Source organism: Sphaerodactylus townsendi, linkage group LG08 (genome assembly GCF_021028975.2).
Source record: "Sphaerodactylus townsendi isolate TG3544 linkage group LG08, MPM_Stown_v2.3, whole genome shotgun sequence".
In the NCBI taxonomy this organism is placed as follows: Eukaryota; Metazoa; Chordata; class Lepidosauria; order Squamata; family Sphaerodactylidae; genus Sphaerodactylus; species Sphaerodactylus townsendi.
Window position 1 is genome coordinate 105,731,760 of NC_059432.1, and position 142,478 is coordinate 105,874,237.

The 142,478-nt window shown below is 48.7% G+C and overlaps 4 protein-coding genes across 4 annotated transcripts; all 4 read right to left on the minus strand.

Annotated features, from left to right (window-relative positions):
- Positions 1–12,948: 12,948 nt before the first annotated feature.
- On the minus strand, positions 12,949–50,220 carry KNG1 (kininogen 1). The gene is made up of 11 exons (XM_048506939.1): positions 49,881–50,220; positions 47,036–47,152; positions 41,053–41,137; positions 32,746–32,789; positions 32,616–32,699; positions 29,165–29,272; positions 24,829–24,910; positions 21,160–21,332; positions 19,827–19,934; positions 17,331–17,432; positions 12,949–13,747 (listed from the first exon to the last, which is right to left on the minus strand). The coding sequence occupies exons 1-11, from the start codon at positions 50,067–50,069 to the stop codon at positions 13,181–13,183; spliced, it is 1,659 nt and encodes a 552-aa protein (XP_048362896.1). The 5' UTR covers positions 50,070–50,220; the 3' UTR covers positions 12,949–13,180.
- An 11,736-nt stretch (positions 50,221–61,956) lies between these two features.
- HRG (histidine rich glycoprotein) lies at positions 61,957–81,235 on the minus strand. The gene is made up of 7 exons (XM_048506506.1): positions 80,979–81,235; positions 78,170–78,280; positions 74,450–74,537; positions 70,257–70,423; positions 69,148–69,261; positions 65,395–65,484; positions 61,957–62,837 (listed from the first exon to the last, which is right to left on the minus strand). The coding sequence occupies exons 1-7, from the start codon at positions 81,174–81,176 to the stop codon at positions 62,076–62,078; spliced, it is 1,530 nt and encodes a 509-aa protein (XP_048362463.1). The 5' UTR covers positions 81,177–81,235; the 3' UTR covers positions 61,957–62,075.
- Positions 81,236–88,842: 7,607 nt separating this feature from the next.
- Positions 88,843–102,967, minus strand: FETUB (fetuin B). Its single transcript, XM_048506940.1, is given in 9 exon segments — positions 88,843–89,527; positions 89,530–89,689; positions 93,547–93,636; positions 95,649–95,677; positions 95,680–95,734; positions 96,725–96,891; positions 99,191–99,278; positions 100,935–101,045; positions 102,703–102,967. Coding segments are annotated over 9 exon segments (1,503 nt in total). The 5' UTR covers positions 102,937–102,967; the 3' UTR covers positions 88,843–88,958.
- A 7,579-nt stretch (positions 102,968–110,546) lies between these two features.
- On the minus strand, positions 110,547–138,887 carry AHSG (alpha 2-HS glycoprotein). The gene is made up of 7 exons (XM_048506942.1): positions 138,765–138,887; positions 136,318–136,542; positions 118,959–119,043; positions 117,829–117,995; positions 115,710–115,820; positions 112,817–112,906; positions 110,547–111,637 (listed from the first exon to the last, which is right to left on the minus strand). The coding sequence occupies exons 1-7, from the start codon at positions 138,885–138,887 to the stop codon at positions 111,416–111,418; spliced, it is 1,023 nt and encodes a 340-aa protein (XP_048362899.1). The 3' UTR covers positions 110,547–111,415.
- Positions 138,888–142,478: the final 3,591 nt, after the last annotated feature.

Below are 142,478 nucleotides of genomic sequence, written 5' to 3' on the forward strand. Positions count from 1 at the left end.
TCAAATCCGGTTCCTCCAGTTCAGAATGCACCTGCTCTTAGCCACTGCTCTTAGCCACTACACCATGCTGCTTAAGTTTCCATAATTATTCAATGATGAAGCAAATATATTCTGCCCATGCTGTGTTAGCTTCCTCTTTCTATGACTGGCATATCTGGCATTCCAAATGGGTTGTAGGAGAAGGTTCTGGTATGTAAAGGATAAAACTGGAAGTCATCACTTTGAAGTTAGATGGGAGGATGAACGTGAGCAAAATTACCTCAGCTGTTCCTCCCATTGAGTCCAAGGGGACAGCTAACATGGCGGCTGTATGAGTACGGTTTACTTCAGAGGTGGGATCCAGCAGGTTCTCACAGGTTCCCGAGAGTAAGTTGCTAATTATTTGTGCGTGCCGAGAGGGGGTTACTAATTGGTGATTTTGCCACGTGATTTTTGCCTTAGTTACACCCCTCCTCTCAGCAGTAGCGCGCAGAACTTGAAGCAGTCTAGCAGGAGGTGCACCGGCGTGCGTGGCAGCCTGCGCCTGCGTGCATTCGTTTCCTGCCCAAGGACCGGCGCAGTGGCTGTGTCCTTGCCACAGCCCCGCCCAGGAATGCCCCGCCCCTGGAATGCCCAGCCACGCTCCTGTCGTGCCCCGCCCAGCCCCATTGGCGCTATGCCACAGTTTGAATCCCACCACCATGGGAACCTGTTACTAAAATTTTTGGATCCCACTACTGGTTTACTTATACAGTAATGTAAAATATTATTTTAAAGGATGGCAAAGGCAGTCAGATCTCTTTAAACAATAACGACCCCCCAGGGGCACCAACTTTCATAATCTTGGGTTGCAGGGCACGCAACACGTCGTTTGAGACCTCTTCCAACACTGATCGTGAAAATGGAACAATCTAGTCTTTTTGTCAGGAACCGTCTCAAGAACCATTCCAAGTCCGAGTCAGCTGAAATGGCCGTCTAAATGCTTGGATAACAAAAAGTTAACTAATTCATATAGACACACATTGTGAAAACAAAGGCTTATTTTACTTTGCCCTGACCCTTGTGAGGAAATTAGTGGTTGACTTTACTGACCCTTTCTCATCTCTGGGGAGGTTTTTTGGCTGGGTTTTTTCTCGTCCAGATGGAACATCTTTAATAGGAAAATGCTATACTATATAACAGTGGTGGCGAACCTATGGTACGGGTGCCAGAGGTGGCACATAGAGCCCTCTCTGTGGGCACGTGCAAACAGAGTGCCCCCCACACACACACACACACATCTAGGTTGGCCTGGGCCGCTGGGCTCAATTATTAGCATTAAACCTAAGACCTAGTTTTGGGGAAGCAGTATAGATAACCCTGTTAAGCACTTTAAACCCCACTGATTTTCATGCGAAGAACTAAAGCGCGATTCTTTACCAGGGAGTAAGCTCAGTTGCTGGCAATGGGGCTTGCTTCTGCGTAAAACCTCCTAAGGTCATGATTCACCTGTTGGAAGAGTTGCACGGTTGCTTCAAAGCAAAGCCACTGACTACCACCAAGCTTACTCCCAAGTAACGCATGCCTCAGAGCCAACCATTTTTTCTAAGCTAAAACCTCAGTATTCAGGTAAAATTGCCGTGTTGGCACTTTGCGATAAATAAGAGAGTTTTGGGTTGCAATTTGGGCACTCGGTCTTGAAAAGGTTCGCCATCACTGCTATATAAAGTGTGTGCAGTCAGAGAAGGTATGCAAATGGATGAGGCCAGAGTTTGCCCTTCAACTGTAGAGATAGCAAGAGAGAACTTAGCAGGTGGTAGCTGCTGATAAACCTCTGAAATAGTGTTGCATTAACATTACATTTAGGAAGCTTTCTCTTTCTGCACAGAGAATATTCCAACCAACAAAAGGTGACTGCATCCAGACAGGGTGGACAAAAGGGCCTGGTGAGGCGGAGGCCTCAGTCGTGCCTGAGGCAGGCTGGTAAGAGACATTCAGGCAAGGGGCAAGTTTAGTCAACATGGAGGCAGGGCAGATGGTACACCTCTGGAAAGTGGGTCCTTGGTAACGCTAAACAGTAAGAAGAAGAGTTTGGATTTATACCCCGCCTTTCTCTCCTGTAAGGAGACTTAAGGTAGCTTACAAGCTCCTTTCCCTTCCTCTCCTCACAACAGACACCTTGTGAGGTATGTGGGGCTGAGAGAGTTCTGAGAGAACTGTGACTAGCCCAAGGTCACCCAGCAGGAATGTGGGAATGGGAAACAAATCTGGTTCACCAGATAAAGCCTCTGCCACTCAGGTGGAGGAGTGGGGAATCAAACCCAGTTCTCCAGATCAGCATTAACCTGCCGTTAGCCACCATTCTGGCTCTCCTGTTGAGTCACTAGAAGACTCTGTGAATTACAGCAAATAATTACAGCAAATAAACCCGGCTCAAAGGAGAGCCATAGTGCTCGCCAGGTTTAATGTTATTCCTTCTGCCTTGTTACATGGCAGATTTAATAAGCAAGAAAAGGCTAAAAGATTGTGCCCATGTAATGATGGCTCAGTTGAATCTCTGGCCCGCCAATTACTACACTGTCTCAGATTCAAGGAAATCAGATCCAAGTATGTAAATCTTACTCCTTTACATTTACCCCATCTCCCCGATTTAATTAGATTACACTACTTGTTGGACAATCCTGATCCTTCTCTCTGTATGATAGTGGCAGACTTTCTCCTGGAAATTACTAAACGCCAGTAGATTTCCTTCGACCTGTATTGTATATGCTTTTTAATCTGTTTTTTATTACTGTTGTACTGTTGTCTATGCCAATAAAGGCTTGCTAAAGTTACAAGCTCCTTTCCCTTCCTCTCCCCACAACAGACACCTTGTGAGGTACGTGGGGCTGAGAGAGTTCTGAGAGAGCTGTGACTAACCCAAGGTCACCCAGCAGGAATGTGGGAATGGGAAACAAATCTGGTTCACCAGATAAAGCCTCTGCCACTCAGGTGGAGGAGTGGGGAATCAAACTCAGTTCTCCAGATCAGCATTAACCTGCTGTTAGCCACCATGCTGGCCAGTGGTGGGATCCAAAAATTTTAGTAACAGGTTCCCATGGTGGTGGGATTCAAACTGTGGCGTAGCGCCAATGGGGCTGGGCGGGGCATGGCGTGGCGTGGCCAGGCATTCCGGGGGCGGGGCATTCCTGGGTGGGGCTGTGGCAAGGATGCAGCCGCTGCGCCGGTCCTGGGGCGGGAAACGAATGCACGCAGGCGCAGGCTGCCACGCACGCCGGTGCACCTCCTGCTAGACGGCTTCAAGTTCTGCGCGCTACTGCTGAGAGGAGGGGCGTAATTAAGGCAAAAATCATGTGGCAAAATCACCAATTAGTAACCCCCACTCGGCACACACAAATAATTAGTTACCTACTCTCGGGAACCTGTGAGAACCTGCTGGATCCCACCTCTGATGCTGGCTCTCCTGTTGAGTCACTAGAAGACTCTGTGAATTACAGCAAGGTTGTGTCTGTCTCTAATATTTCTCTCTTGCAAGAAAAACATATAAATGGTGCCTTGTTTTTTCCTTAATATGTTATTGAGAGAGAAATGCCCCTCTACAAGTATTTTGTTAAACCTTTGGACACAGTCACCCGCTGCCTCGCTGTAGTTCCAGCCCTCCCAGCACACCCTGGCTGCCAGTCAGCAGTAACCAGATGCTGATGTTCTTTGAGCGGCGAGGATAAGCATTTTGGCAACCTGGACCACGTTGCAAAGCTGCATTGGTACTTCCATCGTGCACCATCTGTTTGGCTTCTCCGTTTCACAAAACAAACCATTTTGCTCTTATAATCTAATTGTGAGGACCTCACCTTATATTTTTATACAGGCAGCTAGCTATTCTTTCGCTTTATACAGGTAGCTGTCCCTCTTCCTTGCCAAATTTGATAGTGCATGTATGGATCAGGTGCTTTATCAGGATCCGGAGCAGCAGTGGCCTAGGAGGTTAAGAGCTCGTGTACCTAATCTGGAGGAACTGGGTTTGATTCTCCGCTCTGCCGCCTGAGCTGTGGAGGCTTCTCTGGGGAATTCAGATTAGCCTGTATACTCCCACACATGCCAGCTGGGTGACCTTGGGCTAGTCACAGCTTCTCGGAGCTCTCTCAGCCCCACCTACCTCACCGGGTGTTTGTTGTGAGGGGGGAAGGGCAAGGAGATTGTAAGCCCCTTTGAGTCTCCTGCAGGAGAGAAAGCGGGGATATAAATCCAAACTCTTCTTCTTCTTCTCTTCTTTATCTAACACAGACAAAGCTTTGCCCTTGAGCTTATATATCCTACTTAAGACGGGACACACAAAGGAATGTAAGTTTTTTTTAAGGTAGATAGATGTGCAGGGTCAGTTAGGGAAAAAAAGAGGCAAACTTTTAAAAAGGCAGATAGATGTGCAGGGTCATTTAAAGAAAAAAGAGGCAATTTTTAAAGTAATACTAAAATAACCATACAGGACTGGGTAAAAGGATCTCAAGAGATAGATTTATAAGGGGTCAGCAAATAGGTTGGGAGATACAGGTGAACTCTTGATTTTGTGGAGGCAGAGAGAGAGAGGGACAAAGGAAGAAAAAGGAAACGGGCGGAGAGAACAGACTAGTAGCAAAAAGAGCACAAAGAGGCTGGAAGGTGAATAGGGAAAAATGTGAATAAGTTATGGGAAACCAGGTTGAACATGGAGAAAGAAAGAGAAGTAACACAATTTTAGGCTCATTCCGCACATGCAGGATAATGCACTTTCAAACTGCTTTCAGTGCTCTTTAAAGCTGTGCGGAATAGCAAAATCCACTTGCAAACAGTTGTGAAAGTGGTTTGAAAACGCATTATTTTGCATGTGCGGAAGGGGCCTTAGCTAACTGGAGAATTCAAGAGAAGAAAGAATTTTGGGAAGCAGGCAGAAGAGCAGCAGTAAATAGTGCTCAACAGTTCAGGTGTGGAAGGTTTTTAGTTGTTTCAAAAGCCTGGGGAAACAATTCCACACCACATGTAGAATTTTGACAAAAAGGGATGTTGGACTTCGCTATAAAAGAACTTCTTGAATTTCCCACCAGAGATGCACGTAAGAAACATGAGAGCACCTGGTCAGACTTTTTACAGCTGTATGACTTGAGTTGACTGGCATATTTTTTTGTGGAGTGCGATATTTGTTGGGAATTTGTTGTTTCCTTTTAATAAATTTTATAATAAAAGGTTGAGGAAGTGTGAATTTTATAGAAATTGGAAAGAGGGAAGTGACTGAGTGGATCGAGCAACTGAGTGGATTTTTTTCGGGGGGGGGGGGGGCAAAGATAACAGCAATATATGAAACTTGTGTGGTTGGAAGAAAGGCCTCTTCCGCACATGCAGAATAATGCCCTTTCAATCCATTTTGAATTCAATTTGAAGCTGTGCAGAATAGCAAAATCCACTTGCAAACAATTGTGGAAGTGGATTGAAAGTGGATTATTCTGCATGTGTGGACGGGGCCTTAGACTTCTCCTATCCCATCGCATCCCTAGCATTCACATGCTGTCATTCCTCCATTCACATCTATAAAGTAAATGCAGTTATGACAGAGGGGCAGCCAGAACTGCCCCGGAATGAGCAAAGGAAGGCAGAGAGGAGCGAAAAACCCAAAAGAAATAAAATGCACACTGGTCTGCTTCACTTTCCCTGCACAGGCAGATCAGGGATTATCTGATCTGTGACATAGCGCGTTCAGAAGGGGGCGGGATATGTATGTGAAACCCCCATGCTCAGAATGGGTTGACCCAGAAAGGGGTGGAGACCCAAAGCAGGAGAAGGCTGCAGAGCTCATGTAGTTGGAGGAGACAAGGCTACCAGACTTGTACCTTGGTTGTATAAGCCCTTAACAGCTTGTTAAGGTAACTGCAATATTGTTGGGAATTACTGGGAAGGTAGTTGTTTGTTTTTGCTATGTTGTAAATGTTGGAGTTTATTGTTTCAGGGTTTTTTGTGTTTGTAATGGGTGAGAGTTCTCCTGGAAACCTTCATCATGTTGAATCCTGTTCATCAAGCCCTTGGAGTCTTCAGGAGCCAACCCACTTGCAAAGAAGAATTGGACTTGGCAGTATCAGTAGACTGTAAATAGAAGGACTTGAAAATGCAACCTGAACAGGACCTTGAAGTGTGATGTTAAATGTTGATGTTATATGTTAAGAAAAGAAACCATTTTGTTTTGTTTTTTTTTAATTTGTTGTGGCAAACTCATTCCAAGTTCTGCCCCACAGAACCCACAAGCTGAGGTTACATATGCAATCGGAAATTTGACTTTAAGGAAATGGCTCACGTTAATGGCTCATTGCTGGGCATGCCACAAGTGCAGAAATGGCCTCTCCCATAAAACACCTCTAAAGTTTATCCCATCGGGCTTATAGTAATATAAGGGATAGCAATTTTAACGGGGGGGAAAATGCCACGGGCGGGGAGGGGGTTAAACTTCTGCCGGCCATGGCCCGGATCCAGTTCAGTTCCCTCCTCGCCTGAAACGCCTGCTATTAATAACTTTTGGACATCCAATCACAGAGTACCTGTGAAGTCTAAATTGGCTCTTTAATCGCACGGCGGGTATTTTAGCACAGTAGCTTAATTTGGAGCGTCCCAGGTATACCGATCCTGTGAAATGCAACACCGCAGGAGAGAACTCTTTCAGAGGATCAAGTGGAAATTGTGTGTCGTTTTGTCTTTTTCTCCCCCTTGTTTTTCTCTTCGCCGAATCTTGCCCCCAGCAGCTTCTTGCCCCCACACTTACCAATCCCTTTAGAAGCTTTTGGGGGAGAGATTTGGAGTTTGCATGTGAACGGGAAAGGCCCCTGTGCTGCCCCTTTTCATTCCCTGGCCCCGATCGGCCTGACAGAAATAACTTTTGCCATTTTGAACACGTCATTCACACGTTACGAGCACCCACAGGCTCCCGTGTTAATCTGAGATCCTTTCCCTTGGGCTGTTGCTTAGCGCTGCAAATTACGACGACTGGACGGAAACTGTTTCCTTAATATACTGCAACTGTCGTCTTTGCAGAATTCTCCCCCCCCCCCTTGGGGAGACTGGGGTGAGCATTCTTGGAGGCAGTTGCCTTTGCAATCTTGTGGGAAATGTTTGCGCCGAAAAAGCAGGTTGGAACGGTGTCTGTTTGATATTGCAGCGAGCAAACAGGCTGCCAAAGGCGAGAGCGCAGATGTGAAGGAATCGAAGGGAATGCTACCTCCGAACAGCTGTTGCCATAGAGTGGTGGCCCGAGGAACAGACCACAGGCAGTCTGAATTTCCTGTGCTTTAGGCAGGTCACGATGAGAACTTGGGAGGGCCGGAGAAGCGCAACGTGCCACCTCGCCGCTGTCTGAAAAAGAAAACCTGCGTCTTTGCAAGAGGACAATCGACGATGATCAAACTTTTTGGGTACAGCTGCCCGGGCTGGCAAAGGATTGTGAGACAGGGCACTTGCCGCTGCTCAGCTTTGCAAAGAAAATTGCCGCAAAGGACTAAGAAGCTTAATGATTTCCGGACCCTGTCTTACTGGCCTGTTGGTGTAACCCCCATGCTCAGGATGGGTTGACCCAGAAAGGGGTGGAGACTCAAAGCAGCAGAAGGCTGCAGAGCTCATAGTTTGGAGGAGACAAGGCTACCAGACTTGGTCCTTGATTTGTATAAGCCCTTAACACCTTGTTAAGGTAACTGCAATGTTGTTGGGAACTACTGGGAAGGTAGTTGTTTATTGTTGCTATGTTGTAAATGTTGGAGTTTATTGTTTCAGGGGTTTCTTTTTGTGGTTGTAATGGGTGAGAGTTCTCCTGGAAACCTCCATCATGTCGAATCCTGTTCACCAAGCCCTTGGAGTCTTCAGGAGCCAACCCACTTGCAAAGAAGAATTGGACTGGCAGTATCAGTAGACTGTAAATAGAAGGACTTGAAAATGCAACCTGAACAGGACCTTGAAGTGTGATGTTAGATGTTGATGTTAGATGTTAAGAAAGTAAACCATTTTGTTTTGTTTTTAAAATTTGTTGTTGCAAACTCATTCCAAGTTCTGCCCCACAGAACCCACAGAGAGAGGTTACATTGGCAGTACTGGAACAAAAGTCCTGCTGCTTTGCAAAGCTGCCGAAACTCGAAAGCTGTTCAGCGTAGCACAGCGTGGCTGGCTGGCCGCAAGGGGAGCCCAACAGCAGTGCTAAATATACCAGGCCTGACTTCATCTGGCCAACGTTAGCACTGGAGCGTATCCGAGGGAGGGCTTGTGAAGGTCTGCCAGTACTTTTCCTTTTATGCCACCTGATGCAGGTCAAGAAAAAAAGGAAGGAAGTGCATAAACTCTGAGCCACGAATCTTATCTGTGGGATATGGAAGTCACATGCGCCTTCCTGGGCTCCGCCCCCGGACCTCCCGGACTTTCCCAACTCACAGTTGGCAACCTGGGACACGTGTGATTGGTGTTTGGAAGATGCTGCCACAGGAGGTGGTGATGGCCACTAACCTTGATAGCTTTAAAAGGGGCTTGGACAGATTTATGGAGGAGAAGTCGATCTATTGCTCCCAATCTTGATCCTCTTTGATCTGAGATTGCAAATGCCTTAACAGTCCAGGTGCTCAGGAGCAGCAGCCGCAGAAGGCCATTGCTTTCACATCCCGCACGTGAGCTCCCAAAGGCACCTGGTGGGCCACTGCGAGTAGCAGAGTGCTGGACTAGATGGACTCTGGTCTGATCCAGCTGGCTTGTTCTTATGTTCTTATTTCGACTACCAACCTTCAAGTGGAACCTAGAGACCTTTTGGAATTACAACTGACCTTCAGGTGACAGAGATCAGTTCTCCTGGATAAAACACCTGCTTTGAGAGCAGGGGTGGACCCCATGCGTTATTCCTTCCCCCAACTCCCCCATAAATCTCCAGGAATCTGGAGTTGGCAACTGTAGTGTGTGGGTGTGTGTGTGTTCTGCTGACTGAGAATCCACTTTATGCAACCAATGAAGTGGGCTCTCATCCATGAAAACTTGGCAACACTGCAGGGTTTTCAAGGCAAGAGATGTTCAGAGGTGGTCGGCCGTTGGCACGCCCTGGACGCCAATTTCAGGCCACAGTTTCTTATCTCTGCTTATTTACAGGTTATTTCAGTGGTGGGATCCAAAACTTTTAGAAACAGGTTCCCATGGAGGTGGGATTCAAACAGTGGCGTAGCACCAATGGGGCTGGGCGGGGCACGACGGGGGCATGGCCGGGCATTCTGGGGGCGGGGCATTCCTGGGCGGGGCTGTGGCAAGGACACAGCCACTGCGCCGGTCCTTGGGCGGGAAACGAATGCACGCAGGCGCAGGCTGCCACGCACGCCGGTGCACCTCCTGCTAGACTGCTTCAAGTTCTGCGCGCTACTGCTGAGAGGAGGGGCGTAACTAAGGCAAAAATCATGTGGCAAAATCGCCAATTAGTAACCCCCTCTCGGCACACACAAATAATTAGAAACCTACTCTCGGGAATATGTGAGAACCTGCTGGATCCCACCTCTGGGTTATTTCAGGGGGAGGGTCTTCTGCCAGCTTTTCATTTCATAAAATACCTCCCAGCCCTGGGATCTACCTCGTGGCAGATTTCCAATGGGGATACTTGCTTTCCTGTTCCCAATTCTCCACCTGCCTGCCTACCATTGAAAACAAACGAACAACCTGAGCTGAAGGCCAGTGCTAGTGGCTAAGATCGTTTCTGTGTAATCTGAAGGATGTCTGCTTAGAAATAAATCCCGCTGAATTGAATTCAGAGGTGGGATCCAACCAGTTCTCACCACTTCTCTAGAAGTTGTTACTAATTTTTTCTGAGTGCCGAGAAGGGGTTACTAAAGCAACCTCCCTGCCCAATAGGGACTGGAGGTGCGTGTGTGCGGCGGCGCCACTGTTTGAATCCCACCACCATCGGAACCTGTTATTAAAATTTTTGGATCCCACCACTGATTGAATTTGTCTTTACCCCTTGGCAAGCATGAAGGGGATGCCTGTTGACTTTTTAGACAGGAAATGTCTGAGGTTGTCACTCCGGTGACAGGACTGACGCTTTTTGATCAGCCAAATGAATGTCATTTTTTGGCCGTGTTCAGGTATGCCTGCATACAATCTTTCTGCAAATTAGTACAACAAAGTGCTGAAGAAAGAATTGAAACCACAAAAGCCATTGGGGAACCATTTTAGAAAAAGCTGCCATCTACTGGCTGAACTGAGAAGCATTAAATAGATAGATGGATAGTTAGATTCAGATGTTACCATGTTTCTCCGAAAATAAGACAGTGTCTTATATTAATTTTTGCTCCCAAAGATGCACTATGTCTTATTTTCAGGGGATGTCTTATTTTTCTGTGTTCTGTTTGTCGGACATGCTTTTAAACAAAAACTTTGCCACGTCTTACTTTTGGGGGATGCCTTATATTTCACACTTCAGCAAAACCTCTACTTTGTCTTATTTTCCGGGGATGTCTTATATTCGGGGAAACAGGGTAGTACCTTCAGTTGAGGTGCAGTGATCAAGGCTGTTTCCACACAGAGGAAAAACAGTGCCCCAGGGACGGGAAAAAAATGGTCCCTGGGGCACTGTTCGCACAGGAGGCGCTGCTGCATTGCTCCCCTGAAGTGGCGCGAAGGCGGCATGCTTCGAAACTTCGCTTCAAGGCCCGAGATTTTTTTTTTTGGAATCACGCTTGAAGTTGCCACCGTTGCCCGGCCCGTTTAACAGCAGCAGGTGGAAGCCCGGCGCATATTCCTGTGGCGGCTCGAACAGCTTCCCTGCCTTTTCCCTACCTTCACATGTCGGCTCTGAGGGGGGGGGGAGTGGGGGACACGCCTCCTTGCCTCCATCAGGCTTCAGCCGTCGTTCTGGCCTAGGGAACATGTCCCCTGGACCTACTCAGAAGCCGACGGAAGGCAGAAGGAAAAGGTAGGCAGCTTTTCAGGGGCTCGCGATGGCGCTGTGCTTGGAGCGCAGGCTCTGCCAGCTGTTTTCACAGCCTGTAGGGCCCGTTTGTCAGGCGTCACGGCCCCAGGGAACTTGCATCGGCCACGCATTGATGCAGAAGCTCCCGCCAAGCCTGGCTTCGATGCAGGAAACAGCTCAAGAAAAGTGTAAGCTTCCGCATCGGAATATAGTCCCAAATGAATATGAGAATTATCATAAGCCACTTTGAGTCTCCTTACGGGAGAGAAAGGTGTGGTATAAATCCAAACTCTTTTTCTTCTAAGCGGAGTTGCCCCTAGTCAGTATACAGATGAAAGACCACTAAGAATACCAGGTCGCTATGCAAAGACAGGCAATGGCAAACTATGGCCGAGTGTCTCTTGCTTGAAAACCCTACAGCAGTGGTGGAGAACCTTTGGCACTCCAGATGTTATGGACTACAATTCCCATCAGCCCATGCTGGGAGGGAATTGTAGTCCATAACATCTGGAGTGCCAAAGGTTCGCCACCACGGCCCTACAGGGTCACCATAAGTAGGTTGCCATTTTGGTGACTAATTTTAATAAGCTGACCCTGCACATCTATATACATTAATGCAGCCATTCTCAACCAAGGTTCCGTGGTACCCTGGGGTGCCATGAGCATGTCCCAGGGGTACCGCGGCAACACTACCGCCCCCCCCCTCATTTTTGTGGTGTCTCCCACTAGTGCCAGCAAGGACATGGAGCTGGCCCATGGGGCCACCCCCACCCTCAGTGCTTCCCTTGGACAGATTTATGGAGAAGTCGATCTCTGGCTCCCAATCTTGATCCTCCTTGATCTCAGATTGCAAATGCCTTAGCAGACCAGGTGCTCGGGAGCAGCAGCAGCAGCAGCAGAAGGCCATTGCTTTCACCTCCTGCACGTGAGCTCCCAAAGGCACCTGGTGGGCCACTGCGAGTAGCAGAGTGCTGGACTAGATGGACTCTGGTCTGAACCAGCAGGCTCCTTCTTATGTTCTTATGTTCACCCTGGGAGGGGAAGGTGGGGGGTGTGGCAAGCAGGGGCAATGGGAGGGGAAGGTGGAGGGTGGCGGCAGGGGTACCGTGAGATTTGAAGAGTGAGGTCAAGGGTACCCTGACCTCGAAAAGGTTGGGAAACACTGCATTAATGACTATGTGGCAGCCAAAGTTTTGTAAACGCCTTGGCCGAGGTTTCAAGGGCGGTGGTGCAGTTTCTAGTTAAAAGTACATGGCACCGTCACGTCTGGAGTCCTGCTTTCTGCTTGGCAAAGCCGGGGGGAAAGAATGCAACAAAAAAACCACCGACTATACAGAAAGGATGGTTATGTAATTTCTTTTTTTCTTTTTTTACTGTTTCAGCACTACTATAATCCTGGGGGAAAAAAATCTAGCTCAGGAAGCTTCATCGCCCTTGCAGCCTGCTCATAAAAAGGACTCGCTGGCCAAGGCTACATACAAACATAACATTATTTGAGCATTTAGAAGTGTACTCAACCAGTTTTTTTCTACAGGGTTGAGTGCCGGGAAAGCCACTTCTGCACATTTGCAGCAAATGCGTATTGGCTGGTGCCTGTGCCGTCAATAAACACCCTCCCCCGTCGCTGGAACTGATTTGTGAAATGTTTGGCTTTGATTTTTCTTCTGGAAGAAAAAAAGGAATATGGTACGTGCATGTCTGATAAATATACCTTTATTCTTTATTCTTTATTAACCTTTAATAGGCATAGAGATAAATATACCTACTGCAGCCCACTGGTAACATGGGGAAAGGGGGGGGGGATGTGAGAAAAAGTTGGAAGGAAGCAGGAAATAACAGTGGGAGGAGAAATCTTTCGTGGCTTGTTTCCCAGTTATGTTTGTAGGCCGCCCAGGTCTCTCTAGGCCCGTGGTGGCGAACCTTTGGCACTCCAGATGTTATGGACAACAATTCCCATCAGCCCCTGCCAGCATGGCCAATTGGTCATGCTGGCAAGGGCTGATGGGAATTGTAGTCCATAACATCTGGAGTGCCAAAGGTTCGCCACCACTGCTCTAGGCTGCCACAGCTGCAAAGATTGGGGTGAAAGCATGAAGCTGCCTTATATTGAAGCAGACCATTGGCCTAATGAAATCAGTGTTATCTGCTCAGCCTGCAAGATTTTCCAGGGCCTCAGGTGGAAGTCTTTCACACCCCTTCCTACCCAATCCTTTAAAACTGGAGATGGCTGGGCTTGAACTGGGGAACCTCATGTATGCAAGTGCGGCTCTTTCACTGAGCCCCAGGGGCTTAATATAAAGAGAGCGCATCGGCCAAATTAAAATCTTCTTGAGCTGGTTCCTGCTGTTCGGCATCAGCTTCAGCACCAATAGGTACTTCCGGTTCGGTTGACCGGGGAGCCGTAACCGGTTTCCATGGTTTCCCCGGACACTTGGGGGCATCTGGTTCCGGGAATAAATCAGACACAGAAAAATCAGAAGATTCGCTGCTGTCTTGTTGTGAGTCAGATTTGGGACATCTGGCGCCATTTTCATTGGGCTCTTCTTCTCCCCCACAAGGCTTTGCAGGGGCTAGTTGATCTTCCAGGGTTTTGACCACTGGTTCCGGTGAGGTTTCTTCTTGCTTGTTCCCATCTTCGTGCGATTCCTTAGAAGGCTGATCTTTTGTTGGTTCTTTTGTTGGTCCCTGTCTGTTTCTTGATTCACGGGACGGTGCAGCCCCCAGACGTTTTCTTGAGCTGGGGAGAGGAGCCGTTTGACTTCCAGCTGTTTGCTCACTTTCGGTGAAGGGTGGGCTTTCTCCATGACGCATCGCAAACGCTCGGAAAGGGGTCATTCCTGGAGGCCAGGCGTAGAACTGAAAAACCAGCATCACAGACTTAATGAGTTGCTAGAGTTCTTTGCCCAACCTGCTCTGAAATTTCAAGCTTGGCCATAATGTGCAAGAACCCACAAAAGAAACATGGAAACGGCAGAGGATACAGAGCTACTGACATGTGATCTCTCCTTCCAAACTTAGTTCAGACACCCAAAACGTCCCTTGAAATGTTAAAATGTCTGGAATTGTTCAGGGCCCCAGGGGTCTGCAAACGATGGCTCTCCAGATGTTCATGGATTACAATTCCCATCAGCATGCCAGCAAGTGGTGGGGCTGATGGGAATTATAGTCCATGAACATCTGGAGAGCCATAGTTTGCAGACCCCTGGTTCAGGCTTATGACTGACGGATGCTCCACATGTTGATGGGTTTTGGACAATTCTGAATCCCCAAAATCTACGATAATTCTGTGAGAGAGCCCAAGATGTATAACAGAATTCTTAGAAGTCTCAAAGAACTACAGTTTCCAGGATCCTTTGGAGGGAAGCAGACTGTCCCGAGAAAGGTTGCTGTAGAGCAGTGGTGGTGAATCTATGGCACTCCAGATGTTTGTTTGTTTGTTTATTCAATTTTTATACTGCCCTATCCCCAAGGGGCTCCGGGCGGTGTACAACAAATTAATGCAAACAAGTTAGGGGGCAAACCATACAATTAAAACAACAACAGCCCATAAAAGCTCCAACATTAAAACATACTAAATTTCATTAAAACAGCGGTAAAATCATAATAAAAGGCACCCGATGAATCCTTTCCTTTAAAACCCTCCCCTAGGGAGCAGCCGGACTCCTCTATAGGAGGATAATCTTGATGTAATCGAGCAGGGGCGCCATACTCAGCGGCTGGTTGCTCCAAAGGCCCGGCGGAACAACTCGGTCTTACAGGCCCTGCGGAATTCACCAAGATCCCGCAGGGTCTGGACAGCTGGAGGGAGAGTGTTCCGCCAGGCCGGGGCCAGAGCCGTAAAGGCCCTGGCCCACGTGGAGGCCAGCCGCATCACGGAGGGGCCGGGGACCACCAGTAAATTTGCCTCTGCTGAATGCAGAGGGCGAGTAGGGACATATGGGGTAATGCAGTCCCGAAGGTACGAAGGTCCTAGGCCGCGTAAGGCTTTAAAGGTCAAAACCCAAACCTTGAAAATGATTCAAGTGGTAGAGCATGGCCAAGTGGTAGACCTGATGGGAATTGTAATCCATGAACATCTGGAGAGCCATAGGTTCGCCACCACGGCTGTAGAGCATCTCCCCCTCCCTCCTGCTTGTATCCCTAGAGGTGTATATATTTGTCAGCTGCACTTCATGCATCTGACAAAAGATGACCCATGGGTCATCAGACCTTATGCTGTAATAAAGAAGAAGAGTTTGGATTTATACCCCATCTTTCTCTCCTGTAAGGAGACTCAAGCTGGCTTACAAGCTCCTTTCCCTTCCTCTTCCCACAACAGACACTTTGTGAGGCAGGTGGGGCTGAGAGAGTTCTCAGAGAGAACTGTGACTAGCCCAAGGTCACCCAGCAGGCATTTAGGAATGCAGAAACACGTCTGGTTCACCAGATAAGCCTCTGCCACTCATGTGGATGAGCGGGGAATCAAACCTGGTTCTCCAGATTAGAATCCACCTGCTCTGAACCACTACGCCATGCTGGCACCAAGCAGGTGGTACGGGACTCTTGGCTGTTCGGCTCCAAAGGACTATGCTGGAATTTGTAGTTCACAGTGCTTTGGAAACCTTGTGCCAGTCTACCCAAAGAACTTAGGCTCATTCCGCACATGCAGAACAATGCACTTTCAAACTGCTTTCATTGCTCTTTGAAGCTGTGCGGAAAAGCAAAATCCACTTGCAAACAGTTGTGAAAGTGGTTTGAAAACGCATTATTTTGTGTGTGCGGAAGGGGCCTTAGTTTCTGTTTCTGTGTCTCTACACCAATGCAAACCCAGTATTCGATGGTCTGCAGAGATTTCAAATGTTTTCAGTATAAAGGCTAGAGGGTAGCTTAGGGGTGGGCAATTATTTTTTCCATGGGGCCGCATAAGAAACAGAAAATATTGTGGAGGGCCGGGCCAAAAGGCAGGGGGGCCAGTCAGGGTCATCCGGCGGGCCGGATGTGGCCCGTGGGCCGTATAATGCCCAGGTCTGGGGTAGCTGCTGATCAAAGCAACTCAGAATCACTATCAGCATGTGGCTGGCTCTGATGGCAGACCACACTCTTGAATGAATAGGTTAACTCCTGCTACTAACTGGCTACTGAGATGTCCTTGTTCACCATATATTAGAAATTCAGGATTTTTTTGTTAATTATGATAGGCTGAGTGATTGTCGTGACCTGGATGGCCCAGGTTGGACCACACTCATCAGATCTTGGAAGCGAAACAGGATCAGCCCTGGTTAGCACTTGGAAGGAAGGTAAAAGGAGTCCTCTGTGCAAGCATCCGGTCATTATGGACCCTTGGGGTGATGTCACAGCATAACATTTACTAGGTAGACTTTGTTTACAGCGGGGCTCACCACTGCATTTTGCAGTCATCTGCACTTTACCCCAGCAAGCCGGGTACTCGTTTTACCAACATCAGAAGGCAGAATCAACCTTGAAACAGCTGCCTAAAACCAACTTCTGTTGGGACTGAACTCAACAGTTGTGAGCTAAGCTTTGACTGCAGTAGTGAAGCTCACTGCTTTATGCCACAAACAGAGGCGTAGCTATAAGGGGATGGGGGGTGCGCCATCTCCACCCCCTTCCCCCCTCGCCCTATAAGCATAAGCATTTTATTGTCATTGTGCACGCACAACGAAATTTACAGCAGCATTCCTCGATGCACACAATTTCAGACTCATACCCCATCCTCACTTTCCCCTTCCTCCACTCATCCCTACACAGCCCCAAACACATCAACACGAAGCCGCGGAGTTTAGCATCGCCACAGCTCTAGAGTAGAAGCTGTCTCTAAGCCTCTATCTCACCTCACCTCACCAGGCCTGGCCCCGCCCCACCAGCCCGGCCCGTTTTCAGCCAACAGAAAGTTGTTTTCAGCCCACAGAAAAAGGTAAGTGGGGAGCCGGGCGGGGGGCAGGGCAATGAGGGGGGTCTGCAAAGGGCAGTGCGGGGTTGCAGGGAACAGTGCCTAGGCACCATTTTGCCCCAGGTGCCACTTTTCCCCCCTATGCCCGTGGCCACAGAGCTCTTCTGGAAGGGAGACTAACAAGGAAATCTACAGTTCCTAAATAGAGGCAAATCACCTCTGTTCCTCTCTTGCCATGAAAACCCTATGGCAGTGGTGGCGAACCTTTGGCACTCCAGATGTTATGAACTGCAATTCCCATCATCCAATTGGCCATGCTGGCAGGGGCTGATGGAAATTGTAGTCCATAACATCTGGAGTGCCAAAGGTTCGCCACCACAGCCCTATGGGCTCACCATAACTCAGCTGAAACTTGATGGTGTTTTCCACCACCCAACTGAATGGTCATTGGCTCCTTGGAAAGTTGATTGATGTTTCTCCTATCTCACTTTGCTAATCATGTTGGTGATAGAAGCAGGGAGTGGGGAAAGAGCAATATAGAATTCATACCATAGACATTCTTCTATGTTGATGTGGCTCACAGGTCACATTAGGAAAGATTTCCGACTTCCAGGGTATCACATGGATCGAGGCGGTGCACTGAAGTTTTTCCTGTCACCAAAACAAAATGGAGCATCGCCATGCCTCGAGTCAGAAATGATCACACGTACAAGCTGAAATGGTGAGTGCAGCTGGCTTGAGCACTGATGGAATGTGCATGCGTGCCCAAAGGACCTACAAATAAAACTTCATCTTGTTTCCGTTGGGCCAACAAGATCAACAATAGAAGAAGAGAAGGAGGAGGAGGAGGAGTTTGGATTTATATCCCCCCTTTCTCTCATGTAGGAGACTCAAAGGGGATCACAATCTCCCTCCCCTCCCCCCTCACAACAAACACCCTGTGAGGTGGGTGGAGCTGAGAGAGCTCCGAAACGTTGTGACTAGCCCAAGGTCACCCAACTGGCGTGTGTGGGAGTGTACAGGCTAATCTGAATTCCCCAGATAAGCCTCCACAGCTCAGGCAGCAGAGCGGGGAATCAAACCCGGTTCCTCCAGATTAGAATGCACCTGCTCTTAACCACTATGCCACTATGCACAAGGTGTCTGCTGAACAGCAGGGGTGAATGACCGTTGTGGCAAGATTTCTTCTACGGGTGTATTTTCCCAAGCCCTGCTTTCAATTTCCCTTTTCCCCACACCCAACAACACCAGTTGAAGCACGACTTTAATTTTCTTTGCCACCCGAGTGGGGGAGATTTGCCGATGAGCGCAGCTTTGCCCTGAACCTCTTCCCTCCGCCCACCACCACCCTACTAACTTCACCCGTCCCACTCCCTTGAACACTGCTCCTCTCCCCCCGGGCAAATAGCATGCATAGAATCTGTTCAGATTTGTTATTACTTTGATATTTGTTATTATATTTGTAATATCGATATACCAGTATAAAAAGATGATCAGTGTAAAATCACAGTTTTTTAAAATTGCATTTGAAAACTTCTAAATGGCAGATCAGCTATTTCCCTCACGCTATTACTTCCAGAGCCATTGCAGTTAACAACAGGCTGTGTGGGTAGATGTCTGTAGAATGAATTAGGAATGGTGGGCTAACCATTTAATAACAATCCTCTCTCTCCTTCCGTGGCAGCAGCAGCAAGACGTATGTGTGTGTGTACGTGTGCATGTGTATGGAGGGTGGGAGGGGAGAGAATATCAGCTCTAGGACATGGCCCCCTTCTTCAGCAGTGTGTAGTCCAGGGAGCTGCTTTGTCTCTTTCATTTGTGGGGGGTTTGTGAAAAGGGACTACAATATTGATATAACTGCAATAACAGCAACGTCAAAATATGGCTTTAACAAAGCCAGCAATCTTGAGACTACTGGGTGTGATGAGATCTGTGCCTTTAAGAGTGAATTGATGGGTGAAGTTAAGAGAATCAAGCAAAGCAGAAACCCGGCAGAGTTTAGCAGACTAGCTGCACAGCAGGGAGCACCTCTTTACGTGTATACAGAGAGAGGCGAAGAGACCCCACTACAACCCCACTGCACAGCAAAGAGCCCCGAGGTAAGCATCCCATGCATAATTGGCCACTGTCTTCTCAGGCTGACAGCAACTTTCCAGGGTGTCTCAGGTGAAGATCTTTCTCATCACCGGATGCTTTTAACTGAAGATGCCGGGGTTTGAACCTGGGACCATCTGCCACAGCCTCTCCCCAAAAACATCCCCTGGAAGCTGCCTTATACTGAATTAGACTGTTGGTCCTTGAAGGTTAGGCTGCTCAGACCAGGGTTTCAGGCTGAAGTCTTTCATATCAACTACTACCTTGGGTCTTTTAACTGGAGATGCTGAGAACTGAGCTTGGGACTTTTGACATGGCAAGCAGATCTCTGCCAGGAGATAGAAATAAGATGCCAGGAGATAGAAATAAAATGCCAGGGGATCAGTTTTCCTAGCTGCCATGTTTAGTCCTTGAAGCTAAAGACAAGCATATGGAATTGGAATATTGTTTGCCTAGAACAGTGGTTCTCAACCTGGGGGTCGGGACCCCTTTGGGGGTCGAACGACCCTTTCACAGGGGTCACCTAAGACGCTCTGTATCAGGCCCCTTCCGTACACGCAAAATAATGCGTTTTCAAACCACTTTCACAACTGTTTGCAAGTGGACTTTGCCATTCCGCACAGCTTCAAAGAGAACTGAAAGCAGTTTGAAAGTGCATTATGCTGCATGTGCGGAATGAGCCTCAGTGTTCTCCGTCTGTAAAATGCATAAATGTTAGGGTTGGAGGTCACCACAATATGAGGAACTGTATTAAAGGGTCGCGGCATTAGGAAGGTTAGAATCTCAATTTCTGGCCTAGAATCTCAATTTCAGTGTATTAGACTGGCCTAGAATCTCAATTTCACTGGCCTAGAATCTCAATTTCACTGGCCTAGAATCTCAATTTCAGTGAATTAGCTTGTTTAGGAAAAAAAGGTAACACTCCCTTCGGAATGGCTGCCTCCAACTTACTCCGCCCTCTTTGGGGCTGCAGTCTTCATTCAGCTCCTGGAAGTCTGCCTTAGAGCAGTTCGTCTTTACAATGATGAATTCTATGTCGTATTTAGTTCCAGCCACAACCTGAAATGCAAAAGCCCAGGTAAAGCATGGATTAATAGAGCCGCTTTTCGCCATTTTAATTCGTGATGTGTTTTCTATAAGGAAATGCCTGCTTATAACATTATATATTGTGCTTGCCAGACCTCTTTGCCTCCGAATGGTATCAACTTCTTAAATCAAAAATCTACTCTCTGGGTTTAATATTTGAAGATCTCTGTATGTTCTCACCCAGAGAGATTCTGCAAACCTTAAAAAGCAGACTTCTTAGAGCAGGAATACCACATCTTGTTGGGCAAAATGCTTAAATAGAATCATGCTTCCACCCCTCTTCTGTCGGAATAGTACCAGAACAGGGTGCACACATAGCCAAATATCTTAGAACTATTAACTGAACCCTCAGCAGGGATGGGATTATTACAAGGGCCAGATGCAATACTTTCTCCATTGGCCATTACAAAGGGTCGTTACCTATCTATCCCTCTCCAGGATCGGGTCTGTCCACACTGTAAAAACCAAGTGGAGACTCTTGCTCACATTATACTTGACTGTCCAAGATATGTGGGTATTAGGAATTTCTCTCCTGGGCGGGTCTTAGACAAATCTGAAAGAGACTCTGACAACTCTGTTGTGGAGCTTTTGTTAAATAACACAGAGGCCAAGTAGCAAAAGTATTTAGGTTGTTTCATATGGTCAGTTCTCTAGCAGCATTTTCCTCGATTGTTTGCCCGTGGCTGGCATCTTCAGAGGAAGATGCCAGCCACAGATGCAGGCGAAATGTCAGGAGAATGCTGCTAGAACACGGCCATACAGCCCGGAAACCACACAGCACCCAAGTGATTCTGGCCGTGAAAGCCTTCGACAGTAGCAAAATTTCTTTTACAAGTGACAGAATTTTCTAAGTAACGTCCAATGCTAGATACAGTTTATCTGTCTGTGTTTTGAATGTACTTTTGATTTGTACTTCAGAAATGTCTGTAATGCTCTGGAGCCTATTTTAATATGCCTAATAAAGGTTCTTGTATTGTATTGAATGCCTGCTTGACAGCAACATATTTTAGAGATTTGAATCTGGGGCAGGGTGGAGTCCTACTGCTCTAACCAGTATGCTATTTAGCGTAGCACTGCTGTCCCTGTGGCAAAATATCTGCATCGCACAAACAAATAAGAGGCTAAATTCAAAGGTTAGGACTGGTCTGAAGCCGATCCACACTAAATCAGAATATGACAGCAGCAACAGAATTCAGACCTGGGCTGTAGCTTTTGATATTTCTTCCACTTTATAATAGGCTTCGTCGTTGCTCTCCAAGTTATACTTCTCCAAGGCTGCCTTCATTGGCATCTCCAGTTTTGAACTGTTAGTCTCAAGAGACCTGGGACAACCCGGACAGCTACGACTGGGAGAAACAACATCTTCCATGACTGAAGGGAAAACCAAAGATGTTCAGTTAATTAAAAGATCCATGAGATTAAAGTGTTAAATCCACAGAAGGGTAGTTTTTTTAAAAAAAAATCATCTTTGTGGGGTGGATGAAGTGGATTTATGGGCAGGTGAACATCAGCAGTTAAAAAGCATAATCTCCAAATGGGTGGGGAAATTGTGGAGTTTTATAGCCAGAATACATTGCCATAGTGGTAATCCACGTAAACCACAAATAAGATGCTTTTCTGCTCATTTTCTTTATTTACAAATTCCTGTTTCTTCGGGGGGTGGGGGGCTGTCCAACGTGTTTGCTCCCTCTAGTGGTCGATTTGATATTACGTTGGTTTATGTCCAGTGTATTAAAACTGCAGTTTAAATGTCCAGTGTGAATCCTGTGGATTTAAACTGCAGGTTTTTATCCCAGACAAAAAAAGGGGTAATAGTGAATCGACCACTACAGAGAACAAAACTCATTCAGAAACAGGAAGTTATGAGGAAAATGAGAATGCGGAACATCCCGAGGAGGAGGAGGAGGAGGAGGAGGAGGGGGGGAGGGGGGAGGAGGAGGAGGAGGAGGAGGAGGAAGAAGAAGAAGAAGAAGAGTTTGGATTTATGTCCCCCCATTCTCTCCTGTAGGGGCTTACAATCTCCTTGCCCTTCCCCACTCACAACAAACACCCTGTGAGGTAAGTGGGGCTGAGAGAGCTCCGAGAAGCTGTGACTAGCCCAAGGTCACCCAGCTGGCATGTGTGGGAGTGTACAGGCTAATCTGAATTCCTCAGATAAGCCTCCACAGCTCAAGCAGCAGAGATGGGAATCAAACCCGGTTCCTCCAGATCAGAGTGCACCTGCTCTTAGCCACTGCTCTTAGCCACTACGCCACTGCTGCTCAGATTCACATAGTGACATTCTTAAAGAATACAGCTGCAGGATAGGAGATATGTTGGCAATCAGTTATCCGGGACAGAGGGGAAAAAACCCAATTGTTGGATCTTGTGGATTCCATGTTAGTAACAGCACAACCTTGTAGTGGAAAAGCTGCGCAAAATGTATGCAAATTTCACGGTTTCTGGCTGCCACCAACAAAAAAGACCCACCGCATCATAGAACCTCCCCAGGAAAAGAGGCCTCGTGAGACAGGTTGAGAAAGAGTGCCTGATATTAGGACCAAGTAAAGATTTGAACCCAACGTCCAACGTTTAATGGCATACACTTCACCCGTATAGCTCAAAACATCTGATCTTGATTATAGAGGGTAATAAGTGTCCTCTATCTCAGTGATGGTGAACCTATGGCACGGGTGTCAGAGGTGGAACTCGGAGCCCTCTCTGTGGGCATGTGCACACAGAGTTCGTCATGTGGGGGGCGGAAAATCACACACACACCCCACACACATCTAGGCTGGGCTGGGCCACTGAGCACGATGTGCAAGCACTGCGGTGAGCGGGGAGGACTTGGCTAGCGGGCCTGGTGCCTGTGCTCCGGGTGGCTGCTGCCTGGGGAGGCGGGGAGGGGGCACAGAGGGGGCAGAGGTGCTAGAGAGGCACAGAGCGGTGAGCACGGGACTTGCTGGAGGCTACAGCAGGCTGGCCCCTGCTCGAGTGGGTGGGGTGAAGGAAGAGGGAGCCAACCGGTTTTTTCTAAATTAAATCCTCAGTATTCAGGCTAAATAGCCGTGTTGGCACTTTGCGATAAATAAGTGGGGTTTGGGTTGCAATTTGGGCACTCGGTCTCAAAAAGATTCACCATCACTGCTCTATCTGACCAGTTTCCACCATTTTGCTTGGTCAGAAATACTTGGGGGGTGGTCCTGGTAGGTCACTCATATCCAGAATACCTCTGAAAAACAAGATCCAAAAACAAAGAGGAAAGTCATCCCCTTCAATAAGTGGTTTATGCTGTATTCCGGATACAACCCACAAGTGACAAAGGGTAGCTCTAGGAATCACTGGTAGCTCTATGACCAATCTCTAACTGCAGGGGCTACTCAGCTCAGCTTGCTTCAGGGCTGTTTGAAAATCCCAATTGATCCCTGGTCAGATGCTGCACAAATAGGACACTGATTTATTTAGGAAATGTATATGTTGCCTTTCCAGATTCCCACTTGAGATTACCGGTAGTTGCAAGTGTCTGTTACAACTCAGTCATGAAAGGGTTAACTGTTTGTATGTAAACCAGTTTCTGAAGTCACTGTTTTATGACCTGCTCTATTGATTAGTCATTGGTCAGTGGGACCACCTTTGCCTACCTGCTGGTAAGCACGTAGCCAGAAGTTATAAAGTTAACTCTGTTTCTTTGTTTGAGCAGAACGGCACGTGATGCCGTGCTGTAGTGCACCAGCATTGACAGGGTGTAACCAAGGCATATAGTAATGTAGACATGTAACAGGAAAGAAAGGATGTATTATTTTATTTCCATGTAACCCTCCCTTATAGTTAGTAAACTCATTTATAACAAAGCAACTGAAAATCTGTTCCTTGTTTTACTCTGCTAATCTATGTATATAAAAATCTATCAGTGCGTTTTCCTGCTGACAGGTAATCTCCCAAACTACTGGACTGATTACTTTGACATTTTCACACAATGTTGCATTCACGTGTGGCCAGGTTTCCATACTGTTTCCACACCTCCTGTTGTGTACATGTCACAACTGTGCCTGTTATTGTGTACATGTCACACCTGTGACAGTTGGAACCACAGTTCTGTTCCGCAACAGCGCCATCTGCTGGCTGTCAAAGCAGCACCCTCTGATACAAGGAAAACAACCATGCCTTCCTTGAAAACCGCTGCCATCTGGAGTGAAAGGAATGGGGCGGGCCATCTGCACATGGCCCACTCACCCTAGCAGAGGAAGGGGAAGGTGAGGGAAGGTCCGGGGGTTTGCTGGACCAAACGTTCTGAAATTTGAACACAATGTAGCTCATGTCTCCCAGCGTGTTTTCAGCTACATATTCTGCCTGCAAGAGAAGGGAGTGAAAGGGACAGGTCCAGCCACCTGGACATGACCCACCCACCCTAGCAGATGATGGAGAACTTTAGGGAGGGATGGGGCGGGTTGCCAAGCGAGGGGCCCCTTGCCCCTCCCCTCCCTTGCAAGCATTGTGCAATGACACACGTTCGAACCGTTCGCTTCCCCTTTTCTTTCTTTTCCACTTCACCAGACTTAGCCACAGCAACGCGTGGCCGGGCCCGCTAGTATATATTAAATGCCTAAAGAGATACCTTACAAGTGCCGCCCCCTTAAAATCATAAAAACATCACATATTATCAGTGTAAAAAAAAATCCCCAAGCTACGGGCATAACAACAGCAAAAACCAGCTATTGAAGGTTTCTGGATCTTGTTTTCCAGTGGTATACCATCTCTGTCCATTCAGTGACAAGAGTTGATGACTCCATTCAGGCATAAACAAATCGCAGCACTAGCGGAGGCACCCACAGACTCTGCCTCTGTTAAACTGCCAGAATGTCTGAATTGGGAACGATCCGTAACTAACCTTGCAGTCCGCACTCTTGCACAGCGTAGGAAAGGCCTTTCGTCATGTTGATATGGGCAACAGCCACGCATTTGCCTATACGCTGGAGGGGAGCAAGTAAGAACAAGAAACAAACGAACGTGACCGTGAAATCTAGCATGAAATGGCAAACATTGTCAGCTGGTTTATGCATCTCAAAGTTCACTGTTGTGGATTTCCCATCTCAAGAAGTGGCTTTTTTGCCTGCATTGGGGGAAAGGAAACAGAACATAGATAGGAAGGAACAACCAACGCACCAAATTTAAGGCCAGTTTCTGCAAAAATTGGAGTACTTTAGGCTTCTGCAGGCTTAATTGGTTGGCCTGGATTGTCCTACTGCTGCTGCTTAGGTTGCCAACCTCCAGGTGGAGCCTGGAGAGCTCCCAGAGTTCTATTTGGTCTCCAGACTACAGAGATCAGATCCCCAGGAGAAAATGGCTATTTTGGAGGGTGGACTCAATAGCACTGTCCCCCCCTGTGGCCCCTCCCCTCCCTAGGCTCCGCCCTCAAATTTCCAACAAATTTCCAACATAGCACAGCAGAGGTAGGTTCCGGCAGGTTCTCACAGGTTCCCGAGAGTAGGTTACTAATTATTTGCCAAATTGTGCGAGAGGGGTTACTAATTGGTGAGGGATTTTGCCACATGATTTTGCCTTAGTTGAGGCCCCCTCCCTTCCTCAGCAGTAGCACCAGAACTTGGGGCAAACAGTCTAGCAGGAGGTGCACCGGCGTGCATTCATTTCCTGCCCAAGGACCGGCGCAGTGGCTGCGTCCTTGCCACAGCCCTGCCCAGCAATGCCCTGCCCTCGGAATGCCCGGCCACGCCCACGTCATGCCCCACCCAGCCCCATTGGCGTTATGCCACTGTTTGAATCCCACCACCATGGGAACCTATTACTAAAATTTTTGGATCCCACCACTAAGCAATCCTAATAGCTGTGATCCCCTGCTGCACTTATGTATTGAGGCTAGCCACAGTAATCTCAAGTTCCCTTGATTTCATCCTTTTTTTTACTGGTATTGTACCTCACTGAGGGTCCCTTCCTAATTCCCCTAAAAGCCGGCTCCCTTCTTTGGGCCACTCTCCCATGGGAATCTCTGGGAATTTTTCCAACCCAGTATGGCAACACCAGCCCAGGGAGAGCCAATATTACTGGGGCCCCTTAGGGAATATTATAATGCCTCTCCCCCCCATGCCAGCTTTAGTTGCCAACCCAAGGTTGGATATTCCTGAAGATTTGGGTGGGGAGGGAGAGCCTGGAGATGGTGGAGTTTAGAAAAGGGATGGATCTCGGTGGAGTCTGCCTTCCAAGGCAGCCATTTACTGTCAAGAAGAAGAAGAAGAAGAAGAAGAAGAAGAAGAAGATGAAGAAGATGAAGATGGAGGAGGAGGAGGAGGAGGAGGAGTTTGGATTTATATCCCCCCCCCTTCTCTCCTGCAGGAGACTCAAAGGGGCTTACAATCTCCTTGCCCTTCCCCCCTCACAACAAACACCCTGTGAGGTAGGTGGGGCTGAGAGAGCTCCGAGAAGCTGTGACTAGCCCAAGGTCACCCAGCTGGCGTGTGTGGGAGTGTACAGGCTAATTTGAATTCCCCAGATAAGCCTCCACACCTCAGGTGGCAGAGCGGGGAATCAAACCCGGTTCCTCCAGATTAGATACACGAGCTCTTAACCTCCTATGCCACTGCTGCTCACTGGGGCTGATCTCTGGCCCCTTCCGCGTGAGCAGAATAATGCACTTTCAATCCGCTTTGCAGCTGTGTGGAATAGCAAAATCCACTTGCAAACTATTGTGAAAGAGGACTGGAAATGAATTATTCTGCATGTGCGGAAGGTGCCTCTGTTGTTTGGAAATCAGTTGTAATTTCAGGAGGATCCCAGGCTCCTCCCAGAGGCTGGTAACTCTATCCACAGCCCTGTCCCACAAGACCTGACCACCACTAGTGGTGGGAAGTAATGAGGAGGCCAATGTGGCCAAAACAAGAATGAATGAGCCAGCCAGCCAGCCAGCCTCTTTCCATAGAGAGGGGATGGCGAACCTTTTCGAGACCCGAGTGCACAAATTGCAACTCAAAACCCACTTATTTATTGTAAAGTGCCAACACGGCAATTTAACCTGAATATTGAGGTTTTAGTTTAGGAAAAAACGGTTGGCTCCGAGGCATGCGTTACTCAGGAGTAAGCTTGGTGGTAGTTGGTGGCTTTGCTTTGAAGCAACCGTGCAACTCTTCCAACGGGTGAATCACGACCCTAGGAGGGTTTACTCAGAAGCAAGCCCCATTGCCAGCAACCGAGCTTACTCCCAGGTAAAGGATCACGCTTTCGTTTGTTGCATGAAATCAGTGGGTTTAACAGCGCTTAACAGGGTTACCTACACTGCTTCCCCAAAACTAGGTCTTAGGTTTAATGCTAATAATTGAGCCCAGCAGGCCAAGCCAGCCTAAATGTGGTGGAGGGGGGCACTCTGTTTGCGTGTGCCCACAGAGAGGGCTCTGAGTGCCACCTCTGGCACCCGTGCCATAGGTTCACCACCACTGCCATAGAGGTTTTCCTTACAAGGCATGAATGGATACATTCCAGCAAAGCCTGCCAGGACAGAATGTTCATGCCTTTGTGTATATCAATTGAAGCTTCCTTTTTGCAGACTGCAATGCAGATACTGTAGTTTAACAACTTCCTTTTTATGGAACACTCTGCCTGCAGTTAACATCGTTTAGCTGTTTTAATCTTTTTTATTTCTTCTGGCAATTGGGACAATGCTGCTTCCATTGCCAAAGGGGGGCGGGGAACAGATCATATTGGAGTGTTTGTTTCCTGACATGCTTTTGGCTGCGCATCAAAAGCTTCCCGCAGGAAGCCATCAGAGTCTGGTAGCTTGCGAGGTCAGGTCTGATCTCTGCCCTGATTTTGCCTTAAAGCTCCGGCCACGTCACTTACTCTGTCTTGGGTGTTTTCTGTCTGTAAAGTGGGCATACCAATCACTTGGCTTACTCCACTACGGCCAGATATACCAAGACTTCAGAGGTCTTTCAAAACTAATAATACTACCACCAACGTTCCCTGCAAGCTGCGTGGAGTTTGGGGTCAGCCTAAGGCCGTTTCCGCACGGCAAAATTATACCTGTGAGCCACTGAGGTTTTTAACCTGGGTCTGTTTTATCCTGGGATGTCTGTCTGCATGGCTGCCCACTTTTTGAAGGAATCCATTGACAACTGAGAGGAAATACTTCAGTTTCTTTCGCACAAACACAGGACTTCTGTATTTACATTGCAGGCAGATCTGAGCATGCCCAGTGTCCCACATTCTGATTGGCTGTTGTTTTTGAGTGGCAGCTTGAAAGAACGTCAGATTGAAAGATCAGGCAGCGGAGTGGGAAAAATAAACCAGTCCTGCTCCTGAGCCCCTCGGGGATAGGGCGGTATATTAAATCAAATAAATACTACTACTACTACTACTACTACTACTACTACTACTACTACTACTAATAATAATAATAATAATAATAATAATAATAATAATAGGTTTTCGCACGGTAGCTGGCACAAGAAGGGTCACACCAGGATTTTTTAAAAGAACCTCCAAATTGGCGATTTTTGAAAATCCCGGGGTAAGCGAAATATCACGGGGCAACACCGGGGCAGGCCCGCTTTAGCACTGGGAACCATGTGGAATTCTCGGCTGCACAGGGATATTTTTTCTTACTCAATCCAGAATATTTTGACTGTGTGGAAATGGCCTAAGACAGCTAGATTTGAGTCTTCTAGCATCTTAAAGATCAAAAAGATTTCGGGATACAAGTTTTGGAAAATCAAAGCTTTCTTTGTTAGATACCTGATATCTAATGAAGGGAGTTTTGACTCTCAAAATCTTATCCCCCCAAAATCTTGTTGGTCTCTAAGGTGCTACTGGATTTGAACCCAGTTGCTTTGCTGCAGACCAAGGTGGTTACCCTCTATGTCCATCTAGGATTGCCAATTTCCAAATGGGACCTGAAGATCTCTTGGAATTGTAACTGATCTCTAGACTACAGAGATCAGCTCCCCTGGAGAAATTAGCAACTTTGGAAGGAGAACTCTATGGCATTGCACTCCACTGAGCCCCAGTCCTCCCCAAACCCTGCTCCCCACATTCTGCCCCCCTGTATATGAATTTCCCAATCTGGAGTTGGCAACCCTCATTGGTGGCTAAGTCTGATTCAACAAATATCGAAGAAAACACATTAAATTCGCCCTTCGTAAGACGATTCTGATATGTGTACATAATCAGGAAAAATGGACTTTTCTGAGCTGGTGATTTGTGCAAAGAGAGTAACTTACACCTTCGGGAATACGCTTGCAGGCAGGAGTCAGGTCCGGAAATTCAGCCTTGGAGCAATTTGTCTCTTGCACCAAATATTCAAATGCATAATTCCATCCTGCTACTACCTGGAAGAAGCATTTAGATAAAGTTGACTGATGTACCTGGTTGAGGGGAAAATGTGTGAGAGCCCATGCCCTATAGGGCACAGGTGTCAAACTCACGGCCCTCCAGATGTTATGGACTACAGTTCCCATCATCCCCTGCCAGCATGCTGCTGGCAGGGGATGATGGGAACTGTAGTCCATAACATCTGGAGGGCCGTGAGTTTGACACCTGTGCCCTATAGGGTTCCACAGGGTTCTACCTTATCCCCCATGCTATTCAATATCAACATGAAGATACTCGGAGAGGTTATCAGGAAGTTTGGGCTGGGGTTTCACCAGTAGGTGGATAATACCCACCTAATTTGGAGGTTTTTAAAGAGAGTCTGATGGTCGTCTGTCAGGAGTGCTTTGATTGTGTGTTGCTGCTTTGCAGGGAGTTGGACTTGATGGCCCTTGGGGTCTCTTCCAACTCTATGATTCTATGGCTCATTCCGCACTTGCAGAATAATACACTTTCAAACTGCTTTCAGTGCTCTTTGAAACTGTGCGGAATGGCAAAATCCACTTGCAAACAGTTGTGAAAGTGGTTTGAAAACACATTATTTTGCGTGTGCGGAAGAGGCCTATGATTCTAATTTCAAGGATAATGCTGATGTTCTGAAATGGTGCTTGGAGTCAGTAAGAGGTGGATGACTGCGAACAAGCTGAGTCTTAATCATAACAAGAGTTAGGTTATCTGAGTTAGTAGAAAGGCAGATCAGGGACTTGCGATCTTTCCTGTCTTGGAAGGGGTTTCACACCCCTTGACAAGCCAGGTTCGCAGCTTGGGAGTGCTGTTGGGTGCAGCAGTCACCTTAGAAAACCAAGTGGGTGCTGAGGTTCAGAGTGCCTTTGCTCAGCTTCAGCCAGTCAATCAGCTGCATCCATTCCTGGGTCAGTCAGATCCAGTCACAGTGATCTTTGCCTTATTTACATCTAGACTACTGCTATGTTCTCTCCTTGGGGATATCCTTGAAGAGGGTTCAGAAACTGCAGCTGGTGCAAAGCACAGTAACTAGACCAGTGATGGCGAACCTTTTCGAGACCGAGTGCCCAAATTGCAACCCAAAACCCACTTATTTATCGCAAAGTGCCAACACGGCAATTTAACCTGAATACTGAGGTTTTAGTTTAGCAAAAACGATTGGCTCCGAGGCGCACGTTACTTGGGAGTAAGCTTGATGAAGCAACTGTGCAACACTTTGAATGGGTGAATCACGACCCTAGGAGGGTTTACTCAGAAGCAAGCCCCATTGCCAGCAACTGAGCTTACTCCCAGGTAAAGGATTGTGCCCAGGCTAGCCTAGATGTGTGTGTGTGTGTGTGGGTGATTTCCCACCCCCCCGCGATGAACTCTGTGCACGTGTGCCCACAGAAAGAGCTCTGAGTGCCACCTCTGGCACCCATGCCATAGGTTCGCCACCGCTGAACTAGATTGTTGGTTGTGACCAGTGATTGCTGAACTGGGTTTAGGCAATGGACTGGGAAAATGTGAAATGTTGTGTGGGCCATGCTAAAAGAATCAAAGATGGAATGGCCACCGGATCCTGTTCTTCCCTTCATAATTGTAAGAGGAATTAAGTGAATTTCTGAATGGCCATTAGAACCTGAAAGCAACAGGAAAAGAGGACGTCCCAAGATGAGATGGATTGACTCAGTCAAGAAAGCCACGCCCTTCTGTATTAAAGACCTAAGCAGGGCTGTTCAAGATAGGATATTTGGAGGACATTAATTCAAAGGGTTGCCATAAGGCAAAAGGGACTTCACAGCACTTGACACCCACACATTTGGGACCCATTAATACCAAGCTGATTGGAAGTGAACACAGAAGGACTGTACTGGAAACCAGAGGTGTACCCCCCCAGGGGCATATATGTCGCTGACAGAGGCGTACCTAGGCAAACTGGAGCCCTGGGCAAAACCTGAGTTAAGGCCCCCCCATGACCAAACAATGATTTTTTCCACCAGGTCGTTTCAAAGTCACCGCCACATTATAGAACATGCCCCAACTCACAAATCTGAACACATCAATGGGCCATGCCACACAGCAGAAATATGTTTTTGAAAACATTTTCAAGATGCTTTTGAAATGTTTTATTACTGCTGTGAAAACATTTTATGGCGATGGATCCAGTTCCCCCAATTGGGGGAAACAGCATCACTTTCAATGTTATTTAAACTGGGGACGCCAGATTCTCCCTTTAAGGTGGATTTAAAAGAAGAAGGAATCTGGAGTTCCCTAGTTTGAAACAAGCAGTGTCTGAACCACCCCCAAACAACATCATCACTTTCAATTTTTATTTAAACTAGGACGCCAGATTCTCCCTTTAAGGTGGATTTTAAAGAAGAATCTGGGCTCCTCTAGTTTTAACAAGTGATGCTGGAATCCACCCCAAACAGCATCACTACCTAATGTTATTTAAACTGGGGACGCCAGATTCTCCCTTTAAGGTGGATTTAAAAGAAGAATCTGGGCTCCCTAGTTTAAACAAGTGATGCTGGAATCCACCCCCAAACAACATCACTTTCAATTTTATTTAAACTGGGGACGCCAGATTCTCCCTTTAAGGTGGATTTAAAAGAAGAATCTGGGCTCCCTAGTTTAAACAAGTGATGCTGGAATCCACCCCCAAACAGCATCACTTTCAATGTTATTTAAACTGGGGACGCCAGATTCTCCCTTTAAGGTGGATTTAAAAGAAGAATCTGGGCTCCCTAGTTTAAACAAGTGATGCTGGAATCCACCCCCAAACAGCATCACTTTCAATTTTATTTAAACTGGACGCCAGATTCTCCCTTTAAGGTGGATTTAAAAGAAGAATCTGGGCTCCCTAGTTTAAACAGGTGATGCTGGAATCCACCCCCAAACAGCATCATTTTCAATGATGTTTCAACTAGCACTCTCTGGGGAGAAGAGGTATACCCGTAATTCCCCACTGTGGATAGCCCATGATACAGGAGTGCCAACCCCGCCACTGCCCCATCTGCACACATTCTGGATGGTCCCCCCCCCCCCCAGGCTGCAGAGCAAGTCAGGAAGGCGGGTTCCACAGGCTCCTGGCCTTTGCTGGCCTCCAGCTCCTCTCCTCACCCCAGGGGCTGGCAGGGGGGCATGCGGAAAACTCAGTTCTTGCCCCATGCTCCATTTTCTGTCGATATACCACTGCTGGAAACAAATGACGACGCAATTCCTTTCCTTTTCCCATCTTTTCGGTAATACTGCTTTGGGGCAATAATTCTGATCACAAACGTGATGAGAGAACCCTCTTTGGTAAATAAAATAAAGGTGGAGTGATAGCTGCAATATATTGCACTATATACAAACCTGACTTCTTTGAGGCTTCCGTAGGATTCCAGAACCCTGCTCAAGGAGGCCAGTTGTTTTGGCAGCTAGCCGATGGTGTGGTCTCTGGCACAAGGGCAGGAGTTCCAGACTGGTTAGCTAGAGGGTCTCAGCAACCGGTGCATGTAGCACGTGATGCTGTCACCTTACCTTCACCTGAAAAACAACCAAATGGCAAAGGGAGGGGTAGGTTCAAGAGCTAATATGATTCAGGTTAGCAACCTCAAGATGGAAACTGGATTTCTCCTAGAACTGCAAATCATGGAGCAATGATAGTTTCCAAAAGGGCAGACCCGATGATATTCCCACCACAAAGTCTGTTTCTGCATGGTCTAAATATCCTGGGTTGAGCAAGAGAAATACCCTGTTCCATAGAAGAATTTCACACGGTTCTGGGCCCTAAAACGGATTTATCCCGTGATATTTCCCTTATCCCAGGGTATTCAAAAATCACCAAATCGGCAATTCTCTTTAGAAATTCTGGGGTGAGCTCCGGCCATCGCGGCAAACACCTTTCACGCCGGAGCAGGAGTGGTTTATTTTTCCCACTCCACTGCCTGATCTCCCCACCTGACGTTCATTCAAGCTGCCACTCAAAAACAACAGCCAATCAGAACACGGGACACCGGGCATTCTCTGATAAGCTTGCAATGTAAATACAGAAGTCCCAGGCTCGTGCAAAAGAAATTGGAGTATTTCCTCGTGAATTCACACTGGATTCCTTCACAAAACAGGCAGCCATGCGAAGGGGGAAACCAGGATTGTAACAAACAGATTGTAACAAAGATTGTAACCAGGTATGATTTTGCCGGGCGGAAACGGCCAAATAAAAAGCATGAAAGTGAATTTTGGTGCAGTAGCCACAGTGCCAATAGCCAGCACTTGGGTGGCAGACAATAGACCTCTGCCCCAGCTGCCAATGAGGCCCCTCCCAACATGGGGCTCAAGGCAACTGCTCAGAGGTGGGATCCAGCAGGTTCTCACAGGTTCCAGTAGGTTACTAATTATTTGTGTGTGCCGAGAGGGAGTTACTAATTGGTGATTTTTGCCACATGATTTTTGCCTTCACTACACCCCTCCTCTCAGCAGTAGCGCGCAGAACTTGAAGCAGTCTAGCAGGAGGTGCACCGTCAGTAATGGCAGCCTGGGCGCCTGCACATTCAGCCCCGCCCAAGGACTCATGAAAGCAGCTGGGTCCTTGCCAGAGCCTCACCCAGGAATGCCCCGCCCCAGGAATGCCCAGCCACGCCCCTGTCGTGCCCTGCCCAGCCCCATTGGCGTTACGCCACAGTTTGAATCCCACCACCATGGGAACCTGTTACTAAAATTTTGTCCCCAACTAGAATCAGGTTAAACCAGATGAACCTGTTCGAAATTATGTAATTAGATGATTAAATAACGATCTGATTCAACTATTCACACCTGTTCGATGTTTAACACAACCCCTGCTTTAATACAATCTATTTGTTCATTTTGATTTTTTAACTATTCCTTTGTTTATACCCCATGTTTCTCCTCCTGGGGACCCCAAGTGGCTTAAACATTTCTCCTTTCCTCCTTTTCACTGCAACCCTGCAAGGTAGGTTAGACTGATGTATATTTTTTTAACATTTTGCTGAAATATAAAAATTATGGACTACTATCTATTCAAATAGAAATTTGGGGTTTTATTATAGTTTTCTGGCTTCAGAAGAGTCCTATCTTTTAGACATTTTTGACTATTTAGTTCTTCTATTCTGATCCTCCAATGCTAGAAAATGTTGATATGGATAAGATCTTTCACAATTTGATACTGATGGTACTGAAGAGCTGATTGTGTCACATATCCTATTACTTTATTTATGAAGAGTCACATTTATTCACATTTTTTTGCTGAAATGGTAAATGTTGATTAATGTGAACATTTTTGACCTACCGATCTCTTCGTGTTACTTGGCTGTTCCAGTGATTTTTGGCATATTAAACAAATTTTTCTCTGTCAACACCTTGTCACAATTCTGGGGGAAAATATCTTTTAAAAATGAGTTGAATCATGAGGGTTACCCATCTGTGTTTGTCTGGATGTAAGCTTCCCATGCTTGAACCCAGAGTCTCAAGACAGGATCTAACAACCACACAGGGATGTTCAAGTTCTGGAGCTACTTAAAGGGGAGACAGCCAAGCATATGCTGCTGTGATCAAGCAGCGAGTATGAACGATTGATTGGACATGCCTCATTTAAATTGCAAGAGCCTGGCCTCCTGTCTTAGATTGGTTAGGGGTACCTGAAGGCAGTGGTGGGATTCAAATAATTTAACAACTGGTTGTTTATGCCACCATTTTAAATAAACTGCTCCTGGCCGTAAGTGGTGCCTGCTGAATCCTTACCTCACTGGCACTGAAGGGCATCAGGTATATTTCTACATTATCCTGTTAGCAGAATTACGAGCAGAATGTACCTTTGTGCATCACTTTATGATATCCATCCATCCATCCATCCATCCATCCATCCATCCATCCATCCATCCATCCATCCATCCATCCATCCATCCATCCATCCATCCATCTAATCTACCTACCTACCTACCTACCTACCTACCTACCTACCTACCTACCTACCTACCCACCTACCTACCTACCTACCTACCTACCTGCACCCACCTACCTACCTACCTACCTACCTACCTCCCCACCTACCTACCTACCTACCTACCTACCTACCTACCTATTAATTTTATTATAGGAACAGTTATCTTGCTAAAGACCAGCCTTTTTACCTCAGAAATCATCAAACATAAGAGAGCTTTACTTAAACTGAGAAAGAAATAGACTATATACATAAACAAAATAACACATAGATACATTCACAGTTCATCGTTTGGTTACAATATCGCATAGTTTGTTATATAACTTTCAGAAGATTTACATGTCTTTGGTTAACAGAACACACTAAACAAACATCTTTTCCTCAGCAGTGACAGATAGAGAGCAACTGTTTTCCAACTGTCACCTTTAGAAGGTTCGTGCAGATTTCCCAGAATTCCATTCTGCTGCATGCAAGCAAGGCTGTAAATTCCAACAGTACCAACACTGGGTTTGGAAATTCCTGGAAGTTTGGGAGATGCAGTCTGAGGATGGTAGGACTTCAACAGGGTATAATGCCATAACTACACCCTCCAAAGCAGCCATTCCTATAAGGGACCTGATCTCTGTATTCCAGAGATCAGTTGTAATTCCAGGAGATCTCATGTGGAGGTTAGCAACCCTACGGTACCGCCTGTGCTTTTTACTGAGAACCATAGAATCATAGAGTTGGAAGAGATCACAAGGGCCATCAAGTCCAGCCCCTTGCCATACACAGTCAAAGCACTCTTGACAGATGGCCATCCAGCCTCTGTTGAAAAACCTCCAAAAAAGGAGACTCCACCACACACTGAGGCACCGTGTTCCACTGTTGAACAGCCCTGACCATCAGGAAGTTCTTCCTAATGTTTAGGTGGAATCTCTTTTCCATTACTCCTTGTCCTAGTCTCTGGAGCAGCAGAAAACAAGCTTGCTCCATCTTCAACCTGACATCCCTTCAAATATGGCTAACTTGTCACCCCTTAACATTCTTTTCTCCAGACTAAACATCCCCAGCTCTCTAAACCATTCCTCAGGCCATGGAATCCAGACCTTTGAGCATCTTGGGGGCTTTCCCCACTGACAGAGTTGAACTGGTTTCTACCTAGGTTCGCCTCAGTGAATCCCCACTGCCAATCGAAGCTCAACATTGTTTTGTCTCAGTTCCCCTCATTCTCAAGTAGAACTGGCGACATCCTTGTCGAAAGTGCTATGAACTACACTTTTCTGCCGGAACAAGGCTCTATACCACTTTGAAGTGGGAAGCATCAAAACCGACACCTCATCCATTCAACCAATCAATTTGTAGCCGCACTTTTGTGGCATGCAGAAATGGGAGAGTCGCATGGGCGCAGAAAGCGATGTAACTGTGTAAACTGTAAATAACCAGTGATGGCTAACCTTTTCGACCGAAAGCCCCAAATTGCAAACTCCAAAACCCACTTGTTTATCAACACAATGTGCCAACACGGCAATTTAACCTGAATACTGAGGTTTTATTTAGAAAACTTGAGTTGGCTCCGGCACGCGTTACTCAGGAGTAAGCTTAGTGAAGCAACGGTGCACGCTTAACTACGATGGGTGAACAACGATCCTAGGAGGGTTTACTCAGGAGCAAGTCCTATTGCCAGCAACCAAGCTTACTCCCAGGTAAAGGATCATGCTTGAGCCAGTCAGATGTTATTATTATTATTGTGGTGGTGGGTGATTTTCCACCCTCCCCATTACGATGAACTCTGTGCGCGAGTGCCCACAGAGAGGGCTCTGAGTGCCACCTCTGGCACCCGTGCCATAGGTTCGCCACCACTGCTGTAAACTGTAAAACTGTACAAAGAAAGAATGCTCGCTTTCCCACGTAACACAAGCGCATATGATCGAGGAGCCAAACAGGCACCGAAGGAGGATGATCCGCTACCACTTAGCCGGGTTCCAGGGGGCCAACTCTGCTGCTGTGGGGACAGCTTGGAATCGCCCTCCACTGAAGGGAACCGAAGCCCACCTTAGCCTCCCTCTCAGCTTGAGGGAAAGCCCTTTAGTCACCCTCCTCTGGACCCATTCCAGTTTGTCAATATCCTTCTTGAATTGTTGAGCCCAGAACTGGACACAGTATCCTAGGGGAGGTCTGACTTCTCCTCTGAGGGTCACCTTTATCCATTGCAGGATAAAGAGAGTTCTACTCTAGGGGTGGGACCGTGTTTTCTCAGATAGCCTAGGAACTATAATCTATCAGCCTCTGTCAGCATGGCCAATTGGCCATGCTGGTAGGGGCTGATGGGAATTGTAGTTCCTGAACATCTGGAGAGCTGCAGGTTCCCTACCCCTGTACTAGCCCAAAGTGAGCAGGAGAGGAAAAGGGGAGAGGACCATTTGAGGGGCGAGGTGGGAAAAGAAGCAGCGGTACAGTCTCATGATATAGAAGAGAAAAAGAAGAGTTTGGATTTATATCCCCCCCTTTCTCTCCTGTAAGGAGACTCAAAGGGTCTTACAATCTCATTTCCCTTCGCCGCCCGCCCAACAAACACCCTGTGAGGTGGGCGGGGCTGAGAGAGCTCCAAAGAACTGTGACTAGCCCAAGGTCACCCAGCTGGCATGTGTTGGAGTGCACAGGCTAATCTAGTTCCCCAGATAAGCCTCCACAACTCAAGTGGCAAAACGGGGAATCAAACCAGGTTCTCCAGATAAGAGTGCACCTGCTCTTAACCACTACATCACTGCTGCTCCTTTTCAACCAAAAGAACGAAGTTGAATAGTAACTTCATCTGCCATGTGCTGGATGGTCCCACACGTGACGGATGAAGTTACAATTCTACCTAGTTCCTTTGGTTGAAAAGGGTTTAGTTCAAATCATTCAAAGGCACCATCTCTGGACTTCAGCTCTATTCCCTGCAACCTTCTTATGAGTCTTTGAGATCCACTCAAAGATACAGCTGGTAAACAATGGCTACTGGATCCTGCCCAACCCCTCTATTTAATCTATAGCTTAAACTAGAGGTGGGATCCCGCAGGTTCTCACCAGTTCCCGAGAGTGGGTTACTAATTATTTGTGAGTGCCGAGAGGGGGTTACTAATTGGGTCTGCTTTTCCGTTAGAAATTCCATTAGGTCCAGAAATCATGAAGTCCTGTTGTTTCCTATGTGGCTGGTTAGCGAAGGTAGAAAACGGGATAATTCTCCCTGTTGGGCTGTTGTAAAAACATGTTTTAGAAATATGGTAAAGTTCCTTGTTTAAGGAAAGCATCCTTCTTTTGATTTCTAGAAACAAAATTTATTTGAAAGTATTAAGTATTTGGCAGGCAGTCAATTAGAGGAGAAGTAGTTGTTTCTGTTGGCAGCAGACAATAGGACTTGCTATAATGAGTTTAAATTATGGACAGAAAGATACCAGCTGGAAATTAGGAACTTTTTTTTTACAGTAAGAGTTTTTTACAGTAACAGGGAAATGATTAATGCCCCGCCCCCAGAATCGCCTGTGCGCCCAATACTTCATCGCGTTTCCCCTGCTCCAGTCTCATTGCTACTCATGCACCGTTTTGAATCCCACCACCATGGGAACCTGTTACTAAAATTTTTGGATCCCACCACTAGCTTAAACCCCATATGACAGGAGTACAGAAAACCTGCTTATATTTGTATCTGTGCCCCTAGTCATGAGAAATTGCATCCCCATCTCTCAAACCTAAGCTGCATTTCCCTGAGTGATGCATGCTACCCCAAGGTGAATGTTTGATAGCTCCAGGGATATTTATGGACTGCATTCTACCCAGGATTACATTCCATCAGCCCCTGCCAGCATGGCCATTGGTCATGCTGGTGGGGGCTGATGGGAATTGTAGTCCATAACATCTGGAGTGCCAAAGGTTCGCCACCACTGCCCTATATATACAAGTTGAGATTCTATCTTTCCCAAGCAAGATACAGAATTCCTCTGCGGCAAGCATCCATCTCTTATTTAATGCCAGCAACAACTAGGTGTCACCATTGCTGCACAGATGTGTTTGAAACTGATGGAGAGACTTTCTGTCGGGGAGGTAAAGATCAGAAATAAAACAGGATGCTTCCAAACACAGCCATTCCCTGGTAATTTGAAGAGTCTGAAGAATTGGAATGTAAACCCTGCTTTTCTCAACCGTGAGGAGTCTCAATGCAGCTCGCAACCTCTTCCTCTCCCCACAACAGACCCTTTGAGAGAGTCCTGAGAGAACTGTGACTAGCCCAAGGTCACTTAGCACGCCACTTTTCCAGATTAGAAGCCACCTCCTCTTAACCACTACACCACAACGGCTCTAATCTGGACTGCGTTTGCTCAGACTTGCTCACTACAACGCTGCTTCAGTGGAATTTGTGTTTTCCCTCGGACAGCGCTAGAGTTAACGCACCATGAATTGACCAAACTGGTTCGCAGAGCTGGAGGTCTGATGTGTATTGAGAAAGGCACTGTGCCCCACATCTGATCTGTGTCCATCTGTGGTGGTTTCCCCACTTACCATCTGCTGCGCGCTACCTTCCTGCAGAAGGTCCCGCTGGCACTCCTTCATCCATTGCAGAGGCGGCTTAACCAGCGCCTAACGCCTGATGCTGCGCACCAGCATCTCCTCAGCTACGCCATTCCCTGGCCTCAAACGAAAACGGTAAGCCAAGCTTGTGAAATTTACGCGACGCTTTCGAGAGTAGTGTGCAGCAAAGGGTGGTCGAAGTAAGTGGGGAAACGACCTGTATTGAAAACAGGATTAGACCTGGGTTCCATTTGAGTCCAGGAGCACCTTAAAACCCAACAAGAGTTTCAGGGTACCAGGTTTCCAGAGTCAAAGCTCAGATCTGACATGGTGCTGTTACCCTAGGCAGGCAGTAGGTGGCACTAGCAGAAGGCTCCTCCGTATGATTTTGTTCTGGTTCAAATAATATATTGTGGGGATTCCAAGTTCCATGTATCCTTGAAAGGCTTTCACGGCCAGAATCCACTGGCTGTTGTGGGTTTTCCAGGCTGTATGGTTGTGTTCTGGTAGTTTTTGCTCCTAACATTTCACCCGCATCTATGGCTGGCATCTTCAGAGGCATGTCACGCTCAGATGTGATGTTTCTTCCTGTAGACAATAGTGGCCCCTTCCTCACATGCAGCATAATGCACTTCAATCCCACTTTCTACAACCGTTTTGCAAGTGGGTAAAGCTATTCTGCAATAAAGGCAAAGTGCACTGAAAGTGGATTGAAAGTGCATTATTCTGCATGTGCGGAAGGGGCCAGTGTAGAGTAACTGTGTGGTAGGGCATATGTTTGATCTATCTGGCAGGGAGAATTGAAAGGCAGAGGTGCGGGATCCAGCAGGACTCGCTGCAGGTTCCCGGTGGTAGGTTCACTAATTATTTGTAAAAGCGAGAGGGGTGACTAATTGGTGATTTTGCCACGATGATTTTGCCCTTTAGTTATGCCCTCCTCTCCAGCACTTTAAGCGCACTAGAACTTGAAGCAGTTCAGCAGGAGGTGCACCGTGCGCGTAGTGCCTGCGCTTCGCGCGGTATTCGCTTTCCGCTCGCCTGCTGACCGCACAGCGCTACGCCCTGCCACAGCCCCACCCAGGAATGCTTTCCTCACCCCAGAAATGCCCAGCCATGCCCTACGTCATGCCCCGTCACCCATCCCCTTACTGGCGCCACGCCGCAGTTTGAATACCACCACCGTGGGAACTCGTTCCTAACATTTTTTGGATCCCACCACTGAGATGAGGCGCATTTGCACGTGACCTGGACTCTTAACCACAACACCATGTTGGCTCTCAAGAAGGTTTCCAGGGAAAATTAGGCCAACTCAGAAAATTTACGCACCTGGGACAATTCTGCATTCCTGTGAAACGTTGGAAAAGTTGATGAAGTTGTCAATGTAAATTTCAGCACTGCACTCCCCTGACTCCTACAATAACAAAGGGGAAAGGGCAAAAGTTAACACTTAGCATTTATCTGCTTCACACAAATATCTTCCTGGAACTTGCCATTTGTTCCTTGGTACACTGAAGTTACTCTGCTGGGAGCCATGAACACTAAACTGTAATGATCAGACTTGAAAAACAAACGATGCAGCAGGAGTGATTGCAAAGAAGCAGACACGTTTCTACAGACCATTTTTCTACTACAAAGAAACTGACAGGTTTCTAAAGACCATTTTCTCTACATTACATTAGGAAAGGTGCAATATGAATAGGGCAATATAAAAAGAGAAGAAGAAGAAGAGGAGGAGGAGGAGGAGTTTGGATTTATATCCCCCCTTTCTCTCCTGTAGGAGACTCAAAAGGGCTTACAATCTCCTTGCCCTTCCTCACAAGCAAACACCCTGTGAGGTGGAGGTGGGGCTGAGAGAGCTCCGAGAAGCTGCGACAGCCCAAGGTCACCCAGCTGGCGTGTGTGGGAGTGTACAGAGCTAATCTGGATTCCCCAGATAAGCCTCCCATTGGTGCCTCAGGTGGCAGAGCAGGAATCAAACCCAGGTTCCTCCTCCAGATAGGAATGCACCTGCTCTTAACCACTTCATTTCACTCGCTAGTTCCTTTTAAGGTCTTGGCGATAGTCTTGGCAGTCAATGGAGCCAGTAGATAAAGACTGGCGGGAGCCAATTGAAGTGTAGTGGCCAGGTGGGGACAAATAACAACCCAAAATAACTTGGGTTTAACGGGTCTCACCTCTAGCAGGGAGAGCTTGTTGCATGGCGTTTGACCCTCACAAACTTCTGAAGCCAGGTGGGCTTACATCAATAAGGGTTGTTGTAAAGACCTTTTTTTTTTTTCAGGGGAGAATGATGTTCTAAAGTCACTTTGAATTCCAAATTGAAGAAAATCAAGCAGCGGTAAATAGGAATGCAATAGAAATTGCAAAATCGCTCAGGCTATAAGCTGGCTGGAAATGTCAGGAGTTTTGATCGCTGGAGGAATCAAAATGGCCGAAGTTAGCTTCCTCAGTATGCCTCACTGCTTTTCCTTCAGTTGAGGCTGCTCTATCTTGCACTGATTCTTCGAAGAATGAGCATTGTATGGCTAATTGAAGGACTGTCTATTTCCATATAAACCTGTCGGTTTACTAAGATCACCCAGGGAAGGCTAACATCTCGATTTTAGCAAGCAGCGTTTTAGGGTTTATAGGTGTGTATTATTGGGGTTTTTTTATAATGGTATGGTATGATTTTATTGTATTGGTTTTTATTGTTCTTGGTTTTATTGTTCTTGTATTATTGTGTTTTATTATATTTTGTGGTAATTTTAAATAGGGCTGGCAGAAAGAAGATTGGGATATAAAATGTTTTAAACGTAATAAATTTTAAAATGAATAAATACTGGCCTCCCCTTAGCTTCGGGCTCCTTTTCTTCTATCTGGGCTCTATCATCTCAATGGGACTAGCACCTTCACTTTCTCCGGGGAGAATTTTTAAAAGTGGGGTTGGTCGGATTCCTATTATTACTATTGTTATTGTTTCATCGCTGTTTTAAAGGTTTTAGTAATTTATTTATATTTATATTCTATGTTGTACACCGCCCAGAGCCCCTCGGGGATGGGGCGGTATAAAAGTCCAATAAATAAATAGATAGATAGATAGATAGATAGATAGATAGATAGATAGATAGATAGATAGATAGATAGATAGATAGATAGATAGATAGATAGATAGATAGATAGATAGATAGATAGATAGATAGATGTGCTGCGTGAATGTTTTTCCTGGGGCTGTAGATATTTATTATTTATTTATTTATTTTATTATTATTTAGATTTTTATACCACCCTATCCCCAAGGGGCTCCGGGCGGTGTACAACAGAACTAATACAAAACAAGTTTGGGAGCAAACGATACAATTAAAACAACAGCAACCCATAGAAGCTCCATCGTTAAAATATACTAAATTTCATTAAAAACAGCGGTAATACCATAGTAGAAGGCGCCCGGTAAACCCTTTTCCTTAAAACCCTCCCCTAGGGAGTGGCCGGACTCCTCCATAGGAGGGTAATCTAGGATGTCTTAATGCGAGCAGGCGCCATACTTTCAGCGGCTTCTGGTTGTCTGCCAAAGGCCCGGCGGAACAACCTAGTCTTACACGAGGTCTCCCGCGGACCTCACTGAAGATCCCACAGGGCCTCGACAGCTCGGATGGCAGGTTCCACCAGGCCGGGGCCTTTGTGGGCCCTTGGGCACAGGGTATTTGTGGAACCCACCCCTCAACACAATCTCTTCTTCCTCACCCCTATTTTTAGCCCACTTCCTTTTCTATCCTTATTTTGAGACTATGCTGGTTTTTTCATGGCTGTAGTGGCTACATCAGATGGACAGTTGCCCTATTTGCATAGAAAAGTGCTTAAAGGAAGCAGTGGAAGATGCTCTGGGGACCCAGTAGATGTCTAGAGAGGCAGCATAGTGTAGTGGCTCTTATTCCAAAATACCTGCGGTTGTCATTGCCTTTTAATTGGCTTTGCAATCTTTGATCAGATTTTCATTCCATAATGGCCTTAGTTGAACATTACTTTGGGCTCTGCTACTGTAAACCTTCTTACCCCTTTCAAGGAGAAGCTCATAGTGTATAAATGAGTGTAAACTTAACGCAGTAAAAAAATAAATAAACAGCTCTCTGGTATTAGAAGGCTTAATCCTCTGAACAACACTGAGCTCGCCGAGGATTTCTTTTGAAACTATCGCTTTACAGCTTGTTTTTATCCAGAAGGGATCTGGGTAAGACTCCTTTATGGAAACGTGGGGTCCTCTGTTTACGCCGGGGATTAAACTAGCATTGAAAACCAGCGGAAAGGAAAGGCAAGAGACTGTATCATATAACTGATCACTGCTAGAAATGGGGTTCAGGAATAGCTGATATAATCCGTCATCGGAGGCTTTGTTAAAAAAGGATTAACGTTAAATGGGGAACAGCTTCGAGTTGTAATTCAGAAAATAATACAAGTCTCAGTTACTTTTCTGGAGCACCGATAATCTTGCTTAGCTATTGGAAACAGCATTGTAAAGTCTGATAAGGAGCACATAATGAATGCATTGATCCACATCAAGAAGGAATTCATAGGGAAATGGAGGCCTCTGGATTTGCCAGTGGTAAATATTTTTGCACTCTCGCTCAGCAGTCGGGATTGCCTGGGCAACACAGGATTTGCACATATAGTAGAAGGGGAGTTTGAATTTATACCCTGCTTTTCTCAACTGTTTCAAAGTAGCTTACAAACTCCTTTCCTGCTTGTCCCTACAATAGACACCCTGTGAGGTAGGCGGGGCTGAGAGAGTTCAGAGAGAACTGGAGACATACCTGGCAAGGTCAGGAAGGTGTTAGGGTCCAGCAGGACTCTGCTAGGCTCCCCTGTTTAGGATTACCACCATTTGTGTGCCGAGAGGGGGTTGCTAATTGGTGATTTTGCCACGTGATTTTACCTTAGATGGAATAGCTCTCCTCCTCAGCAGTAGCCGAGGCAGAACTAGAAGCTGCCAGTCTAGCAGGGTGGGTCAGAGCGCGCAGCCTGGGCGCCATAGCGTGCGATTCGCTTCAGCCAGACTTCCGGCGAGCTGCCAAGGCCCTTGCTACAGCCCTGCTCCAGGAATGCCCCGCCTCGGAATGCCTTCCACCATCACCGCCGCGAAATTGCCCCACCCAGCTCCACTGGCACTACGCCCCCGTTTGAATCCCACCACCATGGGAACCTGTTACTAAAATTTTTGGATCCCACCACTGCCCAAGGTCGCCCAGCAGGCTTCATGTATAGCAGCGGAGAAACAAAATCCGGTTCACCAGATAAAGATTCTGCAGCTCATGTGCAGGAGTGGGGGAAGCAAACCCGGTTCTCCAGATTAGAGTCCACTGCTCTCAGAATCGCTTATACCATGCTGGCTCTAGATCAGAGGCATACATGCATGTGCCTAGACTGGCAACAGAGACTACAGCATATAGATAAACCGAGAACCAAACACACAGATGTATAGAGAGTAGAACATGCAGGCAAAAGAAATGGGCTTAGCCAAGTTAGGATCTGGTTCATGATTCCCAATACTGTGTTTCATCCCTTTGGGCACCCCTAAGTTAGGCGGGTATACAGTGTGGAAGGGGATCTACATCTTCAAGCAAGGGTGGGAGGGTGGTGGGATCCAAAGAGATTTTGAAAGCAACAGGTTCCCGGCCGTGATGGCGCGGGATTCAAACCCCGTGGCATGAGCTACTACCGGGCTGGGCGAGGGCGTAATAATGACGGGCATGGGCCGGCATTCCAGGGCAGGGTGACTCCCCTGAAGGCTGGAGCTGTGGCGAAGAAATCTGTCAGCTGCGTCTGGTCCCTACGGGAAACTAATGCACGAGATGGCGGGCTTTGCCACGCACGCTGGTGCACCCTCCCCGAACCTAGACTGTCTAAGAATCCCGCGCCGCTAATACCGTTGGTGAGTGAGGGGCACACGCTGCAAAACCATGTGGCAACCACCAATTAGTCACCCTCTCGCACAATAATAAATAATTAGTAACCTACTGGAACCTGTGAGTAGAACACTGCTGATCCCACCTCTGGTCCAGGAGCCATCAGGCCATGCAGGAAGGATCGGTGACTATTAAATACTCTAAGGCAAAAGCAAAGAGAATCAAATGATGCAATAGGGACTTCCGGACTCCCCTAAGGTTGTCCATTGGGAAGACCAAATGGGGTTTTGGTCTTTTTGGTACGGCTAAGCTACTTGCCAGAGACTCCTACTCCCCCCATGCCCTGAGTTCCCATCCCAAAGAAGAAAGGAGAAACACAGGGGAAAGTGATGTTGATAGCTTTATGCTATACTAATTTTCTCTAATCTCTATGGTCTTTACTGCCTAAAACTCAGGGGAGAGTCTACAGCGTTGCAGGAGCGTGGCAGCCTTTTGGCACTCAGATGTTATGGACTACAATTCCCATCAGCCCCTGCCAGCGCCTTATGGCCAATTGGAAGGGAGCTGATGGGAGTTATACAGTGCCATAACATCTGGAGTGCCAAAGGTTCGGGCCACCACTGCCCTACCTAAGGATATCGAAGAGAGATAGAAAAGTGCAGAGAAAGGGCAACGAGGATGATTGAGAGGGATTGGAGCACGCTTCCTTATGAGGAGGAGGCTGCAGCGTTTGGGGACTCTTTAGTTTGGAAAAGGAAGACGATCTGAGGGGGATATGACTAGAAGTCTATAAAAAATTATGCATGGGGTAGAAAATGTGGACAGAGAGAAATGTTTCTCTCTTTCTCACAATGCTAGAACCAGGGGGCATCCATTGAAAATGCTGGGGGGAAGAATTAGGACTAATAAAAGGAAACACTTCTTCACACAATGTGTGATTGGTGTTTGGAACATGCTGCCACAGGAGGTGGTGATGGCCACTAACCTGGATAGCATTAAAAAGGGCTTGGACAGATTTATGGAGGAGAAGTCGATCTATGGCTACCCATCTTGATCCTCCTTGATCTGAGATTGCAAATGCCTTAGCAGACCAGGTGCTCAGGAGCAGCAGCAGCAGAAGGCCATTGCTTTCACATCCTGCATGTGAGCTCCCAAAGGCACCTGGTGGGCCACTGCGAGTAGCAGAGTGCTGGACTAGATGGACTCTGGTCTGATCCAGCAGGCTCGTTCTTATGTTCTTATGTTCTTAAGTGTCCCCCAGCATTGATGTCACATCCTTCTGAAACTCCAATATTCCCAGACATCGCCCCCACCGCCACCCCCTGAACTTCCAGCATTTGCTTCCTGCTCAGGGCTGAGAACTTTTGGTACAGCTCTCTGTTGAGTTTGCATAGAGTCATACATTTTGCAGAGGAGGGTTGGATACTTACCGCCTCCAAGGGTTCTCTGAATTCGCACTTTTGCCAAGGGATTTCTTCTCCAACGGCACACACGGTCTCTGTTATCTTGTATTTTACGGAAACAAGGAAACTCGTGCCAGGAGCATCCTGGAAGAAACGTTACGTTAGTGACCATCCTTTCTTAACAGGGCTAGTTCTTAGGCCAAGACATCCGAGTGGCTGTCTGCAGAGACACCGCGGATGCCGGTCTGCATGGTATAATGGTTAAGAACTATGGACTCTAATTTGAGGATTGAGTCCCCATTCCTCCACATGAGTGATGGACTCGAACTCGATGAACCAGGTTTGATTTTCCTGTTCCCCCACATGAAGCCAGCTAGGTGACCTTGAACTAGTCACATAGAACTCTCTCAGCCCCACCTACCTGACAAGGTGGCCCCTTCCGCACATGCAGAATAATGCACTTTCAATGCACTTTGCAGCTGGATTTTACTGGGCGGAATAGCAAAATCCACTTGCAAACAATTGTGAAAGTGGATTGAAAGTGCATTTATTCTGCATGTGCGGAAGGGGCCGGTGTCTGTTAAGGGGAGAGGAAGGGGGGGCAATTGTCAGCCACTTTGAATCTTCTTAAAAGTAGGGAAAAGTGGGGTGTAAAAACCAACTCTTCTGATTTTCTGGTGGTAATGGATTAATTTTGCTTGGATTTCAAAATACTGGGATTACCAAGGGTCTGAATGAAAAACTGTTCTGCCCCTTTAACAGAGGCGCGTGTAACCTCTAACTTGTGGGTTCTGTGGGGCAGTACAAAACAGTTTACTTCTCTTTACAAATAACATTAAACATCAACATTTAACATTACAATTCAAGGTCCTGTTCAGGTTGCATTTCAAGTCCTTCTAGTTACTGTCTACTGATACTGCCAAGTCCAATTCTTCTTTGCAAGTAGGTTGGCTCCTGAAGACTCCAAGGGCTTGATGAACAGGCTTCAACATGATGAAGGTTTCCAGGAGAACTCTCACCCAGTACAACCACAAAAAGAAACCCTTAACAAGGTGTTAAGGGCTTATAGAAATCAAGGTCCGAGTCTGGTAGCCTCGTCTCCTCCAACTACATGAGGTCTGCTGCCTCGTGCTGCTCTGAGTCTCCACCCCTTACTGGGTCAACCCATTCTGAGCATGGGGGTTACACGCGCACCATGATAACATGTCCCTGGTGATGTCACTTAACTCCCTCCGTGAAAAATTGCAGCTGCCCATTTACACACATCTCTCTTAAAGAGACAGGACATCTTTTTTCCCCCTCCAGGCAGCTTGCAACCCAAAAAACCCTGACCTGCATTTCCTAAGTGAGAAATGCAGCAACAGATTGCTGTAAGGAAGAAGGATTTCCAAGAATCTTTTTTTTATTGAATAGAGTTTTTCACAGCCTTCGGGGGGGGGGGGGGGCAACTTCTTAGCGTTTGATTTGATTCCTGCTTGCTGGGTGTCAAAGATCTTTGGGAGAAACCTGGCATTATATCTGTAGATGGCATGAGCAGTATACAGCTACGCTTCCCCCCCTGCAGAACTGTTGAATGCCCTCTATTTGCCACCCCCTCAGGTTCTGATGTTGCCAAAGATGTATAAATCATGGGGGGGAGGGGGGCTGTATGGTACCCATGAAGAAGAAGAAGAAGAAGAAGAAGAAGAAGAAGAAGAAGAAGAAGAAGAAGAAGAAGAAGAAGAAGAAGAAGAAGAAGAAGAAGAGGCGGCGGCGGCGGCGGAAATTGGATTTATAACCCACCTTTTTCTCTTGTAGGGAGACTCAAGGTGGCTTACAAGGTCCTTTCCCTTCCTCTCCCCACAACAGACACCTTGTGACGTGGGGTGGGGGGTGGGGCTGAGAGAATTCCGAAGAACTGTGACTAGCCCAAGGTCACCCAGCAGGAATGCAGGAGTGTGGAAACACATCTGGTTCACCAGATAAGCCTCTGCCCCTGAAGTGGAGGGGAATCAAACCCAGTTCTCCAGATTAGAACCCACCTGCTCTTAACCTCTATACCACCCTGGATCAAATAATACTGAGGTCAGTGGACCAGTGGGGTAAAAGGCAGCCCATCTCTGCATTGCCCTCACTCCCCCCAACCCCAGTTCTGACGACCCTTCTGGTAGCAGAGCGAGCGTGGGACAAAAACGCCCGGGGCCACAGAGAACAGGGACCGAAGAAGGCAGGGAGGCTTCAATTCATCTACACTCTTGTTATAACACCTTCCGCTGTTACAGTCTACAGTGGGAATTACTTGGGCGCTGGAAATATTTATTCGTCAAATTCATTTCGAAGCTCATTTCCTTTTAGCCCGATTTTAACTTTCTAAATATTAAACAGAGGATGGAGAACGATGTGAGAAAAAAGCAACATGGAGCAAAGTTTTTGACTTTGTCTGTAGGCGATGCCACGTTGTACCAAAATAAAAAATCGAATTAACTTCGATGCCATTTTTTTAGATTTTTGTCCAGCAAGTAACTAGTCAATTTCAACTTCAACTTCAACGACCTTTATTAGGCATCAAGAGAAAATACAGATAAAACTGTGCAGTAATATGATCCTGAGTTTGACGGCGTAAAACAACTGCTCATAGTTCATACAGTACAAACTTCAAGAAAATAAGTAAATAAAAGGAGAGCCAGAAACTTATTTTACAATATCGAGCAGGAACTTGGCCACCATTTTCAACTGCCTGGGGTCCTCATTGTTCAAGAGGCGGCTCAATTTGGAATATGGAGGGCACAAGTAAGTCGGTGTTGAAAAAAACAAGCTAGGCCCTTTAAGTGGTTGGCATCCCGTGACTATTTGGTCACTGAATCAGTGACTGTTTGGCTGTGGAGTTACTTACTGTTCTCCTGGCTTCAGTGACCACAACGAGAGCAAACTGGTTGCCGTGGGTTCTCGCCCCATTAAGTTTCTTCAGTGCTAGATCCACTGCGTTGAAGACGTCGGGGTCATTGCAATCCACCTCTTGGGCCGGCAGAGGAGTGGCATGACAGCAGCAGAAACTGAGGACTAGCAAAACGAAGAACTTCATCACGGGGCCAAGAAGTTCCTTGTGAAATCTGGGGGAGGGGGGAGGGAGAGAAAAAACACTTCAAATCAAAAAGATTTGTTTGTTTTTTTGTTGGTAGAGCTAAAAGAGCCTGCTCTTGCTCTAAGGGGAACTAAAGGGCAGTGGAGCTAGGTGAGCTCTCGTTATACATCCTGTTGACACTGCAAACAATCTTTCGGGTTCATCCAAACATCAGATTTTTTTTAAAAAAAACTACCGTGTTGTAACATCAAAGTTGTCCAAGGTCCACCTGCAAGTCCGATAACCTCAGCATGCCAGGATGGGAATTGCTAACTCTGATAAGGACTTTGTTGGAACGGCCTTGCAAAATTCCCCACTTGGTAAACGGAGAGATTGTAAATAGTCTGCAGTTTTTTTTGGGGGGGGGGGGAAATCCCAAATGAGGTCAATGCATGGTCTTATCTACACATTATTGAATTTTCGCTTTTGTAATCATAGAATCGTAGTTGGAAGAGACCCCAAAGGCCATCAAGTCCAACCCCCTGTAATGCAGGAACACACAAAGCACTCCTGACAGATGGCCATCCAGCTTCTCTTTAAAAACCTCCAAAGAAGAAGAGACTCCACCACTCTCCAAGGTAGTGCAATCCACTGTCGAACAGCCCTGACAGTCAGAAAGTTCTTCCTAAAGTTTAGATGGAATCTCTTTTCCTTCACCTTGAACCCGTGACTCCTGGTCCTAGCCTCTGGAGCAGCAGAAAACAAGCTTGCTCCCTCACCAACATGACATCCCTTCAAATATCTAAACATGGCTATCATGTCATCTCTTAATCTTCTCTTCACCAAACTAAATATCCCCAGCTGCCTAAGTCTCTCCTCATAGGGCAGTGATGGCGAACCTTTTAGAGGCCGAGTGCCCAAACCGCAACTCAAAGCCCATTTATGTATTGCAAAGTGCCAACCCAGCAATTTAACCTGAATACTGAGGTTTTAGTTTAGAAAAATAACTCATACATTACCATCTTTTGTCCAAAAAGAAAAACACGGTGACAGAGCTTTCAACGACATAAACAACTTTTATTTTATAAACAACTTTATATAAACAACTTTTATTTTATAAACAACTTTTTATTGAAGGTGAAGGCATGCTTTTGACCAATTAAAGTGATTTCTGCTTTTGCATACATGCTGATAATTTGTCTATGTTTGGCTCATACTTGGTAAGTTGGAGAGCAACGCATGCAGCATTCAGGTCATCTGTCTGTCTGTTTCTTGTGTCAGATTTTATATAATTCAAAGCTGAAAACAGCTGCTCACAAGCATAAGATGACCCAAACAGACACCGTTTCTGCACGGCGTCGATGGGGGTTGGGTTGGCGCATTCTGCGCTGACCCAACACCCCTGGGACCGTTCAGCATGGACGGTCCAAAGTAACACTAAGGACAACAGCGTCAGCAATTTGAAGACACCGTATTAAGCCCAGCCGACCCGGCTTGTCCCTGGCCCTCCGGCACGTCGCCGAGGCCTGGAGACATGCCCCCCCCGGCCCTGCGTGCCTACTTCAGCGTCGCAGGGCAGGCGTAATCCCCAGGCCTCGGCGGGCGCCGAAGGGCAGAGAGACCTCAAATGAAGTGAAGAATTGGTGGGAGTGGGGGGGGGGGGGGGGGGCTGGCCATTAGGCATAAAAGAGCGCATACCGATGCAGAAAGAGACCAGAGAAAGGAAAGCAATCCCCAGTTCTTTCATTGATTTAAAATTATTTGGCTGAGATTTCCTCACTTTGAGGATTTCACTTTCAAAACTGGCTGTATTCTCCTCTGTCATCCCTTCTATCTTCTCCAGTGTTTCACACAAGGCGTGGAATTTATGTTTCCAGATAGTGTTTTTTTGAAATTCCAACAGCTCCATTTCCAGATTTTCCAAATTCAGCCAATTTATGCAGGAAAGATCAAGTTCTTCAAATTTGGCTTTATCTGGGAAAGTAAGGAAGGACAGTGTTGCTTCCATCTTGCGGCACTGTAAAAATCATTTACTACAATTCACATTTGCAGCTGCTACAATGCTAGAAAATTCCTTGTAGATTTCCTGATGGCTTGTAGGATTGTCTGCAAAAGTTGTAGAATTTTCCAAATGCATTTTCAGTTTTGGGAAATATTTCAGCGGCCCACTTTCAAGATTTCTTTCAAAAACCTGCAGCTTTCTCTCAAGTGTTTTGCTGTTTTCCCAACACCTTGTAGCTGAGGTAGGTGAGGCTAAGAGAGTTCTGAAAAACCATGACTAGCCCAAGGATACACAACACAATTCATGCGTAGGAGTGGGGAAACAAATCCAGTTTACCAGAAAAGAGTCCACCACTCATGGGAAGGAATGGGGAATCAAACCCAGTTGTCCACATTAGAGTCCACCATTCTGAATCACTAAACCACACATGAGGCAGCTTCACATGTACCACTGGAGCTGTTTCACCCTTACTTGTGAACACTGGCTTACTGAGTCATTTCAAGTATACTTTATGAACCCTTGCATGGCACACCTCCCCCTCCCTCCGCTAGGGTGAGTGGGCCATATCCAGATGCTGGGCCCCTCCCCCACCCTCCCTTGCATGCCACCCCTCACTCCCTCCCCTCACAACATCTTGCATGCCACCCCTCACTCCCTCCCCTCCCCTCACAACATCACCGCCCAGAGCCCTCAGGGGATGGGGCGGTATATAAATATGATAATAAAATTAAAATAAATAAAAAATCTCTAGGAAGAACAGACTACAGAACTGAGGATGCAGGCTCTGTTTTTATATTTTAACTTAGAAAATTTCTATCATGGCATTTGCTTTCCGCCCCCCCCCCTCCCCCATGCTGAAGCAACTCACGGAGGAAACTTGGTGGCTGTCACACACACACACACACACACACACACACACACACACAGAGAGAGAGAGAGAGAGAGAGAGAGAGCTCTTATTCAATTGCTCTTCAGGAGCATCGAAGGTCATGGACCAATTTGGGCTCTGAAGTCCTGATGACTGGACTACTGTCATGGGATTCACATCAGAAGGGATTTATTATTTGCCATGCAGGGTATGAAAACTTAGTGATCCAGGAGTCGTGAAGTTTTCCCAAGTATACTTTATATATGGCAGCGTGTGGTGGTGGACAGCGGGGCTCTGTCCTGCCGGTCACGACGGTGCTCGCCTGGTGTCCGGCTGTCTGGGCAGGCGGCAGAGGAGGTGGGAGCCTGTGTGCTCGCTGCCGTGCGCTGCCTCCCTGCTGACTGGCGCTGTGCTGGCTGGGAAAGAAAAGCTGCCCGGCCAGCGCCTGAGCTAAAGAAGAGGCCGGTTCGGTGACAAAGCTGATTGCCTCCAACCAGCCATGTGGGGCTGAGAGCATCGCCCCCCCCCTCTGTACGTGCTGGTGAGTGACGGCCGGTTTCGCGTGTCATGTGACACTTTTACACCCATTGACGGACGGAGATCACGTGGAGCCGCCGCCGCCACCTCTCCTGGTTGGCTGGCACTGCGGGGCGGCGAGTGAGCGAGGTGGCGAGCGAGAAATGCTGGAGGAACGTCCCAGAATGCAATGCGGAGGGGAACGCCCCAGAATGTAACGGGGAGGGGAAGACCCCGCTCAGAAGGCAGTGCCGGAGGGGAAGGGCCGGCCCAGAAGGAGGAGCGCCCCAGAATGCAATGCAATGCAATGTGGAGGGGAACTTTTTGGAGGACCCGGAGCCGTGCAATATGGTGGAAGGGGGGGGGGGAGCTTACGGCTTTCAGCGTGCCGGAGGAAGAAGACGCCAGCGATGCCACCTCCGGTAGCACCGTGCCATGGGATTACCATCATCACGGTCGCGGGCATGGATTCCAGGCCTTTTACCATTTTGGTTGCCCTCCTCTGGATCTGTTCCAGCTTGTCAATATCACTCTTGAATTGTGGTGCCCAGAACTGTACACAATATTCCAGGAGACGTCTAACCAATGCAGAATAGAGAGGTACAATTATATCTCTCAATCCAAACGCTATACTCCTATTGATACAGCCCAGAAAAAACATAGGCTTTCTTGAATCGTTTTCCATTTTGTACTTTTATCATAAAAATGAGGACTGGAAGACAGCATTTATTTATTTATTTATTAAAGGTGAGACTTGGAGTTTTCTTCATTTGATGGAAATACAAGATTGTGTGTTGGAATCTCGTCGCAGTTGTCATAGTAAGACAACTAACACTGCCGAAAACTGTAGGTGCTTTTGTTTTAAACTGTCACAAAACAGGACCTAAAGAACACCCTGCAAGCTTCAGTGGCGTAGGAGGTTAAGAGCTTGTGTATCTAATCTGGAGGAACCGGGTTTGATTCCCAGCTCTGCCGCCTGAGCTGTGTGGAGGCTTATCTGGGGAATTCAGATTAGCCTGTGCACTCCCACACACACCAGCTGGGCGACCTTGGGCTAGTCACAGCTTCTCGGAGCTCTTTCAGCCCCACCTACCTCACAGGGTATTTGTTGTGAGGGGGGAAGGGCAAGGAGATTGTAAGCCCCTTTGAGTCTCCTACAGGAGAGAAAGGGGGGATATAAATCCAAACTCCTCCTCCTCCTCCTCCTCCTCCTCCTCCTCTTCTTCTTCTTCTTCTTCTTCTTCTTCTTCTTCTTCTTCTTCTTCTTCTTCTTCTTCTAAGGAACACAAAATAAGCTGTTTGTCGTAGAAAAAAATCTTAACAAATGTGACAAGAAGGTGTCATGGCTGGAAGATATCCAGGTTAAGTCCCCTGCATTGCCAGTTCAAAGAGTTACATAGGAGATTATACAAAAGGAGAGTTACATAGGAGATTATACAAAAGACCAGGCCCTTTCCGCACAACACAAATGAAACATTTTCAGGCAGGAAATAAAACGCTTCCTCCATGGAGTTCTGCATGGTTTTAAGCCCAAAACATTTTATTTCCAGCCTGAAAATGTTTTCTTTGCAGGCCGTTCCCAAGCAATTCTGTTGTGAAAATGTTTTCGCTTGCTGTGCGCAGCTCTCAAAAATGTTTCCCGTGCCATGAGAATTTTCTGTCCTCGTGCTGACTGTCTCACGGTATATTTTCATAATTTTTTTAATTTTTCAGGATGTCGTGCCTCCATAGATTTGAATACACAACCCCTAGAGAATTGCAGTAAAAGATTTTGAAGCCTTGTGGCATCAGATCTACGGAGTTTTTTTAAAAAGAAATGGAACGACCACAAATTGGCGGACAGGAATCGGTTCGATGGAGTGAGTGCAGACAAATTGTTTTTTTTTTGAAAATCTTTCCAAAGTGTTTTGAGAACATTTGCAAACGTTTTCAGGGGCTTGTGAGGAAATGGCCCCAGTCTGAAAAGCTGCAGAGCTGCTGCCAGTTTCAGTAGACAATGGGCGATTCCGCACACGAGTAAAATAGGTTCGACCCAGTTCCCTGAGAAGGGTACTAACCTAGGTCGAAGCCATTGTTGTTCCCCACTGCAACCAGCTTGATCCCAGCTCAGAGGGCGGAATCATCCTGTGCCTCTTCGCTGCTCCGTTCCGATTGGCTACTGTTCTACGGCCATGTTCCGTCTATCCTCACACACGTTATTAAAAAAACTGCCACAGGAATGGAGGGACGAAGGTGGCGTTTTTTGATTGGCCAGCTGTACACATGCCCGAAACACTCAGCTGTGATTGGCTGAATGGGGGACTCCTGGCACCAGAGATTCCGCACTTTACTGGAATCGAGCTGAGTTCGAGCGTGGTTCCCTGAAAAAGTAGTCGTTCCCAACTGGAGTTGGAAATTTGACCGTTACACGGGGCGAAGCTGGTACAAAACCATGCCGATCCCAATGGTTGTACGGAGCGCTTAGGTCGAACGCAGCTCCAACTTAGGTCAATAACGCAAGTGCGGAATCGACCAATACTGATTTTAATGGACCACTGGCCTGTTTTAGTATAAGGCAACTCCCCTTAAATTCTTCAATGCTAAAGTGTCATGGCAGTTCTTGTATGGGGCCCCCCTCTGGAGCGGTGCTTGGAACTAATCAGTTGAGGGATTACAGTCCACTTTCCTCTATAAAATCTTTGGAATGCCCAACTGTCAGTGGTGGGATTCAGCCGGTTTGGCCCGGTTTGGGCGAACCAATTGTTAAAAGCCCCCTCGCTCCCCCTCCCGAGAGGCTTTGCTGCTGCCGCCTCTCCTCAACCTCCCGCCTCAACCTCCATCGAAGACAAGGCAGCAGGGCCACTGCCGGTGGAGGCTGCGGAGGGAACGGCAGCAACCAGTGGCAAGCTGCAGGCCCGCCGGCTGCGGCGGCCCCCCCACTCAACCGTAACCGGTTGTTAAATTGTTTAGATCCCACCACTGCCCACTGTGTACCATATGCAGTCCCGTGCCTGGAATCTGGACAACATCATCTAGAAACCAGGGCCTGGATGCTCACATTTAAGTTTTAGATTAGACTGTGTTCTAACACGGAATTGAACAGCCTAGCTAGCAGTGGCGTAGGAGGTTAAGAGCTCGTGTATCTAATCTGGAGAAACCGGGTTTGATTCCCAGCTCTGCTGCCTGAGCTGTGGAGGCTTATCTGGGGAATTCAGATTAGCCTGTACACTCCCACACATGCCAGCTGGGTGACCTTGGGCTAGTCACAGCTTCTCGGAGTTCTCTCAGCCCCACCTACCTCACAGGGTGTTTGTTGTGAGGGGGGAAGGGCAAGGAGAATGTAAGCCCCTTTGAGTCTCCTACAGGAGAGAAAGGGGGGATATAAATCCAAACTCTTCTTCTTATATAGCATTGCCAGATCTACAATCTTTGGAGTGGTGGTCGCTCATAATAACTATATCCTTACTTGGCCTGTCTCTAGAGGCCATCCTTATGCTTCCCCCGAGTGAGATCCCGAATGCTATCAAAAGGAGGCTTTTTGATCAAGAACAACAATTTCTTATAAGCCAAGCAAGGAAGACCTGTTTTCCTTTCTGTCTTGGCATTCAGCCCAGATTAGGACAGGTGGCAAAATATTTGTGTTTGTTGAGTGCATTACATCTGGGCCTTGTTATTATCCACCTGTGTTTGGGTTCTGTCTACAAACACAAATATTTTGCCACCTGTCCTATGGTCAATTACAGAACATTCCAACCCGTGACAGAGTTTGTTCCTATTGTCCAAAAACGCCTTAAACTCTCATACATATCCTTTTTGTCTGCCCCCAATATTTAACGTTAAGACGCACCATTCCTGCCCTTGAGTCTGACTCTAAGCAAAATAACTCTTCTTATTGCAAGTGCTTAAGATGCGTGACACGCTACCTTTGTAATAGCAATTTTTTACTTCGTGTTCACTCTGTATCTTTTTTCCTGAAAGCAGCTGATTTTAAACTCATTTTATATTTACTCCATTTAATGCCTAATTAAGGTTTTGTTGTTGTTGTTGTATAAGACAACTCCTTGTGTATGTGTGAATGAATGAAAATTACATTAAATGTCTGTTAGCACTCATTACAAGATATCCCGCTGCCTAAGAAAATGGGGTAGAAAATGTTGACTGAGAGAAATTTTTCTCTCTTTCTCACAATATTAGAACCAGGGGGCATTCATTGAAAATGCTGGGGGGAAGAATAAGGACTAATAAAAGGAAACACTTCTTCACGCAACGTGTGATTGGGGTTTGGAATATGCTGCCACAGGAGGTGGTGATGGCCACCAACCTGGATAGCTTTAAAAAGGGCTTGGACAGATTTATGGAGGAGAAGTCGATCTCTGGCTACCAATCTTGATCCTCCTTGGTCTGAGATTGCAAATGCCTTAGCAGACCAGGTGCTCAGGAGCAGCAGCAGCAGAAGGCCATTGCTTTCACCTCCTGCATGTGAGCTCCCAAAGCACCTGGTGGGCCACTGCGAGTAGCAGAATGCTGGACTAGATGGACTCTGGTCTGATCCAGCAGGCTAGTTCTTATGTTCTTATGTTCTAAGCAGTTTGGTGAATCAAGTTACTAGTTCTTATGGGTCGAGAGCAAATAAATACGGGTCTTAGGCTGTTTTCACACGGCGGCGGAAATGCACCTCCACCGGCATAAATTGTGTTGGTGGAGGCTCGGGGACTGCTTGCATGGTAGCATGTGAGCAGTCCCGAAGATCTGCCGAACTGGAGAGGTGGCACTGCATAAGTCGCCCTCTCCTCCGGGTCATCCCCTCCACTGACCTTCCCATCCAGCGCTGCTCTAGAGGGACACGCCCACGCTGCCCTCCGATCTCCAGGGGTCAGAGGGCAGAATGGGTGTGTTCCTGCAGCCCTCCAGAGCAGTGCTGGAGGGGAAGGTCAGTGGAGGGGACGGGAAAAGCGGCATCTTCCTGCTGGTGCTGCTCACACCGTGCTGATGGGAAGACGCTGCTTTTCAAAAACCTTGCTCAATGAGCGAGGTTTGAAAGTGGCACCTTCGCGCCGCTCGGGGGCGGCCAGGATAGCGCTGCTCCTATGTGAACAGCACCCCAGGGACGGTGTTTTCATCTTCCCTAGGGTGCTGTTATTTGCCCGTGTGGAAACAGCCCAATTGAAAGCTTGGTTGTTGCTGTTCCAAAGTTTTATTTCCATTCTACCTTCAGCAACGGTTTTCAGAGGAAACTCTTTGCCGTCTCTTCTCTTTTAGATATTTCACTGAAGACCACTGAACTCTTGGATTGTGGGGAAGACTAGCTTGGCCCTGAAAAATCCTGAAGACTAGCAGAAAAGACCTCTGGAACTGAAAAAAAAACCCGTTTGAAATCTAGGGTGTGTGAAAACGTTTCTGCTGACAGGAGAAATCATGAAGCAAAAGCAGAAAATGGGTTGTCGGGTTCGAGGGACTCTTGGTCACATCCTGTTGGCAGTGCAAACAACCTTTTGGGTTTATCCAAACATCAGGGTTTTTTTTTAAATGTACGTTAGTATGACACAAACACCACCCACCTGTCGTTCAGCTACTGAGACTATCCTGAAGGTAGGAGAAGAAGAGTTTGGATTTATATCCCCCCTTTCTCTCCTGCAGGAGACTCAAAGGGGCTTACAATCTCCTTGCCCTTCCCCCCCTCACAACAAACATCCTGTGAGGTGGGTGGGGCTGAGAGAGCTCCGAGAAGCTGTGACTAGCCCAAGGTCACCCAGCTGGCGTGTTTGGGAGTGTACAGGCTAATCTGAATTCCCCAGATAAGCCTCCACAGCTCAGGCGGCAGAGCAGGGAATCAAACCCGGTTCCTCCAGATTAGATACACGAGCTCTTAACCTCCTACGCCACTGCTGCAGCTATGCCCTTTACAGCTTCTTATAAAGGCAATGCTCCTCGGAGGACCCATAATACTATGCACTTGCCAGCTGCCTCAGATCTGCTCCTGCAAATACTCCTCCTCACTGTCCATGAAGGACCTGTACAGGGCGGCCAGACGCAAGCTTTATCTTCTGTCCTGTGGGGCCCTGCATGTTCTCCTCCTCCTCCTCTGTTTGATAGCGGAATCAGAAGTGATTTTATTCCATTTCTGATCTTGTTTTTAAATAAAGATGGAACTATGTTTTATTTCTGTATAGGATAGGTAGGAACAAACTGTATTAGGTAGAAAGTAGGAATTATAGCTATCTTTTGTATTTGTGTCTGCATGGAACCTCCTTGGCTCAAGGCAGGAACCCACCCCTGCTCCACCTGGGCATGTCCCTCTTATTTGTAAAAACCCTGAATGGACGTTGACAAAAGGGACCCCGGAAGAAGCGCCTCCAGCTGCCTTAATCCTACCAGCAGGCAGATAAGGGCGCCGTCATCCTTAGGTTTCGTTTCCTGACCCCAAGCACCCAAGGGACTCTTTTGTGTTTTTCCCACCTGTACCTACGTCATCGCCTCGCCCTACTTCGGCCGCGAAATTCAAAAAGGGACTGCCCACCGGACTCTAATTGGTTCTTATGTATTTGTAGATGTATTATTGGCTGCTAGGTATTTTGTGAATGAACGGTTGTAGGCTGTCCTGTATTCCCCCGGACTCCCGGGCGGGAGAAAGTGTATAAAGGTTGTTGTAAAGCTGCTAGGCAGCGCAGTTGCCGTGGTGCGGAGGTGCTGACACGTAGGTCAGCATCTCAATAAAACCTTTTTATTATTTCACTATACTCGCTGTGTCGGGTCCCGTTTCTGTTCCTCTGCGCTGCCGAGAGCTGGTTGGTCTGGAGCTATTAAAAGTTACCAGGCAGCGCGATAACATGTTCATGAGGCTCTGGGGATGAGCGGGTGAGGAGGCTGGATTCTGGCTTTCCACAGAGCTAGAGGGCTGCGGGGTGACTGCACTGGTGTCTGGCTGTGGGTTCATGTCTCAAAGGGACTGCTTCTCCCATTGCCACTTCTACTCGTGGCTGTCGTTAGGAGCCAGGGGTTTCTGCTGACCCCTCAACGGAGGAGTCCTCAATACCTTCTGGACCTGGCTGGTCCACCATGACACCCTGCCTTACTCTCCTGTAAGGAGTCTCAAACGGCTTTCAAACTCCTTCCCGTCCTCTCCCTACAACAGACACCTTGTGAGGTAGGTGGGGCTGAGAGTGTTTGAAGAGAACTGTGGGCCTTTCCCCACTTACCTTCTGCCACTGTCACTGCGCGCTACTCACTGTGCGCGTCATTTCTGGCACACGCCCGGGCTCTGCGTGGGGTCATCAAAAGGCGCCGTTTTTTCCAGTGCCAGGAATGATGCACGCTGAGGGGGTGTGACAGCGGCAGTGTCGGGGCGGCTGTGTTGTTGCCGCCCCTGTAGTGGGGACTGCTGCGGGACACCACACTACTTGGCCCGAGTAGCGCGCAGCAGAAGGTAAGTGGGGAAAGGCCCTGTGATAGTCTAAAGCCCACCCAGCAGACTTCCTGTAAAAAAGCGAGGAATCGAACCTGGTTCTCCAGTTTAGAATCTGCAGCTCATATGGAGGAGTGGGGAATCAAACCTGTTTCTCCAGATTAGAGTCCATTGCTCTTAACCACTATACCATGTTAGCCACCCCTATTTGTTTCATGCCTTGAAAATTCTAAGGAGGTCACCATAGGTCAGCGGAGACTTAATAGGACTTCCCCCCATTGTAAATGTTTCTTGTAAAGACATAATAGGGGTGAATAAGAGGTGCATTTATATGCTTAACTCTGGGCTTCCTGAATTCATGGGCTGAGAAATGTTTGATTAGCCCAGAAAAGGTTTCTTTAAACGTATTTATTATAGACTGCCTCCTGTCCCTTAGCATCGTGCCAGGTGTGGAGAAATGTCTTCCACACGAAAGATCTTGATATTTCAGTGATTGGAATTGTACTCTGACAATGTACTGGGGCCTGGCTGTGAATTTTGCAGCCTGCAGAGAGAAAAGGCATAGGGGATAAATCATTATCTCCCAAAGCACCGAGCATTTCAGTGCTTAGGAACGCAAAGTGAGACAAAAGGTTTGACCATTTAGCATCTTCCCTAGACTGTCACACCTAAAGACAGAGACCAAGTAAACCTCAAGGCTTAATTATATATCTTGCATTTGTATCCGGAAGACCAAGATTGACCGTCAAGGGAAGATTATAAAATCTTTGGAAACAAAACTGCATTTTCCCACGTATTCCCCTTTCTCTGTGTTCAGAAATGAAGGACAGCACATTTTTTTCTTTTATTTTTTGACACATGGAGATTTTTTTACTTTTACTTTCTGGGTTGTAGCTGAGCAGCAGTAATACTACATTGCTCTGGCCAATCCAGCTATACATTCATAATTCCAAATGCTACCATTGCGTGCAAAAGTTGTTCAGTGTTTAAGAAGAAGAAGAGTTTGGATTTATACCCCCCTTTCTCTCCTGTAAGAAGACTCAAAGGGGCTAACAATCTCCTTTCCCCCCTCCCCACAACAAACGCCCTGTGAGGCGGGTGGGGCTGAGAGAACTCTGAAGAACTGTGACACCCAGCTGGCATGTGTTGGGCTGCACAAGCTAATCTGGTTCACCAGATAATCCTCCACAGCTCAAGTGGTAGAGCAGGGAATCAAACCTGGTTCTCCAGATTAGAGAGCACCTGCTCTTAACCACTACCTCACGCTGACTTTAGAGGAGGATACAAAGACAGAAGGTCAAATGGCAGCTCAAAGATGGCAGGTGCGGGACATGATTCTGAGTCTGAAGGGGTTAGTGGGAAAGGCTGAACAGCTGGTTTCTCGTGTTTGTCGTGTAAAGGGAAAGAGAACTCTGCAGCAGGAGCTTGGAGGACATCAAGTAGGCTTGGCAGCTGGATGCGATGGACCGAACCAACCACGGCCTCAGGGAGAGGCGGGGGGGATTGCAACGGACTTGAGGAGCCGTCTTCTCGTTCATGCGTTGCCTTGTTCCACCTGTGGTTATGGCGGTGACCACGACAGGACCAACAGCCCGATGGACGAACACCGGGCCTTTCTGGAGGAGGAGGGGGAGGCCCAGCTGGTGGCGAGGGAAATCGACTAGGAGGAAGGTGGTGTGGGCCACCTGGGGGTGGCGGAGGGTAATTGGGCCCGGGCGGAGGAGGAAAGTCGGGATTGTCTTTTTCTTCACTATCGTTGGTGGAATTAGATTGACCTGCGCGACTTGCTGCGCCACAGCTACGGCAGTGTGTATGTCTGTGACGATGAGTGAGAGGATGGTCGTAGTAATGCGGAAAATGATGCCGGCATCCATACCGAGTAGCATTGCAGCGTAGACAGTGGGGGTCAAAATGATGATGTCGGTGATGACATCTGTGACTGCAAGCACTGCAGCGGTGACTGTGTTCTCCAGAATCATCGTGGGGGTGGCCACGTCTCCCGGGGTGGGATTCCTTTCCAGGCTGCCAAGAAGAGAGCCACCATTGAAATGTGTGTGTGTCACAAAGGACAATGAGCAGAGCCATAGCAAGGCAGAACTCCACCCGGAGCACACAGGAGCTCTGCGCCCCTGCCGCGCCTCTACCTGCCACCCCCACCCTGGAACACCCCTGCCATGCCCATGCACCGCCCATGCACTGGCATGCGCCCAGTGCATTGCGCCCCCACGTCTCCCTTGGCTCTACACAACTGAGATTGAGAAACAAACAAATGTGTCACTTAGAAGCGGGTAACCGTCTTTTATTTGTAGCGGAAGCGGGTTGGTGATGCTGGTTTTGCTGGATAGATCAGCTGTGTTTGATATGGTCGAGTATGACCTTATGACCTCGCGGACACTGGACTTTATGGGACAGCCCGATGGAGCTGAGGCCATTTCTCTAAGGTCTGGGACAGAAGGTCGTGCCAGGCAAGAGGACCTCCATTCAGCACCCCTTATAGGCAGGGTTTGTATTGTTTTATATTTTTGTTGCAATCCCTTCTGAGCCCCCTTTGGTGGGGGAAGGAGGATAGCAGCAACAACAATAATCTATCAGTTTCATTTTGTCCCATGTATTGATCTCAGCCAGTGGTGGCATCCAAAAATTTTAGTAACAGGTTCCCATGGTGGTGGGATTCAAACTGTGGCAGAGCGCCAATGGGGTTGGGCGGGGCACAATGGGGGCGTGGCCAGGCATTCCGGGGGCGGGGCATTGCTGGGCAGGGCGCTGTAGCAGGGGCGCCTTCATGTGATCATAGGGCGGAAAGCGAATGCACGCATGAAGCAGGCTGCCACGCACGCCGGTGCACCTCCTGCTAGACTGCTTCAAGTTCTGCGCGCTACTGCTGAGAGGAGGGGCGTAACTAAGGCAAAAATCACGTATCAAAATCACCAATTAGTAACCCCCTCTCGGCACACACAAATAATTAGTAACCTACCCTCGGGAACCTGTGAGAACCTGCTGGATCCCACCTATGATCTCAGCCCTCAGGCCCCTTCCGCACATGCAGAATAATGCACATTCAATCCACTTTCACAAATGTTTGCAAGTGGATTCTGATATTTCGTACAGTAAAATCCAGCTTCCAAGTGCATCAAAAGTGGATTGAAAGGGCATTACTCTGCTGGCTCTTAGAAATCACAGCCATCTTTTCTAAATGCTCAAGGAATGACTGTTTAGCGACGTCTTCTAAACCCTTTCCAGGCAAACATGTCAAGCTGAGGGGTCAGTAGTTACCTGGATCTTTCTTTTCCCCAGGGAACCTGCCAGTGGGATATGGGCTAACCCATGTCCCCAGGTGCCACCTATCTGGCCCCATGGGAGGCGTAAAATTGCCCCCCCCACACCAAAGCCTTTCGTGGGCATGTTGGGCCTCTTCCTCTGGCCACCGGGCACCCCTTGGCCCAGCCCCACAAGAGGAAGAGGCTGAAGACCAGGCAGGAAGGGCAGGAGCCGGCCTGCGGGGATGCTGGGGGGGGGGGAGGTCAGTGGTGGGTGGGCCAGGTGGCTGCGGTGGCAACACGCCAGCCCAGGAGCTGGCCTGCCACCATGGTGCCTGTCCGAGGCGCCCCAAGGCCAGCCCTCCCTTGGCCTCCCTGCTGGTGTAACCCCCATGCTCAGAATGGGTTGACGCAGAAAGGGGTGGAGACTCAAAGCTGCAGAAGGCTGCAGAGCTCATGTAGTTTGGAGGAGACAAGGCTACCAGACTCGGACCTTGATTGTTATAAGCCCTTAACACCTTGTTAAGGTAACTGCAATGTTGTTGGGAACTACTGGGAAGGTAGTTGTTTGTTTTTGCTATGTTGTAAATGTTGGAGTGTATTGTTTCAAGGTTTCTTTTGTGGTTGTAATGGGTGAGAGTTCTCCTGGAAACCTTCATCATGTCGAATCCTGTTCATCAAGCCCTTGGAGTCTCCAGGAGCCAACCCACTTGCAAAGAAGAATTGGACTTGGCAGTATCAGCAGACTGTAAATAGAAGGACTTGAACATGCAACCTGAACAGGACCTTGAAGTGTGATGTTAAATGTTGATGTTATATGTTATATGTTAAGAAAGTAAACCATTTTTTCTTAAAATTTGTTGCTGCAAACTCATTCCAAGTTCTGCCCCACAGAACCCACAGATAGAGGTTACACTGGCTCCCGTTAAGTGGGGTGTGTGGGAGGGGGGCACAGGGACCCAGGTGGGGGGGGAAGGGGAGGGAACTGGTAATTTAGGCCCAGCACACCACTGATTTCCTCCCTTCTTGAAGATGGGGACATTTGCCTGTAGAACAGATGTGGTTTGCAATTACCTGACTCTGCACAGCCGTCCGGGACTTCCTTGCTGATCTCCCATCTATGTACTAACCAGGGCTGACTCTATTTAGCCTCTGACATCAGGCAAGGTCAGGTTAGCCTGGGCTATCCAGGTCAGGGCAGAAGCGCATCCCACTAGCTGGAATTCATACACCGTCACACATGTCCAGGCTACTTGCCGGTACCCGGTTTAAAACGAACCTACCCGCGAGCTGACACGAATCAGAACAAACGGACCCCTTACTTGGATGTCGAAGATTTCGCAGGACTTTACTTCGACAACTTCGGTGTCTGTTGTGTCATTAAGTATTTTTCCTGAACAGAATCCAGTGTGCTGCACAGAGAAAGAAAACATATTTGTTCTCTTGAACTGAACAAAACCTGATGCTGGGGATCCTTATTGAGAGGCGTACTTAACAAACGTAAGGATTTTTTTTTCTTAAATCCAAAATAATCATAATGAGTGCAGCAGTGCATAAACTATCTCAAACTCAAATAACATCTGTTGCACTCTGGCTGTTTTTTTTTACAAATAAAGATATTATACATATGTTCTTCTATTTGTGTTATTTTTTTATATATGTGTACATACACCATTCTATTTACATTATATTTGCTTCAACCCCTATACATAACACTCGTTCTCAACTGTTTTTGTTGTCCGGGGGGTGGGGGGGGCTTACAAATGAACTCAAGTTATCTTAAATGCGGAATTCAGTATAAATACAAAGATTTTTTACATCCCACAAATAAATGTCCAATTTCAATCAAGGTCCAATTTCATCAATACACAGTTCATCAAATTGCATCCATATTTCATAAACGTCCATACAGGTAAGTGTTCTTCAATCCACAACAACATGAACTTCACAAACTTCCATGTAGGTAAGTATTAAATGTTCAGTCCATAATAGCATAGATTTGATAAACTTGATAAACTCCCATACAGGTAAGTATTAAATCCAAAACAACTTTTAAATTCCAACTTAAGACAAACTGAGGAAACGCTTTGCGCATAGCCTGCATTTTTCGGAAATGTCTTCAGCCTTGCTTTTGATAGTGGAAATCATTTATATAGGTTTTTCTACAGGTAATCTGCAGAGGAAGCCCAGATTGTCATTATAACACCAATACATTCAAACATGTGCATTAACAAAAATTCATTTAACATCCACATACATGAATTGCTTAGTTATCAATAATTTCCCTCTAAATACTTACAAATTCTCTCATACAGAGCTGACTTTTCCCATAGCACCTTCTTTCTGTGTTCCAAATGGCTCATTTACACTAACTATATACCTTGCCTTAATGAGTTCCACCTGGAATTGATGAAATTGGTCATTTATTTGTGGGATGTAAAAAATCCTTGTATTTATACTGAATTCCACATTTAAGATAACTTGAGTTCATTTGTAACCCCCCCATGGACAACAAAAAAAGTTGAGAACGAGTGTTATGTATAGGGGTTGAAGCAAATAGAATGCAAATAGAATGGTGTATGTACACATATATAGAAAATAACACAAATAGAAGAACATATGTATAATATCTTTATTTGTAAAAAACAGCCAGAGTGCAACAGATGTAATTTGAGTTTGAGATAGGATTTTTTTCCTTAGCATTCTCCACAGATCTTTACAACCTCCCCCGTGAGCCCCTGATTCTTTCCATTCTGCAGACTGGGGAACTGGGTGAGCAGCTCAGAGGAGGCTAAGGCAGAATTTGTACCATGCCTCTCGAGGGCCATCAGTGTATCCAGGTGAGTGGGGGTAGAATTTGATACTGGAAGCGAAGAAATTTCCACTCTTAACCTCAGACTTCAGAAGGGGACTTAATGAGCGAGTCAGAGAGATAGAAGGGTGAAGGTACCGGACATCCTTTCTCTACTGCTCTGACACTTTCCCTTTGTCGTGTAGATGGCTACTCTCAGGCCCCTTCCGCAAATGCAAAATAATGCACTTTCAATCCACTTTCACAATTGTTTGCAAGTGGATTTGGCTATTCTGCACAGTAAAATCCAGCTGCAAAGTGCATTGAAAATGGACTGAAGATGCATTATTCTGCATGTGCGGAAGGGGCCTCAGGGAAACTTTCTTCCTTCTTGCTCCTTTTCCCAGCACCTCTCACAAGCACACAACTCTTACAGCTCTTGCAACACAAATCCTGCATCTCCCTCCATTCTAGTTATCCTAGATTAGGAAACTATACTTTGGTGGTTTTCCCACAGCCCAAACATAATGGACTGAGGAAGCTATTTGTCCCATTTTGGGGAAGAACTTTGCACAGGGCTCTCCCCCAAAACGGATTCAACCTGTTATGTTTTCCTTAACCTGAGTTTTATAAAAATTGCTACACTAGCGATCTTTTTGGAGAAACCAGAGGAGTCACAGCAACCCGAACTGTTTGCAATCACTTCCTGGGTGAAATCTCCAGTGCAAAGGCAAACAGGGGAAACTGGGCTCATTAACAATGTGCTACACACATTCTTAGTGTGTTGTGCAGAAACCACCTCTGTTCCACATAAAGATGACAGTAGATTGTATATTCCATCACTCAGTGACTTCCTAGAAGAAGAAAGGATCTCTTCCTAGGTCAACAGTACAGTGGCTCTCAGAGCACTTTAGTACGTTCAGAATAATGCACTTTCAATCCATTTCCACAATTGTTTGCAAGTGAATTTTGCTGTTCTGCACAGTAAAATCCAGCTGCAAAGTGGATTGAAAGTGCATTATTCTGCACGTGCGAAAGTGACCTCAGAGCCCAAACAAATCAGGCACATCGTAACAGGTCACGTTCTGTCCTCAAAAGGCAGCCTGAGTCTTGAGCAGCAGCCTCAAATTGCCTTGGGGCCGTGAAGGCAAGGGAGATCTCTTGAACCTTTCAACCTTCCTTCGGTTTTGCTATTGAAAACCAGGTTCCCTCCTTTGCTGTTAACCTTTAAAAAGAGAAAAAAGTTATTCCGGAAAACACACTGGCCGCTTCCCGATGCTGGTACGCTCGGAGTAAAAAAGGCCGCTTATATAATGCCCACGCACTCCCCCCAGGACCGCTTAAAACGGTAACGGTCCCAGTAGGTTGTGGCAAGTGCCGCAGCGCGAGCGCTGCACCGTTCCCAGCTAAACGATTACCTTCCCTGCGACCTTCCGGCGTGTTGCCCAGGCCAGGGGACACCCCCCTGCCCTGCGCGACAGCTCTGGAGTTGCAGGGCAGGGGGGGGGGCATGTCCCCAGGCCTGGGCGACGCGCTGGAAGGTCGCAGGGAAGGTACGTCGTTCGTGAAAGGGGGGATGGCACCTTCCAGCCGCTGCCGTTCGCACAGCAGTGGCTGGAAGCTGCTGTTTCCAGAAAACCTCGCTCAGGGAGCCAGGTTGGGAAACAGCGGCTTCGCGCCGCTGGGGGGAGCGAAGGCGGCGATGCTGCGATGCAGCTGTGCCCCCATGCGAACAGCTCCCTAGGGACGGCGTTTTTGCCATCCCTAGGGAGCTGTTATTGGCCCGTGCGGAAAGGGCCGCTGTTTTTTGCTGTCAAGTCACAGCTGGCTTATGGCAACCCCACTGGGTTTTCAAGGTAGGAGACTTTCAGAAGTGGTTTGCCACTGCCTGCCTTCATATCACTCTCTGGTATTCCTTGGAGGACCCCCGCCCCAATACTAGCCAGGGTTGACCCTGATTACCTTCTGAGATCTGAGAAGATCACACTAGCCTGGGTCTCAGGCAAATTCTTGGAATGAGGTAGGGAGTTCCAAATGCCTAAAGTTGTTGATTTAACTTCCCAAGCGGTTCCTTTTCATTCACTGGGTGGTTTTTCCGTGGTGGCGAACCTTTGGCACTCCAGATGTTATGGACTACAATTCCCATCAGCCCCTGCCACCATAGTCAATTGGCCATGCTGGCAGGGGCTGATGGGAATTGTAGTCCATAACATCTGGAGTGCCAAAGGTTCGCCACCACTGTATCTTTGATTCCATACTAGATCACGTTTAGCTCTGTACTTACTGCATATTCATCAGGAAGAAATTTACATTCAGACGGCTGTGACAGAAATTTGGCTTTGAGGCACATGGTCTCCTTTATGGTAAATTCTATGAAATATCCAGTACGATTTGATTCCTGCATTGAACAGATTTATATGAGACTAAGGAGAAAACTGAACATATTAAAAACAAGCAGGCTCATTTTGATGATATCTTTGTAGGGCAGTTTGACAGTCCTCTGGCAGGGGTAAAGCGATTCCCCACCCTGACCTCTTGTTCCTTGCTACTGCACTGAGTGGCAGCAGGAGAGAAACAGGAATCGTGGGAAAAGGGCCCGGCAGAGACCCATCACACCTAGGCTCATTCTGCACATGCAGAATAATGCACTTTCAAACTGCTTTCCGTGCTCTTTGAAGCTGTGCGGAATAGCAAAATCCACTTGCAAACAGTTGTGAAAGTGGTTTGAAAACGCATTATTTTGCGTGTGCGGAAGGGGCCCTAGATCAGTGGTGGCGAACCTATGGCACGGGTGCCAGAGGTGGCACTCAGAGCCCTCTCTATGGGCACACGCGCCCAGAGTTCATCATGTGGGGGGGTGGAAAATCGCCCCCCCCCCACACACACACATCTAGGCTGGCCTGGACCGCTGGGGACGATCTGTAGGTAACCCTGTTAAGTGCTGTTAAACCCCACAGATTTTCATGGGCAGAACTAAAGCGCAATCCTTTTCTTGGGAGTAAGTTCGGTTGCTGGCAATGGGGCTTGCTTCTAAACCCTCCTAGGTTGTGATTCACCCATTCGAAGAGCTGCACGGTTGCTTCAAAGCAAAACCACCGACTACCACCAAACTTACTCCCGAGTAATGCGCGCCTTGGAGCCAACCATTTTTTCTAAACTAAAACCTCAGTTTTCAGGTTAAATTGCCGTGTTGGAACTTTGCGATAAATAAGTGGGTTTTGGGTTGCAGTTTGGGCACTCGGTCTCGAAAAGGTTCACCATCACTGCCCTAGATTGTTTACTGAGGATAAACCGATCCAACTGCAAGTGATCGCCAACAGCAAAACACTAGCACAATAGTCCAGGGGGTACAGTTCTGGCTGAGAATCCCTGGGGGTAAATTTTGATACATACCGCCAATAAAACTTTTGTGACTTTCTCCACTTTGAAGCCCTTCGTCAGGTCGCTGTCCCGATTGTAGCGTTCCATGAGTCTCTCGGCTTCTGCCGCATATTGCTGAACGTTATCCAAGACTGTTATATTTACCGAACATTCCTTGCACTCATATAATTTTGGTGGAACTGTGAAAAGCACATTGTTATCAGCACTGTAGCACCGGTGTGGAGGATCTTGCCTGCGTAAACCAGAGCTGCGTGCAAATAAATCCCAAAATTTAGCAAAATGTTGAAAACTCAGTGCTTGGACTCTGAGGGAGGAGGAGAAGAAGAAGAGTTTGGATTTATATCCCCCCTTTCTCTCCTGTAAGGAAATTGAAAGGGGTTTACAATCTCCTTGCCCTTCCCCCCTCACCACAAACACCCTGTGAGGTAGATGGGACTGAGAGAGATCCAAAAAACTGTGACTCGGCCAAGGTCACTCAGCTGTTTTGGAGTGCACACGCTAATCTGGTTCACCAGATATGTCTCCCCAGCTCAAGTGGAAAAGCAGGGAATCAAACCCGGTTCCCCAGATTAGAGTGCACCTGCTTTTAACCACTATACCACGCTGGCTCTCCAACTGAGGCAACTGAATAGATCTCAAGTGGATACTCAAGGGTCTGATTGCTTAGCAATACAAACTGAGCATCTCCTTAAAACTGGTTTATCAGTTGATTTTCTTGAAAGTTTAGTGCACCCCTATCAGAATCCTAAATAATCTCTCTTGCTTAAGTGTTTTACAGCTGCTTGAGAGCTCAATAGCTCCTGCTAGTAACCTTTTAACCTCGCTTACCCTGATGGCAGGAGACTGGCAGCAATGAACGTTGCATAGCTGTAATTGGGGACATCTGCTCAAATCTTTACTGCTTCGCTTTGTAGAATGTCTTAGTCCAGTGGTGGCGAACCTATGGCACCTGTGTCAGAGGTGACACTCAGAGCCTTCTCTGTGGGCACGTGCAAACAGAGTCGTCCCCCCCTACATCTAGGCTGGCCTGGGCTGCTGGGCTCGATTAGTAGCATTAAACCTAAGACCTGGTTTTGGGGAAGCAGTGTAGGTAACCCTGTTAAGTGCTGTTAAACCCCACTGATTTTCATGCGAAGAATTAAAGAGCAATTCTTTACCTGGGAATAAGCTCGGTTGCTGGCAATGGGGCTTGCTTCTGAGTAAACACTCCCAGGGTCATGATTCACCCGTTGGAAGAGTTGCATGGTTGCTTCAAAGCAAAGCCACCAACTACCACCAAGCTTACTCCTGAGTAACGTACGCCTCGGAGCCAACCGTTTTTTCCTAAACTAAAACCTCAGTATTCAGGTTAAATTGCCGTGTTGGCACTTTGCGATAAATAAGCGGGTTTCGGGTTGCAATTTGGGCACTCGGTCTCAAAAAGGTTCGCCATCGCTGTCTTAGTCTCACTCAGCCCTCTCCATTCCTTTCCCTCACAGTGCCAGGCAACCAAATAACGGATCTGCCTTCGCTAGACGTAAATATCATGTAAACCTCCCCACTTTTCCCACTGTCAAGGTGGGGAGGGGTGTGTGTGTGTGAAGCTGAACCTATATCTCCTTTGGGCTTTCCCACATTTTCCAGACCTGACTATGACAAGTTCGATACCTCACATTGCTGAGACTTGCCAATAAAGACTACTATTATCAATATCAGAATCTAGTTAATGTCTATTGACAGGCGGCCTTACAACCAGAGGTGGGATCCAGCAGGTTCTCATCAGTTCCCGAGAGTGGGTTACTCATTATTTGTGTGTGCCGAGAGGGGGTTACTCATTGGGTCCGCTTTTCCATCTCCACGCCCTCGCCTCCCCGAGAGGCATCCTGCCTTTGAACGTGAAGGTTCCATATAGCAATGGCGACTAATAATGTAACTCCCTGAACTGGGTTAATCCCTTTCAGGAACTGCAATTCATGGATTCTTAGCCTTTCGTACCTTTTATCTCACCAGTCTCTATCAAAGAACCTGTGTGTTTCACCATTGCTGTGTTCAGATTTGTGAGTTGGGGCATTTTCTATAATGTGATGATGATTTAGAAATGACCTGGCGCAAAAAAATGTGGTGGGGTGGCTGCTCATGGGGGGGGGGGGCATCCAACTCAGGTTTTGCCCAGGGCTCAGGTTTGCCTAGGTACACCTCTGCCCCCTTTGCTGAGGGGGGGCTGGCGAGGGAACTTGTTACTAAAATTTTAGCATCCCACCACTGCTTATAACCCCCTGCCTTTGTGCTACGGCTGGTGTGAGCAGGTGTTGCCCCGGGCGCCATCCCCCCCCCCACGCCTCTGCCAAAATGCCTAGTCAGCATGGGCAACATTACACAATTTCTAACATCCTTGCAGAATTCATAATACAATAGAACGTGGGCGATCGTGTCAATCTTTCGTTTCTGGGGAAGGTAATTGAGAGAGTGGTGTTGGAGCAGCTTCAGGGTTTCCTGGATGACGCATTCCTGGATGACGCATTGGCTTTCGACCCCTTCCAGTCCGGCTTCCGTGCTGGGCATGGGACGGAGACCGCTCTTGTCGCCATCACAGACACGCTCCGTATGCAACTCGACCGGGGCGGATCGGCGCTGCTGGTTTTGTTAGATCTTACCGCAGCGTTTGATATGGTCGATCACGACCTTTTGACCCACCGCCTGGCCGCTTCCGGGGTACGGGGCACTGTCCTTCAGTGGATTGCCTCGTTTCTCCGGGACCGGAGTCAGCAAGTGTGGTGCGGGGATGAAGCCTCCCGGAGGTGCCCGCTTCAGTGCGGAGTACCGCAGGGAGCGCTGCTATCCCCGCTATTATTTAACATCTATATGCGACCACTTGCTCAGTTGGTGCGGAGCTTTGGGCTGATCTGTCATCAATATGCTGATGACACTCAGCTCATTCTGTTGATGGAGGGGGGAGCGGTTGCCGCCCCTGCGGCTCTCCAGCATTGTTTGGAGGCGGTAGCTGGTTGGTTGCAGCAGAGCAGGTTGCAACTGAATCCATCGAAGACGGAGATCCTCTGGCTAGACCGCAGGGGTGAGGTTAGGGATTTCCAGCCGCCGGTGTGGGAGGGGGTCTCATTGGCGCCGACCCCCTCTGTTCGCAGTCTGGGGGTCCACCTGGATTCGTCTCTCTCAGTGGAGACCCAGGTGGCCCATACAACCCGGACTGCATTTTTCCATCTTCGCCAGGCCCGGCGGTTGGCTCCCTTCCTCCCCCAGGCGGATCTGGCCACTGTGATCCATGCAACGGTCACCTCCAGGCTGGACTATTGTAACTCGCTGTACGCCGGCCTTCCCTTGCGTTTGATTCGGAAGTTAAAACTGGTCCAACATGCGGCAGCACGCCTGCTCACAGGAGGCGCCTTCAGAGAACACATCCAGCCTGTGTTGCGACAGCTGCATTGGCTCCCGGTTGAATTCCGAATCATCTTCAAGGTGTGGGTTTTGACCTTTAAGGCTTTGCGCGGCCTGGGACCCTCGTACCTTCGGGACTGCATCACCCCATATGTCCCAACTCGGCCTCTGCGCTCTGCAGAGGCCAACTTACTGGTGGCCCCCGGCCCCTCTATGATGCGGCTGGCCTCCACGCGGGCCAGGACCTTTACGGCACTGGCCCCGGCCTGGTGGAACACTCTCCCACCAGCTGTCCGGGCCCTGCGGGACCTGGGTGAGTTCCGCAGGGCCTGTAAGACTGTGTTGTTCCACCGGGCCTTTGGAGTGTCCAGCTGCTGACATGGTGCCCCCTTACTGCCCTGCCCCTAGGGCAGTTACATCAGGGTCCCCTCATATTGAGGGGTCCTGCCATCCCCCCCCCCATGGGGGCAGGTTTTAAATTGGGGTCGGACGCCTTTTATTATGTATTATGGTTTTTTGCTGTTTTATGAGTTTTAAGCTATTTTATGGATTACTATTAATGTTTGTTACCGCTGTTTTAAAGGTTTTAGTGGCTTGTTTTACCCTGTTTTATGCTGTACACCGCCCGGAGCCCCTGGAGGATGGGGCGGCATAGAAGTTTAATAAATAAATAAATAAATAAATAAATAAATCACATGTGCACTGCAAGGGTATAAACGTGCTTCCTTAGGCTGATGCTGGAATCTCCCGCTAAGCAGGGCCAAGTCTCACGGGCCTTTTCATAATGCCTATAATTCCCTTCCAAGATAGAAACCACCTCACGGTCTCATTACCTGGGCTCATCGTGCAGTTGTATCCATACAATCCCCACTTTTGGGATGACTGATCTATTTGGACAACAGCGTTACATCGCCCAAAGTCCTGGGAAAGGAAAAGAACACACATGTGATTTAAGCTGAATTTCCAAAGACAACAATCCATGAGGAAACTTCTTCCATTGGATCATATTTGACTTCTGTTTTACTAACCCAGTACATATAGGGGGGTTTTGGTTAAGAAGAAATCAATATGATCCTAGCTGATCACCCAGAGTCTTCCAAATTGAGAGCAGTTAATGGGTATGAGTTGGATGAAGCATAGCATGTCTGAGGGTGTAAGGAAGGGGTGTCCAAGGGCCTTTCCCCACTTACCTTATGCTGCGCGCTACTCTCCTGAAGTAGCACGGGGTCCCGCGGCACTCCCCACTACTGGGGCGGCGACAACGCAGCCACCCCGACGCTGCCGCTCTCGCGCCCCCTTAGCGCGCGGCATTTCCGCTCCTCTTTAGAACTGAGCCTAACTGCGGCTTTCCAGAGGTTCATGAACTACAATTCCCATCAGCCTTTGCCAGCATTATGCCAGAGTTGAGCACCCCGGTGTAAGAATTTCTTTCCGCCTAGTGCAACTATCTTGACTTATCTATTCTGTGGGCAGAAGTCGTGCCCACGGAAACACTGCGCTGGATCCTGTTCATCAAAAACAGACATCGATCCATACATTTTTATTCTGTCCTCCTTCCAAGGAACCGAAGCTGCCATACGGGGTTCTTAATGTTCAGCTACATTCTGCTTTCAGAACTGTGGGGCGTTATTCGCGTCCTGTCAAAATCTAGATTTTTGAGAAGACAAAATTAGCAATTGTTGTCGGGGGGGCCCATCTGGAATTGATCAGTCTTTCCCATCAGGTCTCCAGCTGTGTGAAATGGGCAGTCTGAAGAGATTGGGCGGGAAGTAATCGTTGGAAATCTTCAGGAGGTGCTGAAAGGCCTGTCTGTTTGCCAAGAGTTTGGGGGGAAGTTTGAGTGGCAGGCATCTTTTAAGGGGGGTGGAGGTGGAGAGGAGAGAGATGATTATAATTGGTTCCAACTGAAAATATTTTGAACTAGCATTGCAAACCGCCTTGAACCATGGGGAAAGGCAGGATGGAAACGTTTTAATACATTAATAAAATCACTTAATAAATACTGCCACTAATAAATACTGCCACAAAAATGAAGTTTCATGTGAATTTGAAAAGGAGGGAAGATGTCAAAATATGGGTTCATCTCCTCCACATGTCATTTTTGGACATACCGTGTTTCCCTGAAAATAAGACAGTGTTTTATATTAATTTTTGCTCCCAAAGATGCGCTATGTCTTATTTTCAGGGGATGTCTTATTTTTCTGTGTTCTGTTCGTCGGGCATGCTTCCAAACAAAAACTTTGCTACGTCTTACTTTCGGGGGATGCCTTATATTTTGCACTTCAGCAAAACCTCTACTACATCTTATTTTCTGGGGATGTCTTATATTCGGGGAAACAGGGTATTAAAAAAATGATTGTGCCTGAACCTGACAACTGAAAGCAGGGCACAGGCCCCTTCCGCACATGCAGAATAATGCACTTTCAACCCACTTTCAATCCACTTTGCAGCTGGATTTGACTGTGTGGAATAGCAAAATCCACTTTCAAACAAACGTGGAAGTGGATTGAAAGTGCATTATTCTGCATGTACGGAAGGGGCCATAGACTTCCCATGTGCCTGTCCCAGCTCTAGTTTTGTGCTGTTCGCTGCAAGTTGCAGCCAGCGGGATTCTCATAGCCATCCAAATTAAAACAGACCTTACCTGCTTATCCTATAAACACAGACACCATGATGTTAGGGAGACAATGGCCTTACTGTAGGGTTAACCACTCGACAAAAATCACTCACAGAATGTGCTAACGTGGATAGCCCAGGCTGACACGATCTCATCAGATCTCAGAAGCTAAGCAGGGTTGGCCCTGGTTAGTACTCAGAAGGGCAACCATCATAAGAACATAAGAACATGCCAGCTGGATCAGACCAGAGTCCATCTAGTCCAGTACTCTGCTACTCGCAGTGGCCCACCAGGTGCCTTTGGGAGCTCACGTGCAGGATGTGAAAGCAATGGCCTTCTGCTGCTGCTGCTCCTGAGCACCTGGTCTGCTAAGGCATTGGCAATCTGAGATCAAGGAGGATCAAGATTGGTAGCCATAGATTGACTTCTCCTCCATAAATCTGTCCAAGCCCTTTTTAAAGCTATCCAGGTTAGTGGCCATCACCACCTCCTGTGGCAGCACATTCCAAACACCAATCACACGTTGCGTGAAGAAGTGTCATCCAGGAAGTCCATAATTGCTATGCAGAGGTAGGCAATGGTGAACTACCTCTGCATGTCTCCTTGAAAACCCCATGAGCGTCGCCATAAGTCGGTGGTGGCTCGACAGCACTTTACATACGCACAGTGGGCAACATGCAGGGTGTTAAATGGTTCCAGGATTGGCTTATGGGAGAGCCCTGGGGTTTGGGGCCGATTTGGCAGCTGAGTTCAGCACAAACGCTATTGAAAGCAAGCAGCTTGAAAAAATAAAACAAGACCCCGGCCTTGACCATTGGGTTTTTGGAAACCGGCTTGAATGCAAACAAAAACTAGCCAAGTCACTTCTTTTTCTGGCTGATGGGCAACTCTAAACCTCATCCAAATTGGTTGCACATGTCGAAACTGCTTTAGGAGAATTGATTGTTTTACGGGGGGGGGGGGGGGTTCAGGTCCTCTTTTCTCCCTCAGTTGTGACTCTTTGGCCCCTTCTGCACATGCAGAATAATGCACTTTCAACCCACTTTCAATGCAGTTTGCTGCTGTGCGGAATGGCAAAATCCACTTGCAAACAATTGTGAAAGTGGATTGAAAGTGCATTATTCTGCATGTGCGGAAAGGGTCTTTGGTACAACAGGGGAAGCAATTCTCTGCTCCGAGAACTCTGAGTCCAAAAGTCAACTCAGCATCTCCATTTCCTGCCTCATGTCAGATTTTGAAAGATCTGATTGAGAGCACTCATGCCTTCATAAAATACCATGTCCAGTGTACGTTCATAGCTTACTGCCTTGATTTTTACAGCGGCATTTTAGCCGCAAAGCACTGATCCCCAGAGAAGGAGAGCGTCAACGTTACATGCAGAGGTGGGATCCAGCAGGTTCTCACCAGTTCCCGAGAGTGGGTTACTCATTATTTGTGTGTGCCGAGAGGGGGTTACTAATTGGGTCCGCTTTTCCGTCTCCACGCCCTCGCCTCCCCGAGAGGCATCCTGCCTTTGAACGTGAAGGTTCCATATAGCAATGGCGACTAATAATGTAACTCCCTGAACTGGGTTAATCCCTTCCAGGTACTGCAATTTATTGATTCTCAGCCTTTCGTACCTTTTATCCCACCAGTCTCTATCAAAGAACCGGTATGTTTCACCATTGCTGTGTTCAGATTTGTGAGTTGGGGCATTTTCTATAATGTGATGATGATTTAGAAATGACCTGGTGCAAAAAGAATTTTGGGGAGTCGTGGTGGGGTGGCTGCCCATGGGGGGGCATCCAACTCAGGTTTTGCCCAGGGCTCAGGTTTGCCTAGGTACGCCTCTGCCCCCCTTGCTGAGGGGGGGCTGGCGAGGGAACCTGTTACTAAAATTTTTGGATCCCAGCACTGGTTACATGTGAGTAGAAGGAAGGACGATGGTTCTACTTGCCGAGGTGCCAAACAACGGTCCGGATCCACAGGATACCCAGTCTTTCCTGGAGATTACGGGACATTCTGTTTCCAGCACATCCAGAGTAAAATAATAGATGGATGCATTTCCCTGCGGAGAAGAAATGAAGCACATCGAATCACTTCTGAATAGAAGATTCTTGGTATGATAAGGACTGCCGAGAATCCTCATAGCCACCAAAGCACAGGTTCCTCATGGGCCTGCTCAAAACATTTATACGCAACCCAAGCATCATATGAAAATCAACTGCATGGATTGTCCAGTAGGGTGGAATTGTCTGTGACTATGACCCTCAGCTCGTGTATCTAATCTGGAGAAACCGGGTTTGATTCCCCGCTCTGCCGCCTGATCTGTGGAGGCTTATCTGGGGAATTCAGATTAGCCTGTACACTCCCACACACGCCAGCTGGGTGACCTTGGGCTAGTCACAGCTTCTCGGAGCTCTCTCAGCCCCACCTACCTCACAGGGTGTTTGTTGTGAGGGGGGAAGGGCAAGGAGATTGTAAGCCCCTTTGAGTCTCCTACAGGAGAGAAAGGGGAGATATAAATCCAAACTCCTCCTCCTCCTCCTCCTCCTCCTCCTCTTCTTCTTCTTAATAGTCATGTATATCCTGATTTATTTAAGCTAACCCAGAAAGTCCTGTTTGTGAATCAATTCTGTGCAATCCAACCATTCTGAGTAGCACATCTGAAACTAGTAGTCGTAACTGTGACTAACTCTGAAATGAAACTTCATACAAACATTCGACAACAGTTCAGAATTTACATCCGCTTTTGTAAAAATTCAGACAAAACTTATCAATCACCTCTTTACATAGAAGCTGAACAGTGAACATGAGCAGTTGGAATGTTCATGTGTATTCTATAATATCACACCTGCTCCACTCACTGGTGTCAGAGGTTTAACTGCCACAATTGCAGTGCAATATAGATTGATGATTGTTTCAGTAGAAGGGATGTGTGAAGCCAATGGGACTGCAAAGATCTCACATTTGGCTGGGTTCTGCCAAAAGTTTTTTTAATTGAAAAAGAAGAAGAGTTTGGATTTATACCCCACCTTTCTCTCCTGTAAGGAGACTCAAGGTGGCTTACAAGCTCCATTCCCTTCCTCTCCCCATAACAGACACCTTGTGAGGTAGGTGGGGCTGAGAGAGTTCAGAGAGAACTGTGACTAGCCTAAGATCACCCAGCAGGAATGTAGGAGTGCGGAAACACATCTGGTTCACCAGATAAGCCTCAGCCACTCAGGTGGAGGAGTGGGGAATCAAACCCGGTTCTCCAGATTAGAATCCACCTGCTCTTAACCACTACACCATGCTGGCACTTTTAGGAAATTTCAAAGTCAAATTAAAATTCTGAAACGTCACTAATTTTCAAGTTCTACACAGCTCCAGTTCAGATTTAGAAGTTTTCAAGATGTCCGTCATGGGATATGATTGTGTACAGATGATTTCCACGCAAATAAAAAAAAAAAGGGGGGGGGTTTACATTGTGGCATCTCACTTCAGCCATGGACACTTTGAATTTTCCTATTTGTTTAAAAGGCTCTAAAGAATTCAAGCTCACCAACTTAATTTGACACAGTGATCCTTGTCTTAAATTGCCACCACAATTTAAAAAAATAAATAAATAATGCTACAACAGAGAGATGCATTTAAAAAAAAAGAATTTACCACCTCAACTTTTATTTTGCGTAAATCCAAATACAGGAGCCAGTGTGGTTGGAGGATCTGACTCTAGAACAGTTATGGCAAACCTTTTTTGAGACCGAGTGCCCAAGTTGCAACCCAAAACCCACTTATTTATCGCAAAGTGCCAACACGGCCATTTAACTTGAATACCGAGGTTTTAGTTTAGAAAAAACGGTTGGCTCCGAGGCATGCGTTACTCGGGGTAAGCTTGATGGTGGTCGGTGACTTTGCTTTGAAGCAACCGTGCAACATTTCACATGAGTGTATCACGACCCTAGGAGGGTTTACTCAGAAGCAAGCCCCATTGCCAGCAACCGAGCTCACTTCCAGGTAAAGGATCGCGCTTTAGTTCTTTGCATGAAAATCAGTGGGGTTTAACAGCACTTAACAGGGTTACCTACACTGCTTCCCCAAAACTAGGTCTTAAGTTTAATGCTAATTATCGAGCCCAGGCCAGCCTAGATGTGTGTGTGTGGGACTCTGTTTGCGTGTGCCCACAGAGAGGGCTCTGAGTGCCACCTCTGGCACCTGTGCCATAGGTTCGCCATCACTGCTCTGGAAGATCTGGGTTCAACTCTGCATTCTGTCACGAAGTTCTCTGGATGAACATGGGGCAGTCATTCTGCCTCTCGGACTCAGCAACCTTGCAGGGTTGTTGTGAGGATAAGATGGGGCAGAGGGGACAACGGGTGCCAGCAAACCTTGCTGCAGAAAGGCTGGGACAAAAATATTTAAGACATCACGTAAACGATAGACCAGATTTCTGCACAGGGTAAATAAGTCCAGATGTTATGAAACATCACTGCTACATCAGCAGATCAGCGCTTGCCAACTCCGGGCTGGGAAATTCCTGGAGATTTCGGGGTGGAGCCTAAGGGGGGTGGGGCTTGGGAAGCGGATGGGGCACAGCGTACTATAATGCCATATAGTCCACCCTCCAACGCAGTCATTTTCTCCAGGAGAGCTGTCCTTGGTAGCTGGCAGATCACTTGAAATTCCAGAAGATCTCTAGGCCCTACCTGGAAATGGGCAACCCAAGCGCCAGCTTATCAACTGGAGATACCAACCCACAAGACTGTGGCAGCAGTGATACTTACAACGTGTTGAACATGAGCATCTGCAACCCGCAGCAGAGAGAATATGTAGCCGTCGCTGCGATGTTTATTGATCAAATCGAGGGCCACGCCGGCCTCCTTTTCTGTGTCGCTGCAGTTTGCCGAAGCCACGGCGGGTTCACTTTCAGCATTCGAACAGAGCAAAACCGCACAGAATACCAAGGCCGATAGCAGCTCCATTTGCGGAGCAGCTCCTGGGTTTCTCCCCTTTGCCCGACTCACATCAGAAAAGCCCTTCCGGTTGTATTAAATTCTGGCGTCTGCATCACCGAAGCAATAGCCTTGATTTCTAGTCAGGAAGAGCAAACAGGGAAGGAATGATTAACAGTGATCGGAATACTGCAACAGATAGTTCCTTGGTGTGCCGTCAAACAAAAGGTCATGGGGGAACCAGGTTCAGAATGGCCTAGATCCTTCCAGTTTGCTCCCCTTGGAAAAGGGATTCCATTCCTACAGACTGGACAGTAGTGTAACTAGATGACAACCTGCAGTTTGAAAGGCATGGCCTTGCAACAAATGATATATTGATAGAAGAAGAAGAAGAAGAAGAAGAAGAAGAAGAAGAAGAAGAAGAAGAAGAAGAAGAAGAAGAAGAAGAAGAAGAAGAAGAAGAAGAGGAGGAGGAGGAGGAGGAGGAGGAGGAGGAGTTTGGATTTTTATCCCCCCTTTTTCTCCTGCAGGAGACTCAAAGGGGCTTACAACCTCCTTGCCCTTCCCCCCTCACAACAAACACCCTGTGAGGTAGGTGGGGCTGAGAGAGCTCTGAGAAGCTGTGACTAGCCCAAGGTCACCCAGCTGGCGTGTGTGGGAGTGCACAGGCTAATCTGAATTCCCCAGATAAGCCTCCACAGCTCAGGCGGCAGAGCTGGGAATCAAACCCGGTTCCTCCAGATTAGATACACGAGCTCTCAACCTCCTACGCCACTGCTGCTCTCTGTGCAGAATAGCAAAGAGAAAGTTCAGGCAAGGAGGAGGAGGAGCATGGGAAACGTCAAAAAGAGATTGCACAGGCAAAAGAAACCGGTGTTTAAAACATTTCAATTAAAGAATCATTTCAAAAGAGCATTCATGTAAAATGTTTTGAGGCTGCAAATAAAATGTTTTTTGGGGGTAAAAACAATGCAGAACTCCATGGAGGAAGCATTTTATTTCCTGCCTCAAAACGTTTTGAGGGGTTTGTGAAGAAAGGGCCCTTGTTTTGAACCAGCCTCTCTTTGTAACACCATCTGCCCCCTTTCTGTTGTGTATATAAATCAGCCCCATGATGTACACCTTCTGCATATGATGAAGCGAACTCTTAGTATCCTGTAGAGAGCTTTCAGTGTGCAGTGAAAACTTCCTTACTTTTAAGCCTAAAAGATGTGTCTTTCTTCCACCCGTCTGATGTTTTAAAAACATCAGACCTATTGAAGATTTCTGAAAAAGTGGCTGGCTCCATTTTGGTCCTAATAAAAGGTACATGTGACTTTTGTTGTGGGATTTTGCTTTGCACCAACCTGCCTAGACTATACCAGTCCTCTTTCCTTCCCACTAGCTTCATGTCTTCAAGCTAGGTCTTCTAACTTCCTGCCCTCAGACTACAGTTCCCAGCAAGCATTGCTGCCAGCCCCATTGATTCCAGGCTGTATGGGATCTGGGGGCATTACATAGCCGTCGTCTGCCTTTATTAGGACTCCTGTCAGCGGATTCTGTGCTAATACAGTGCGATATTCCCGATCCACATATTCATTTAATTGACCTAAAATCATGTCTTCGGGCAACAGAGGAAGTCGGTAGTCAGCTGAATGTTATCTGTGATTGCCACATAATAGAGCAAACAAAGCTTTTTGTCAGTGCTATGGAAAGTTTTTCAACCCCCACCCCACCCCCTTCCTTGTGCCAAATGATGCTTTTCAAGCCAAGCCAGGAATAATCTTTGAATTATTGACTTTGGCACATGGGGGAAAAATAGGGGAGGATCTATGCGCCAGAAAAGAACAACTTTTTCACGCAAAGAAATGATGCACTAGGATCCAACTAGGTTTTATTGCTGCAGTGCACCACAGGGGACCAGATCTGGTATGTTCACGGCACATGTGGCGCACAGATCGGTGTTAGGTACATTATCTCTCTCTCTCTCTCTCTCTCTCTCTCTCTCTCTCTCTCTCTCTCTCTCTCTATCTATCTATCTATCTATCTATCTAGAGAGAGAGAGAGAGAGAGAGAGAGAGAGATACATACATACATACATACATACATACATACATACATACATACATACATACATACATACATACATACATACATACATACATATATTAGGAGAGTAGAACAGAAGAGACAGATTCCCAGTTGCTTTTTATATATGAGTTTACTAACTATAAAGGGAGGGTCACAGGGAGATAAAATAAGAAATCCTTTTTTTCCTGTTACACATCTACATTACTGTTCGTTTAGTTACATCTTGGTACCTATCTGCTGTCGCGTGGTGGTGGTGATGGTGGTGGTGGTGTTGAGTCTGCTCAAACAAAGACCCCTTCCTCACATGCAGAATAATGCACTTTCAATCCACTTTAAATCCACTTTGCAGCTGGATTTCACTGTGCAGAATAGCAAAATCCACTTGCAAAAGACTGTGAAAATGGGCTGAAAGTGCATTATTCTGCATTGTGGAAGGGGCCAAAGAAATAGAGTTAACTCAGATGTACGTGCTCACTGCCATGTAAGCAATGGCTATTTCACTGACCAATAGCTAATCAATTGCAGCGAAGGCACACCTACGACTTCTGTCCTAGTGGCAGATAGTCATACATGCGACACTCAGGGCAAAACATTGGAAAGTCCCCACCTCCCTGCTGGCTTCCTGCCTTCATATCTAATTTTGTTTAGATATTCAAATACTGATTTTAATTAGTGCCTCCCTCTTAAGGTTTCTATACCTTCTACTATGCCTTAAAATATGTTCTTATTTAGTAAAACACCTGTGCACCGCTGGTTTCAGAGACTAACTGAAAAGATTTAAAAATTTGAGAAGCTCCACCTCTCAGCAGCCTCACCAATCAGCAGCCTCAGCAGCCTCCACCAATCAGCAGCCCCAGGACAAGGAGAAAAAAAGACAAAACCCCTGTTTAAAATACACTGTTTAAAAGATGTGGCTTTGAGAAAAGCCCTCTGAAAAGAAAAACCAGAGCTCACTCAGCCCTTTCTGACCCACTCCTCTTCTCCACTGCTACTCTTCTCTGCTGGTTCCAGAGACTATAATCTGTAAGAGTAGGGAGATGCCAAAAAGCCCAGTATCTGTTCATCGCAGGGTGTAGTGGAGTGGCTAACCGACCTTATGATTTGGGAAGTCCCTGGTTCAAAAAGCCCGGGTTGACTTGAATTTCACATCTGACCAGGACTAGCTGGGGGCCCTTATGAGACCCTAGGCTAGCCACTCTGTCTGAGTCCCCGTCTGCCATAAGGACGAATAATCACATTATTCAACCTTATAGGGTTATTGTAAGATTACTGGGATAATGCGTGCAGAGTGAATGCTGAAAGTAACATATTAATGCTAGGTTTCGTTGTCTTATTTTGCTGTGGACACTGATGTGTGCTACGATTAACCAGCAGCTTTCTGTAGCAAGCAGACAAAAGGTTCTGTCATTCACACAAGTATTTTATGTGGGTGCACAGCTGCTGGGTGAATGCCTGATTTTCATTGCATGGCTAATACATACAGATTTACAGTATGATTAAACTGTTTATTTCATGGTTTATAGTAGTACAGTAATAAGGCCCCTTCCGCACATGCAGAATAATGTACTTTCAATCCGCTTTGACAATTGTTTGCAAGTGGGTTTTGCTCTTCCGCACAGTAAAATCCAGCTGCAAAGTGGACTGAAAGTGGATTGAAAGTGCATTATTCTGCATGTGCGGAAGGGGCCCAACTTGTGAGCAGTGCTCTCAATAAATAAAACATTTTTTGATAAAAAATCTTTGTAATTCCTCTTATATTTAGTTAGAGCCATTCATGTTAGATAGATTTCTCTTAGTTCAAAATTTTGTATAGGTTTTCTCTGGGGGCTCTCAGATACTTGCACATTGGTTGCAGCAGTGGCGTAGGAGATTAAGAGCTCGTGTATCTAATCTGGAGGAACCAGGTTTGATTCCCAGCTCTGTTGCCTGAGCTGGGGAGGCTTATCTGGGGAATTCAGATTAGCCTGTGCACTCCCACTCACACCAGCTGGGTGACCTTGGGCTAGTCACAGCTTCTCAGAGCTCTCTCAGCCCCACCCACCTCACAGGGTGTTTGTTGTGAGAGGGGAAGGGCAAGGAGACTGTGAGCCCCATTGAGTCTCCTGCAGGAGAGAAAGGGGGGATATAAATTCAAACTCCTCCTCCTCCTTTTCTTCTTCTTCTTCTTCTTCTTCTTCTTCTTCTTCTTCTTCTTCTTCTTCTTCTTCTTCTTCTTCTTCTTCTTCTTCCTCTTCCTCCTCCTCCTCCTCCTCCTCTTCCTCTTCCTCCTCCTCCTCCTCCTCCTCCTCCTCCTCCTCCTCCTCCTCCTCCAAGGTTCTCTGAAGATGGCTTCATTGTGTTTACAATAACTCTGGACCTCCAAACACAAGCGCATGATGAATTCTCACAAAAGGGTGCTGGATTCTCTATTGCGTCCTGATGCCCACACCCCGGAAGATCCGGCAGCTGGCTCTGCCCCTGCTTTTGTGTTTCAACAACTCCACCTCTACAAACGACTGTGGAGGGAACCCCAAGCAATGGGTGCGATCCTCAGCAAGATCTCTTATCAAAGAATATTAGTAGCACCCAAGACAAGAACTAATCCCGCTTCAAGTTTCCCGCCGTTGCGAACTCCTGTTGGCAGTGTAGTATCGCGAGAAGTCGACTGGATTTCATTAATTGTTTTCTGAGTACTCAGTATTGGGTTTTGAATCACTTTTCTTTGTTCTGGAATGTTTTGTATTGTGTTCTTGATTTCCCTTTTTGTTGTAGCCTCCGACAAACCTATAAGAACCCTGCATGTTCCCCTGCCCAGCACGGTTTGCTGAGAGAAAGTTTTGTAGTAGGGATTCTTTGATTTTACAGTAAAAATTTCATTGAGAAAACCCTGCTTGTCGGGCCAGTTTGTTGCAGTCTATCTAATCCATTAAAATAAACTCATCAGGTGTTGCCCTAGCAGTGGGTAACAAACTGAGACATGTTCTTGACTTTGGTCCTTTCCACCCTAGAACCTTAATGCTGCTGTTGTTTTACCATTCCTCTGACAACCGGAAGTTGAGTTAGATGTGACTCCACGTGGAATTTAATGTGGCATTGTAGGCGCAGAAGGTAGAACGAGGGGTTTAGCTTTGCTTACAATTAAAAGCCTTCTTCTTTCCCTCCATTCTTAAGCTTATTAAGTTTTACTTTCTTACTTTCTTAAGCTTATTTAGTTTTAACCCGTTATTTCGCGGTTACAGCATCAATTCCCAATTACACCCCTTCAGTACCCAATCCCACAGCAAAAGGAGCAATACATTACCCAGGGGGGCTACTTGCTCTTGGGCAGTTTTAAGGTACCAATCAGCCACTGCTACTGCTATACATTTTCAATGCAGAAATCAGGTTTTCCCACTTCTTTATTTATACCCATCATGGGAAGTGACCGCATTTATGCCTGTTATGGTCCAACAACCCAAAAAATTTATTAATGGGAATTCACTTGGGAAAAAAAAGTTAACTCCTCTGGTACTCTGACTTAATACTGCATAGGAGATCTTGACATTTCATGAGGAGAGAACCAAAGGCTCATTCCGCACATGCAGAATAATGCGCTTTCAAACTGCTTTCAGTGCTCTTTGAAGCTGTGCGGAATAGCAAAATCCACTTGCAAACAGTTGTGAACGTGGTTTGAAAACGCATTATTTTGCGTGTGCGGAAGGGGCCAAAGAATCACCCTGTAATGATCTAAAATCTTGAGTGTGTGTTTCCTTAAATGACTGATAAGTTGTAGAAGAATCGGGGAGGGGGGTGATGTTGGGATTTCCAGCCTTGCTTTGCATGCAGCAGCAGCAAGAGCAGCAGGGAATTCTGGGAAGCTGCACAAACATTCTAAAGGTGACAGTTAAAATCCGTTGGTAGTGTTCTGTTCCCTCACCACACACACTAGGAGACTGCCTGACTGATTAACTAAGGCTCCTTCCAAGCAGGCCATCGCGAAAATAATGCGTATTTTCAAAACCACTTTCTACAACTATCTGCAATCCTGATTTTTTGCTATTCCAAGCGACAGCTTCAAAGAGCACTGAAAGCAGTTTGAAAGTGCATTATTCTGCATGTGCGGAATGAGCCTAAGTGAAAGATGTGCTCTGTATACTGCTCTGTAAACCAAATGATATATAGAAAGTGCTCTGACTATAAAGATACTGTAACGCAACCAAACTGTAACTAACCATGAGCCGTGCATGTAACCAGTATTTGTGATGCTTTGTTAATGTATATACTGTATGTTTTCTCTCTCAGCTCAAGTAAAGTTCTGCTTATGTTTTTATGAACTTCTGAGGTAAAAACAGCTGGTCTTTTGACAGATAACTATTCTAATTGGACGTGCCGCACAGTCCACATTTCCGCTCGCAACTTTGCTTGACAGGATTGTATATACCAAATATACCTGTTGCCCTTCAGGTGAAAGGGGGATGAAAGAGTGCAATGATTGGATGACACTTGGGGGAGGCAGTGAGGGGTTTTTGTTTGTTTGTTTTATAGAGAGAGAATGGGAGTCAGTCTGCCCTAAACAGGGAGTGAGAAGGGGCTACAGCAGAGGTGGGATCCAGCAGGTTCTCACAGGTTCCCGAGAGTAGGTTACTAATTATTTGTGTGTGCCGAGAGGGGGTTCCTAATTGGTGATTTTGCCACGTGATTTTGGCCTTTAGCCACTCCCTCCCCAGCAGTAGCGCCGCAGGAACCTTGAAGCCGCCTAGCAGGAGGTTCGGCGCGGCGCAACCTGTGCGTGGCAGCGCTACTATGCGTAATTTGTTTCCCACCTAAGGATTACGAAGCAGCTTAGCTGCGCCCCGTCTTGCTACAGCGCCCCTCACCATAGGAATGCCTCTGGCCCCCCCAGAATGCCTGGCCACGCCCCTATCTTGCCCCGCCCAGCCCCATTGGCGCTACACCACAGTTTGAATCCCACCACCATGGGAACCTGTTACTAAAATTTTTGGATCCCATCACTGGGCTACAGTAAACAGGACCATGTGATGTTGAAAGTCTAGACAGCAGATTGATGACTAGAATCCTTCCAAGAGTTATATCAAGTACAAAATTGCCAAAATAAATAAATAAATAAATAGGCTGAACACGCAGAAGACGTTGGGAGACCAGAAATGAAGTCCGATCCTAATACTATCACAGGGATTTACAGAGAGTAGATTTGTGTGAAATTAAAGTCACCTCAGCCAGAAGTTATTGCCTTATGTTGTCTGGCTCATTGTAGAGATACGATACATTACTTTTTGTAACTATTAAGGTAAAGTAAATAGATAAATACAATTTTAATTTGTTCCAATTAACCTGGAATCCTACACCAGTAACTTACGAGTGAGGATTTCTTCCTCACGACCAGATAGATCCATGGTGGCAAACCTTTGGCACTCCAGATGTTATGGACTACAATTCCCATCAGCCCCTGCCAGCATGGCCAAGGGGCTGATGGGAATTGTAGTCCATAACATCTGGAGTGCCAAAGGTTCGCCACCACTGACATAGATCTTCAAAACTGTTTTAGAGCTTAGACACAATATTGTAGGGGAAAGTGACAGGGAGTTTGGAATTAAATTCCTGGTGGCAGTGATATATACCTTGGAGAGAAAGGAAGAAATACACAACATTTTCCACATATATTTATTCACAAAACAAGAAGCGAGTGGGCGTCATACATCCTCTCTTACCGCCCCCTAATAATGCTTCTTTTATAGAGGGAAGACATTGACTCTGAATATCTTTTCAGTGCTTCTCTTTTCCCTTAATTGTGGAATCGGGGATCCCTGTTGGGGACAATTCTGTGTGCCTTTTGGGCAGTAAAGGTTCGAGGCCATAAATGAAGACCAGGATTTCTCCTGGACAAGTATCTGATTGAGAAAACCCAACTGGGAAGGGAGGAGGGGGGATGGGCCTAGCTGGCTTGATCAAGGCAGGGCGCAACATTGGTTTGCCCAGTGGTCGGTTCTCCTCAGCAGCACCGTGTATATCGGGAAGGGCGGGGACGGGGTTGACTTTTGGCCCCTGTGATGAAGTAGAAACAGGCATTCCATCTAATCGCTCAGCTTCAATGTCTGGTAAGCTGTGGAGAGATACGTGAGCATCAGAGGAAGGAAGGACCACGAACCGGCCCGCTGTCTTTCCCAGATCTGTTGAGGTCTCAAAGGGGGAACGCCTCTGCTCATGTTCTTCATGGTCATGTGGGTGATGTCCATTAGGTTGGCGATTATGAGGTCTTTCTCTTCTACCCTCTGCATGGTCATGTGGGTGATGTCCATTAGGTTGGCGATTATGAGGTCTCTTCTTCCGAATCTCCGGTACGGTGGTCATGTGTGAGTGATGCCCATGATAAATTCGTCAAGTGATGAGGTCCCTTCCTCTCTACCCTCAGAATGACTATCGTGTTCCTGGCTTTGATGGCCATCCTGGTGTTCGTGTTTCTTGTCGCCAGCTTGTTGTCCCTCATGGACCTGTGCCTGATAGCACAAAACACACCCACGTTTTATCAAGAGAACATTGTCTGTTAGAAAAAAACTTGTTTTTGTGAGAATTGCTGCCAACGAGGGCCCACTTATTTGTGGTGAGTGTTTTCATTGCTGTACACATGTTCACGGCTCATGGATAGCTCACGGATAGCCCGCGCCATCTTTACTTCTGCTCTTGGAGAATGTCAGAGGAACTGGTCTAAACACCCACCAAGAGCAGGGCGGGCAAACAGTATGGAGGCCACGCTTATACAGTATCGTTCTTCCCCAGCTCAATAGCAACACCAGAGGATTCAGCCTGCATTTTTCTTCACTAGTTTGCTCCACTATCATGAGGAATATCACAAGGCCGTTGGAGTATGCACTGTATATCTAAATACCATATTCTGGGAACAAACAGGGAAGCTCACCACTTTAAAGCGGTACCTATCTATACATACATTTCTTACACATGTGTGTGTGTGTGGAGGGTAGGATGGAGAGTTCCTGTTTTGTTCTCATTGGGCCTTTCCCCCCTTACCTTAAGCCCCGCGCTACTTGAGGAGAGTAGCGTAATCCCCTGCACTCCCCTTTAATGCAGAGGGCGATGGCGAACAGCCGCCTCCGACGCTGATCGACGCTGTCACGCCTCAGCGCGAGGTGGGCGCCCCTGGTGCTCTTCTTGCAAGGCGCTTTGATGACCCTGCCAAGCAGAGTGCGGGTCGGGGACGCCTGGCAGCTAAGCCAGGGATGCTGCGCTAGCTGGGGAATTGCGCTATGAAAGTAAACCTGTAGGGAAAAGGTGGGGTGGGGAAAGGGCCCTTGTCACTGGAAATGTGTGACATTTGAGTTCGTGCAAAGCATCCGTTAAAGGGGATTTTCTTCTCCGCAGCTTCTCCCAGCACTCTCACTGATTCACTCCGGCCTAGAGTGCTTTTTTCTTTCATCTGTAGGAGGTGCACATCTACTACAGTAGATAGATATCTTCTGATTTTTTTTCCAGAGACAAACGCCCTGCCGGTGATTTAGATGGGCAAGGCAGAAGCGTATCTAGTGTGGGACAGCTAGGGCATGAGCCCTGGTGCCGCTTGAAGGGAAGCATCCTTGGCCTGACCCCCTCCCCTCCCCACCCAGAACACTACTTTACCCTGGATGGGTCCAGCTTTAAACTGTGGGTCTTGGAGGTGGAACCCGCAGTTCAGCGTTGGGCTTGGGCTGGCAGGGTCCAGCTTTATACTGCTGGTTTTGCCTCTGAAACTCCACCTCCAAAGTCACAAGGACTTCAGAGTCATCGGAATAAAGCTGGACCTGGACAGGCTGAGCCCACAGGTCAATGCTGGGCTTGGTCTGGCCTGGTTCCGGCTTCAAATGGTGGGCTTGACCTGGTTGGGTTGAGCATTGAACTCCACCTTTGAAGTCCACACGGACTTTGGTGGTGGCACATGCAACTCATTGCTGGGCTGGTCAGGCAATTGGGGGTGGGGGAGAAGGAAGGGTTTTCAGTTCTCGCTCTTAGTCAGTGGAGGACCTTATATCTCCAGAGGGTTCATACTTATCAAAGCTTCGCCAGCATGGCCAATTGGCCATGCTGGAAGGGGCTGATGGGAATTGTAGTCCATAACATCTGGAGTGCCAAAGGTTCGCCACCACGGCCCTAGGCTCTGTTTTCCATAGATATGCCTCTGGAGTGGAGTGCAAAGGGAAATGCATGAGAAGGTATGCTGAATGTTTGTGGATTATCTGGCACGCCCTAGGAGGAAAGGCTTAATTATTGGGTTTATGTGGCCAATTCTCAGTACCGGCTTAATGCCAGGAATCCCCAAAACACAATGCTAAATCCTTGTTGAGGAACAAACAGTCGCTTTTATTCATACGGATCTTCCCTGGTCAAAGCCAGTACTGAGGAAATCGCCCAAGAAAACCCAATGGTTAAACAACTTGGCTTCAGCCTGGAAAGCGTCAAAAGTTACCATAAGAAAGATCACATGAGATGGTCAGGCAGTGACCTTGAGCACCACCTGGTACTGCATAACATGCTACAAAAACAGTGGAAAGACAGTTAGAAATGCATTTGACCCATTCCACCACCACCCCTGTGCATTTAGAAAGCAGCAACAGCAAAACCCCTAATGCCTCCTGACAAATTGACACCTTCCCATTCCACACTCTCCCCAAACTTGCTTTGAATGTGACCAACGTTTGTCCCTTTCAAGTTCCTCCCCTCCCCTTTACTCCACCCTCCTCAGACTCCACCCGTAAAATCTCCAGGTATTTCCCAATCCGAAGTTAGCAACCGGAGCCAAATATTTCGAAGTACTGCAGGAGGGCTGATTCTGGTCAGGACCGCAGTGCAGGGAGAGGGGGGGGCATCCATCTGTAAAGCGTTTTATCCCTTGGAAAAGACTCAGGGCATGTTATTTGTCCATTTGGGGTTCTGCACTTGCACCGATTGCTTGCATCTGCCCTGACAGGGCAAATAGCACTCCCTGGGCCATTTCGACTTGGGAAAAATGTAGATGGGGAAGGCAGGAGCCCTCCTCTCCCTTTGCTGTGCTTTTGACCAGAACAGGAAGAAGAAGAAGAAGAAGAAGAAGAAGAAGAAGAAGAAGAAGAAGAAGAAGAAGAAGAAGAAGAAGAAGAAGAAGAAGAAGAAGAAGAAGAAGAAGGAGAAGAATAAGAAGAAGAAGAAGAAGAAGCAAAGTAAAGAGTTTGGATTTATATCCCCTTTCTTGCAGGAGAGACCTCAAAGGCTTACAACTTCCTTTGCCCCCCCCCCCCCTCACAACAAACACCCTGTGAGGTGGGTGGGGCTGAGAGAGTCTGGTGAAGCTGTATCAGAGCCCAAGGTCACCCAGGCTGGATGCAGGGAGTGTGGCTAGGCTAATCTGACTTCCCCTAGATAAGCTCTCCACAGCTCAGGGCGTGCAGAGTTGGGGAATCAAACCTCCGTTCCTTCTCAGATTAGATACACCAGTTTTAAACTCCCACGCCACTGCTGCTCCTGACACTGGAAGGAAAAGGGACAGTATTGGTCATAGAAGAAGAAGAGTTTGGATTTATACCTCACCTTTCTCTCCTGTAAGGAGACTCAAGGTGGCTTACAAGCTTTATGGCCTTCCTCCCACCTACATAGACACCTTCAGAGGTAGGTGGAAATGAGAGAGTTCTGAGTGAACTATGACTAGCCCAAGGTCATCCAGCAGGAATGTAGGAGTGCGGAAACACATCTGGTTCACCACTGCTACTCCCATATAATGGGAGACCCCATATATGGGGACCCCATATAATGCTTCAAAATGGAATTGCCACCAGGAACTGATAGAGGCAGTAGAGTTGCAAGGCCCTGCGGCAAACACATGTAAAATATTCTATCTAGTTTGGACCTAAGGTGTTTAAGGAGAGATCATACTAAAGCAGGTTTGGGGTCCTTCAGGGTGGAATGGGGGAAATCCAGAGTGAATGCACAATGATATGCCCCATTTAAAATTGCTAGAATCAGAGGTACGACATGGAACACAAGGCCTGTTTGGAAGTAATTACAGAGGCTGATTCTGCATGGGCCAAAAACAGCAGTGTAAAAACGGTGTGAAAACGGTGTAAAAGGGTTTAAAATGGTGTAAAAGGGTTTATACTGTTTTCACACCATTTTCACAATCATTGTTTTTGGCTCACATGTGGAATCACCGTAGCCAGAGAGTTTAGCCAGGGTTTTTTGAAAATGCTATCATGGAGGCCTTGGAGGCCTATTTTGGAGGTTTTCTAGAAGCTAGTGGTGGCTGATTCTTCTCTGTACAGCTAATTAATCTGCATTTACTATGAGTTATTACGTAGTATTCTCAGTAATTCTGATATTTGATTAAGTAACATACCTTCGGGGGGAAATTTTCGCAGTGTACCGTGATGAACTTTCGATGTTCAATCTGACTTTCTACCACAGAGCCTTTGCATATGCTCATCTCCTGGGGAAAAAAAACAGATTCCCCCGATCATCAAACTTGTGAACAGTTAAATTCAAATTCAAACCAACCAATATTTTTGGTGCTCATTTATAAACATGCCAAAGCTCAATTGTACTACATGACACAGTTAGTGTTGGTGTGACCTTTTGTGTGCCAGCAAGGAACGATCCGTGGCATTGAATAACCTCTTGTCCAGTGATTATGGGCCATCAGCCTTCCAGAGTTTCTTTGTGTAACAGTCCTAAACTCAACAAAGGTTGGACGCTCCCAGGTTTTAATCCAGTCAAGCCTTTTCCCACAGCATAGTGTAGGCCTGGGAATGGAACTTCTCTTAGTTCCAGGAAGATTCTCATATCCAGAGGGTCAATTTCCCCTACAACTAGATTCCAAAAATCCATGGCAAATTGCACTTGGATTTTCCTCCATGTCCCCATTGAGAAGTCCTGGAATGCTTTCTCTTTGTTCTTCATGGACCCTCTTCACTTCTGGAATAAAGTGAATATTACCCTCCCAATACCCTAAGAACATAAGAACATAAGAGAACAAGCCAGCTGACTCAGACCAGAGTCCATCTAGTCCAGCTCTCTGCTACCTCGCAAGTGGGCTTCCACCACAGGGTGCCTTTGGGAGCTCCCCCCATGCATGGGATGAAAGTAATGGTCTGGTTGCTGCTGTTGCTGGTTCCCGAAAGCACCTGGTCTGCTAAGGCATTTGCAATCTGAGATCAAAGAGGATCAAGATTGGTAGCCATAAATTGACTTCTCCTCCATAAATCTGTCCAAGCCCCTTTTAAAGCTATCCAGGTGAGTGGCCAGCACCACCTCCTGTGGCAGCATATTCCAAACACCGATCACACATTGCATGAAGAAGCGTTTCCTTTTATTAGTCCTAATTCTTCCCCCCAGCATTTTCAATGAATGCCCCCTGGTTCTATTATACCCTGATCTATCCTTCATTTAATTTGTCTCTGTAGCCTTCCCCTTAGGATCCCAAAATCCTGTTTGTGTGTGTTTTGTTCACGCAGCAGTGTGTGTTTCTATTATTTCAATTCCTTATTAAAATTGGAAACCTCCTCCCTCCACCCTGGCCTGAAGGGATTTCTTGTGGGGGGCGGAGTTTAACCTCTGTATGAATTGGTGCAGGTCTCGCTAACCTGCTTCTCACATTGCAGATCTGTTCCCAGCTAATTCCCCCAACTAAAAGGGAACAGACCAGACTAGTGCTAACACAAACCTTGTCATCAAAGGAGAATTGTTTGGATAGATCTTGTCTTTATCTGAGACATTAATCATTCTCCACATCTTCTGTAGTAAAACACCCCTTTCCCAACTGCCATTTGGTCCAGTTAGGTTAATAAAAGATGGGAGAATCTTGTTCGAGTACCTAACAATTCGGTCCTAAGCGAAGTTACAACTCTTGTGTGTCTATTGAAGTTAACAGACTTAGGTCGAATCCTCCTTGCATTTTCCCCCGTCTGTCAGCCTCCTGGCTCTCTGCCTGGACTGGGATGTTTCGCTTTACCGTGCTATCTCGACTTGACTGTGTTAAACTATGCACTGTTGATTTTCATTTGGCGGGAAGGAGGCTTGCAACTGTGTTAAAACTATTATCAAAGTTCTGAGGCTCTCAGACCCTCGTGATTGCCTGTATTCGGACTGACCAGGACTCCTGTAGTACAATAAAGAACTGAAAACGGTTACTTTTGCCTGGACTTTACTAGTTCATTACATTATGTGAGGTCTGAGGTTTGAGGTCGTTTGTGTTCTGAAACCTGGCTAAGACAGTAGTGGGGATTCGACCGGGGAGGTCGGCCCCTCAAACCTGGTTAGTTTGTGTTCTGAAACCTGGCTAAGACGGTAGTGGGGATTCGACCTTAGAAGGGTGTAAGGCTCCTAGGAACTGAAGTGAGTATTTGATAATGGAATGAATACTCAGAGAAGGGTGGATAAAGTGTGTCAAAGTTGTAAGTTTCTCAGAAATAACCTGGCACGTGTTAAGAATAAATACTCTACTGCTGTTTTGTCGCCGACAAACGGACATTTGAGAGGTCCTCCATCGGCTGGCCTTTGGAGCACGCTGTCTCCTGGATAACATACTCCTACAAATTTTGAAGGTCTGACAAACCCACTGTGGAAAAGAGGGCGACCGTTAGGAACCATCGTAGAAAGGGAACCAGCTTAATGAATCCCTCAATCCCTGCTCTGTGGGTCTGAACAAAACACTTTGCAGTGTTGGTGTCTCTCTCTGTGTAAATGTGCCGGGGACTGTAAACCAATGCAAGCCAATAAAACCCTTTTAAAAAGCATTCTTGCATGTCACATTAAAAATGTGTCTGGGCTGGAGGTTGGGTCCTTGCATGGAGCATTAACTAGTTGAAAACCAGTGATGGTGGATGCTCACACCTCATGTGTGTGAGGCGGGGGCAGGGCTGGTGTCAGCATACCCTAGGACAGTGATGGCTTAACCTTTCTGGAGACTGAAGTGCTCCAAATTGCAACCCAAAACCCACTTATTTATCGCAAAGTGCCAACACAGCAATTTAACCAGAATACTGAGGTTTTAGTTTAGAAAAAACGGGTTATTAGGTGCTTGGTGGTAGTTGTTGGATTTTGCTTTGAAGCAAACCATGCAACTCTTCTAACGGGTGAATCACGCCCCAGGAGGAGTTTGGTTCAGAAGCAAGCCCCATTGCCAGCAACTGAGCTTTACTCCCAGGTGTATGGATTGCAAAATTTTAGTTCTTTGCATGAAAAATCAGTGGGCTTTAACAGCCGCATTTACAGGGTTACCTGCACTGCTTCCCCAAAACTAGGTCTTAGGTTTAATGCTAATATTCAAGCCCAGCAGCCCAGGCCAGCCTAGATGTGGGGGGGGGGGCAAATTTCCCCATAAGACCTAACCCCATTTGCATCGCAGCACCACAAAGAGGGCTCTGAGTGCCACCTCTGGCACCCGTGCCATAGGTTCGCCATCACTGCCCTAGGACTTTCTGCCACTGGACATCACCTGAACATTTTCTCTGCTACCTGCCTGCCACCAAACGTTCCCATGAAAGAATCTCACACCGCCATACTCCTTTCCAGGTTACCTGGTACCGCGCTCTGGTGACATTGACAAGATTAAAATAATGGGTGTGGTTGCTTTCAGCATTGAATTTGGCAAGACTCTCAGCAGCTGCCTCCAGATACATGGGCTTAGTTGGATCATCAGCGGTTGGGCAGTCCGGGCAACTTCTTACAACAACGGCAGCTGGGACTGTTTGGAAAGAACAATGTTGGTCAGACAATCACTTTTCAACTCACAACCTGATGTCTTTCATTCTTTCAAAAAATTATACACACATCCCTCTTTTTATAGGCAGCTCTCTCTCACGAGCAGTTTCAGAGGAGGGATAACCTTATATTCCAGATGGATCATATCATTTCCCCTGCCGACATGGCCAATTGGCCATGCTGGCAGGGGCTGATGGGAATTGTAGTCCATAACATCTGGAGTGCCAAAGGTTCGCCACCACTGATCTATCGAGTGGGCCTATCCCACATCTGCTGTGTTTCAGCCATATCTCCAGGATGTTCCCCCCTTGGGACTACAACTCTTTAATGGCAACTAACCACAGACCACAGAAAACGGCAGCTCTGGTGGAGGTGGGCTGTGTGATATCCCATCTCTACTGAGCTTTTGCCCCTCCAGGATCTATCCCCAGATCTCCTCTGAATTCTCAACCCAAACTAGGAATTATCCTTCGTTACTCTGCTTGATACTTCCTTGCCAAACGTCTAGGCTGAAGATGTCACCTGTGAGAGTCTTGGGTTCCCTTTTAAAAACCAGAGGTGTAAATAGATTTTGAACGGATTGTATGAACCAGTGTGGAGTAAGAGTTAGAGAATCCGACTCTGCCCTCTGAGGTCCCTGGGCTCAAATCCATACTCTGCTGTGAGCATTTCCTGGATGGCCTTTGGCCCAGGGGTGTACCACCCAGAGAGAGAGATGGGTTTAAATGTCCCCGGGCTGCGGCCATTTAGTCATGTGGGAGGCGGAAAATCATCCCCACACACCTTCTCCCCCCCAGTCTATATACTGACCTCAAGACCTGCTGCAAAAAAAGTTGTTTGGTCATAGAAGGGGAGGGTGGCCACCCACACGAGCGGGGGACTCAGATTTTGCACCAGGCAACATTTTCCCTAGATACGCCTCTGCTTTGGCCAGCTAACCCTCTGTTGCTCAGCCTAAACTTTCTCATGAGGGGTTTTGTGATGATAAAATGAAGGAAGGGAGAACGCAGTTGTAAACTGGTCAGGGCAGTGACGGCGAACCTTTTCGAGACCGAGTGCCCAAATTGCAACCCAAAACCCACTTATTTCTAAAGCACTAACACGGCAATTTGTCCCTGAATACTGAGGTTTTAGCTTCTTAGAAAAAATGTTTGGCTCCATGCATGCTAGCATTTGGTGGTAGTCGATGGCTTTGGTTTGAAGCAACCATGCAACTATTCCAATGTGTGAATCACGACCCTAGGACAGTTTACTCAGAAGCAAGCCCCATTGCCAGCAACCAAGCTTACTCCCAGGTAAAGGATTGCGCTTTAGTTCTTCGCATGAAAATTCGGAAGTGGGTTTAACACTGCTTAATAGGGTTACCTGCACTGCTTCCCAAAACTAGATCTTACGCTTAATGCCAATAATTGAGCCCAGCTACCCAGGCCAGTTCAGGATGCGTGTGTGGGGCGTGCTCTGTTTACGCTGCTCCACAGAGAGGGGTTTCCTGAGTACCACCTCTGGCACCTGCAAGCTATAGGTCTTCCACCAACACTGGGTTAGGGCCTCCAATCTGGAGAAAAGCAAGGGTATAAACATCTAAATATATTCAAGCTATTTTGTGGGGATTTAGGCAGGTCAAAAGAGGGCAGGCAGGAAGGGATGAGCCAACACTTGACTCTCATGGCCCTTTCTCACTTGCCCGGGTCATGCCAATTGCCACTTTGGGGTCAGGAAGGGATTTTCATCCAGGCTAGACTGGCCAGGGAGCCTAGAGGTTTTTTTGCCTTCCTCTGAGCATAGAGGTGATGGGGGGAGTGGAAGGGGAATGGTAATTGTGAATTTCCTCTGCTGTGCACGGGCTGGACAAGACAACCCCTCAGATCCTTCCCAGCTCTACGTCTCCAGGCTTCTTTTTAGTTCCCTTTAAAAATGTTAAGGGTAAGTCCAACATTGTGGCTCCTCCTCCCTGCCTGGAGTGGTGGGAGGCTTCATCTGGTGAGCTAGGATGTGTTTCCAAGACTTCCACATTCCTGCTGGGTGACCTTGGCACAGCCACACAGTTCTCTGAACTCTCTCAGCCCCACCTTCCTCAGCAGGTGTCTGTTGCGGGGAGAGGGAAGGAAAGGAGCTCGTAAGCCACCTTGAGTCTCCTTACAGGATAGAAAGGTAGGGTAGAAATCCAAACTCTTCTCCTCTTCTCTCCATTTTTTAAAAACACCACCACAGGAACAGATGCGGGGCACGCCTCTATGAACCGTCTGTAATTCAGGCAACTGTCTTTATCAAAGAATACCTACTTGGACGTAAAACGCAGTCGTAGTTGTACAGGTGAAGGATTCTCCACGGTTTGTTGATGTAAAAGGTCAATTTGCACTGTCCAAAGACCTGCAGCAATAGAAACATCAGAGCCAAAGTTGGCAGAGCAAATTGGTTGAGCAGATGTCTCCCATGTAATTCAAGAAAGTGACTGTCAAGCTCGTTGCCTGCCTTCTGTCTCGACTCCTTTAACCCAACTCTGCAACATGGAATTGACTTCTTTAATTCTCTTCACACAATTTAATTTTGCCGGGGTGGGGTGGGGTGGGGTTTGAATCTGTTCAGTAATTAAAATCTGAAGTTCCTTGTAGACTTCAAGGCTCAGCTGATGATAGAGTTTTGCTCTTTACTGATAATGTGATAGAGAGTTTCAGGGTGGGATGAGGAAGACCTGGGTTCAAATTTGACTCTGCTGAGTTCGAGGCTTGGGTTCAAATTCTACTTTGCTATTTATTTATTGGTTGATTGATTGATTGATTGATTGATTGATTGATTGGTTATATTTTTATACCGCCCTCCCCCGAAGGGCTCAGGGAGGTAAACAGAACTAGAATAGGAGCAATATGAAATCAAAGTTAAAATCCAATAAAATATTAGGGTAGTTTTTGGCTCTATATAGTCAACCCCATCCTATTAAAACGGCAGTACTATTAAAATTCAGCATAAAAAGGATGGCTACTACCATCAAAGTCTCCTAAAACAAAAGGTGGGAGGTGGGACGGCAGGACCCACTGATGTTCTGGGTATCAGCAGCTGCCTCCCCAAAGGTCCGCAGAACAGCGCTTGGTATTTACAGGCCCCATGGAACTCATTAAGATCCTCAAGTAGGCCTCGGATTGACAGCTGGAGGGAGAGCGTTTCCACCAGGCCGGGGCTGAGCTGTGCCTCAGCCCGTCGCGGGAGGCTAGCTGCATCAACTGAGGGGCCAGGGATCACTAGCAGATTGGCCCGCTGCCAGAGATTCCGGGATCTTCAGGATGCTGTGAAGGCTGGCTGAATCTCCCATGAGCTGGTGGGATTCTAATCTGGAGAACTGGCTTGATTCTCCCACCTCCTCGATGACCTTAGTTAAGCAGCTAAGCCTTGAGTCTCTTTACAGCAGAGAAAGGCAGGGTATAAATCCAAATTCTTCTCCTCTCTCTCCCACAACCAGACACACATTTCCCATCCTACAGTGTGAGGATAAACAGCCTGTCCTGGGAGCTTTGGAGGAAGAGTGGAACGAAAAATCTAACAAATTAATAAACCATGCATCTAAAAATAATACATTAATCAAATCAATCAAATCAAATTAAAGCAAATTAATCAAATATATTTATCTGATAAATTGATAAAAGGCCATGTTGGATTCCAACTAAAATGTTCAATGATGGAAAGGGAGGAGTGATTTTTGGAAGTTCCTTTTCCTTCTGTAGACCTCACTAGTTCCGATGAGTTCCCCGTTCTTCAGGAGAAGCATTCAGGAAAAAGAGGGCATTGAGGGAAGGAAGGTTTTGTCTTGCTGTTGGGATCACGTGGCATTCGTGGAATAATTCACCAGGCTCCTACCCAGTCTCTGAGGCTCATTCCGCACACGCAGAATAATGCACTTTCAAACTGCTTTCAGTGCTCTTTGAAGCTGTGCGGAATAGCAAAACCCACTTGCAAACAGTTGTGAAAGTGGTTTGAAAACGCATTATTTTGCGTGTGCGGAAGGGGCCTGAACCAGGCAGAAGAAATACTTACCGACTCATGTGCTGGTCTAAACTTGCAGTCCTTCCAAGACTTCTTGCTCAGGACATGACACTCGGTTTCCAACACATCCAGAGTGAAATAATAGACCATGCCAGTGCCTTGCTAAAGATAAGAAGACAACACTTCTTGTCACACAAAAAAAATAGTGGCAGAATTAGAAACAGCAACACCAGCATTTTACACCAAACCCATTACAGAAAAGTATGTAGTGTGGATTTCCGCAACAACTGAAGTCTTCTGAATGAATCTTGTGTCCCTTACATTCGAGTCCAGTAGTACCTTAGAGACCCGTCAGATTTTTAGGGGTTTAAGCTTTCGAGTGAAAGCTTGTTCCGCTTATGTTTTCAGCGGATCCCTGGATAAATGTCCTTTCTGCAAAACTGTCAAAATCACCGTCCACATCACTGCAATAGAGTGTGGCTTTACAGGTCACAGGTTTGGAGAGGAGACGTCTGAGTGGGGAGATGATTGAAGTCTATACACCATGTGCATTGGGTAGAAAATGCTGACAGAGAGAATTTTCTCTTTCACAATACTAGAACCAGGGGCATCCATTGAAAATGCTGAGGGGAAGAATTAGGACTAATAAAGGGAAACACTTCTTCAATGCTAACGCAGTGATTGTTTGTTTGGAATAATACGCTGCCACAGGAGGTGGCGATGGCAACCAACCTGATAGCTGTAAAAGGGGCTTTGGATACAGATTTTATGGAGGAGAAGTCGATTCATGGCTACCAATCTTGGATCCTCTTGATCTGAGATTGCAAATGCCTTAGCAGCATTCAGGGTACTCGAGCAACAGCCGCAGAAGGCTCTTTGCAGCCACTCTCCTGCTCTGTGAGGCCCTTAAAGGCACCTGGTGGGCCACTGGTGAGTAGCAGAGTGCTGGGACTAGATGGACTCTTGGTCTCGATCCAGCTGGCTTGTTCCATGTTTCTTATAATATTTGCCTTACCTAAAACTGGGTACCGGCAGGCAGGAAGATGGAGCATGTGGCTAGAGCTTGGCTGTACTGGGAGACGGCCGTGTTTTGGGGGTATGCTGAGTAGACAGGATGGTCCATGCCTTCAGCATCCCCATGCCCATATCTGACAGAGGTAGTGATGGATGGCTCCGAGCCAGACTAGCCTGATCTCTACAGATCTCAGAAACTAAGCAGGGTCAACCAAGGAAGTCCAGGGTTGGTACCCAGAAGCTAGCAATGTAAACCACCTCTGAATGTCTCTTGCCTTGAAAACACTACAGTGTCTCCCTCAGTCTAAAATGCTGGGGGGAAGAATTAGGACTAATAAAAAGAAACACTTCTTCACTAATGCGTGATTGGTGTTTGGAATATGCTGCCACAGGAGGTGGTGATGGCCCCTAACCTGGATAGCTTTAAAAGGGCGCTTGGGGTAAAGACGCATGGAGGAGAAGTCGATGTATGGCTACCAATCTTGATCCCCCTTGATCTCAGATTGCAAATGCTTTAGCAGACCAGGTGCTCAGGAGCATCAGCAGCAGTAGAAGGCCATTGCTTTCACCTCCTGCATGTGAGCTCCCAAAGGCACCTGGTGGGCCACTGCGAGTAGCAGAGTGCTGGACTAGATGGACTCTGGTCTGATCCAGCAGGCTCGCTCTTATGTTCTTATGTTCTTAAGTCAGGTGTGACTTGATGGCAAAAAGAGAGAGAGAGAGAGAGAGAGAGAGAGAGAGAGAGAGAGAGAGATGGATGTCTTGAATAGAAAACCAAATGAGTGCAAGCATATCTGCAGCTCACCCACTGAAGCTGACGGGCATCAAAGATTCTCTGGAGTCCCACCACGTAGCCTTTTCTGCGATCTTCATTGAGCTTGTCTAGGGCCAGCTCTGCAACTGGCTTTATAGAAGAGCTGTTACAGGATGCAGGAATCACCCTGTCAGGAGGGGGTGGTGGAAATTCTGGACGAGGTGGAGAAACACCCAGGCAGCACAGTATCTGTGCTCCTATGAGCAGGGAGATGAAGACTGCCATTCTGGAATGTCTGGGGAACCAGGAGGGTGTCTGGAGCCAGCAAGGAAGACCAGAATGCTGAAATGGGCCCCTTATATATTTTGAGGTCAATCACCGCCTGCTGACCGTAATCTCTACCTTGGGCAAGACCACATACAAACAGTGAGTCAATGATTAGAAAGCTGAGCCTCAAAGTCCACCACCCAAAAAACATGAGCCCACTCTGAATCCAAGTCCTTGGATTTTCATGGTGGAAAGGGCCATTGAGTCACACCAATTTATGGCAACCGTGCAGGGTTTTCAAGGCTATTAGTAGACGGGGAGCGCTGGCCTTTGCCTGCTGATGCATGATAACGCTGGACTCCCATCCAAATGCTAACCAGGGCCGACCCTGCTTAGCTTCCAAGATATGATGAGATCAGACCAGCCTAGGCTGGTAAACTTAATACTGAGATCTATGGAATTTTTTTATTTTTTTACAGTTAGGTCAATTATACACTGGTGTCTTCCCTGCGCTGAAGGGAGATTCCTTTCGGGACACAGCTTGGTGGATTCCGCGTAGCAGAAATATAATTAGGACATTATAAATGTTGTTTTGGAGAAGAATTTTACACAGCCGTCTCCCCCAAAATGTTCAGCCCATTACATTCCTCTCAGCCCAGATTTTTCAAAAATTGCTAAATAGCTATCCCCCCCCCCCCAAGACCCCAGTGCAGGCTGAGGACAATTCTTGCCTGTGTAACCCCCATGCTCAGAATGGGTTGACCAGGGTGAGACTCAAAGCAGCAGAAGGCTGCAGAGCTCATGTAGTTGGAGGAGACAAGGCTACCAGACTCGGACCTTGGTTTGTATAAGCCTTGTATAAGCCTTGTATAAGCCTTGATTTGTATAAGCCTCGGACCTTGATTTGTATAATTTTTGTGTGTTTGTAATGGGTGAGAGTTCTCCTGGAAACCTTCACTGCTGTCAACCTGTTCACCAAGCCCTTGAGTCTCTAGAGCCAAACCCACCTTGCAGGAAGAATTGGACTCAAGCAATATCAGAAGACTGTGTAACTAGAAGGACTTGAAGGAAACCCGAATAGGACCTTAGAAGTGTAATGTGTTAAATGTTGATGTTTGATGTTAGTATGTTAAGAAAGTAAACCATTTTGTTCTTAACATTTGTTGCTGCAAACTCATTCCAAGTTCTGCCCCACAGAACCCACAGTTAAGAGGTTACACCTGCTGAGCGAATGCCAGCAGGGCAGAAATGTTTATTTCTCCTGCCTAAATCTCGTACTTTCATTTTTATACTCATGCCCACCATTTCCATGCGGTGTTGCTGAAAATTTCTGACGGAGATTCCTGCAGGTTTCCTCCTGCAGTCTACCCATTCATATATTTCACTGTCAAAAGTAAATGAATAAAATTTCTTTTACCTAGCAACCCAGAACAAGTCATTTTTTTGTTTGTTGTTGTTGTTGTTGTTTTTTATTTAGTTATCTTTTTTATTGTTTCTGTTATAGGTAAAAGGTAGATTTAGATTAGGAAATAGGACTGTGTAGAATATAGAGGTAGTTTTAGATAATTGATAGTGTAAATAGATAATATTAACAATAATCCTGTTACGTACAGAGAGGGAAACAGGAAATTTGTAAAGATAGTAATCTATGAAATATGAAAGGTAAATAACCTAATAATATAATTTCTAAACTTGTACTTATACAAAAGACCCTTTGTAATACTATATGCAAGGAAAAATAATTGTTTTCCTCTAGGAAAAGGTAACCGGACAGTTGTATACTTTATGTTTTCTTTTTCCTATTATGTTAAACTGTATATATTCAATAAAAATACTTTAAAAAAAAAGTATCCACCCTTCTGTTACGGATGACTTTTCCTGCCTCTCATATTCACTGCACGGAGTATCCCATAATTTCCACTGTTTATGAGAGCGGGCAAAGAGCGACCTTTGGAAAGATGAAACAAATAGCCCTGCATTATTTTTTGTTTCAGGCTTTTTTGTTCCACCCTGCCCCCCCCCCCTCTCTACTTTTGCCCTACCCAGTGATTGGGAGGCCTTTGTAAAACTTTGTTTCATCTTCAAGCATTTGTGCCCTATTATATCTATTGAAAGAATGATGGATCTAATACAGGAATATTGAAATGCCAAGGAATCATGAAATAACAAGCCTCTTTCCCCTCCCAGGGCAGTGGAAGGAAGTATGTGTGTTTGTGTGTGTGTAGAGAGAATATCAGTTCAAGACCAACAACCCTCAACTGAACATTTGGAAGAAATGAGAAATGCCCAGCAAAATAGATGGGGACGACTAGCATTCCTGTGTGACCCAGAAAGGACATCTGCACATCGGATAGCATTTGGTGAGAGCCAGCATAGTGTAGTGGTTAAGAAGGATGGACTCTAATCTGGAGAACCGGGTTTGAATCTCCACTCCTACATGCGAGTGGTGGACTCTTATCTGGTGAACTGGATTTGTTTCCTTTATCCTCCATGTGAAGCCTGCCGGGTGACTTTGGGCTGGTCACAGTTCTCTCCAAACTCTCTCAGCCCAACCTACCTCACCAGGTGTCTGTTGTGGGTCTCTTCTTCTTCTTCTTCTTCTTCTTCTTCTTCTTCTTCTTCTTCTTCTTCTTCTTCTTCTTCTTCTTCTTCTTCTCCTCCTCCTCCTCCTCCCCCTCCTCTCCTCCTCCTCCTCCTCTTCTCCTCCTCCTTCCTCTCCTCCCTCTCTCCTCCTAATCCCTTCTCTCCTCCCCTCCTCCTCCCCTCCTCCTCTCCTCCTCCTCCTCCTCCTCTCCCCCTCCTCCTCCCCTCCCCCTCCTCCCCCTCTCCTCCTCCTCCCCCTCCTCCTCCCTTTCCTCCTCCTCTCCTCCTCTCCTCCTCCTCCTCCCCCTCTCCTCCTCCTCCTCCCTCTCCTCCTCCTCCTCCTCCTCCCTCCTCCTCCTCCTCTTCTTCTTCTTCTTCTTCTTCTTCTTCTTCTTCTTCTTCTTCTTCTTCTTCTTCTTCTTCTTCTTCTTCCTCCTCCTCCTCCTCCTCCTCCTCCTCCTCCTGATGTTTAACACTCTAGCAGAATATATTTTCAGTTGCTGGTGGCAGCTGTTACTACGCAGTTTGTTTTCGGTACCCCTCCATCTGGATGTGAGGAAAAGAGGTGGGTCTTCAGCAGAGTCATGGGATAGCAGAAGGATTTGCTGACCTCCCAGGGATCCAGAGTAAAAGGGGATTACGAGTCGATTTCTTCACAGGGTACAATACCACCTTTATCCTAGCCTCTGTAAAAACATTCTGTGCTAGCGCATTGTGATATTCCCTATTCACATAATCTTTTAACAGCTCTAACATGACGATTTTAGGCAGCAGAGGAAATCTGTACTCATCTGAACATTATCTGCTATTGCGACAGAGTAGAACAAACTAGCTTCTTATCAGTGCTGAGGAAAATCTTTCTCTTCCACACCCCTTCTTTCCCTCTTGTGTCACAGGTGGATTACCCATGGCGAGGTTCCCGCAACAATAAAGAGAATTGGCCAGGGAGTCTCTAGGGCCCTTCCGCACACGCAAAATAATGCGTTTTCAAACCACTTTCACAACTGTTTGAAGTGGATTTTGCCATTCTGCACAGCTTCAAAGAGCACTGAAAGCAGTTTGAAAGTGCATTATTCTGCATGTGCGGAATGAGCCTTTGTTTCAGGGCAGGTTTGGCATTATTACCACTGCCCTGTTTGCAGAGGGGCAGGCATTACCCATTAGCTGGGTTTTTTTGCATGTGTTCAGGAGGGGGGGCAATGTTTCATGGGTTCTCTATTGCGCACGCATGGTTTAATGTTTAATATAATCTTTATTTTTTATCTTCAATCTCATCAATAGATCAATGTGTCAATCTATCAATCCGATATATCGACACAAAAAAGTTCAACTATTAAAGAAAAGTCTTGAATATGGCATCTGTACCCAAAGCCAGGTAATGTGAGAGCTTTCAATTATGATAAAAGAATAGTCGCAAGATCTACAGGTTAAGAATAGTCACTTTTAATTTTATAATGTATACATTCTAATTTCCAAAGTGCCTTCCTTGCAGAAACAATTGAGGCCAAACTAGAGGTTTGGCATAGCGGTCTGAGTGTCAGGTTAGGATCTGGAAGACCCAAGTTCAAATTTCTACTGTGCTGTGGAAGCTAGCAGAGAGCCAATGTGGTGCAGGTGGACTCTAATGGGGAGAACCGGGTTTGATTCCCCACTCCTCCATTCCAGCTGGTTGACCTGAGGCCCATCACAGTTCTCTCCAAACTTTCTCAGCCCCACCTGCCTCACAAGGTGTCTTGTGGAAAGAAGAAGGGAAAGTAGTTTATAAGCCACCTTGAGACTGTTGGAATATTCAGCCTTGTTTGCATGCAGTGACAGCACAAGCAACAGGGAATTCTGGGAAGCTGTACGAACATTCCAAAGGTGACAGTTAAAAACCGTTGGAAGTGTTCTGTTCCCTCACACACTCTCACTAGCTCACTCTCTAAACTGCCTGAGTTGAACTGGTTTCTACCTAGGTTCGCCTCTGTGAATCCCCACGGCCACAGAGCTCAACATTGTTTTGTTTCATTCCCCCCCCCCCCCCCCCGAACTGCAACATCCTTGTCGCAGTTATGAACTACATTTTTCTGCCGGAACAAGGTTGATACCGCTTCGAAGCTTCGAAGTGGGGAAGCATCGAAACGACACCTCATCCGTTCAACCAATCACGATTCTGTGGCATGCACAGAACGGAAGAGTCGTGGTGGGCATGTAATTTTAAACTGTAAACTGTACAAACTGTAAAAAAAAAAGAACGCTCCCGTTTCCTGCCGTAACACAAGTGCCAATAACACAATAACACAAGCGCAGTAACACAAGCGCCAATCGCGATCAAGGAGTGAAACCAAGAGGCACCAAGATGATCCCGCCACTTAGCTTGGTTCCAGGGGGCCAACTCAGTTGCTGTGGGGACAGCCTGGAATCGCCCTCCACTGAAGGGAACTGAGTCGACTTTAGCTCCCTTCTGTATTGGGGAAAGCCCTAAGTGAAAAGATGTTCTCTGTACTGCTTAAACCAAACGCTATGTAAAAGTGCTCTGACAAAAGATATGGTATCGCAACCAACCTGTAACAAACTATGAGCCGTGCATGTAACTATATTTGTGATGCTTTGTTAATGTATACACTGTACATGTTTTCTCTCTCAGTTAAGTACAGTTCTCCTTATGTTTATGAACTTCTGAGGTAAAACGGTTGACCCTTTGAGAGATAACTATTCTAATTTAACGTGACGCCCAATCCACATTTCTGCTCATTACTCTGCTTGACAGGATTAAATATTCTAAGTATACCTGTTGCCCGTCAGAGACTTCATACAGGAGAGAAAGGCAGGGTATAAATCCAAACTCTTCTATTCTTCTTCTTCTAATCAAGGGCTAGTCACACTCTCTGCCTGATCAGCCCCACCGGGGCTGAGGATAAAGTGGAAATAAGGAGTATGCTGGAAGCTACTTTGGGCTTTCATCGGGGAGAAAAGTAGTGCATAGGAGCAGCAGTGGCGTAGGAGGTTAAGAGCTCATGTATCTAATCTGGAGGAACTGGGTTTGATTCCCTGCTCTGCCGCCTGAGCTGTGGAGGCTTATTTGGGGAATTCAGATTAGCCTGTACACTCCCACACACGCCAGCTGGGTGACCTTGGGCGAGTCACAGCTTCTCGGAGCTCTCTCAGCCCCACCCACCTCACAGGATGTTTGTTGTGAGGGGGGAAGGGCAAGGAGATTGTAAGCCCCTTTGAGTCTCCTGCAGGAGAGAAAGGGGGAATATGAATACAAACTCCTCTCCTCCTCCTCTCACACCAAATGCTATCCGGTGTGCAGATGTCCTTTCCGGGTCACACAGGAATGCTAGTCGTCCCCAACCATTTTGCTGGGCGTTTCTTCCCCTTGCTCAGCTGAGGGGTGGTGGTCCACAGGAGGTGGGGTGTGGGAGTTGGCAGCCATTTTCATATCCATGCTGAACCCGTCCCCTCCCCAAACTCCACCTTCCCCAATCCCTGTTCCCAAACCTCCAGGAATTTGCCAAGCCAGAGGCAGCAACCCTAGACTTGAGCTGGACCTTCCTGAAGTCATGTGAGAGGAGGCTGGAGAATTAATTACTGGGTGTGCAAGGGGCAAACCTAATACTGGCAAACTGGAACTAAGCCCCAAGGCTCCTGGGAATTGTAGTACTGACACCAAAGAGATCTATTCTGCTATGACAATAGAGAGGAAAATAGAAGAGTTGGAGAAGGAAAGATGCCGACCCTGGGCAAAATGCTGCCTGGAAGGAGAATAGGGGGCTTGTGGCTCAGCAGCCCTAAAAAGAGCAACCTAACCGGGCTACAACTGGGCTCTTTCTAAAAAGGGCAACCTAACCAGGCTACAAGGACTAGAATTATAGAGTTGGAAGAGACCCCCAAGGGCCATCAAGTCCAACCCCCTGCAATGCAGGAACACCCAATCAAAGCACTCCCAACAGATGGTCATCCAGACTCTCTTTAAAAGCCTCCAAAGTAGGAGACTCCACCAGTCTCCGAGGTAATGCATTCCGCTGTCGAACAGCCCTGACGGTCAGGAGGTTTTTCCTGGTGCTTAGGTGGAATCTCTTTTCCTTCACCTTGAACCCATTCCTCCTGGTCCTAGTCTCTGGAGCAGCAGAAAACAAGCTTGCTCCCTCACCAACATGACATCCCTTCAAATATCTAAACATGGCTAGTATGTGACCTCTTAACTTTCTCTTCACCAAACTTAACATACCCAGCTGCCTAAGTCTCTCCTCATAGGGAATAGATTCCAGACCTTTTACCTCTGGACCCGTTCCAGCTTGTCAATGGCCCTTTCCCCACTTACCTTAAGCCCCGCGCTACTCTCCTAAAGTAGCGCGGGGTCCAGCTGCACTCCCCACTTCAGGGGCGGTGAGAACGCAGCCGCCCCGACACTGCCTCCCTCGCGCCCCCTCAGCGTGTGTAATTCCTGGCGCTTTTTCAAATGGCGCCTTTTGATGACCCCGCGCAGAGCGCGGGGTCATAGGGAAGCCGGGGCACGCACCAGGAATTGCGCGTGCTGGGAATTGCGCACAGCAACCCTCCGACAAGGGTAAGTGGGGAAAGGGCCCTTATCCTTCTTGAATTGTGGTGCCCAGAACTGCACAAAATATTCCAGGTGAGGTCTAACCAATGCAGAATAGAGAGGTACAATTACATCCCTCAATCTAGACACTATACTCCTATGGAGACAGCCCAGACTATGTTCTGTTAAAGCGCTCAGAAGAACAATAGATGGTGGGGACAACTTTCTTTAGGGCCGCCATTTGCCTGGCAAACTCCCTCATCCCTCTGACAGTACTCAATGAAATGCTGGAGGAAAAGGGGTTGCCATAAAGATTTCCATAGAGTGGCACTAATGCTGTGACATCACTTCCAGGCACTCCCCTGAGAGTAATGTCACAGAGTCAAGCATGGTTGTTTTCCCAATTCCCACCCCTGAAATGCATCTGCTTTCCTGGTGTTCCTGATTTCTGCTGACTTATGCCAGTTTTTGTGAGTTTGGGCGTGATCACAAACCAGGAAGCAAAAACAGCCAAGAGATATTTGATTCAAATGTTTTATTTATGAAGCACTTGTGTTTGGTTCCTCTATTTTCCAACAACAACGTTAGATTGCATTTTTAGACGTTACAAAAAGAAGGAAAAAAAGAATCATAATCTTTGGAGTTAAAGAATACGGCTGACAAGCTTTTGAAGTTACCTGTGGTTCAGTGTTGTGTACGTTTGGGCATTTTAAAATAAGGGAACAGACTCGACACCTGGAACCTGAATATAGCACCCCAAATCAGTTCTTTAAGGTATTACTTCTGTTTGCCAATGGGAGGGACAAAGACCACCTGGACAAATAGAAATTTCATTCAGCTCTCCTCCTGCTCCTAAGATTTCCTCTGGCATAACCTGCACCTCTTCTATTTTGAGTCTTCATTTATACGCAAAAGAACCATGTTCTAAAAAGAGAGATGCAACTAAGGCAGAGGCGTAGCTCCAAGGGGATAGGGAGGTGCACGACGCACCGGGCGCACACCCCTGTGGGGACGTGGCGGGGGTGTTCCGGGGTAGGACGGGGGCGGACGTTGGTGTGACAGGGCGCCCCGCCCCTGTCAATCTTTCCCCCCTTGCTATACCTCTGAACTAAGGTGGACGCATTTGAAACCTATGCCAGGCACAATAACTTGACAAAACATATATAGTCCTTATGATAGCAGAGGGTAGATTTTTGAGGCTATTGATACACGCTGGGACTTATCAGGGTAAAGCTTCCGTGGATTTAAGAAATTGAGCACACGCAGGATGATATGGAAGTGATTTCTTTTGCAGTTTGGCCCCATGGTTTTGACAGGTTCTTCTTATTCATGGGCTACCGGCCCAGGGCCTCTCCTTCCAAGCCAGGCTCAGCACTCTGAGGGCCAGTTTTATATATCGAAATGCCGATACTTTCCAGGGCAGCCTGGAATGATTGCTCTCTTAACGATGGCAAGGGGGGTCACAACCGGAGGGACTTCGTCCGAATGGGAGTGTGACCCGCTTGTTGCATTGTGGGAATGGATCAAGTCAAGGTGACGGAAGCCCCGCCCAGCAGGTGGAAGGTGCCCTTTTAGATGCTCCTCAGTCAAGTGGTGGTGATGAACTCCAGGCTGCGGAAAGAGAAGAGTTGTGAACAAACCGTTCGAGTCACAGACTCAGAGCACAAATCCTCATGGGGATCTTTTGGGCCGGGCTGGCAGGGATCCAGACCGAGTGGGGGCACCCCATGGGCATGCCTGATTGCTGGGGTTGCCATCCTCCAGGTGGGGCCTTGAGACCTCCTGGGATTACAACCGATCTCCAAATGACAGAGAGCAAGCAGTTCACCTGAAGGAAATGGCTGCGTTGGAGGGCAAAGTCTATGGTTGTAATTCCAGGAGATCTCCTGGCCCAACCTAGAGACATGGCAACCTGAATTCTATGCTACAAAGCATATGAAGTTGGGGCTATGCGTTGGAAAGTGTTCATAAGTGAACAAACAAGGATGCACCAGCAGGTGGAAGTATGGTTGTAGTAGGGGTCAGTGGCAGCTGGCCCTGCTACAAGAATCATAGGGACTTTCCCCACTGACAGAGTTGAACTGGTTTCTACTTAGGTTTGCCTCAGTGAATCCCCACTGCCACTAAGCTCAACATTGTTTTGTCTCAGTTCCCTCCCCCACTCAGAACTACACTTTTCCGCCGGAACAAGGTCGATACCGCTTCGAAGCTTCGAAGTGGGGAAGCATCGAAACGACACCTCATCCGTTCAACCAATCACGAGCCGCTTTTGTGGCATGTGCAGAACGGGAGAGTCGTGGCAGGCAGAAAGCGCATGTAACTGTAAACTGTAAAAACTGTAAAAAAAAAAAGAGAGAACGCTCCCGCTTCCCGCGGTAACACAAGTGTCAATCACGATCGAGGAGCGAAACAGGCACCAAGATGATCCCACCCACTCAGCTCGGTTCCAGGGGGCCAACTCAGTTGCTGTGGGGACAGCCTGGAATCGCCCTCCACTGAAGGGAACCAAGTCGACCTTAGCTCCCTTCTGTAGTGGGGAAAGCCCCATAGAATCATGGAGTTGGAATAGACCACAAGGGCCATCAAGTCCAACCCCCTGCCATGCAGGAAGACACAATCAAGACTAGGACCCTGGCAGCTGCCAATCTTGGGGTACGTTGATTCCAGTCCTGAAGCCCCTCTCCATCCAGGGACCAACACTCCCTGAGAGTTTGTTCAGATCCAGCCCAGTCATCAGTAAGGTGTGCTCTGGGGAGGGAGTGCTAAAAGCCACGTTTAAAGTTGGTATACCTGATGGTCATAGATGGTGCAGTGCACATCATGCTCTTCGGCTCCCTCTGCCCCGACCTTGTGAGTGGACACTTTGCAGAACCCATAGTGCTGAAAAACAAGAAAAACAAAGAAGTTACGGCACTGCTAAGGGTCGGCAAACCAAGCCCGGTGTCTGCTCATATAGCATTGTCCAGAAAATAGCACAAACACCTCTCTTCTCTTAGCCAATCTCTGTGTGCTTTTCTCCAGCCACGGCCAAGCGTCTTCTGTTGCAAACTGCGTTTCTTTTTTTTTAAAATTGCTTTATTATATTTACAAATTTACAATTCTAAATATGCATGAATTTTACAATTTACAATTTGCGATTTACAATTATAAGTGTGCATAAATACATTCAAGATAATCTCATCAACTATTTGCAACCTATTAAATACTTTATATCATTACTATAATATTCATTTTCAAAATTATCTATAGTTACTGGACTTCCGCAATTACATACCAAGCTGAACCAAAATACTTACTGTTTTAATCTACTAAATGTATTTATTTTATCTTTCTATTACCTTTTATACTTATTAAATTATATCTAAGATAACATATTTTTGTTTTAATTTCTCTTCAATATATTTGCGTTTCTTGATCTCTCGCACTACCACATGAGCAAGTGTTGGTTGAAAATATTTGTCTTTCAAATTATGTCCAGTGAAGGGCAGTCTCTGCAGTCACTGGACAGGAGTGTATGAGAAACGCAGTCATGACACGGCCACGCTGGGGGTTGGGTCGGCGTACATGACACTGACCCAACCCCCCGGGACCGCTACAAAAGTCACAGGGCAGGGGGGCGTGTCCCCAGGCCTCGGCGATGTGCCGGACGGTCGCAGAGAAGGTAGGTCGATCGGGCAAAGGGGGGAGGGATGGTGCCTTCCAGCCGCTGCCATTCGCACGGCAGCAGCTGGAAGCCGCTGTTTTCCAACAACCTCGCTCGGGGAGTGAGGTCGGGGAGCGAGGTGGGAAAATGGCAGCTTCGTGCCGCTGGGGAGGAGCGAGGGCGGTGTGGCTGCGAAGCAGCTGCACCCCCCATGTGAACATATCCCTGGGGACGGCATTTTTGCCGTCCCCAGGGCGCTGTATTTGGCCCTTGCGGAAAGGGCCCCAGTCCCCAAATCAAGAATCTTTACTTTATGGTGGTGGAACCCCACCCCCCACTCATTTAGTTTAGTGGGCCCTGGACCTGTCTGAGGTACCTCAGGAAAAAGCAGATTGTACAGCCTGAGTATTGTGCATTTCCTGAGCTTGCAGGGGGTTGGACTAGATGACCCTTCAGATCCCACTGTGTTTCTATGTATTCATTCACTCTTTGGCAAATTTAGCACAGATCAGGAGACCATCAGATGAAGGGACCATCTGATGAGTAGAGCTTTAACTCCCAAAAGCTTACACTCTGAAAATCTTGTTAGTTTTTAAGGTGCTACTGGACTCAAATCCAGATGTTCTACTGCCGACCAACACAGTTGTCCTGTGGAACAACCGCAATTATATGCATTTTTTTTAAGAAAAGGTGGGGAAATAGCCAATGTAGGGCGAAACTGGCTCATCTCTCATCTGCCTCATCGATTAGGGGAAGGAAGCAGGATACACTGCCTCCAAAGTCAGACAAAACACAAAGGTTCAAACACAGGCTTGGCCTGGTGCTTTGGAAAACCAGGGCTGGATCTAGTAGATATCAAGGGCAGGTTGCTCTGGACAAGAAATTCAAAAGGGGGGACTGGCAAATTAGAACATAAGAACATAAGAACTAGCCTGCTGGATCAGACCAGAGTCCATCTAGTCCAGCACTCTGCTACTCGCAGTGGCCCACCAGGTGCCTTTGGGAGCTCAGGTGCAGGATGCGAAAGCAAGGGCCTTCTGCTGCTGCTGCTCCTGAGCACCTGGTCTGCTAAGGCATCTGCAATTTGAGATCAAGGAGGATCAAGATTGGTAGCCACAGATCGACTTCTCCTCCATAAATCTGTCCAAGCCCCTTTTAAAGCTATCCAGGTTAGTGGCCATCACCACCACCTGTGGCAGCATATTCCAAGCACCAATCCCACGTTGCGTGAAGAAGTGTTTCCTTTTATTAGTCCTAATTCTTCCCCCCAGCATTTTCAATGAATGCCCCCTGGTTCTACTATTGTGAGAAAGAGAGAAAAATTTCTCTCTGTCGACATTTTCTACCCCAGGCATAATTTTATAGACTTCAATCATATCCCCCCTCAGACGTCTCCTCTCCAAACTGAAGAGTCCCAAACGCTGCAGCCTCTCCTCATAAGGAAGGTGCTCCAATCCTTCAATCATCCTCGTTGCCCTTCTCTGCACTTTTTCTATCTCTTCGATATCCTTTTTGAGATGTGGCGACCAGAACTGAACACAGGACTCCAAGTGTGGTTGCACCACGGCTTTATATAAGGGCATGACAACCCTTGCAGTTTTATTAAATTGTCTACTGCTCCACACCAAAACACTTTGGTTGGCACTTGAACCATCTACATATTGATGAATTCTCCATCTATCGATTACCAAAGGTTGTTATTGTTTGGATTCAAACATATACTATGCCGATATGTTACATCCTACGTTCTTGGGAACAACCCGATACATATGAAGGCCAACACTGGCTGAAGGTATGGCGGCTGTGATTTCATAAAATTTCCCAATGATAATAATAACAACAATATAATTCACACATACAATTTTTACAGAGATCTGAAATCAGAGAGATCAGAAATGGCTATTCAGCATAATCTATCCAAATTCAAGGCACCCAAGCCCCAATGGGACCAAAAATGGGGTACATGTCATTCAGTCTGATCCCAGATTCTGTCTGCGTTGCATGAGCCACAACAGAATCGTCATCTCTCCCTGTACTTACTAAGTGGTCGCCTGTCTCCACGTGGCAATCATCGTGGTGTTCGTTCGCATGCTGGGCAGAGCAATTGGTATTGACAATTGCAAACTCTGCATGGACACCCCCGGTCAAGTGCTGGGAAGACAGCAAAACAAGTTGAAGCAATCTCTGTGCTGAGAAAGTACAAAGAACTTGGAACTAATCAAACTCAACGAATTTATGCACAGTGGATATGAGACATCAGAGGTATGTGTCAGACTGTCAGGATCCCTGGTCTGTTCAAGAAAAACACTTCTGTGTGAGCAAAAGTCTTTGGCTCATTCCACACATGCAGAATAATGCACTTTCAAACTGCTTTCAGTGCTCTTTGAAGCTGTGCGGAATAGCAAAATCCACTTGCAAACAGTTGTGAAAGTGGTTTGAAAACGCGTTAATTTGCGTGTGCGGAAGGGGCCTTTTTAGAAACAGCAGTTCAAGGAAAGATAGGGCAGCAGATGTTTAATGACAGAACCAGTAAACCCCACCAATATCCCCTTTCAAATAGGAAAGAGGACCCGGCACCCTGCTCCAAGCCGCACCTCCTATCCCAGAAAAACCCAACTCTTCCCCGTCAGCTGGAAAACAGTGCGGCTGGCCTCTCCTTATCGCGTTCTCCTCCATCCACGCCAACACAGGAAATAAAACCCAGGTGTGAAACTAAAACAAAAGGCTGTAGATTCCCAGGGCTGCATTTGAGGCTGCGGGGGCAGGGGGGGGGGGAGACAAACTACCGTACCCACCTCCCACCAGGAGGAGAATTATGCGCAAGCTTGGTGTATCACTGGGCATGACAGAGACCAGTCTACAGTTTTATAGGCTTCCACACGAGTCTCTCTCTGTCTCTCATGCCACTGTACACTACAGCTTTGGAAGTTTTAAATGGGTCGCCTTATCCTTTCTTTCCTGCTTTCAACCACACCTTTTACATAGTGGCAGAACTATCTCCTCCGATATCACCTAATTCAAGATCAGTTTATTTACAATCTTATGTCAGCATATACGACCATTGAGCATCATCAAAATGTTTCCCCTGTTCTTCTTCTTGCCCATTCTCCTTATTCTCAGCACCACATCTGTGAACACCAATCTCTGAGCTGCTGTAGCAACCTGTCTGGAATAAAACCAAGGTATCTAGTTTGGCCTGTAATCCTTTTGGGAGGCTGTCCTACTTTGGTCCCATAATGAGAAGACAAGCTTCACTAGAAAAGAAAATAATGCTGAAGAAAATAACATATCTAAAGCCTGCCTTTAAATATCAATTGAGTCTAATTATTGAACAGACCAGGGACATGACAGAGAGAGGGAAAACTACTGTGTCCTTGTAGGAAAAGAGGGATAAAAATGCTCTCACAACTTAACAGCCTGGCCTTCTGGCTTTGATGCCACCATGGTTGAATTCTCTTTGCAAAGATAAAGCATCACTTCCTATACTGTCAATGAAACGTCTTTTTCCCCCTGAGATTTTATTACTAATAATGCCACCTACAATTATATTTTCTTCTTTGAGAACACAGAAAACAATCTTGCTTTCTTATAAAAGGACCAAAGAGCAAGACAAATTTGATCCAAACAAAACTTCAAGGAGATTCTGTAAATTATTAAAATTATTAAAACAAATAAACAAATACAGTCATTTGTCAAGAAATGTGTGCTGATCTTTACAAGAACATCCATAGCTCTGGCACTTTGTAATGGTGACTCTTGTATTCATCCTGTTCTGATCAGTTGTAGTTTGGATCTATATCTCCGCTTTCTCTCCTGTAAGGAGACTCAAAGGGGCTTACCATCTCCTTTCCCTCCCCCCCCCCCACAACAAACACCCTGTGTGGTGGGTGGGGCTGAGAGAGCTCCGAAGAACTATGACTAGCCCAAAGTCACCCAACTGGCATGTGTTGGAGTGCACAAACTAATCTGGCTCACCAGATAAGCCTCCTCAGCTCAAATGGCAGAGCAGAGAATCAAACCCGGTTCTCCAGATTAGAGTGCACTTGCTCTTAACCACTACACCACGCTGGCTCTCCAACCTGAAGACCCAACCTTACACAGAGTGACGCTATAAAGCAGGGGTGTCCAACGGTGTGGTGATCCCAGCTTCAACACTCACCACATGGTACCCTCGGGAAATCTCAAGGAGCTTATAGTAGTCTTGAGTGGTGTTTGCCGCATTATACTCGGCCAGTGCTGCATTAACTGTGTTCACCACGTCAGTGTCATTCAGACGGGACAGACGTATGCCATCGGGGACCATCCTAATAAAATCTTCACTCGAATCTAAGGGAAGAAACAGAGAAAAGAATGCTCATTTCTAATGAAGGTCATTCATTGGGATACTTCCGGAAGCAGACTGGGCCTAGCCACAAGCTAAGCTACAGCTGCCAACCTGCAGGTGGTGGCTGGAGATGTCCAGCTATTACAACCGGTCTTCAGGTGATAGAGGTTGGTAGCCCTGGAGAAAATGGCTGCCTTGGAATGTGGACTGTAATTGAAGCCCTCCTCTCCCCAAAACCGTGCCCTCTTTAGGTGATTCTCCCAAAATCTACAGGTATTTCTCACCCCCAAGCCAAGCTGAGCAGTCTATGGGCGTTTTCCCACTTACCTTAAGCCCTACGCTACTCTCCTCAAGTAGCATGGGGTCCCCCAGCACTCCCCACTACAGGGGTGGCGACAGAGCAGCCGCCCCAACGCTGCCGCTGCCGAGCCCCCTCAGTACGCGTAATTCCTGGTGCCTTTTGAAACAGCGCCTTTTGATAACCCTGCATGTTTTTAAAACAGCCCAACAGGGAGAATGATCCCGTTTTCTACCTTCGCTAACCAGCCACATAGGAAACAACAGGACTTGATGATTTTGGGACCTAATGGAATTTCTAACGGAAAAGCAGACCCAATTAGTAACCCCCCTCTCGGCACACACAAATAATTAGTAACCCACTCTCGGGAACTGGTGAGAACCTGCTGGATCCCACCTCTGCATTTACCCCATGTAGGAAGGTTCATTATATACAGAAGCTGCCATTTTAGGATGCTGTACGATGACATCATCACCCGCTGTCCTTTCAAAGCAAAGCGAGGCGCTCAGCATTACAGATGGATTTCTGGTGACTCCAGAAGGAGAGGGCGTGTGACCTTTAAACTATGTTCCCCCTCTTGTAATCCTCTAACAGAAGTCATCTTCCCAACCTTTTCATGCATTTAGGAGCCTGGAATGAGATCCGCCCCAAACAACAAAGCCCTTACCTGGAGAGGAATGGCATTTTGTGTGCACCACCTTATATTGTCCATTATCGTGGATCAGTTTGACATCACAGTCCCCTTCAACAGCCTGGAGGTTCAAAAGAAGAAAAATTACAGGTTGTCGTGCTGGCGAAGAGACCTCTAGGGAACAACAGCAAATCGAAGGCATCACACACTAGCATGCTTGGAGTGACATTGTTATTGTGGCCTCAGAAGGCAAATGAGGCAAATGTATGAAAAACACCATCTGATCCCCTATAGCCGTGATGGCGAACCTATGGCACGGGTGCCAGAGGTGGCACTCAGAGCCCTCTCTTGGGGGGGGGGGGGGTGGGGGGGGGGGGGTTGGGGGGGGGGTGGGGTGGGGGGGGGGGGGGCGGAGGAGGAGGGGGGGGTGGGGGGGGGGGGGGGTGGGGGGGGGGGGAGGGAGGGGGGGGGGGGGGGTGCGGTGGGGGGGGGGTGGGGGGGGGGGGGGGTGGGGGGGGGGGGGGGTGGGGGGGGGGGGGGGTGGGGGGGGGGGGGGGTGGGGGGGGGGGGGGGTGGGGGGGGGGGGGGGTGGGGGGGGGGGGGGGTGGGGGGGGGGGGGGGTGGGGGGGGGGGGGGGTGGGGGGGGGGGGGGGTGGGGGGGGGGGGGGGTGGGGGGGGGGGGGGGTGGGGGGGGGGGGGGGTGGGGGGGGGGGGGGGTGGGGGGGGGGGGGGGTGGGGGGGGGGGGGGGTGGGGGGGGGGGGGGGTGGGGGGGGGGGGGGGTGGGGGGGGGGGGGGGTGGGGGGGGGGGGGGGTGGGGGGGGGGGGGGGTGGGGGGGGGGGGGGGTGGGGGGGGGGGGGGGTGGGGGGGGGGGGGGGTGGGGGGGGGGGGGGGTGGGGGGGGGGGGGGGTGGGGGGGGGGGGGGGTGGGGGGGGGGGGGGGTGGGGGGGGGGGGGGGTGGGGGGGGGGGGGGGTGGGGGGGGGGGGGGGTGGGGGGGGGGGGGGGTGGGGGGGGGGGGGGGTGGGGGGGGGGGGGGGTGGGGGGGGGGGGGGGTGGGGGGGGGGGGGGGTGGGGGGGGGGGGGGGTGGGGGGGGGGGGGGGTGGGGGGGGGGGGGGGTGGGGGGGGGGGGGGGTGGGGGGGGGGGGGGGTGGGGGGGGGGGGGGGTGGGGGGGGGGGGGGGTGGGGGGGGGGGGGGGTGGGGGGGGGGGGGGGTGGGGGGGGGGGGGGGTGGGGGGGGGGGGGGGTGGGGGGGGGGGGGGGTGGGGGGGGGGGGGGGTGGGGGGGGGGGGGGGTGGGGGGGGGGGGGGGTGGGGGGGGGGGGGGGTGGGGGGGGGGGGGGGTGGGGGGGGGGGGGGGTGGGGGGGGGGGGGGGTGGGGGGGGGGGGGGGTGGGGGGGGGGGGGGGTGGGGGGGGGGGGGGGTGGGGGGGGGGGGGGGTGGGGGGGGGGGGGGGTGGGGGGGGGGGGGGGTGGGGGGGGGGGGGGGTGGGGGGGGGGGGGGGTGGGGGGGGGGGGGGGTGGGGGGGGGGGGGGGTGGGGGGGGGGGGGGGTGGGGGGGGGGGGGGGTGGGGGGGGGGGGGGGTGGGGGGGGGGGGGGGTGGGGGGGGGGGGGGGTGGGGGGGGGGGGGGGTGGGGGGGGGGGGGGGTGGGGGGGGGGGGGGGTGGGGGGGGGGGGGGGTGGGGGGGGGGGGGGGTGGGGGGGGGGGGGGGTGGGGGGGGGGGGGGGTGGGGGGGGGGGGGGGTGGGGGGGGGGGGGGGTGGGGGGGGGGGGGGGTGGGGGGGGGGGGGGGTGGGGGGGGGGGGGGGTGGGGGGGGGGGGGGGTGGGGGGGGGGGGGGGTGGGGGGGGGGGGGGGTGGGGGGGGGGGGGGGTGGGGGGGGGGGGGGGTGGGGGGGGGGGGGGGTGGGGGGGGGGGGGGGTGGGGGGGGGGGGGGGTGGGGGGGGGGGGGGGTGGGGGGGGGGGGGGGTGGGGGGGGGGGGGGGTGGGGGGGGGGGGGGGTGGGGGGGGGGGGGGGTGGGGGGGGGGGGGGGTGGGGGGGGGGGGGGGTGGGGGGGGGGGGGGGTGGGGGGGGGGGGGGGTGGGGGGGGGGGGGGGTGGGGGGGGGGGGGGGTGGGGGGGGGGGGGGGTGGGGGGGGGGGGGGGTGGGGGGGGGGGGGGGTGGGGGGGGGGGGGGGTGGGGGGGGGGGGGGGTGGGGGGGGGGGGGGGTGGGGGGGGGGGGGGGTGGGGGGGGGGGGGGGTGGGGGGGGGGGGGGGTGGGGGGGGGGGGGGGTGGGGGGGGGGGGGGGTGGGGGGGGGGGGGGGTGGGGGGGGGGGGGGGTGGGGGGGGGGGGGGGTGGGGGGGGGGGGGGGTGGGGGGGGGGGGGGGTGGGGGGGGGGGGGGGTGGGGGGGGGGGGGGGTGGGGGGGGGGGGGGGTGGGGGGGGGGGGGGGTGGGGGGGGGGGGGGGTGGGGGGGGGGGGGGGTGGGGGGGGGGGGGGGTGGGGGGGGGGGGGGGTGGGGGGGGGGGGGGGTGGGGGGGGGGGGGGGTGGGGGGGGGGGGGGGTGGGGGGGGGGGGGGGTGGGGGGGGGGGGGGGTGGGGGGGGGGGGGGGTGGGGGGGGGGGGGGGTGGGGGGGGGGGGGGGTGGGGGGGGGGGGGGGTGGGGGGGGGGGGGGGTGGGGGGGGGGGGGGGTGGGGGGGGGGGGGGGTGGGGGGGGGGGGGGGTGGGGGGGGGGGGGGGTGGGGGGGGGGGGGGGTGGGGGGGGGGGGGGGTGGGGGGGGGGGGGGGTGGGGGGGGGGGGGGGTGGGGGGGGGGGGGGGTGGGGGGGGGGGGGGGTGGGGGGGGGGGGGGGTGGGGGGGGGGGGGGGTGGGGGGGGGGGGGGGTGGGGGGGGGGGGGGGTGGGGGGGGGGGGGGGTGGGGGGGGGGGGGGGTGGGGGGGGGGGGGGGTGGGGGGGGGGGGGGGTGGGGGGGGGGGGGGGTGGGGGGGGGGGGGGGTGGGGGGGGGGGGGGGTGGGGGGGGGGGGGGGTGGGGGGGGGGGGGGGTGGGGGGGGGGGGGGGTGGGGGGGGGGGGGGGTGGGGGGGGGGGGGGGTGGGGGGGGGGGGGGGTGGGGGGGGGGGGGGGTGGGGGGGGGGGGGGGTGGGGGGGGGGGGGGGTGGGGGGGGGGGGGGGTGGGGGGGGGGGGGGGTGGGGGGGGGGGGGGGTGGGGGGGGGGGGGGGTGGGGGGGGGGGGGGGTGGGGGGGGGGGGGGGTGGGGGGGGGGGGGGGTGGGGGGGGGGGGGGGTGGGGGGGGGGGGGGGTGGGGGGGGGGGGGGGTGGGGGGGGGGGGGGGTGGGGGGGGGGGGGGGTGGGGGGGGGGGGGGGTGGGGGGGGGGGGGGGTGGGGGGGGGGGGGGGTGGGGGGGGGGGGGGGTGGGGGGGGGGGGGGGTGGGGGGGGGGGGGGGTGGGGGGGGGGGGGGGTGGGGGGGGGGGGGGGTGGGGGGGGGGGGGGGTGGGGGGGGGGGGGGGTGGGGGGGGGGGGGGGTGGGGGGGGGGGGGGGTGGGGGGGGGGGGGGGTGGGGGGGGGGGGGGGTGGGGGGGGGGGGGGGTGGGGGGGGGGGGGGGTGGGGGGGGGGGGGGGTGGGGGGGGGGGGGGGTGGGGGGGGGGGGGGGTGGGGGGGGGGGGGGGTGGGGGGGGGGGGGGGTGGGGGGGGGGGGGGGTGGGGGGGGGGGGGGGTGGGGGGGGGGGGGGGTGGGGGGGGGGGGGGGTGGGGGGGGGGGGGGGTGGGGGGGGGGGGGGGTGGGGGGGGGGGGGGGTGGGGGGGGGGGGGGGTGGGGGGGGGGGGGGGTGGGGGGGGGGGGGGGTGGGGGGGGGGGGGGGTGGGGGGGGGGGGGGGTGGGGGGGGGGGGGGGTGGGGGGGGGGGGGGGTGGGGGGGGGGGGGGGTGGGGGGGGGGGGGGGTGGGGGGGGGGGGGGGTGGGGGGGGGGGGGGGTGGGGGGGGGGGGGGGTGGGGGGGGGGGGGGGTGGGGGGGGGGGGGGGTGGGGGGGGGGGGGGGTGGGGGGGGGGGGGGGTGGGGGGGGGGGGGGGTGGGGGGGGGGGGGGGTGGGGGGGGGGGGGGGTGGGGGGGGGGGGGGGTGGGGGGGGGGGGGGGTGGGGGGGGGGGGGGGTGGGGGGGGGGGGGGGTGGGGGGGGGGGGGGGTGGGGGGGGGGGGGGGTGGGGGGGGGGGGGGGTGGGGGGGGGGGGGGGTGGGGGGGGGGGGGGGTGGGGGGGGGGGGGGGTGGGGGGGGGGGGGGGTGGGGGGGGGGGGGGGTGGGGGGGGGGGGGGGTGGGGGGGGGGGGGGGTGGGGGGGGGGGGGGGTGGGGGGGGGGGGGGGTGGGGGGGGGGGGGGGTGGGGGGGGGGGGGGGTGGGGGGGGGGGGGGGTGGGGGGGGGGGGGGGTGGGGGGGGGGGGGGGTGGGGGGGGGGGGGGGTGGGGGGGGGGGGGGGTGGGGGGGGGGGGGGGTGGGGGGGGGGGGGGGTGGGGGGGGGGGGGGGTGGGGGGGGGGGGGGGTGGGGGGGGGGGGGGGTGGGGGGGGGGGGGGGTGGGGGGGGGGGGGGGTGGGGGGGGGGGGGGGTGGGGGGGGGGGGGGGTGGGGGGGGGGGGGGGTGGGGGGGGGGGGGGGTGGGGGGGGGGGGGGGTGGGGGGGGGGGGGGGTGGGGGGGGGGGGGGGTGGGGGGGGGGGGGGGTGGGGGGGGGGGGGGGTGGGGGGGGGGGGGGGTGGGGGGGGGGGGGGGTGGGGGGGGGGGGGGGTGGGGGGGGGGGGGGGTGGGGGGGGGGGGGGGTGGGGGGGGGGGGGGGTGGGGGGGGGGGGGGGTGGGGGGGGGGGGGGGTGGGGGGGGGGGGGGGTGGGGGGGGGGGGGGGTGGGGGGGGGGGGGGGTGGGGGGGGGGGGGGGTGGGGGGGGGGGGGGGTGGGGGGGGGGGGGGGTGGGGGGGGGGGGGGGTGGGGGGGGGGGGGGGTGGGGGGGGGGGGGGGTGGGGGGGGGGGGGGGTGGGGGGGGGGGGGGGTGGGGGGGGGGGGGGGTGGGGGGGGGGGGGGGTGGGGGGGGGGGGGGGTGGGGGGGGGGGGGGGTGGGGGGGGGGGGGGGTGGGGGGGGGGGGGGGTGGGGGGGGGGGGGGGTGGGGGGGGGGGGGGGTGGGGGGGGGGGGGGGTGGGGGGGGGGGGGGGTGGGGGGGGGGGGGGGTGGGGGGGGGGGGGGGTGGGGGGGGGGGGGGGTGGGGGGGGGGGGGGGTGGGGGGGGGGGGGGGTGGGGGGGGGGGGGGGTGGGGGGGGGGGGGGGTGGGGGGGGGGGGGGGTGGGGGGGGGGGGGGGTGGGGGGGGGGGGGGGTGGGGGGGGGGGGGGGTGGGGGGGGGATGCCCAAGAGGCTGGTGCCGCTGGGCCCTACCCAAACTTTCTGAAGTTCTTGAGACAGGGCAGGGGAAACAGTGGTGGGATCCAAAAATTTTAGTAACAGGTTCCCATGGTGGTGGGATTCAAACTGTGGTGAAGCGCCAATGGGGCTGGGTGGGGCACGACGGGGGCGTGGCTGGGCATTCTGGGGGTGGGAGATTCCTGCGCAGGGCTATGGCAAGGATGCAGCTGCTGCGCCGGTCCTTGGGTGGGAAACGAATGCACGCAGGCGCAGGCTGCCACGCACGCCGGTGCACCTCCTGCTAGACTGCTTCAAGTTCTGCACGCTACTGCTGAGGGGAGGGGCGTAACTAAGGCAAAAGTCATGTGGCAAAATCACCAATGAGTAACCCCCTCTGGGCACGCACAAATAATTAGTAACCTACTCTCGGGAACCTGTGAGAACCTGCTGGATCCCACCTCTGAGGGGAAAGCAGTTTTCAACAAAGATATTCCTCCTCTTCCTCCTTCTCTCCATCCCTGTGTTCCTGAGGTGTGAATAAGAGCCAAACTATACCTTGCCTTCAAAAAGACGTTTTCACGTGCTTGGGGATCTGTTTCATAGAAAGTGTGTGTGGAGAGGCGGGTGTGAGAGCCCAAATGGGTTCCTGCCTCCCCAGCACTTTTCTTTGAAAACTGCGCCGGGGAGGAGTTAGTTTGCTGCTCCACGCAGTTTTGGGAAGGTTAGGAGTCTGTTCCAAGCCCAGTTGGGTTCTCCCCTTCTTCCTTCTAAAACAACAGTTCCCTGTCGCTACTGCGTGGCTGCAGGGAACATGTGAAAACATGTGAAAACGTGTTAAAAAAAGAACAAAAGAAAAGCAGAGTTTGGTTCGAAGCCATTCAAGATCAGATCAGCTAAAGGAAGAGCATTAGGACTAATAAAAGGAAACACTTCTTCACGCAACGTGTGATTGGTGTTTGGAATATGCTGCCACAGGAGGTGGTGATGGCCACTAACCTGGATAGCTTTAAAAGGGGCTTGGACAGATTGATGGAGGAGAAGTCGATCTATGGCTACCAATCTTGATCCTCTTTGATCTCAGATTGCAAATGCCTTAGCAGACCAGGTGCTCAGGAGCAGCAGCAGCAGAAAGACATTGCTTTCACGTCCTGCATGTGAGCTCCCAAAGGCACCTGGTGGGCCACTGCATGTAGCAGAGAGCTGGACTAGATGGACTCTGGTCTGATCCAGCAGGCTCTTTCTTATGTTCTTATGTTCTTATGAGCATCTATATATTTTCCCAGTGCCTGAACCCAATGGGATGGATACATTTCCAAGAACACAAGAGCATCTGTTTGTTGAATGTGACCTATGTTTGTCCCCTTTCAGTGGTTGCTCAAAATGTCACCTGAAATTCTGCTTCGGGGGAGGAGAGAGTACCCCTAGGAATGGGATTTCAGGGGGCATTTGGGGCTTTTGTGGTGAACCTCCAGGCATGGAATTTCCTGTAGCTGTTGGAACACTGATCCGTACACATATTCAAGGCACCCTGCAGATTTATGGGTGGAATCCTCATTTCCAGCTCAAATGTTTTATACACGTCGTCTTGGGGCGATTCCGCACACGAGTAAAATAGGTTCGACCCAGTTGCCTGAGAAGGGTACTAACCACTGGCGTACTTGCCTAGGGACATGGGGTACCCCTTGTCCCCGGGCGCATCGATTGAGGTCACGTGGGGGGGCGCCAAAACATCCTCCTACACAGCTGGTGATTGAGCAAGCCCTAGCAAGCAGGCACTGAAGCAGCGGACTGCTCCCAGTGCCTGTTGTAGCCCCGCCCACTCTGTACGGTGGCCCGGAGTGCCCAGGGGCGGGGGAGAAATCCCACTGGGCTCCCAGGAGCAGGACTGGGGAGCTCCGCCTCCCCTCCCTCTGACCCAGCGTGCCTTATTCGCCTTAAATTAATTGTGGCATTACTCAGAAGCCTTCTCCCCGGCAGCCGGGCGCCGGCAGGCACAGGAGAAGGGAAGCTGAGCAGGGAGCCCAGCAGCAGCAGAACTGAAGATGATGCTGACGTTTGTTTGGTAAACCTTCAGATGGGGGGTGACTTGTGAGAGATTTACATGCTTAAAAGTTAATTCCCCTTGCACTGGTTTGGAGCTGTTTCTCAGGCTAGCAGCCTACCTCATAGGGTTGGTGTGAGGACACAATTAGGAAAGTGGTGGGGAGGGAGCCATGTATATTTTGTTGGGGGTGGGGGTGCTTTGCGAGCTGGTGCAAAAAATCATTGTTTGGTCATCGTGAAGGAGGGTGGCCACCTATGCAGGGGTGGGGTGGCAAACTCAGGTTTTGTCCCCGGGCTCCGGTTTGCCTAGATACGCCTCTGGTACTAACCTAGGTCGAAGCCATTGTTGTTCCCCACTGCAACCAGCTTGATCCCAGCTCGGAGGGCAGAATCATCCTGTGCCTCTTCGCCACTCCGTTCCGATTGGCTACTGTTCTACAGCCATGTTCCATCTATGCCCACACACGTTATAAAAAAACTGCCACAGGAATGGAGGGACGAAGGTGGCGTTTTTTGATTGGCCAGCTGTACGCATGCCCGAAACACTCAGTTGTGATTGGCTGAATGGGGGACTCCTGGCACCAGAGATTCCGCACTTTACTGGAATCGAGCTGAGTTCGAGCGTGGTTCTCTGAAAAAGTAGTCGTTCCCAACTGGAGTTGGAAATTTGACCATTACACGGGGCGAAGCTGGTACAAAACCACGTCAATCCCAGTGGTTGTGCAGAGCACTTAGGTCAAATGCAGCTCAAACTTAGGTCGATAACGCAAGTGCGGAATCGACCCTGGAGTATTTAATAGAAAGGTGGTGTATATTTCCAACATTGATAATAACACCTGTTAGTCAAATAAGGGGGAATTGGCAATTGGTTATGTCACATAAGCCGGGGAGGGGGGGGGGTGCCTTGTCTAGACCAAAGACATTCAGCATGCTCAAGGTTATGACATCTGTCCTATACAGGAGGGTGAAGGAACGAAGTTTAAGTCAACAGAACCCATTTATTCCTTTGAAAAACAGCCAAAGCCAATAAATACCTTCTGATGTAACTCATTCCAAGTTCATGGACAGGTTGCTGCAGCTAAAGTCTAGAGATCTCCCCTTCGCACACTGAATGAAGAGTCTGCTGTGTTACCCTTTCTCCCACATCTTTTCAGGTTTTAAAGTGTTGGTAATCTCTCTGTAAGAGATACCTTTCCATTACAAGCAGCGTGCACGGAGCCTAAGCACAGCAGAGCGTCCCCAGGCATGCATGTGTGCGTAGGCACAAAGAAAAGTCGGAAGTCATTTCATAGTTTCTAACTCATAAGAGGAGTCTTTATTAGGGGCTTTCCCCACTACAGAAGGGAGCTAAGGTCGACTCGGTTCCCTTCAGTGGAATTCCAGGCTGTCCCCACAGCAACTGAGTTGGCCCCCTGGAACCGAGCTAAGTGGACGGGATCATCTCGGTGCCTGTTTTGCTCCTCGATCGTGATTGGCGCTTGTGTTACGGCGGGAAACAGGAGTGTTCTTTTTTTTACAGTTTTTACAGTTTACAGTTTACAGTTACATGCGCTTTCTGCCCGCCACAACTCTCCCGTTCTGCGCATGCCACAAAAGCGGCTCGTGATTGATTGAATGGATGAGGTGTCATTTCGATGCTTCCCCGCTTCGAAGTGGTATCGACCTTGTTCTGGCAGAAGAGTGTAGTTCATAACTGTGACAAGGATGTTGCAGTTCTGAGGGGGGGGGGAACTGGACAAAACAATGTTGAGCTCGGTGGCAGTGGGGATTCACTGAGACGAACCTAGGTAGAAACCAGTTCAACTCTGTCAGTGGGAAAAGCCCCTTAGTGAACTCCATTGTGGACAGAAAAGTGGAGAGATAAGTTCTCTATTCTAATTTATCTGGCTAGACGGTGATGGATGTAGTCTGCATCCCTCTGCTCACATGGTGCAAGATGAAGAGTGAGGGTAAGAGAAGTGTGGAAAAGAGGGAAAAAAGGAGGAAGGAAGTCCCTGAGAGTTGCAATCTACACATCAAAGGGATAGTGTCAGTATGACAGAGAAAAAGTGTCAGTGTCTTGACCCTCTCTAGCTGTCGGACTTACTGGTAGGTCCCCCTCTGTCTCTGAGGCAGGAAACAGCGCATAGTCCTTCACTTCCAACATAAAGGGCATGGGTTGGATCCAGTGGTGGGATCTAAAAATTTTAGTAACAGGTTCCCATGGTGGTGGGATTCAAACTGTGGCGTAGCGCCAATGGGTCTGGCGGGGCATGATGGGGCATGGTCGGGCATTCTGGGGGCAGGGCATTCCTGGGCGAGGCTGTGGCAAGGGCGCAGCCGCTGCGCCGGTCCTTGGGTGGGAAACAAATGCACGCAGGCGCAGGCTGCCACACACGCCGGTGCCACTCCTGCTAGACTGCTTCAAATTCTGCGCGCTACTGCTGAGAAGAGGGGCGTAACTAAGGCAAAAATCACATGGCAAAATCACCAATTAGTAACCCCCTCTCGGCACACACAAATATTTAGTAACCTACTCTCGGTAACCTGTGAGAACCTGCTGGATCCCACCTCTGTGTGTATTGGTTGATTTCACAGCTGCCAGTTCTTTAGCTGGTTGTTGGCCAAACCCAGTGCCAAGGGGCAACATCAAGGGGGAATCTTGGCCTGCATGCCCTTCTTGTTGGCTTTGTGGGACAACTGGTGTGAGACAGGCTGCTGGGTTGGATGGACCACTGGTGTGATCCAGCAGGGCTGTTCTTACAGATAGCTGCAGAATGTCCTTTGTGTGGACAGCATGGTGACGAGAGGAAGTCTCATGGCACAGTTTCATCGGGAGTGTTTTTGTACCCTGCTCTCCAAAAACACAGGGTCATTTCCCTAGTTCGAAGGAGAATCTAATCATAACGTGGGCATTGGAGTACATCCCGGAGCCTGCTTATTTAGTCTGCCACACTGAGGCTGGAGTCCCAGAAGTACGGTTGCCAAGTCTCCGGAACAGGTGGAGAATCCCCGTTCCCAGGTCCCAGTGGCAGGAGCGGAAAAATTGGCAGCACTGCTTGTGACGCTACATCACTTCTGAAAAACCCAGAGATGACATAGAGTGACTCTAGGAATCGCCAGAATTCTGGTGGTTTGTAGAGCTACCCTATATCGTGTCCAGGTTTTTACTGAAACGGATGTAGTGCCACAGCAGCTGTGGCAGCCCTCCCCATGTTCCCAGCCACAACCCTCCTGCTGGTTGCCTGGCAACCAACCAGGAAGTGGATATGTAGTAGAGTCAGATTCAAGTTTTTGTGGACTCATAGCATGGCCTGTTCCATGCAAAACGGGCCCTCATCCCAGCTTCTGATATGGACACAGATATGAAATCATCATGGACTCAAGGCATAGGTCTTCATGATCTGAGCTCCCCAGTTTGATTGGTAAATACCATAGAGACTGGAGAGATTCCTAGAGCATCACCTGAAATGTATGTCTCTTACATGCACACCGTTGTCCGCTCTGTAGCTCTAAGAGACTGTGGACCCCTTTGGAAGTCTGACAGTCTGTGGCGACTGGCGAACCTATGGCACTCCAGATGTTCATGGACTACAATTCTCATCAGCCCCTGCCAGCATGGCCAATTGGCCATGCTGGCAAGGGCTGATGGGAATTGTAGTCTATGAACATCTGGAGTGCCATAGGTTCGCCACCACGGAGTGCCATAGGTTCACCACATGCAGGCCATGAAACAGCAAAATGGCTGCCACAAAATGGCTGCTGCAGGAGGCATATAATGGTAGCTGTAGCTTACCTTCAGTCACATAGTGTTGTGTTGTGCTTACGTTGTGGTGGCAGCTGCTGCTGAAGCAATAGTTTAAAAATCTGCACAGCCAATCAGAATTTCCAGAGGCCAGTCAAATGTCTTGCTGGGCAAAAGCCCTAACTGTCAATTCCTATTTTCAAAAATTACTTAGTGGGCACAGGAAAGTTGTCGGCAAGGTACCGTGGTGCCTGGAGGAAGCACTTTGGGGACGCCTGTTTTAGGGAAAATAAATTAAATAAATAACTTCTCATAATAACTTCTCTCTGAACTGAAAAGGTCACGGTATTTTGACTGAGCCATTAAAATAGCAGCTCTAATATCTTTTGCGAATAAAATATAAGCCAGGGCATTTCCAAAAGGGTGAAAAATACAGATAATATAGAAGCAGTGGTTTTTCCAGGGACAGATATTAGAAAATAGACTTATCCCTAGTAAACCGAGACAGCTGGAATGTACGTACACAGAATTTGATATTCTAATCTCAATATAACTTATTTATTTGCAGTTGTCCCCCGCCAGCCTTACTACCGCATGCATTGCCTTCCACCAGAATACTACAATGGAAATTTCTTGAAGTACCTCTGGATGTGCACCATCAAGAATGAATTCCAGGATACAGCCTGCTATCTTAATAATCCTGATTGTGGGACTGCTTATCACCATGTTTGCTCAGAGTATACTCCGTGAACCCTGGTGAACAAATGAAAGACAGGCCATTTTGTTTCTCTTCCTTATCTTATCTCATTATCGATGGTAATAGTTTAACTCACAACACAGGAGGACTTCACGTACGCTGCACAACGCTGAAAGCAGGTTGGCTTTTTCCAGTGTGGCTTGAGCTGTATCGATTGGCCATGCACGGGTAGTTGAGAGATACATTTTGCTCACTAGGAACATAAGAACACGCCAGCTGGATCAGACCAGAGTCCATCTAGTCCAGCATTCTGCTACTCGCAGTGGCCCACCAGGTGCCTTTGGGAGCTCACATGCAGGAGGTGAAAGCAATGGCCTTCTGCTGCTGCTGCTGCTCCTGAGCACCTGGTCTGCTAAGGCATTTGCAATCTCAGATCAAGGAAGATCAAGATTGGTAGCCATAGATCGACTTCTCCTCCATCAATCTGTCCAAGCCCTTTTTAAAGCTATCCAGTTAGTGGCCATCACCACCTCCTGTGGCAGCATATTCCAAACACCAATCACACGTTGTGTGAAGAAGAAGAAGAAGAAGAAGAAGAAGAAGAAGAAGAAGAAGAAGAAGAAGAAGAAGAAGAAGAAGAAGAAGAGGAGGAGGAGGAGGAGGAGGAGGAGTTTGGATTTATATCTTCCCTTTCTGTCCTGCAGGAGACTCAAAGGGGCTTACAATCTCCTTGCCCTTCCCCCCTCACAACAAACACCCTGTGAGATAGGTGGGGCTGAGAGAGCTCCAAGAAGCTGTGACTAGCCCAAGGTCACCCAGGTGGCGTGTGTGGGCGTGTACAGGCTAATCTGAATTCCCCAGAGAAGCCTCCACAGCTCAGGCGGCAGAGCTGGGAATCAAACGCGGTTCCTCCAGATTAGATACACGAGCTCTTAACCTCCTACGCCACTGCTGCTCCCCAGTGTGTTTCCTTTTATTAGTCCTAATTCTTCCCCCCAGCATTTTCAATGAATGCCCCCTGGTTCTAGTATTGTGTTCAGAAGGAAGAAAACAAGGCATTCCTGTTCCTTTTCAGGTGCTGTTCAGGCCCTGTTCATGCGAACAGCTCTTGTATATAGAGGAGGGAACATGGCTCTGTGGTCGAAGATGTGCTTTGGATGCAGAAGGTTTCGAATTCAGTCCCCCAGCATCTCCAGTTGAAAGAATCAGGGCACAGTTCATGGCTTGAAAGACATCTACCAATGACCATGTAGAACTGCTGCCGGTCAGAGTGGGCAATGCTAATCCTGATAGATTGTTCAGTATATGGTTATTGTGTGTTCAGGTGGATAATTTCCTTTCTGAGAGGTAAGGAAGAAGACGGAATTCACAATGGTGGATTCCACACAGCAGAGATATCACGTCTTTAGGTCATTATAAAAAGATCCGTTGTGGGATTTTGTGTTCCCACAGCACGGGAGAACACAAGTGTTGCCTGCCAAAATTGACCCTTTTTTCATGCCTGCTCTTTTTAGTTCCATCGTTGTGCCCGCCATTTTGTGTCCTGCAGCAGATTCTTCGTGGAGATTCCCCACGGAGGTTTCCTCTGCTTGCAGCTAATCCGTTTGCTATTTCACTGTAAAAAGTAGACGAGCAAAGTTTGTTTAGCCTAGCGATCCCATGCTTGTGTTGTTTTTCCTTTTTTTTGTTTTAAGGGGGCTGTCTGCGAAGCTGCAGCAACACAAATATGCGCATCTTGCAGCTTCTCTAATTATGTTGCCATAGCTACAAAATATATATAGGGGAAATGACATGTGCTCAGGACACTGCCCCCCCCCGCCCGTGATTTGCCCAGTAATATTCGAGCAAAGGTGCTTCTCTGCCTAGCTGTGCGCTCCGAGCAACCAGTACATGTACAGAAAAGAAAATAGGGACAATGTTGGGACTCCACTCCCAATAACTCCAGGCGAAATGGCACCCGGTCAATACCATGGGCAGAAAACGTGCTTGGGGGAACGTTTCAGGAAGGACGGGCTGCCACGCAGAGTCGGCGGCTTAGCAGAACTGAAACAGACGTGATGTCAGACGGGGCAGGGAGATCAGGTGCTGGGACATGAAAAATAAACTGGTTTCGCTCCTGTGGTGTTCCCACGGTTCGATGCGTGATTTTGGGGAAAGATTGCAATTTTAGTGGTTTTTGAACTCGGGATGAGGGAAATATCATGGGACAAACCCGCTTTAGGACCGGGAACTGTGTGAACATCTTGGCCAAACTGGGATATTTCCCTGGCTCAACCCAGGAATTTAGACAGTGCGGAATCGACCTCCTGCTACTACAGTTGATCTCCAAGCAACCAAGGTCGAATCCCCACTACCGTCTTAGCCAGGTTTCAGAACACAAACTAACCAGGTTTGAGGGACGCCCTCCCCATGGCTTGCGTGGCAGATTCCGTTTCTGGCGCTCGTTCTCCCCGTTAATCCGCGTTCCGGCAGGACCTGGTTGCAAGTGGCACAGACCCCATTGACACGGTTCAGAGCTGATCCGAGGGGAGGGATGAGGGTTGACACCCTGACTCGTTTCCCGCCCTGGAGTGTGGCGCGGAATTCGGGCAACCAGTCAGCACTGCGATGCACGCACAGCCTTTCCTTGGTTTCGTTTCCGCTTTTGCGATCGGCCAACAGAAGGGGATGCAAACATTAAACAGTCAAGCGTGTAACTTTGAATCGTTAATGGTTTACACAGGTAGTGATTAACTGTTTGCACAGTTAAACGTTAAACTTTTACACGCTGTTTTTTTATCATGCCCCTACAATGTACGTTTCCGCAGCGGGAAAAGGCCCCGCCCCATCAAGGCACGCCAGCCAATCAGGGGAGACCGGCGAAGCGAGCTCTCCTGGGAGGGGGGATTGCTAAGAGTTCTGCAACCGGGTGTGTCCGCTGTGTGCTTGCTGCGGTGGGGAGGGAGAAACTCCGATGAAGAGGACACGGTTTCACAACAAACAGGTTTGGATCTGCGTGCAAATTTCAAGTGGGGATTTGACCCAAGATCAGTTCCTTTGGAAAAAATGGCTGCTATTTGGGGTGCACTCTCTGGTATGATATCACACTGTGACCTCTACCCTCCACAAACCCTCCTTACTTTCCAGACTCCCAAAGATCATTAACAATCTAATACAGTTTTTCCATTCAGCATGAATGTAAGAAACCCCCTTTTTTTCCCCCAGTCCAAAGGTGTTTGCCTGAAGGCTGGGCTCCATTACTAGGTACACAACAGAAAAACAGTTGCAAGACATATTTCCGTACATTCCTCTGGATCTAGCTAATTTAATTTAAAATGAGGATGATTTTGCTATCCCTGTTTCGATTAAATTAGTGCCAAAGGCATACGCATTTGCAAAGGTGGGTGCCCAGATTCTGCAAGCTGCTGTTATTATCCTATTTGTCATTTGAAAAAGCAAGCAAACAAAACTCAGTTTCTAATAAGCGTGGTGTCTGTTTCTCCCTTCTCAAAAAATAAATTATTTTAAGAAGTTTTAGCACGGCTATTCAATACCCCAGATTTTATGTAACCCTTCTAGTAAAAAGCAGGCCGTTTCTTTGTTTTTCCAGATATTGGCAATTGTTATTTTAGCTGGCATCGATAAGTTCGAGACCATTACCATGTCTACAGGATTTATCATCATTGGGGTCAACATTCCTAGAAAAACTACCACCAGTTGTCCAAGGATATTGAATAGGCATTAAAGAAATCTGCTCTAATATGATTCCATTTCCAGTAACGTGTTTTGCTAGAGTTGCGATCACATTACGGCACATTTTATGCACGTTTTTGGAACTACAGAACTGTAGCAAAAATAAATGTATAAATCTGAATTCCATGGTAGATATGACAGGGTATGCAATACCATTGGACCCCTAGCAGTTTTACTAGGAACGCTGAACCAATTCACAAAGCTTTACATATATTTTAGCACTGAAGTTTACAGAAACGTTTGTTCAGATTGGCACAAATGTTTTCGCCAGCGCAAAGCTTCTGGTAATTCACAGATCCCTTTTAAACGCACCTTGTTTTTCATTGATCTCTTTCATTTGAGCCATATTTCATTAAAACCACCCCTTTCCGGACCAAAGGGTGAAGCTAGGCGGTCTATTTCAGTATCTGGGTTATTATTTTTTTAAATAATCATTTCCATTATCTTCATAATTTAGCCAAGGAAGATATTGGCCCCTTCCGCACATGCAGAATAATGCCCTTTCAATCCACTTTCACAATTGTTTGCAAGTGGATTTTGCTATTCCGCACAGTAAAATCCAGCTTCAAAGTGAATTGAAAGGGCATTATTCTGCATGTGCGGAAGGGACCATTGCAAAGAGGGAAGCAGAAGAAATTATTCCTTGGGCTGATCTCAGTTTGTCATGATTCCAGTCAAAGTTCACTTCTTCAGATGCCCTGAAATGTAAATCCACAGCAGTGATGTTGAAGTAGACGATTTCGGAATTATACTCTGTTTTTCCCAACTGTCAGGAGACTCAAAGGGGCTTACAAACTCCTTCCCTTCCTCTCCTCACAACAGACACTTTGTTGGGGCTGAGAGAGTAGGGCTGAGGGAGTTTAGAGAACTGTGATTGGGCCAAGGTCACCCAGCAGGCTTCATGTGGAGGAGCAGGGAAACAAACCCAGTTTTCCAGATTAGAATCCACAGCTCATGTGGAGGAGTGGGGAATCAAACCCAGTTTCCTAGGTCAGAGTCTGCTGTTCATGTGGAGGAGCGGGGAATCAAATCCAATTCTCCAATTTAGACTATTGAAGGAGCAGGAAGAGCAGCTCTGCGACATCCAGGTCTACCCATTACTTTCAATCTCCGGTAGACCAGCTCTCCAGAGAGCTGGTTACAAGCGGTTAAGCGGAACTGGTAGATCAGGCCTCCACGGTGGCCAGGTTTACGCAATGCTTTTTAATGGTGGTTAGACCAGCCTCCAAGTGAAGGAATGGCAAGAAGTGCCCCGCCCAGGGCTCACACCCTGACTTGGCCTTCACCAGTGATGGCGAACCTTTTCGAGACCGAGTGCCCAAATTGCAACCCAAAACCCACTTATTTATCGCAGTGCCAATACGGCAATTTAACCCGAATACTGAGGTTTTAGTTTAGAAAAAACAGTTGGCTCTGAAGCACGCATTACTCGGGAGTAAGCTTGGTGAAGCAACCATGCAACACTTTGAATGGGTGAATCACTACCCTTGGAGGGTTTACTCAGAAGCAAGCCCCATTGCCGGCAACCGAGCTTATTCCCAGGTAAAGGATCGTGCCTAGGCCAGCATAGATATGTGTGTGTGTGGGGTGTGTGTGTGATTTTCTGCCCCCCTTACATGACAAACTCTGTGCACGCGTGCCCACAAAAAGGGCTCTGAGTGCCACCTCTGGCACCCGTGCCATAGGTTCACCACCACTGGCCTACACTAAATACGCCGGTGTTCAAGGGCACAAGACAGACACACCTATAGCAATGCTACGAGGGACTCAAAAGCTATTATGAAAACACGCGTTTAAATAAGCTGCAGTACTGATTTTCCAGCAGAAGATGGTGCTAGCGCTACTTTACTTCATTGCTGGTGAAGTCCAAAAGGGTGAACGTGGAAGGCCGAACAGCTTCAGAAATACCAAGATTCCGTTTCTGCGAGTGTCTGTAGCAAATTTGTACAGCATTGCATTCGTCTTGCCCTTGTAGCAAATTCAGCCACACTGTCGCAACCCTCTGGGAACAGGCACAGCCTTTCTTTGCACCCCCTTTCCCCCTCAGCAGCTGAGGAAAGCTAATAGAAGAGACCTATAAGTGAACAAAAGGAATGTTAAGAGATTTTCAGAATTTTAGATCTGTTTGTACACATTTATCAAGAATTCTCTCTGGCTTAGGAGAAGCATTCAGAAATCCACCTGCTGAGACAGAAAGAACAAGATTTGGGCTGGTTCACTGAACCTGAGAACACCGTGGGATTTTTCTGCCCCTCAAAATAAAATTTTAATTCCTTGGTGCCTCTGACATTCTCAACCCCATTGCATTCTCCCATTCCTCCACTTTTCTGTTAAGCTTTTGTTCCTTGCCGTAGTTACCTGCCTGAATTGTACAGAACAATTGGCTTTGGAGGTAACCTTTCTAGCGCACCTGTTCTCTATTCACGGCAGCAGTGGTTTGCTGGCGAAGACTGACATGACGCTTTGAGCAGGGTGTAGTATGAAATTAATTCAGCTGCCTCAAATATATATATATGGATAATTATTTCCAAGAGCAAACTTTGGTGGAAAACACCTTTCTCTGCACGTTTCATATTATCAGGGAAAAGTAGCTTTGATGAGCACCTATTTGTGTTGAAAAGGTCCCTTCTGTACATGCAGAATCATGCACTTTCAATTCACTTTCGCAATTGTTTGCAAGCGGATTTTGCTCTTCCGCACAGCTGCAAAGTGCACTGAAGGTGGATTGAAAGTGCATTATTCTGCATGTATGGAAGGGACCAAAGTGTTTTCAACTCACAGCCGTCTTATGGTGACTGCTTATGAGATTTTCAAGAGGCAAGAAGCATTCAGAAGTAGTTTCTTATTATTTACCTCTGCGTAACAACCCTAGACTTCCTTGGTAGCGCCCCCCCCCACATCCAATCACTGACCAGTGTTTCCCCTGCTTAGCTCTTCAGATCTGATGAAATTGGGAGAGCCCAGGTCATCCAGGTCAGAGTGAGCACCTGTTTTCTACTACCAATTGGCTAGTGTTTGTGATATCACCAACGTGCCACCTTTCCCTAATCCCTAGAGAATCTGTGAAATTGGTTTTTAAGGATGAAGAATGAAGAAAGTGAAGAGTGCAGTTATATGTACAGAAGCGACATCTGTATCTATGGCCCCTTCCGCACACGCAAAATAAGGCGTTTTCAAACCACTTTCACGACTGTTTGCAAGTGGATTTTGCCATTCCGCACAGCTTCAAAGAGCACTGAAAGCAGTTTGAAAGTGCATTCTTCTGCATGTGCGGAATGAGCCTATGTCTCTGACAGACACTCTACTTGAAGCTGGGTTGCCAGATGGCTCCTTGCTACTGGTTGGGGATGGTTGCCAGATCCAGGTTGGGAGATCTGGGGATGGATCCTGGAGAGGACAGTCCACCCTCCAAAGAACCTATTTTCTCCAAAGGAGCTGATCTCTGTAGTCTGGAGATGAGCTGTAATTCCCGAGGAGTCTTGGCAGTGGCGTAGCTACTATGGGGACATCCAGGGACATTTGTCCCAGGCGCCACCATTGTAGGTCACATGGGGGTGCAAAATGGCCCCCCACATAGCCTCGTCCCCCTGTTGGGCCGGGCACGAGTGCTTCAGAAGCCCAGACTACACACAGGCCTACTGGCTCTATGGTTGTTTTTTAGCAGTCACGGAGGGTGCAGCAGAGGCCTGGGAGCCATTTTGCCCTGGGCTCTGGCTCCCCTCCCTACACCTCTGAGTCTCGGACCCTCCCACCGAGGCTGACATTCTTAACTTGAACAAGAGGAAAGAGGGAAGAGCTTGATCCGACCTTTGATTTGGATCTCTGTATAAGTGCGAGACAAACGGTTATTCTGGTTTCCTTTCCAATCTGCAATGTGAGGATTGGTCAGAATGTTATGAATGGATCAGATTCTACCACTCTGTTCTGCTGGCACAGGGGTTTTCCTTTGATGCCAGGACCATCTTCACCAATGGAAGAGCCTCTTGGGTGGGCAGAAATCTCATTGTGCTGGAGAAAATCACCCAGTGGAACGGACTGGTAGGATCTTTGCAGGCTATCTGGTGTATTCCATGTAAGATTTGCATTTTTTTTAGGGACTTCACCGAGGCTTTCGCTTTCCCCTTTCTCAGAGCTGACCTGAGCATATTTCATTATGATAAAGTGCTTATCGGATTTATGCACGACACGTCTTGGCTGCTCTGCTTTATGGATTAATTTATACCGAGGTCAGGAGAAAACAAGCCAGCAAAACCTGCGGTTCGACACTTTGCAAAGCCTGCCAGGACATGAAACAACCTGCAAGGATTTCATCACTGTCTTCCCGTGGATCAAAGTAATCCACATGAACTTGTGGTTTCTGTTTATCTCCCGGGAAGCAGCCACCTGATAATTCCTTGTGATGGTACCAGACTGACACATGGTGGGTTGGGGGTAAACCCTGCTTTTAAGTCAGCAGTGTCTCTACCCATTCTGCCAAGCTCTTGTGGTGCCTGGCAGTGCAGTGTTAAAATGGGGTGCCCCTTCTCTGCATTGGCTCAGTGCACCCACAAGGACATACACACATTTGCCATGCAAAGCATCTATCTCACATCCTTCCTAAAGGGATTAAGAGAGCACGATGACCCCTCCCTGGAGAACATTTCCATTGCCAGCCCTGGACCATACACCCCTGCAGAGACAAAGGCTATGTTAATATGTTTCCTTTGAGTGTTCCTTCCCAGTGATGTGTTAACTCAATGCTTCTTTCTCTAATACTTCTCTAACGACTGCCTCATTTGCATTGTCATTGTGCTATAGCTGTAATTTCATCAGTTACCTTCCCCCTTTCAGGTACTCCCAAGCTTGGACCATCAAGTTAATGACTCAATTATTAGATTAACAACCCAACCTTTAAGGTTGATGTCCATCTCTTGTCTTTCCCTAGAAAGGCAGGACTTCTCTTTGTCCTGGGAGATTAAGGGCCAGTCTGTATAACCTTTTTCCCTATAAAGAGCCCCCTATCCTAGTACTAACGTTCAATATCTCTGGACATCTCTTTGTCAGTTATATTGTTCCACAATACATTGCTCTTCTGCCAGAGCTAAGCTCAGGTTAAGAACATAAGAAAGAACATAAGAACTAGCCTGCTGGATCAGACCAGAGTCCATCTAGTCCAGCACTCTGCTACTCACAATGGCCCACCAGGTGCCTTTGGGAGCTCACGTGCAGAATGTGAAAGCAATGGCCTTCTGCTGCTGCTGTTGCTCAGTTCTGTTTCTCAAACCATTCCGCTCCATGATCAGGTGACTATAGCGGTTACTTCCTTTATTCCCTCATCTATTCCAAATCTACCTGCTCACAACTGCTTGTATCCTAGGACTGTGTACTGCTGTTTTGATAGTTGTGTGCTTGTGTACCTCCATTATCCCTTAATAAAATTGTTAAACTTTATTCACTCTCCTGCAGTATTTCTTGCAAAAACTGACTTCTGTAAAACATAGGCAAACAACATCTTGAACTTGCCTAACCTTTGGCTAAGCCAAGAGTCTGCACTTGCTAATTCCCCACTCAAAAAGGGAAATGCTCCCATCACTTTGGATAACAGTGATATCTTCAGTCAGCCTGATTTCAGAAGAATTTTGTTTTCCAGAAGATGACAAACTCTTCATCTGGATACAGGAAGAAATATTCGGTGGGGACTTCACCACAAATAATTGAGCAACTCTGATAGCTTCAACCCTCCTTCCATCACACTAAAAGGGTCACGTTGTGATGTTAATACACTGAATTTTACCTTCACTGACCTAAACAAAAAAGGTCTATTTGTTTAGTGGATAATTAAGACACTAATGGAATTTATCCAAAAGGTTAAATGCTTTAGGAGTGATAATGGAATCTAGGTCAGAAAGCTTTTAGCCAAAGCTTAGGGAGAATTACTTTGCGTTAGGAGACTGGTTCTCCTGATACAAAAACAAGAACAAAACCCATGTAATACCATTGATGTGTGGCTCAGTGGTACAGCAGAAGGTCTCCGGCTCAATCCCTCACATCTCTATCTAAAAGGACCAGGCAAGATCTGAAACACTTCAGCCTGAGATTTTGGAGATCACCTGTACAATCTGAGCAGACAATACTGATTTTGATAGACTAGTATCGTATTGCAATGAATTAGCAGTCAATAGGGCATTATAGGGCGGTATAGGGCAGAGATGCAAGTGAGTTATTTCATAAAACTCTGCTAGATAACAAATGAAGTTACACTAACTAAACACAGGAACAGTAAACTATCTATGCAAGTATGTAGTCTGGGTGTCTGATCAGTTTATCTGTGCCTGTCCGTCTGCCTCTCCGCTTTTGCTGGAAGAACAAAGAAGACATCTTTCTAGAAGCTCATGTGATTCCAGGCATGTGACCTCAACAGTTAACTCTTGCTTGACTGAATGAACCAGGCACTGGTAAAATCCTGGTAACTAGTCATAAGAAGAAGGGCAGAAAGAGATGAGCTCTTGTGGGTCCTTCTTATGCACCCAGGGGATTGTTGACTAACTCTTTGGGATCAGGAAGAGATTTCCACCAAGCCAAGTTGACCTAGGTATTTTGGTGGAGGGTTTTTTTGTTTGCCTTCCTCTGGGGTCACTGGGTTTGTGCCTGTGTGTGCAGGAGTTGGAGGGAGAGCCAGCATGGCGTATTGGTTAAGAGCAGGTGGATTCTAATATGGAGAAGTGGGTTTGATTCCCCACTCCTCCACCCGAGTAGCAGAGGCTTATCTGGTGAACCAGATGTGTTTCTGCACTCCTACATTCCTTGTGGGTGATCTTGGACTAGTCACAGTTCTCTCAGAACTCTCTCAGCTCTACCTACCTCACAAGGTGTCTGTTGTGGGGAGAGGAAGGGAAAGGAGTTTGAGAAAGGAGAAAAAGGTGGGATATAAATCCAAACTCCTCCTCCTCCTTCTCTTCTTACAACAACAACCACCACCTTTATTTGGCATTTAAAAATAGGTTCGAGAGCATTGCCAGACATTTTTGAAATACAAATCAAGGGTACAGTCAAAGCGCAGACAGGAAGACTGTATATAGCAGTATACATTACTTAGAAAGTTCTGTCACTTGTAAAAGAAATTTTGCTACTTTTCCCAAGAGCATGACATCTGTGTTGTTTAACAGAAGCTCCACAACAGAACAGTCAGAGTCACTTTCAGATTTGTTTAGGGCCAGCCTGGGAGAGAAATTCCTAATGCCCACATATCTCGGACAGTCAAGAATAATGTGAGCAAGAGTCTCTTCTTCTTCTTCTTCTTCTTCTTCTTCTTCTTCTTCTTCTTCTTCTTCTTCTTCTTCTTCTTCTTCTTCTTCTTCTTCTTCTTCTTCTTCTTCTTCTTCTTCTTCTTCTTCTTCTTCTTCTTCTTTTCTTCTTCTTCTTCTTCTTCTTCTTCTTCTTCTTCTTCTTCTTCTGACCTCCAGAATGTCCTCTCACTGACAGCTCGGTGACAATGTGATGCTATGGAGTCTGGCCCGCAAAGCTCTCCTTTCCTCCAGGGGCACCGACATCTCTCATCTCAAGATCTGTTGTAGGTCTGGGAGGGCTCTGGGCCCCAGCTGCAATTGGCAGCTAACCCAGAATGTCAGCAGAGCACAAGGATGGTGTGCAGAACAAGAGCTTTGTGTGCGCACAACTCAAGACCGCGCATCTGAAAAGAGCCACCATTTAATTGTAGTGGCGAATACTATTGTTAGCTTCACGGGTTGTGTTATTTTAAATGCTTCCCGTGTTTTGTTCCTCTGTGCCTCTTGCTGCTTGATAATATACGTCCTGGTTGGATAGAAAGGTGGGTAGAAAAGTTAAAAACAAATAACGTTTAAGAGAAATGCAGCCTCAACAAATTGTGCAGCGATGCGAAATGGCCCGGAGATATTCCTCGTGCGGATCAGACTGTCTGGCACCTGTACGGTCTCGGCAAAGTCGACGGAGCTCAAACTACTCCAGCAGCCGATGGCTTTTCAAACAGTCCAGAGGGAGATTTGGAAGAGC

Bases quoted from the DNA above. Each gene is read 5' to 3' on its own strand.
- AHSG (XM_048506942.1), bottom strand. From the start codon at position 138,887: ATGTGTCAGTCTGGTACCATCACAAGGAATTATCAGGTGGCTGCTTCC. The intron at 136,543-138,764 runs GTTGTTTCATGT...GTTCACTTATAG, and splicing joins CAGTGATGAAATCCTTGCAG to GTCTCTTCTATTAGCTTTCC. The intron at 112,907-115,709 runs GTAAGTACAGGG...CTTGTTTTTCAG, and splicing joins TGGAGACAGGCGACCACTTA to CACTATGGGTTCTGCAAAGT.
- HRG (XM_048506506.1), bottom strand. From the start codon at position 81,176: ATGGAGCTGCTATCGGCCTTGGTATTCTGTGCGGTTTTGCTCTGTTCG. The intron at 78,281-80,978 runs GTAAGTATCACT...TCTTCTCCGCAG, and splicing joins ATGCTCATGTTCAACACGTT to GGAAATGCATCCATCTATTA. The intron at 74,538-78,169 runs GCAAGTAGAACC...TTCCTTTCCCAG, and splicing joins GACCGTTGTTTGGCACCTCG to GACTTTGGGCGATGTAACGC.
- KNG1 (XM_048506939.1), bottom strand. From the start codon at position 50,069: ATGAAGTTCTTCGTTTTGCTAGTCCTCAGTTTCTGCTGCTGTCATGCC. The intron at 29,273-32,615 runs GTTTGTATATAG...TGCTTCTTCCAG, and splicing joins GGAAGCCTCAAAGAAGTCAG to GTAGTAGCAGGATGGAATTA. The intron at 13,748-17,330 runs GTATGAATTCTA...CTGGTTTTTCAG, and splicing joins AACATAGAAGAATGTCTATG to TTCTACGCCTGGCCTCCAGG.